General features: G+C 50.6%; 2 protein-coding genes across 2 annotated transcripts; one reads left to right on the top strand and one right to left on the bottom strand.

Annotated features, from left to right (window-relative positions):
* The first annotated feature begins 37,510 nt into the window (after window positions 1-37,510).
* On the top strand, window positions 37,511-108,492 carry CEMIP (cell migration inducing hyaluronidase 1). The gene is made up of 28 exons (XM_065872131.1): window positions 37,511-37,604; window positions 41,846-41,992; window positions 42,491-42,629; window positions 43,349-43,585; window positions 46,754-46,933; window positions 49,329-49,399; window positions 50,382-50,477; window positions 51,305-51,426; window positions 56,360-56,492; window positions 57,288-57,479; window positions 69,060-69,235; window positions 71,310-71,519; window positions 80,546-80,751; window positions 81,501-81,570; window positions 82,537-82,665; window positions 84,649-84,734; window positions 85,872-86,003; window positions 88,993-89,028; window positions 89,108-89,263; window positions 92,041-92,221; window positions 93,561-93,776; window positions 96,961-97,172; window positions 98,144-98,329; window positions 102,098-102,302; window positions 102,499-102,585; window positions 103,266-103,423; window positions 106,582-106,682; window positions 108,365-108,492. Exons 1-28 carry the CDS (start codon window positions 37,511-37,513, stop codon window positions 108,490-108,492), a joined length of 4,086 nt encoding a protein of 1,361 aa, XP_065728203.1.
* Window positions 108,493-128,863: 20,371 nt separating this feature from the next.
* On the bottom strand, window positions 128,864-138,096 carry MESD (mesoderm development LRP chaperone). Its single transcript, XM_065872913.1, has 3 exons — window positions 137,890-138,096; window positions 130,707-130,939; window positions 128,864-129,122 (listed from the first exon to the last, which is right to left on the bottom strand). The coding sequence occupies exons 1-3, from the start codon at window positions 138,094-138,096 to the stop codon at window positions 128,864-128,866; spliced, it is 699 nt and encodes a 232-aa protein (XP_065728985.1).
* Window positions 138,097-142,192: the final 4,096 nt, after the last annotated feature.

The raw sequence follows: 142,192 nt of genomic DNA, 5'->3' as shown, positions 1-142,192 counted from the left end.
CCCAGCCGCTCCACGGCATGTGGGATCCTCCCGGACCGGGGCACAAACCGGTGTCCCCTGCATCGGCAGGCGGACTCCCAACCACTGCGCCACCAGGGAAGTCCTACATGTTTATTTTTAAGTGTCCTTTTAAAATGTGAAGTCCCTTTGTTGGTTGGGAAACATCAAAACAGATCAATGTGTAACTTGGTCTGCTCATAAAAAGAGGCTCATACTTAATATATTTAGAGAGGAGAGAGAAAAGTGATTTTTCACGTTGAACTTTTCTCTTATTTTCTTTTTAAACCAAAGAGAGCTTGGAAAATTTCTCCACCTTCTCCACTGCTTGTGTATTTTCCTGGCTTCACAATGCTGGTGTGGTCTTTCGTTTCCTGAGCTGGAGAGTGAAAGATGCAGAGCTTTGTTTGACCTTGAGTTCTGCTACTCTCTTTTAAATGGAAAAAGCATCTTTTCGGGGCAGGTGTTAGTCATGAGCTGAAGGCAGGGTGCGGAAGAGCAGAAGAAGGACTTTCTCTGTGGGAAATGAAGGCAGTGGTGAAATAAAATGTTATTCTGACATCTACCTGTCTCTGCAAATTACCTGTTTTTTAAAAAATTTTTATTTTATATCGGAATATAGTTGATTCACGATGTTGTGATAGTTTCGGGTGTACAGCAGAGTGATTCAGTTATACATACACGTGCGTCTCTTCTTTCTCAAATTCTTCTCCCATTTAGGTTATTAAAGAATACTGAGCAGAGTTCCCTGTGCTATACAGTAGGTCCTTGTGTGTTGTCCATTTTAAATATAGCAGTGTGCACATGTCAATCCCAAACTCCCTGACTGTCCCTCCCCCGGCCCCGCCCTTCCCCGCTGGTAACCATAAATTCATTCCCTAAGCCTGTGAGTCTGTTTCTGTTTTGTACAAAAGTTCATCTGTATCATTTTTTTTTAAGATTCCACATATAAGCGACATCATATAATATTTGTCTTTCTCTGTCTGACTTACTTCACTTAGTATGATAATCTCCAGGTCCATCCATGTTGCTACAAATGGCATTATTTCATTCTTTTTTATGGCTGAGTAATATTCCACTGTATATATGTACCACATCTTCTACATCTGTTCATCTGTCGGTGGACATTTAGGTTGCTTCCGAGTCTTGGGTATTGTAAACAGTGCTGCAGTGAACATTGGGGTGTGTGTATCCTTTCGAACCATGTATATATGCCCAGGAGTGGGATTGCAGGATTATATGGTAGCTCTATTTTTAGATTTTTAAGGAACCTCCACACTGTCCTCCATAGTGGCTGCACCAATTTACATTCCCACCAACAGTGCAGGAGGGTTCCCTCTTCTCCACATCCTCTCCAGCATTTGTTGTTTATAGATTTTCTTGATGACGGCCTTTCTGACCGGTGTGAGGTGATAACCTCATTGTAGTTTTGATTTGCATTTCTCTAATAGTTAACGATGTTGAACATCTTTTCATGTGCTTCTTGGCCATCTAAATTAACTTTTTCATTCACTTACAATAAAAGCGTTAGTGAGCGTGGTGGAAATTTTACTGAAGTTTTCGTGGGGAAGGAGGGTTTTATGACACATACTTCATAAAAAACAGCTTGAAAACCGTTCTCCAACGTGTCTGGGTTCCATAGTTCCTGCTTCCTCAGCGTCCCACCCTTTTAAGCCTTTTCTCTTTCCTCCTGGATATTCTGCCAGCCAATCCCCTTCCCACCTCCCCCATCAAATCCAAAGGCCCCTCTCCTGTATCATGCAGAAAAATTTGGTCTGGTGTCAAATTCCATGCCCAGATGTTCATTTCCCAACCAACAGCGTTTTTAGCAAAAGGCCGTTACAAGAACCGTAGCAGTAGGAAGTTTCAGATAATCTTTTTATAACAAGTCAGAACAATAAGGTAGTACTGGAAGGACTATGCAGAGAAGTCCTAGAAGGATTTCTGAGCCCCTGGCTGCCCTGAGCCCTATTCTAGAAAGGTTATTTCCAATTTCTCCCAACCCCCAGCTCCCATCCTGCAGAGCTGGCCTAGGAATCACCCTCCCCTTCTTTGGGGACAGACCCAGCCCAGCGGTCTCTTTCTATCTGCGATCCTCAGCTGAACGTGGTCTAGGGCAGTGGTCCCCAACCTTTATGGCACCAGGGACCGGTTTCATGGAAGACAGTTTTCCCACAGACGGGGCGTTGGGGGATGGTTTTGGGATGACTCAAGCGCATTACATTTATTGGCACTATTTCTATTATTATTACATTGTAATATATAATGAAGTAATTATACAACGCACCATAATGCTGACAGGAGGCGGAGCTCAGGCAGTAATGGGAGCGGCTGTAAATACAGATGAAGCTTCCCTCCCTCCCCCGCCACTCACCTCCTGCTGTGCGGCCCAGTTCCTAACAGGCCACAGACTGATACTGGTCTGTGGCCCGGGGCTTGGGGACCCCTGGTCTAAGGGATGTGTCTGGCCCTAGCTGGGTCCCGCAGCCTGAGGCACAGGTGTAGATGCTGAGACCTCAGAGCAGTGCCAGGCCCTCCTGACAGCCTGGGTCCTCAGGGAATCTGTGGCTGTTCATAGAAACAGCAGAACTTTCACCAGATACTTCAAGATGCTGCCGGTTGTGAGAGAATGTTGCCGTGCCAGATTCCATGCTTGACAGAATGATAGATAGATGTGCAAATGGAATGGACCGAGAGGCATGAGAGGGGTATAGATAACCAGTGGTATCGTCTAGAAACAGGGAAGCAGAGGGTTTCCCAGGTTCCTGGGGAAGAGGCATTCAGAACGGCAAGACTTGAAAAAAATCCTCTATACCAAGACTTGAAAGCACTTCTCTATACCAGCCCGGTACAGGGTGCATCCCAGGTACCGTCTCTGTCCATCCTCACAGCTTCCCGGAGAGGTCGCTGGAGCCTAGAAAACTAAGGGTTGCCCAAGGTCATGCAGTCAAAACTCAGATGGAATGGCAGAGTTCACAGTCCTACCCACCCACCCCACCCCCCGCCATATTGTCTCCAAGAGGTTGCCCCTGGTTGGCTGGAAATCTTGTGCCAGATACTACCTGATAACGTTCTCCTTCTTTCCCATCTGCCTTCCATCAGGAGGAAGTGCCTCGATATTCCAGAGCATCTAAACTGAGCACTCTTGCATTTATCTCGGGGACATCATTAGCGCTCATTTCATTTCATTTAAGATGCCAGCCGGCGGGAGCAAGGTTGCCCCAGCTGAGCTCATGGTATAGACACAGAGAGTTGCTCATGGGAACCCAACCCCACCTGGAGGTTTCACCCTGCACCTTGTGCAGACTGTGGTCTTCGTGGCCCTTCGCTGTGCCCTGCATCCGGGCATGCCAACTTCTCTGTGTCTAGGTGAGAAGACTCTTTCTCGCACCAAACTCTACAAGTGAGTTTTCCCTTCTGTCGCCTCCCACTGTTCCCAGGGCGTCCTCTGTGCTGCATCTACTCTGCTCTTCCCTGCTCTGCCCCGGACTCTCTGCTTGTCCACACCCTCCTCAGGTTCAAGACCAGGCCAGTGCCACCTCCCCTCATGCCCAGATGCATTTGGTTGGACTGACTTCCTGGGTACATGCCCTGGACCCTCTAAGTAGCCTTCTTTCTTTCTTCTGCATTTCTCCATGGTTCTCACCTACCTCACTAGTCAGGAGGTCCTTGAGGGCAGAATCCCCATGTAGCTTATCCTGGTATCCCTAGGATGCATACCAATGTCCTATTCGATGGGAACCTATTTTTCCACAGCTCTTTAAAATTCACAGAGGACTCCCGCCTCCTTTCTTTGGACATGGGGCAGGAATTCCCATTTTACAGAGGAATACACTGAGGTTCAGAAAGGTTGGGCAACTTGCTCTAAGTGACTCAGTAAGTAAAGGCCAGAGCGAAGGTTGGATTCTGGGCCTGCCTGGCTCCAACACGCGTGCTCCCTGCTTCTCCCTGCTCTCTCAGGGCATCAGAAGTGGTCTGTGCATCTTCGGTGCCCAGGTATTGGGGCTCCGGTTAAGAGTGTCTGGCACTCAGGAGCTGAGACATCTTGGTTTGCAGCTGAGCCCTCGGAGCGGGGAGGGAGTGGAGGCTGCAGTGGAGGCTGTCCAAGTGGGAGGAGGCGGAGGGAAGCAGCTGATGGGCGGTGGGGGCAGCCACACCCACTCACACCCACTCAGGTAAGAGGCGCCCTGCCCAGGGGCCCAGATGCCATTTCTCCTCAGTCAGCAGGAACCGCATTCCACAGCACAGGAATGCTCTGTTCAAAGGAGGCCCCGTCAGGAGCCAAGGCTCCTCTGTGTTTGTGCTCGCGTGCGTGTGTGTTCTCTGGAGGCCAGACTTAAGAATGAGTTAAAGGGACTTCCCCGGCGGTCCAGTGGTTAAGACTCTGCGCTTCCACTGCAGGGGGCGCGGGTTCCATCCCTGGTCGGGGAGCTAAGACCCCACGTGCTGCGCAGCATGGCCAAAAAATTAAAAAAAAAAAAAACTGATAAAGAAAGAGTGAGTTAAAGAGACAAAGAAGGAAAGAAGGGAAGCTTGTCCCTAACTGAGGGTGAGATAAGTATGGAGCTGGAGGATATGAGCGTCTGAAAAAGTCGAGTGCAAAATCACCAGCGGCTCTCTGCACTGCTTCCCGTCCCACATCTTTGCCCCAAGCTGGGCCTGCAGGGGGCCAGCACCTTCTTAGGCTGCAGAGCCGGCCAGACCAGCCGGCCTCCCTGGGCAGCAGAGGGCTGTTCCGCAAGGAGTCAGGCTGCTGCAGCCTGTGCGGGGCCGGGAGGGCGGCCAGGGGAGGAACGCTGGCCTTCATGGCTTCTGCAGCGTCTACGTGGGATGGAGAAATCAGAGCTTGCCCGTGGGGTGCTCAGGCTGCTCCAGATCACCAGCCTGGGGCTGAGCAAAGGGGGACGAGGATGTAAACTGTAAAAAGAGGGGCGGTGATGGGTCCTAGGTTACGTAGCCGGTAAGGGTGGGGTCTGGATTTGAAGCTGAGTCTTTTGGAATTTCCTCCTCCCAAGGGTTGCCCAGGCCAGCAGGGAAGAGAAAATCGTAAACACTCAGTTCTGGTAGAAGGTGGAAAGTAGGAAGGCGGGGTTCAGAGCTCGGAGAGACTTCAGAGGGGGTGAGAGGCTGGCCCCCAGAGGGCTGGTGTTTCCCAGGGCCCTTGAAGCAGAGGGGATGCCAGGCAGAGCCTCTGGGACCAGCCAGACCTATCCCGACCCTCCTCCGGGACCAGATCCCTCCAGGCACGTTGTCTGTGCGCCGTGCCTTTGTGCTGCCTCTGAGACTGTGGAAAGACAGCCATTTCCAAATATTTGTTTGGGTTTTCTGGAAGCTCCTTGAAGTGGAAATGGAATATCTACCTGGTGGCTCTGAAACAGGCTCCCCCATCAGCAGGCCTGGCTCTGACATCACTCCCTGAGGCAGCAAACAGGCCGGAGCCCTGGGGAGCTGCACGGGCCATACAGTTGGGATTGTTGGGGGCACCAGCCTGAGGCATGGGGGCCCTGGGCCCTGCAGCCCCTGAATATTTGCCCAGGTGCCCTGGACAGAGCAGCTGGGGACATGGGGGCCTGGCTGCCTGAGAGGGAGCTCCGGGGGGTGCAGGCCAGGAAGCCAGAGGTGTTTTAGGTTACATTAGAAATAGCAGCAGGCTTCCTGGAGTGGACTGAGTCCAGTGGTCAAGAAACAGGCAGGCTTGGAGGCAGCCTGGCTCCCCACCGCGTGGCCACCGTGTCTCAGCTCCATTAGCTGACAAAGCCACTCTCTGTCCTCACCAGCCACAAGTGGAGGAAGACGCAGATTTCGGAAACATTCAAGCTGCTAGCCCAGAGCACGGAGTCGTGGCCAAGGGTGGCTTGAGGGCCCCTCCCTTCTCTTACAAGAAGCGGGGGGAGACTGTGCCCGACGTGAAGGGGCGGCAGCAGCTCAGTGCCGGCTCATGGTTGCCATGTGGGAATTTGGACCCGAGTTGCCAGATCTTTCAGGAAAGCTGAAAATCTAGAAATTCGTGTGAAATTTCTCAAGTTTTGAAATTCTTAAAGATGCTACGCGGGCTGAGCTACACGTCTGCAGGCCAGACTTGGTCCCTCGGCTCTTGGCCTTTAGACTCCAAGGACGGCCTAAGCAAAGGGTCCCCATACAGGTGATGGGATGGAGGTGGGATGGCGAGAAGGTTTGAAGAGGAGACCCAAAGTCCACAGGCAAGCAAGGCATAATCCTGCCCCCACTCCCCAAAAAGGGCAAGGAACTGCTCCAGTTCTTCTTGGTTCTCATCTGCCGTCTTGGTGCAAATATAAGGGCCGGAGGAGAGGGGTATGATTTCCAGAACTTGGACCTTGTTTCTCTCTTAGGCATTTCCAGTTGCGCTTGGCCTGACCTCATTCTGCTGGCTTAGCTGATAAAGTTTGCCCACGAGGAGGGTCTTTCTCCCACTCTGCTCCCCTCTCTGTCCACAGCCTCCCCCCCCCCCATAAGTCCTTGTGGCCACCGGAGCCCTCCCACTAGGAGGTCTGGCCCGTGATGAAGCTGGGAGGCTGGTGGCCAGCCAATCAGAGCAGTTGGCAGTATTGGTGGGAATTAATGACAGTTTAGCATAGGGGAAGACAGCACAAAATTTAGGATCAGGCAGATCTGGATTCAACTCACAACTCTTTCTCCAACTAGTTCTGTGACTTTGAGACTGTTATCCAACCTTCCTGCAACTCTCTTCCATCATCTGTAAAATGGGGATAGTAATTTCTCCCTGGAGGAGATTAAATACAAAGGTTATGGAAAGTGCCTAGCACGGTACCTGGCACATATATTAAGAGCTAATCTATAGCTGTCATTGATCTCCGACTCTTCTTTTTTTTTTTTTTTTTGTGGTACGCGGGCCTCCCACCGCCGTGGCCTACCCCCGTCGCGGAGCACAGGCTCCGGACGCGCAGGCCCAGCGGCCATGGCTCACGGGCCCAGCCGCCCCGCGGCACGTGGGACCCCCCCGGGCCGGGGCACGAACCCGCATCCCCTGCATCGGCAGGCGGACCCCCAACCACTGCGCCGCCAGGGAAGCCCCGACTCTTCTTGATTTGAATTTCTAACAGAAGATACAGTGCCAGGTTCTAAGCACCCAACTTATAAACACACTCTTGGAACAGAAACAAGTTGGATACCATCTGCCCATGTTTTGTAGATGTATTTCCATTTCATCTTTTACCTTTATCTCCTCTAAACAAAACCATGGTGGACCGAAAGGTAATAAATTATGTATAAAGTAGCCTTCCACTTTTCTTCTCTTCCTGCTTGGCCTCTCTCCACCCACCGGTCTCCGGTGTTCGTGACTCGTCAGCCCACAAATATTTATTGAGTACACATCTAGCTCCCTGCTCTCCTGGGACCCACAGCCAGTGAGGGCGGCAGGTAGGCAGACGGATGATTGTAGCCAGCACGGGGTTAGAGGGAAGCTCGTGGTGCTGGAGGGGCCGGGGGCAGGGAGGACGTCTGGTGATATCTGTAGTGAGGCTTCAGAAAGGATCAGAGCTGTGGAGGCAGGAACGGAGAGGAGACGGAGGCCCGAGACCTGCAGAGGGAGCATGGGGAGAAGGTACTGGATACTGAGATGCCAGGGATGAGGCAATGCGAAGAGCCGGGAGGAACCCCCGTTTCTGTTTAGATGGCTGGGTAGATGCCACCAACAGAGTGAGAGCGGCAGAGAAAAAATGTTGCCCTGAGAAGTGTCAAGTTAGACTGTGCAAGGTGGCCTTTGAGGTGTTGGTGGGACTTTAGGTAGAGCAATCCTGTAAGTGATAATAGTGAACCTGCCATGAGCCAGAATACAAAGTGTCTTCAATGCTCTCTCTTATTTAATCTCCACGATGGCCCCGGGGGGCCAGATTCACTTTTCCGGTGAATATATATTGAGACTCAGAAATGTTAGGTAATCGGGATTGACATATATACACTACTATGTATAAAATAGATTAACTAATGAGAACCTACTGTATGGCACAGGGAACTCTACTCAGTGCTCTGTGGTGACGTAAATGGGAAGGAAATCCAAAAATGAGTGGATAAATGTACACATACAGCTGATTCACTTTGCCGTACAGCAGAAACTAACACAACATTGTAAAGCAACTATACTGCAATTAAAATTTATTTTAAAAAGTGTTCATGGCTAGTGTAAAGTCAGTGATGGCTTTCACTTCTTCCTTAAAAATCTGTATGTTTTTAAAAAATCTAAAATTCTATATAGTCCCCCATCAAGTACACTGTGGCTTTTGTTTTGGTCTCTCAAGATCTAAAAACACTTAGACTACCAACTTGTAAAACAATTCTTCCTCATAGAGATCTATTTTCTTAAGAACAGCTTATAATAAATATTTTTTAGATTAAAAAAACAAAAAAGAAATGTTAGGTAACCAACTGGTCCACGGTCACACAGTGAGCCAGTAGCGTGAGTCTGTCTCAGACAGCCAGTCTTCCCACCCATTTGTTCATGCATTTGTTCAACTGCCGTTTATTGAGCACCTACTATGAGGCTGGCACACTTTTGGTGCTTTGGATTTATCAGTCAAGAATATCTTCCCTTATGTGGGTCCTCTTCTACTGCACACGCTGACTCTGCTCAGAGGCGGCTGGGTGTGCAGGACGGTGTTCCGGGGCTGGAAGAGCAGGCGAGTGCTGTCAGCACACCAGGGACAGCCGATCCTGCAGAGACTCTTGCCCTGGGTGCTTTCACCTGGCTCCCAGCAGCCCTGCCAGGGCTCAGGAGAGAGGCCTGCCACTCACTAGGGAGAAAAGCTACGATGACGGTGGCCCGGCACGAGGGAAAGTAGGAGACCTCCCCTTATTTTACAGAGAGGGAAACTGAGGTAGGGAGGAACCAGGCATGGCCCAAGGCCTCCCAGGGAATCAGGGACAGAGCCGATGAGAACACAGCCCTGTGTTTGCCTGGCTTCCCCTCGTTCAGGTCATTGACTCTCCATGGGGCCTGCCCTGGGGGAGCCGGCCTCACACGCTCACCTCCCAGGAGGGCAGGGCCCCAAGGGTAGGCACTGGGGCAGGTCCGAACAGCCCGAGCTGGCCTCCGTGGGAGCCACGCCCAACGCAGGAGCAGCTGGTCAGTGGGCGTGGACTTCCTGCTCACGTGACCCCTGCCACTCGTGTGCCCCCCTTCCCTTCCTGGGGATGAGCTGCAGCTGCCGGAGCCCCCAGGCGGCCCGTGCCCCTTCCCTTATGGCTCAGGGTGTCCCGGGGAGAAGAGCCGGCAGTGAAACAAGCCGAATGCCAGGACGCAGGGGCAGGAGGGGGTGGAAACAGCTGCAGGCCCCTCTTCCACATTTAGCCAGGCGACTGCTTTGCCCTGCTCCTTCCTCTTTTTGGGTGGCCACTGCCTCCACGTGGGAGTGTGATCCTGACGGCCACTCCCAGGATGACTCACGGGCTGTGGCGGCCCAGAGAAGAACGCCTGCTCCTGTCAGTGGAGGCTTTTTTAAGCCAGTTGAACCTGAGCAGCTGCTCCATGGGGGGCTGGGGCTGAGGCCAAACGGGGCTGCCCCTCGTTTCCTGTATCCCCACCTCCCCTTCAGGGCCTCCCAGCTCCAGGGAGCCTACATGATGACAGCAGAGAGCAAGGGATGCCAGAGGCCGCTCTGGGAACGCAGCGAGGCTGGGGCGGAGAGCCGGGCCGGGCAGGCCCTGGGTGAGAGAGCAGGGGAGGTGCCAGACCCAGCGCCCAGAGCCCCAGAACCATCACATACCACAACCAATTTCTGTTCATTCTCTAAAAAGAATGTCCAAATCAGCTAGTCCACAGTGTCCCAAATATGAACGATTTGTGAAATGATTTCAAACATGGACAAATTTGAAAAATTTTTTTGACGTAATGAGTGATTTGACACTGATTTATTAGAGGATGGAGCTACTATTTGAAGAGGAATACGTTTAAGACATATATTAAGCAGGACGTCACTGGCGGTCCAGTGGTTAAGACTCCGTGCTTCCACTGCAAGGGCCACAGGTTCAAACCCTGGTTGGGGAACTAAGATTCCACATGCCGCATGGCCCCCCCCAAAAAAAGAAAAATAAAGGACATATATTAAGCAAGTGTTGTGCTACAGCTAGTATATAATCACGTCATAAAGAAAAAAACCTCAGGGATATATAAATGAGTAAAGGTTGGAAATGCTGACTGCCGCCTCCTTCTTCGTTTTGGTTTTCTGGTCTTTCCCTCCCCTCCTTCCCCTGGTCTCCATCCAGGGAAGACAGGTGTCTGAGTGTTTCTGTGAATTTGACTTTGGTTTAGTGGGACCAGGGTAGCACTTATTACAGCCTTCAAGAGTTCCATGGTGACTTGGGCTGTCACCTGGGATGGGGCAGCTGAGCCATCATCAGATAGAAAGTCCTGTTGGTGAGGTAGATAGAGTCACTGGGCGGGGCTGGATTAGAGCCAGGAAAGTGGGAGACGGTTGTGATCCTGGACGCTCGCGTAGACGCTGATTACTGGGGAAACCAGAAGACGTTCCAGGGCTGGCCCCTCCTGCCTGCACCGTCCGGATCTGGGTGAGCCCTTCTAAAACACTTCATCCCACCCACCCCGGCGACAGCTCAGTCTGACCCTGTCCCGGGTGGGCATGCCCTTGGCTACACACCCATCCCACCCCGAAACCACTGCTGGAGGGTAACGGACAGGTGTTTCCTCTCCCCACCCACCGAGTCTGCACCTCCATACAAACCTTGTGCTTTGGGCCAGACCAGGTGGAGCCAGAAGGATGGGCCTCGGAAAGGACAGCTGATGGAGCAGTTTTTGCCTGACGCTTTTGCTGGATCAGTGTGTGCCTCCCCCACCCAGCAAGTAACGCACACAGTGGGTGTGGGACCCGCATTCACTCAGTCTCTCAGCCTGCCAGGAGCACCCTTCCCCTGCTTCCTCAGGCAGGTCACATGCATCTTGCAGGTCTGAGTGTCCTGAGGCTCTCCCTGCCCACCCCCTTCCCAACCTACATTTACTTCTCCTCTTGTCCTCCTCCGTAGCATCCCGTGTTTTCACTGAGCGTAACTCATTACGTCGTTCGCCATTACGCATTTGGTTTTGTGACTCTTTGATAAATGTTGGTCACCCCAGTAGATTGTAAACTTCAAGAGGATGAGGAACAAGGTGGTTTTGTTGAGTATTGATTTCCCAATGCCTGGCTCAGAGCTGGACTGTTGAATGAATGAATGAATGAATGAATGATAGACTTTGGAGTGAGACAAGTCAAGATTTGAATCTCGATTCAGCTATTTCCTAGGTGAGGGGCCATGAGCCTCTTTCTGAGCGTCACCTCTCTCTGCACCTGTCAACAGAGGCAAAATTGTTCCCCGCGCTGTGCGGTTGAAAGGGTTATGATACTGCGTGTAAATCATGTAGACCGAGCCCAGCTTCACAGTATGGTCTTGTGATAATAATAATGATAGTTCTGGTGTTTAATGAGTGCTCATGTGTGTCCCATGATTTACAAGCACGCTCTAATTTAGAGCGTTCTCATCCCTATTTTTTTAAAAAATTTATTTATTTTTGGCCGCATTGGGTCTTCGTTGCTGCACGCGGGCTTTCTCTACCTGTGGCGAGCAGGGGCTGCTCTTCGTTGCGGTGTGCGGGCTTCTCATTGCTGTGGCTTCTCTTGTTGCGGAGCACGGGCTGTAGGCATGTGGGCTTCAGTGGTTGCCGCTCGAGGGCTCAGTAGTTGCGGCACACGGGCCCTAGAGAACTTGGGCTTCAGTAGTTGTGGCTCTCGGGCTCTAGAGCGCAGGCTCAGTAGTTGTGGCACACGGGCTTGGTTGCCCCACGGCATGTGGGATCTTCCCGGACCAGGGATCGAACCCGTGTCCCCTGTATTGGCAGACGGATTCTTAACCACTGCGCCACCAGGGAAGTCCCCTCATCACCATTTTATAGATTAGAATATTGAGGCTCAGAGAGGCTGACTTGTCCAAAGGCACGTGCAGAGCAAGTGACAGTGCCTAGGGGTTTTTCTTTTTCTAACAGCTTTTTTGAGACTTTAATTTACGTACCATAAAATTCATTCTTTTGAAATATACAGTTCAGTAATATTAACGATACTGACAGAGCTGTGTAACCATCATCACCACCACTATCTATTATTTTCAATTTTTTCATTTTTTGGCCATGTAGCATGGGGGATCTTAGTTCCCCGACCAGGGATCGAACGCGTGCCCCCTGCATTGGAAGCGTGGAGCCTTAACAACTGGACCACCAGGGAAGTCCCTCCACCACTATCTGTTTTTTAAACACCTGATCACCGCAGTTAGCAGAGACCCTACTTTCCATTCTGCTTCCCCAGCCCCTGGCACCCAGAGACAGCATCTACTCTGTCTCCGTGGACTTGCCTATTCCAGACATTTAATATGTATTTCACATATTGTATGACATCCCATAATAAGTGGCCTTCTGTGTCTGGCTTCTCTCACCGAGTGTAATGTTTTCCAGGTTTATCTGTGTTGTAGCATAGATCAGTATTCCATTCTTTTTATGGCTGAATAGTAGTCCGTTGTATGGATAGACCACATCTTGTTTATCCATTCATCAGTTGATGGATATTTGGGTTGTGTCACTCCTTGGCTGTTGTGAATAACATTGCTATGAACATTCCTGTGTAAGTCTTTGTGTGGAATATATTTTCATTTCCCTTAGGTATATACCTAGGAGTGGAATGGCTGGATCAGCGGGTAACTCTACGATAAACCATTTGAGGAACAAGTAGACTATTTCTCAAAGCTGCCTTACCATTTGACATTCCCAGCAGCTATGAGTGAGGGAGCACACAGACTTAAACCTGGCCTGTGCTTTGACTGCTGGGTGGATTACTCTGAGTGGTGCCTTATCCTGCACTAATCGTGGTTGTGGGTCAGGGGCCTTTGGAGCAGATATTCATGTGCCTGGCCAGCTGGACCAGCAAAACCGATGTTCAAATAGGATGTGTCCAAACTCGTCTTCTCCTTGGAGCCGTGGTGTTCATGGATTCTGAGACCAGCGTATTTGGCAAATGTGTAATGGCAACAACCAACACACAAGCTAACAATTATTGAGCATGTACTGTGTTCCACACAACGAGCTGACTATTTCATGCAACCACCCTGGCTGGCAAAGTCTCTGTTTGGCGACCATCGGCAGCTTGGAGATCAGCTCATCTTTTTTTTCAGACACTCAGATGGAAGTGAGGGAGGCTTGCCTACCGGAGGTTCTGATGCCATTGGCTGGGGAAGGATTTGTGGGGGCAAGCTTAAAATCTGAAAGATCACAGGCAGCTGAAATGAAAAGGAAGCTTCCTAAGCATGAGTGTGAAGCCCTGTTTGTTGGTTCAACAACTCAGCTACAAATATTAAACGTAACGATTATCCTTGTTCTGGTGAAATGATTGGGCAGGGGGATGGGGCTACAGGTAATTCCCATTTTCCGGCTGTGTATCCAAAGCCCTGAAGGCATTTTTTAAAAGATCGATTCCTGGGTCATATCCCAGTTGTATAGAATCAAGATCTCCAGGAAAGGGCTCGAGTATTTGTATATTTTAAAGTGCCCCAGGTGGTAATTATGTAGCTTTTGTGAGCCAGTGACTAGTGAACTTCAGACTCTGTGCAAATAAAAATACTACGAGTAAAGCTAACCTGAGCCAACAGAGGCTTCCTAGGGTGAGGTGGAGCCTGGGTGCTCCAGCATCCCCAGCAGCAACTCGGGACCACTTTATGAGGGGCCAGAGAGCTAAGAAGCCACGGCGGGTGGCAATCAGGTTTGTCGCACCGTGAGACCCGGGAGTAGGACCCTCAGCATCCGATAGTTTCTCCCCTTCCTCTCCGGCAAGATGCCTTTGATCATGTACTGCAGTTGGTGGCTGTGTGATGATCCTGGTTGCCAGGGGCAGCGGCCAGCAATGGTACTGAGAAGACAGGTCCTACCTACTCCATGTGCTCAGAAGACCCACTCAGAGGCCGTCTTCTCCCAGCGTGGCAAAACCGTGGGCTTGTTCAGAATGTTACAGAGTGACAGGATGCCGAGGCAGGAGGATCGCCGGCCAGGCGGCAGATGCTAACCTGTCTGCCCAGACAAGAGGGACCCGAAGCAGCAAGTGCGTATCCCGAGCTGCAGAGACGCACGAGTCTTCCTGGGATGCCCTCCGTGACTTTCCTGAGATGGTGATGCCACAACGCAGAGCTCTCCAGCCTGTGTCCCCACCTCCTGCTGGGACAAAGGGGACTTTATTCCCAAGAGGGGGCCGTAGAGCTCTCCAAATGTTGAACAGGACGATCTTCAGGCCTTTGAGAAGGAGGTGACCGCGATCAAAGAGAAAGTGGATTATTTGGCAGCAAGTTTGGAAAAAACCTCCGAGAGAGCCCTGCAGGATACTACAGGATCTGGGAGGGCTGATGGGAAGATCTCTGATTCTGGCCTCCACAAGCCACGTAGAATTCCTTCTGCTCTGGCCTCGACACCTGGCCTCTGCCAGCCGCTTTCCTCTAGAGAAACCACACATAACAGGGGCTGGATCCATGTATAGGCTGTGGTTCTGGGAAAGGCGCCCATGAGAGATTCGGTTCCCGGGCAGCCGCCCCTCAGCTCTTCCTGCCCTGTGTTCAACACCTTGGTTTGGCCTCACGCAACCTGCATGACACCTTGTAACACATTAACAGGCCTGTTGGCTCAGGAACAGCTGGTGGGGAGCCTCAGCCTGCCAAGACCTAAGCCCACGGGGCTGTTTCTCCCGGGCCCCAACTCACGCGGTGGCTGGCATTTCCAGGGAGAGAGATGAAGTTCACATCCCCCGAGCTGTGGAGAATCTCTCCTGGGGTTACTCTTTCAATGCGCGTCAGCAGGAAAGGAAGGAAACCACCTCCTGATGTTCCTAGGGAGGGTCCCAGACTCCTCAACAGCCTGGGGCCGCTGGGAGCCCCGAGCAGGTGGTGGGCCTGGCTGGCAGCCAGGTGCTGGCGGCTGGACCATCGGCCCCGCATGCACCAGGCGGGGACTTCAAATCCTCTGACGGCTTTGCTGGCCCAAAGGGCACAGCCTGCCCGTGGATGGGAAGGCGGGGCCTGGGCAGAAGGAAGGGCTGGAGGCAGCGGTTGAACAGAATCACGGCTCCCGGCCTCTGAAAGCAAGGCCAGCCCTGCAGTGTGGGCTGCAGCCACCTAACAGGGGCCCAAGCGAACTTTGCAGGGTCACCCCAGCTGAAGCGTGCTCTCAGGGCTCTCCCAGTCGATGTGTCTCCTGATGAGTTCACACCCTCAACCCTGTGGCTTCAGGGACTTTTTAGAACTGCCTCTGCAGCGCACACCGCTCTCCTGATCTCCGGACCCACCCACGCAGCTGCCTGGTGCACGTCGATGCTTGGACGTGAGGGCATCTCAAATCCAGCAGGCCCTTCCAGCCAGCGGAGAAATCTGCTCCCCATTCTTTTGGCGGGGGGCCCACCCTCCCTCCACCCTCCCTCCACCCCAGCTACAAACCCCTGAGTCATCTTGATATCCTCCCTCTAGCTCACCCTCTTCACGCCACAGGGTGAATTACCGGCTCTGCCGGTGCCCAGCGTCCGTGCACACAGGAGCGAGGTGAATGTGGAGGAGGAAGGTCATAAAGGATGTGTAAGATGTCTCTTAGTTTGCAAGTCATGTTTGGTTAAGGGGAGTGAGCAACAGGGAGAGAGAGAGAAATTTTATCAGGAAGCAAGGTGTCAGTTAGGCTCACCGGGAAGTCCTCGAAGTCAGGCAGAATGAAAATTGGCGGAAGTAAGCAAGATATATGAATAGGTGGGGGGACTTCCCTGGCGGTCCAGTGGTTAAAACCCCATGCTTCCACTGCAGGGGGCGCGGGTTCCAGCCCTGGTCGGGGAACTAAGATCCCACATGCGGTGCTGCACGGCCAAAAAAAAAAAAAGTAGAAAAAAAAGGTGGGAAGGGCTTCCAGGCAAGAGGGACTGAGCGAGCAAAGACACAGAGGGAGATGCGGTCAAGGACCACCTGTGGGACACTGTGGGACCCACGAGGCTGCAGATTCTTTGACACAAAGTGTGATGAGTTAGGTTAGGGCCGCGCTCCGCTAAGCCATCGGAAGTTTGTAGGTCGTGTTGGGGTGGCGGATGGGGCAGGACCGGCTGCTTCTGAGCAAGACGGACACATCATAAATATGTGTTCAGGGACGATTCTGGCGGCAAGACGGGCCGGGGAGAGAGGGGCCTGTTGTGGCTGGGCAGAGCGTGGACTGTGTCAGGGTCAGGGGATCGGCAGGGGTGGTAAGGGCGGGGGAGTTTTGGTGAGCATTGGGGGGGGGCAGTGATTCGAAAAGAGTGGGGCATCTTCTTCCTTTTTTTAATTTTATTCTTTCAAATTAATTATCATTGGAGTAGAGTTGCCTTACAACGTTGTGTTAGTTTCTGCTGTACAGCAAAGTGCATCAGCTCTACGTGTACATGTATCCCCTCTTTTTCAGATCTCCTTCCCATTTAGGTCACCACAGAGCACTGAATAGAGTTCCCCGTGCTATACAGTAGGTTCTGGGGCAGCTTCTTTATCGGTGTCTTCTTTGCAGTCCTCCAAGGAGATAGACAGGTGCTGAAGGGTAGGGTGAGGAGAAGCCATATTTTTAGGAACTTTGCTGATACTAAGGGGGGAGGGAGAGCAGGGGCGGGGAGGGAGGCCCACAGCACCTCAGTGGGGCCACAGTACGGTACCTCAGCCCAGCTTTCCTCCTGGTCTGTCCGTTCACCTCTTCACTCATCAGGGCTCTGGGGTTGCCAGTGACAGAAACCCAACTTGAAGTAACTTGCACCAAAAGATTCTAGGTAGCGTTGAAAGAGCAAATGGTAAAAAGAGTAGTAGGGGGGTCAGATCTCAGGGACGACTTGGAGCAGTGCTGAAATGCTTTCGAGACCTTGACCTGTCCCCCCTCGTTGCCTTTTGGGTCCCTCAGGGTGGACTGATAGGGAACCAGGTCACTGCCAGGGCTGTTGCCTTGTATTGAATGGCTTCCCCCATAGCAGCAAGACTGTCCTCCATCTCGATTTCTAGCCCCAAGTCCACAATTCCAGGGAAGCGACCTGTTGGGTGGCTTGAGTCAGGTGTTGACCTGGGGACCAGTCAGCTGGGGCCAGCACTGGAGAGGTGTCATAGGAGTCCCTGTAGTGACCACATGGAAGAGGGAGGGCCAGGCTTTGGAAGAGAGGAGGTGGGCAGACAACCGTGGGGTCTAGCACCCCTTCACAAAAAAACAGGGAGAAATAAGGGAGGATACAGAAGGCAATGAGATGGGCCAGTGATTGGCTGACCGACTTAATCCCTCTCTGGATGAGGTTCTTTTTCAAGTTAAGACATTTGTTCGTGGATCTGTTGGTTCATTGATTCTGTTATTCGTCCAACAAGCATTGACTGAATCCTTATTCTGTGCCAGACCCTGGACCAGGCATATAGAGGTGAAAAAAAATAAGATTCCCTTCCCTCCAGTAGCTCACATTTTAGCATGGGAGAGACATGTGATAAATTCTATAATAATAATAATAAGTAAGTACTAAACAGAGATGGGAAATAAGGAAGAAAGTAGTGATTCATTCCTCTTGGAAATCCAATAAAAGGCTCCAGGAAGAGGTGAACTTTAGTGGCCCTTGATGGGCAGGGTAGGGATTCTCCAGGCAGTGATGCAGAAGGAGTGCTATGAGGAAAGGCACAGACCGTGAGAGTGTGTAGGGCATCGGGAGCGGGGGGTCATCTGGTGGTTCAGGATCGCCAGAGTGTAGGTTAGAGGGTTGGAGATGGAAAGTGGCAAGAGGTAAGGTTGGCTAGGCGCCGAGGGACCACTTCTCGAGGGGCCTGAGACATCACAGGTTTTGGAAGGGTGTGAACTACAAGATGCTGTAAGACTATTCTGACAGCAGAGCGGGGGACGGATCAGAAGGAGGAAGAGACTGGAGACGGCAGGCTGGTGAGGAGGCCCCCGTGAGTGTCCAGGAAGGCAATACAGAGGTCTCATGCTCGTGATTGGAGAGGGGAGAAGCGGAAGGAGGTCACTGCAGAACTTCACCATGGGCGGGATGAATCCACGAGCAACGCAGGGAGGAGACAAAGTTTGCTGGGGAAGCAGCGCCAGTCTGAGAGTTCCCTGTTGTCCTCCTGAGGAACAATCGGCTCCTTATAATAACGGAGCAGCCGGAAAAAAGGCAATGGCTTGCAAGCCAGACAGTTTGTACCCTAGAAGAGACGTGTCACTTACTGATGATGTGAATTTGGACAAATGGCTTAACCTCTGGGATATGGGGGGGGGGGGGGCCAGATAGTGAGTAAATAGCCCAATGTCTGGCACATAGGAGGCGCTCAACAGGTGTCATTTGAATCAGAATCGGAACCTTTTGGGAATCGATGGCTGGTTTCAATATTGTGTTTTGGAAATTGGAGAGGTACAAATGACAGCTAATGGCAGTTAATGGAATGAGTTGAGTCTCGAGGACAGCGATTCGTTTTCGTGGCACGAGAAACGTTCTGACTGGCCATCTCCTCTGGTACCATCTTCCTTTGTACTGAAGCATATTTTTAAAAACTCTTTGGTCCCCATTCAAAGGAGGGTCTGACTCCTCTGCTTTCATGTCACGACACACTCTGAGGGATGCTCTCACCCCCTTCCTTTTTCCCTTTTATGCCAGGGGCCCCGGAGAAGAGACAAACAAGGTGGTGCTTAGTTCGTTTGAAATCCTCAGAGAGAAAGAAGACAAAGCACGTGCTGTGCTAAGTGTCTGGAAGCTGTTTATTTGATTTTCGGCTTGTTTTTGTTCCAACGTGAATTGAATTGTAGACACACGAGAGCAGCTCCTAATAGGTACCGATATAGCCAAGTGGTGAAATGCCCCCAACACCCCTCACTCACGTGTGCAGCCTTCATTAATCCTGCTCAGCTCGCTCCTATCCGGTCTTGGGATGTGGAGTGAGTCGGGGGCATCACATCCTCTATCCTAACAAAGTCGTAGCTACCGGAGAAGGGATTGTGTAGCCACATAAGAGAGTCAATAAGAATAGGGTAGAGGGCTTCCCTGGTGGCGCAGTGGTTGAGAGTCCGCCTGCCGATGCAGGGGACGTGGGTTCGTGCCCCGGTCCGGGAAGATCCGACATGCCGCGGAGCGGCTGGGCCCGTAAGCCATGGCCGCTGGGCCTGCGCGTCCGGATCCTGTGCTCCGCAACGGGAGAGGCCACAACAGTGAGAGGCCCGTGTACCACAAAAATAAATAAATTAAAAAAAAAAAAAAAGAATAGGGTAGAAATCCATGCAGAAAAATGTGTTGTCTCTGAAAGTACTAATGCCCATTTAAGACCTTAAGAGAGCAAGGCCAGATCACTCTTTTATGGGCTGAAGAACTAAGACCCTTTTATTGCAAGTAACAGAAACCAAGTTGAGTTAAATTTAGCAAAAATGAAAAAAAAGCAGAAGGTTGGATATATTCTAAGGACACAGAGGTTGTCTCCTAGAATAAAAAAAAAAGGCAGATATAAAGTCAAGCCTCTGGCAGGGACTGGAACCAAGAGAAAAGGAATCGGCCAAGCTTTGGTCAGTTGTCCCCCCCGGCCCCGGTCCAATCGGTCTGGCCTAGGATCCAGGACTTTTATTGAACACGCATGGCTCCAGGAGGGCCCACCCTGTGAAATGGGATCACGGAGGGTCTGGAGCACAGAGTAGAGACCTTGGCTCAAGACAGAGATTTGGAAGCCTCAGAACATGGGGGTCTTAAAATATGATGAAGTGATGTACTCCGCATATGGTGTTGAACGATTCTGCAGTATTCATTTAGGAGTTTACTTTTAACATAACACAGATATATGAACTAACAGCTGTTTATCATTTCAAAAGATATTGTACCCCAGTGCTTCGTATTCAAACATCCATATTATAAATTGTTGCTGATAAATATTTTATAGATGATGTAAGATAAAATTGTACATCAAAAAAGAAAAAAAAGAACATGGGGGTCTTTGAAACTCTGAGAAAGTAATTGACCCAATTTACATGGTGTGGATCTCATTGTAAGAGGTAGGACTACTTAGGAAAGAGATTGCAACGGAGAGTGTCGATTATAGACAGCAACATAAACTCTATGGGGAAGAACTGTTCCCTCATCTCTGGGCCCCTACTCTCACCTCCCCAACTCAAGGACAGCAGTGTACACGTAACAGGGGCTGGATACATGTAGAGGTTGAGTCATATGAAACTACTATTTCTAAGTTCAAAATGGTTGAACAGCAACGATTTCATATTGTTCAACTAAATACACGATGCACGTATGTTGAATCGCACGGGGACCCGGCTTTGAATCTTCATTATGGGACCTTGGGCAAATCATGGGCTCCATGGTTTTGAAGGTCCTTCCTTGCTCCAAGGTGCTGGAAATACAACTTCCAGATTTAATCCTAGGGGCAAACGGACAGTCAGAGGCAGGAAAAAGCTGGAGTCAGAGAGCTCTGAGTTCACATCCCAGCCAGGCACCACCCCAGCTTCTGCAGGCCCTCGGTGAGTCAGGCAGGCCTGCCCCGAGTTGATAATGCCACCTCCTATCTGAGCCAGCACTCTCCCATTTAATGGTGAGAAGCAAGGAATAACTTTTTCCAGCTGAAGCCTCTGGAAGATCTTAGGCAGCACAGCCAAGCTGGGCTGAACCCAGGCCAGAATCCTGGGCCACAGCTCAGCTCAGCTTAGCAGAGGAAGCCAGAGCTTGAGGTGGAGGCTTTGTGAGCTGCCTGGTAGCTATTCCTGGCTGTGAACCAGGTGTGGGCGGTAGCCCCCAGGAGATCAAGGGCCTGGGGAACGCTTCAGGCTCTGTGCAGTCCCTCCCCCTTGAATCCCATCTTCAATAGCGTCTGTCGGGCAGGAAGCCCGGGGCTGACAAGCACACATGCCCGGTGTCCTGACTTCTCAGGGCCAGACTTTCTCAAAAGCATTCCTTGAGCGTCCGCTGTTTTCAGCAAATATGAATCAGTTGCTGTTCTGCCCTTTCCAAGAGCGAGAGCACGGCCAGTAATGGAAGGTAACTTTTATAGCGTGCTAACTGCATAGCAGGGGCTCTCCTATGCTCTTTGTGTACATTATCTCTTTCAGTTTTCTCCAAATCTCCCTTAGATGGAAGATACTAACAGCTTTGTGTGCTGGAGAGGAATCTTAGCCTACAGTGTTGAAGGGAGGTCGTTTTAAAAAGTTGAATGGGGAAGGGAAAATCAGGAAGAGGAAAAATAAATCCACAGGATACTATCATAAAATATTGAGCCACTACTAGGTTAAAAAGAACCTACGGAAATTTCCCAGAATTGCAGAGCCTTTTAGCGGCAGGGTTAAGATTCAAACTCACGTCTGAAAATCAGAGCTCCTTCTCAGCAACATAGAGTAACATTTAGAACACTTACTATTTGTGCCACGGGCTCTGCCCATCCCTTTGCGTGTCTTGTCGCAGCCGTTTGAGGAGGTTTCCATTATTACCAGCATCTTACAGATGACGAAGCCTGGAGAACAGGGAGCTACCAAAACGTGCCAAATTTCACACAGTTGCTACGTGACGAAGTGGGGATTTGACCCAAGGTCACCCGCCTCTTGTGTATCTTACTGGGTTTGAGGACAGTGGCAAACAGCATCGTCTGGCTGTGTTATAGTAGCAAAGTTGTTCCTCCTTTTTTCTCCCAAGCTCCATTTCACTTGGGGTTCCCTAGAACAGAAATATTAAAGCAATTATGGGGACTTCCCTGGTGGCGCAGTGGTTAAGAATCTGCCTGCCAATGCAGGGGACACCGGTTCGATTCCTGGTCCGGGAAGATCCCACATGCTGCGGAGCAGCTAAGCCCGTGTGGCACAACTACTGAGCCTGCGCTCTAGAGCCTGTGAGCCACAACTACCGAGGCTGTGTGCCACAACTACTGAAGCCCTCGCGCCTAGAGCCTGCGCTCCACAACAAGAGAAGCCACCGCAGTGAGAAGCCTGCGCATCGCCACAAAGAGTAGCTCCCGCTCATCGCAACTAGAGAAAGCCCGCGCACAGCAACAAAGACCCAATGCAGCCAAAAGCAAATAAATAAATTTATAAAAAATAAATAAATAAGTAAATTCTTAAAGCAATTATGTAGTGTAGTCTATTCATGCGATCGATTACCCCTCAGCAGTCCTAAGAAGTGAACTATCGATACAAGTAACAGTATGGATGAATCCCGGAAGCGTGCAGAGGAAAAGAAGCTTGACATAAAAGACTACATATTAGATAATTCCATCTATATGATGTTCTAGAGCAGGCAAAACGAATCTATGGTATGATTCTGATATTACTCAGCTAGACTAGTGGTTGCCTCTTGCAAGAGGGAATTAACTGGGAAAGGGCGTGAGAGAACTTTCTAGGGTAATGGTAATGTTCTATACCTTGGTAGGTGCTTGGGTTACACAGGTACATGCATTTGTCAAAACTCAGCCAACGTACACTGGAGGCTTGTGTGTTTCATTACATGTAAACTTTACCTCAACAGATTTTAAAAAATGAAATGAATATTGAAAGTTAATAAAAAGCATGCTGAAGCAGTTAGATGGAAAGGTACTGGTGCTTACAATTTGCTTGGAAATGCAACCAAAAAATAAGGTTGATTTCTGGATGGATAGATAGTTATGTGATAAAGCAGATAAAGCAGAATGTCACTGGTAGCTTCTAGGTCATGGGTATGTTGGTGTTTGCTGTGAAATTCTTTCAACTTGGCTGTATGCTTGAAATTTTTCATAGTAAAGTGTTGGGGGAAGCAGTTATGTGGAGCCCTGGGGTCCCCTAGTGGTGAAGCAGGGGGTCCCCAGAGCTCAGAGCTGTTCCAGGAGCATCTCCCAGCAGGCACCGTCCATCCTTATTCACGTCTGTTACAGCCCTTGTGTGGGACCCAGTTCTGAATAAGCACGAAAATACACATTTCCCTGGCTCTTCCTTTACAGAAAATAAAAAACGGAGGCCCGGAGGAGCCTTGCTCAGAGTCTCCCAGGATAGCCAGGACTGCTGATTTCTAGTCACTTCAGGTTTATCAGAGCCCGTTTTTCCCCCCAAGATCACAGGCTTTTGTTTCATAGCCCAAGGCTGCGAATCACACCTGTGTGCAGGAGTACAGGTAACTGATCCCAGGCGCAAGGAGCCAGTGGCACACAGGGCAGTAAAACAAACCTCGGTTGGGACTCTGCCTGGTGTTGTTTCCTATAGGTGTATTTGAAGTAGTAGGAAACCAGAGTGGTTTCTACAAATAAATAACCCGGGAAAAGACAAGCCCCTCAGATCAAAGGCGGACTCTGGCCTAAACTTGAACCAGAATCGAGCACGCTCTTTCGACTCTGATCTGGCGAGCAGAGAGAGGAGTGGAGAAAGTCTATCTGCTGTGCAAACATTCTCTGTCTCTGCCCTTCCTGGGTTTGTGTGAGCCTGAGAACGGGAGTGGGGAGGAAGGCTGCGCTCTCTGAACTTCTGCCAGGCCCTGCCTCATGACATTCCAGCCCGGCTCCCAGACACAGCAGGTGCCAGCACATTGGCTCCTTGTTGTGTCCGAACCCAGGGGGCTCCCCCGTGGGCCACACGCTGGTCTCAGGGCTCTCACGTCAGCCTTCTGGCGCCCCCGGTGCTTTGAGGAACCTTTCACAGTCTACCTCCTTTGTCCTGAGTTTGGTAGCCCTACTGGTTAATACTAGTGCTCCTGGGGGAAAAGGGAGATGGAAAGAGGTGCACGGAAAACAGCAAGTCTGACTCCGTGTGGCTAACACGCTTTCCGGTGATGCTGACGACGCTAGTTCCTGGACCACACTCTGCGCGGCACTACCAGCGGTCCCAGTCCCCCCCTGCAGGAAGCTTATGGACAGTAAGCAAACTCACAAGCAAATATATGATTACAAACTGTGGCAAGTGAAGAGAGGACACTGTGAAAGGTACTGTCCGAGAGGACCTTCTTCAGATGGGAAGAAGCTGTCAGGAAACGCATCTCTAAGAACAGGGCTTTTCATCGATGGTTGTACTGCAAATAGTTGCGATTTCTGGGTGCTCGTGAGAGGAGGTGAACTCAGGGTCTTTGTAGTCTGCCATCTTGGCTGACTCCGTCTGGGCTTTAACTGAGACCCGAGGATGGCTGGAGTGGAGGAAAGCATTCCAGGGACAGCATGTGAAAAGGTCCTGGGGCAGGAAGGAGCTTGATATCTTCAGAGGAGATTACAAAGGGGCCAACGTGGCAGGAGTGGAGACTGGTGTGAGAGGATGCTGGAGAGGAGGCCAGGCTGGGTGAGGAGTTCTGACTTCATTCTACATGAGATCGGAGCCATTAGAGGGTTTGAAGCAAAAATGTGCCGCGATCTGGCAGACTGGCTGGTCTGTGGAAGATGGATTGGGGTGGGGATGGGGGGTAGGCCACTAGATGGTTCTTACGGAATCCTACAGGAAAGTCCTAGACCATGGTGGTGGCAGTGACTTTCTTTTTTCCTAATGTGGGTCACCTTTCCAAGGGACACACAGGTCTGGGGGACCTGCTACAATTGGAGAAAGGAAGTCTCTTTCCCCAACAAAGTAATTTGAGGCCTCATTGATTACAATGGGCATCTTATGAGAGCAAAAAACTTGTAAGAACTCACCTCCATCTTGCCCTTCCCTTTTTGTTCCTTATTAGTGAGGATTGTGTCTATAGCAAATGTCAAAGACACAACGCAAATTGGCTTAAACAAAAAGGAACGGTGTTGGCTCAGGTAGCTGAAAAGTCCAGGGACAGCACTAGCTTCAGGTAGAGTTGGGTCTGGGTACTCAAGTGTCATCTCTCTCCACCTCTAGGCTCTGCCTTCCAATGTACAAGCTTCATTGTCAGGCAGGCTCTCCCAGCACAGAGGCCAAGATGGCCCCAGCGATTCCAGGCTTGCCAGCCGTGGTAGGACGAGAACCAGCTGTCCCAATAGTTCCATGCCCTCTTTCTTTGTCTTGGGTCCCGTGACCATCCCTGAACCAATCACAGCAGCCAGGGAAAGGAACATATTCATTGGCCAGGCTGGGTCACACATCTACCTCGGGAGCCAGGGTGGGTGAGTCAGCCCCACTGGAACCAGGGGGACTGAGATTGAGGGAGGATATAGTTCTCTATGCTGTACAGTAGGTCCTTTTTAAGTCAATCCCCCCGATTGGATAATTGATGAAGCACTGAGCCATGTGGGCCCTGCTGTGATGAGAGGCGTGGTTTCTCTCATCACCCCCGCCCCAGCTGTGTGGTTCCCTGCCATCCTCTGTCCTCCCCGTTAAGCTCCAGCGCCTGGCTTCCTGCTCCCGCCTGGCATGCTTCCCCTGCTGGGTCCCTCTGCCCGGATGTCCTCACAGCACCCCTGCCCTGTCCCTTCAGGTCTCTGCTCGTGTGGCATCTTCTCAGTGAGAACTTCCCTGACTGTCCATATATAGCAGCTTCTCCCCACATTATCTGCAAGACTTTTCTCTATAGCTCTTAACATCATCGGACACATACAGGGTGTGTTTATTTGCTCTTCATTCCTTCTCTACTCCCACCCCACCGCCACCACTAGACTAAGCTCTAACCTAACCCGGGGCAGGGTCTTTGCCTGAGTTGTTTCCTCTGTGGCCCAGTGCCTAGAACCAGCATACAGTAGGCACTCAATAAATACGTGTGGAATTAATCCAACTCCAGCAGAGTCCTCCGGGCTGCACTCCCATTCTTGCCCGTCCCTCCCCTCCATCCCTTCCAGCAGCATCTTTATAAGATACATGTTTTCCCCTGGCTCCTCCGCTCTGCCAGGGCCCCCCCAGGCTTTTAGGATAAAGACCAAACTCCTTAACTTCACACCGAAGGTGCTTCAGGAACCGGATCCTGCGCTCTGCCCGTCTCTGCCGTTCCTCGGCACTGGCTGCACCCTCACTCTTATTTTGCAGGGGAAAATGCTCTTTGAAATAAAGCTATTTGTGGGAATGAGACGGCACCCCTTAGTGTGGAGGATGGGTCAGAGGGGGCCAGCAGAAGACCCCAGGAGGTGGTGAGGAAGGGGCTGGAGCATTTCACAGGAATCTTTCTGGAGCCTCAGACACAAGTGGGCACATAGAGGGCAACTTCAGGCCAGGAGAAGTGCCAAGCCAACTGCCGATGCTAGTATTTTCAGTTACAAGAACACAACGGATGCAGTGTTTATTGCTACAATCACCTACCCACTAGCAGACCACACAAAATGAGCAGGGAAGGTGTGTAGCCAATGGTTTGACTTGGGCAGCTCCAGGTTCTGACTCAGTCCCGGGAGAGGCTTCCCTCTGAGGGTCGCTGAACTCTGTGACCAGGCTGCTCTGAGCATCACTTAACGTTTTCAGCTGCCAGCCGCGGGGGGCACGGGGCTCTGATGGCTGGACTTCACGGCGTTTGCCCGGGACAGGGCGTAAGGGGTAAAAGCCCCGTAGCCGGGCAGCATCCCGGGCTCCCTAAGAAGCTTTCCCTTGGCAAGGAGAGGAGTGCCAGCCAGCGGGGCTGCTGTGCCCTCTGCGGATCACGCCCCGCAAAGCCAGAGTTGAGACCCAGGTCAACTTGTCCTTGAAGTCAGGTGACAGCTTCTGTCCCCAAAGACCTGCTTGCATCCACTGATGTGTAAGGAGGCTACAGAGGTTGAGGAAGCTGGAGTGGACAGGTGGAACGTACCCTGTCTCTCCAGATGAGGCTCGCTTATCTGTGGACCCATCTGGTGCACTGGGAAGACCCGAGAGATGCTCAAAGGCAGGGAAGGGCAGTGAGGCTCCTGGGGGAGCAGTCCTGTACTGGGAGAAAGCATCGTGCGCCCTGTAGACTCAGTGTTGGGACCAAAGGAACAGGGTAGAGGGGGACCCAGCTGCCCTAGCAGAGGGCTCTGCCCAGACCCGTGTACACTGAAAGAACCTAATACGTACCTTGGAAGCCTGGGCAGCTGGCTGTAGGAGCGTGACAGGGCGGACTCTTCCTCTCTGTGCGATGAGACGGGCAGCTCCCGTGGTGGGGACTCGCCCCAGCGCCATGCACCAAGTTGGCAGCAGTGGGCTCGCCTCCCCTGCGGCAGCGGGGTAGGGGAGCGGTGCAGGGCTCAGCCGGCGGGGGGCAGAGATGTTGCTTGTTGCTCGGCTCAGCCCCGAGCTGAGTGGCTGGGGCATCCCGGGGCAGACAGGACTGATCTGTGGATGCGTGTAGGTGGCCAGGAGGAGTCTCAGACACCCTGGGGGAAAGAGGAATCAAGCAAGGGGCCGGACTTCCCCTGTGAATAAGGCAGCTCAGGGGTGTCAGGTGTCTAACTCCTGGGACTAAGGGTAGGGGATGCCGGGACGCTTGGACTACCTTGGAGAGTAGGCAGTGCCCTCTCCAGAGAGCGCTGGGGTTGGTGGAAGGGGCCAGGACCCTTCGCTGCAGCCTCTGGTCACCTCAGACAGCGGCAGAGGCAGGCTGGCCTTGGACTTGGTGAGTCTGGGAAGATGCACCCACATCAGTCATCTGACTTCCCCTCTTCCTTCGTGATCTTGGGGGAGGAAACCAGTTTTAAGAGGGAAGTTACTCTTTTTTCCTCAGTTGAGGACTTGAAAGATTTTTTTAAAAAGAGTTATGATTTTAAAACTTATCAGCTTGTTAAATGCCTCCAGTTTCTGCTTCCATACTCCCACCTGTTTTTTTTCAGAGAGCATCGGACACAGAGCCGAAAAGTTGCAGAGCAGGCAAATAGCCAAGTGGGTTGTTCCTCCAGCGATCGTTGGGCAAACCCATTCGCTCATTGTCTACGTCCACTGGGCAGCCGCCGTGTGTTGGGCTGCAGGAAAAGACAAATGGGTTTACATAGAGGCTGCCCCCAAGGAGCCTTCCGCCCAGTGTGGAAAACGTTGAGGAGCTCCGAAGAGAGAAGGAGATAGTTCAAAGAAAGATTTGATCATTAAGCTGTGAATGCAGAGGAAGAAGCAATTGCTGTAGACTTTAGGGCCAGAGGGAATTCCTCAGGGGGATTAGAAATGGAATCTTAAAACAAACTGCCAATTTCCAAAGGTCACACGTGGCAGCTGGGAGGACCGTGGCAGAGAAAGAACGTTTATATCAAGGAAGCAACAGAGCATGCGTGAGTCCATTGGGGGGCCAGTAGGGGGTTCGTGTAACAGTCTGGGACCAAGAATGGATCTGCTTTCTGGGTACTGTTTCCTTCTCCCCATTCACCACCTTTTTAACATCCCCCCTCGCCCCACAGGTGTCGAGTCTTCATCCGTGGAATTCCCCAGAGAAGTGGTCATTTAATACTGGGGTGTGTCCACAAGTCATCTTTTATTTATTTATTTCTAGCTCCCTCCTCTTCCCTTTTGGGAGCTCTGGGGTTTTTTTGTTTTGTTTTTTTTTTTTTTGCGGTACGCGGGCCTCTCACCGTTGTGGCCTCTCCTGTTGCGGAGCACAGGCTCCGGACGCACAGGCCCAGCGGCCATGGCTCACGGGCCTGGGAGCTCTGTTTTGCTTCAGTGTTAGGCAAAGGCCAAGCCCTCGTGGAATAAAACAAGGAACCAAGTTGCCAACCGAAAGGACTTCCTCCCACCTTCCCACTCCACCCTGTCAGTACTCTTTCTAATAAGAAAGCTTCCTATTTCGGGACCCAAGACTCTGGCCTGCTGTGTCTGCCACCCTTCACATTATCCAGGCAGGACTTTTTGCCCAGAGCCCAGGGTGGGGCTTCCATTAAGTCATATTTGTGTTTCTTCCCCCACTACAAAAACACATTGCACCACTGGGCGCAAGTTCCCTATGTAAAGTCCTCTAGGTCAAGCTTTTGAGGAAGCATCTCTTGTTTTGCGGTACCTCTCAGGGGATGGCATAGTGCTACAAATCTGTCCGTGAAGGAGGTTAAAAATCCCATTTAGTGAGCGAGGCTGGCGATCGGCTGCATCAGGCAGTGAACAGAAACCAGACAGGGATGATGGTGATAAACTGACATTATGGCACCTTACGGCCCAGCGGACCATTCACTGTGTCACACACATGGCATGCATCTTTCCATCCCATCCAGGAGTCCTAGAAGGCAGCTGGAAGGATTCCCCCATTTTACAGCTGAGGAAACAGAGCCTCGGACTGTTAAATGAATGGACAAGTTCATACATGGCTCTTTTTAAAAAAATTTTTTTTTAATTATTTATTTACTCATTATGTCTGCACCAGGTCTTAGTTGTGGCACAAGGCATGCAGGATCTTTAGTTGCAGCATGCGGACTTCTTAGTTGCGGCATGTGAACTCTTAGGTGCGGCATGCATGCGGGATCTAGTTCCCCGACCAGGGATGGAACCAGGGCCCCCTGCATTGGGGGTGCAGAGTCTTACCCACTGGACCACCAGGGAAGTCCCCACACGTGGCTCGTAAGTGGGAGATCTGAGACTTAAACTTGGATCTTGTGACACAGCCTGCATGCTTAGCCAATGAGCCGTCAAGTATTCATGAGTGACACTTAACTGGTGGTTGACAAGTGTCTCTGGACTGAATTGACCCTCTGAACTAGTGGCTCTCAAACTTGAGCAACGTCAGAATCACTGGAGGGCTTGTTACAACACAGGTGCCTGAGCCCACCCCCAGCGGTTGAGTCAGTAAGTCAGTAGGTCTGGAGTGGGACTGAGAATCTGAGTTTCTAACAGGTGGAGTCAGGGACGCCACCATGAGAACCGTTGCTCCTAACCGTCTCCAAGCTCTAGTTTGATCTTAAACCACTCTGAGTATTGAGGCTCTAAATCGCAAGTTTCTACAGTGACGGAAATGTTCCAGATCTGCGTGCCCAACATGGTAGCCACGAGCTACCAATGGCGATCGAGCTCTTAAAATGTGCCTAGTGTGACCGAGGCACTGAGTTTTTAATTGTATCTGATTTGAATTAAATGTAAATGTCCATAGCCACGAGTGACTAGCAGCTACTGTATTGGACAGCATAGCTCTAAACAAAAGGGCAAGTTAGATATGTCATTGTTGCTAAACTGTTTACTCCAGTGTTTAACCTCCAGTGAGTCAATGAGAAACTCTTCCTTAGGAAACATCTGGTTTGCTGGGAGGGCCGGGCTCATCATTTAGACCGCGATGCCTGATGCATAGGGCGATGGGACCGGGGGATCTCTTTGGGGGCAGGGTTCTTACCTTCCTTTTCCACCAGGACCAGCACAGTGCCCACTCATGGGATGCTGAGACCACGTGTGTTGCCTGAACAGGAGGGAAGACTGGTTTCAGAGCTGCCTTCCTCCCAGCTGTAATGGGTGAAGGCTTTGACGCTCCCAGCCCCGGTAGCTGATTCAGTGATGAGATGAGAGATTTGGATTTGATGGCACAGCAGGACCTGACGGGATTTGTTCAGATATGCTTGGGGATGGGAGTGGTCCGTGATGGTGAATTTCTCATATCACAGGGAACTGCAGTGTCTCTCCTCCTTGGCTTTGCAGGTGGCTCCCCACTGGGGATTTCCCCTGTCAAAGGAGGTATTTTGTTTGGGGAAGATAATTTAAGACTCTATGGAAGTATAAAGTGTTCCTGAGGCTATCCAAACTGTGACTTAAACCCTCAGTTGAAATAGGGGCAGGAACAGATGGGCCCAGTCTTCCCCCCCTTTCCCTTTCCTCCCAGGCAAGCAGGGTGGCAGGGAAGGCGACATATGTCCCATATTTTGGAGCCAGAGGGCAATTTTCCTATCCATTTACTGCTCCTGATCATGAGCGACAGTCTTCTGCACTGTGGGCCTCAGTTTGCCCATCTGTAAAATGGGGAGGGTGGGATTGCGTGAGATCCTTGCTACTCAAAGCATGGCCCACCGCCCAGCAGCAGCAGCCTCACCTGAGAGCTGGTTGGAAATGCAGAATCAGACCCCACCCCAGACCTGTGGGATGGGAATCTGCATTTTAACAAGTCCCCCGACGTGGTTCAGGTGCACAGCCAAGGGCTGGCTGGAAAGGGTCTCCGATTCCCATCAACTCCTGCATTCTGTGAGCCTGACGCTAACTGGCAAGTGGCTTAGTCTTGAGGAATTAGAGGCCCGGTTTCTGGAGAAGAGACCAGGTTTTGGAATGTCCCTGGTCTTTGGGGAAGGTTTTTGATCTTTGCAGCAATGAGAGAGGTCGGGGCAGGTATGTTTCCAAAAGAAAGGAGTAGCTCATGCCAGCAGAGCACGTATCACGGGGTACCCTGGGAGACGCTCTGATTTGCAGAAGCCAAGGGTCTTCTAAATGCTTCTCTCTGAGGAGGGGGGTGGGGGTCCCTGTCCCTGGGGTCCCCAGCATAGCAGCCTCACACTGAGAAAGGGCTCGGGGCTGCCAGGGTTCTCCTGTGTTTCTCTGTGATCCAAAAGGATACTTGGGCTGCCCTGTCTCCTGCCTCCTCCTTCTCCCTGGGGATGCTGCGTCAGGACCAGGTGACCAGAGAGGCGCCTTTCTCTTCTGGGGGGAGCTGGGCCTGGGCTGGGATGTGTGGCCGGCAGACCAGGGAGTTGGCTAGAGGAGGGGGGGGGGCCCTGCTAGGGAATGTTATGGAGGGGTTCTGCAATTCATCAGGGGAGCTTTCTGTCGAGAGGGAACGAGCTCCCGGGACTCTGCCTTCCTGTTTCCATGGTTTCTGGTAGCCACTGAGGTGGACCTGTGGTTTCCTATCCAGAGAAGGATCTGAGTCGAGCCTGTGCAGGTGACCCAGCCTGCACCAGCCCCGTTGGGCCCCCCAGGAACCATGGCACAGATTTTAGGGCCCGTGAACAAGAAACCTAGGTCATAGTGAAAGGGAACACCAGTGCTTTCCTGACCACAAGAGAGCTGGAGGGAGATTCTTGCCACCTTCCCCAAACTTCGCCCCGCTTTGCTGTCAGGATCGTTAATCTGTCCACACGGCTCAAATCAAACATTGCCTCCTCCCACTGTGCCCAGCCGGGAGGTAGGTGGGGGTAGTGTTATTGTTCCTTTTTTATGAAGCGTGGACTCTGGAGCCGGACCTCCTGGGTTCAAATCCTGGATGGGCCCCCTGCTGGCTCTGTGACCCTCAGCAGAATCCCAGGCCCCACCACACACCTACCGAAGCAGAATCTGCGTTCTAGCCCGCTCTGCAGGGGATGTCTGCGTACAGTAAAGTTGGGGAAGTGCTAGCCGGGTTCTCTCTCACAATCCTACCAGCTCCTACATTCTCTTAGTTTGCGATGACATTGCAAATCATTTAATCTTTAGGAATTGGAAGCACAGTTTCCGAAGGAGAGAGCAGGCTTTGAACTTTGCCACCTGCTAGCTGTGTACCCTGGCTACCAAAAGAAAAGTGACACTCTTTGTGCCTCAGTTTCCCCATCCGTAAACTAGGGATTAATAACAACACCGAGCTACGAAAGACTAAATTAGCCAGTAGACGAAAAGTGCATAAAGCAGCGCCTGACACCTAGAAAAGGCTGTGTTAGTGTTTGCTATATGATCATTATTGGCATTGCTGGTGAGAAAGCCGTCAGCTTCAGACAGATTAGCGAATTTACTCAAGGATGCCGTGTTAGCTTCCTGGGGCTACCGTAACAGAGTACCGCAGGCTGGGTGGCTTCAACTACAGAAATGTATTTTCTCAGTGTTTTGGAGGCCAGAAGTCCAAGATCAAAGTTTCAGCGGGTTTGACTTCCGAGGCCTCTCTCTCCTTGGCTTGTAGGTGGCATCTTCCTCCAGCATCCTCACATGGCCTTTCCTCCGTGTGTCTGTGTCCTGCTCTCCTCTTCTTATAAGGACACCAGTCGTACTGCGTTAGGACTCACCCACATAACTTCATTTTACCTTCATTTCCTCTGTCAAGGCCCCTTCTCCAGATACAGTCCCAGGCTGAGGGACTGGGGGTTAAGACTTCAGCACATGACTCTTGAGGGAACACAGTTCAGCCCGTAACAGGTTCAACCATTAAGTGGCATAAAAGTCAATCAAACTATGTCCGAGAGAATTCACGAGGTGTGGTTGTTCCAAAGCCCCCTCTGTCTCAGCAGGAGACAGAGTGGCCTATATACACGTGTGTCATCATAAGGGAAGTGTCCAGATCCATTAGGCTGAAATCAAATCTTTCCCCCGACCTCCGCTCAGTGAGGCAAAGAGGGAATGTCCAGACTGTTCTGTCTGGACAGTGGTACCATCTCTTTTATCTCCCTTTGCCCAGGAAGTGAGCAGCTGGTCATTTTGGAATATGGTGCCTAGTGTTCTTGTCTCTCTCTCCTCTTGACAGTAGGATATTCCGGGCTTGGGGGTGGGGGGCAGGATTCATATCTGATCCTTTTCTGTACCACTCACAGGACATAATCTGGAGACCAAGATAGATGAGCTGATGTTTTTAGAGCCAGCCGATCTCAGCTGAGCCTCATAACAGTAACTCCTGGTTATGGGTAGTAGTATTGTTCCCATTTAAAAAATGAGAAGGCTAAGGCCCAGAGAGTTTGAGTGACTTGTCTAAGGTCACACAGCTGGTGAGGGCCGGAGTTGGAACTCTAACCAGGTTCTCAGCTCCGTCTCCCAGGCTCTTTCACCCATCGTGCGGTGCATCTTTCGGAACAGCAGCTCCCGCAGCTTGAGCACTGACCACCGGTCAGGCCCAGAGCTTTGCGATCTTTGCATAGAGCATCTCGTTTGATCCTCACAATGACCTTGGAATTTAAGATGCATTATTTCAGTTTTTTTAAAAAAATTAATTTATTTTTGGCTGTGTCGGGTGCTCGCTGCTGTGCGTGGGCTTTCCCTAGTTGTGGCGAGCGGGGGCTACTCTTTGTTGCGGTGCGTGGGCTTCAGTTGTTGTGGCACGTGGGCTCAGTAGTTGCGGCGCACGGGCTTAGCTGCTCGGCAGCATGTGGGATCTTCCCGGACCAGGGCTCGAACCCGTGTCCCCTGCATTAGCAGGTGGATTCTTAACCGCTGCGCCACCAGGGAAGTCCCAATTATTTCAGTTTTACAGATTAAAAAAGCGAGGCCCGAGTGGTCACACGGTTTTCCCCGATGTGAACTGCATGGCTGGGATAGAAGACTCTGGAGCCTGCGCTCCTGGTCACCACAGTGTCCTGCTGGTCTGAGCCGGGCCTCGTCTAGGTTTGCACGAAATGAGAATTGCCTTAGTGCGGGTGTGACGGGGGAGTGACGGCTGTCACTGTGCTGTCTCCTACCCCAGACTGGCTTCCGGATCACCCTGCAGTCCATCTCACCCGCGGCCTCAGACCTTATACTGACCCTCCCCACTACCCCCTACTCCTTTTCTTTCTTTCTTTTTTTTTTTTCACATCTTTATTGGAGTATAATTGCTTTACAATGCTGTGTTAGTTTCTGCTGTATAATAAAGTGAATCGGCTATATGTATACATATATCCCTGTATCCCCTCCCTCTTGCGTCTCCCTCCCACCCTCCCTATCCCACCCCTCTAGGTGGACCCCAGGCTTATCTCCCTGTGCTATGGGGCTTCTTCCCACTAGCTGTCTCTTTTACATTTGGTATTTAATGATAATCCCTGAAGAAAGTTCTGGCTTCTGCAGGCTCTGCAGGCATCAAGAACCCATATCCCCCTGGGGTCAGGGATGCCAGGGGGCGTGTACTTGCTAACGCTGCTGCCCCAGAGATGTAGGGGCCTCTCTGGAGGCTTGACTAACACGGGCGCTCCTTTCCCTCTGCAGGTGACAGGTCCTACCCCAGGGCAGCTGAAGGAAGAGCAAAGCCCCAGCCCCTGGTGTGTGATGGCAGCAGAGAGGAGACCTGGAGACAGAGGGTAGCAGGCGACGCCTCTCGTCCCTGCTTTTCCTCCTGCCCCTCCATGCCCCTGTGAGGCCTGGCAGACACGGCATGGAGCTGCAGCTGGACGGGAAGGTGCTGAGCTCCTGGAAAACGTTAGCTTGTTCTTGTGAAGCCTCGTGGAGTATCCCGCAGTGCCGGCCCTTCCTCTTCCAAATGGCTCTGCCAGAGGGGTTCACCGCACCCTGTAAGGAAGAGGCCAGCTCAGGACCATTGGGACCCAGCAAGGGCAGCCTTCAGCCAGCCTCCAGCCAGCAGCTTCCTGCGAAGCCTTCTAGCATTGTTAGCCAACCGTGCACTCTTCAGAGGCCTTCAGCAGCTGGGAACCCTTTCAGGACTGTATGTTGCCAGCTGGAGAAGCTGAATCCTAACTCGTGTTGCCAGAGAGCTTTTAGTGGCCAGCTGAGAAAGCTGTCCTCTCCTGGTGAAGAATTCCCAAGTGAAATTTGAGAAGCTTTGGGATTCACAGCAACAGAATGTTTCTCGAGGTTTCTGTACTCAGGCCCTGGAAGCCACTCACGGAGGACCACCCCCAGCAATGTGGGGTCGCGACCTCTTTGGAGCAGGGGGACCTCTCTGTATCCAGTGGCACTCAGATATAGCAGGTCTCTCTCTTGAATGCTGGGGAAAAGAGGTTTTGAGCATTATCCTGCCAGTGGGAATCGTTTTTACATCCATCCCGAAAGTGATAACTTTTTTGTCTCTGAAATGGTCAGAAGATGTCAGGGCCACAGATTCCCCGTACTCCAACCTTCCACTCTGCACACGGGAAGTCGAGGCCCAGAGAAGGGAATGTCTGGATGAGGGTCACCCGGCAGTTAAGGCGGGAGGGGTGCCCGCACCCAGATTGCCCCCCGCACCCGGGTACCTCCACCCTGGGTGCCGGCCGCGTTCCTCTGCCAGCTCACGGCCCAAAGTTTGGGTTCCCTTCACGGAGCCCCAGGATGACTTGGGGCTTCTCAGCAGCAAAGAGCAAACTACCTTTGGTTTTTCTAAACAGATGGAGACTCGAGAGCTGGGCTCTGACTTTCCCCGAGGGCCACAAAACACTCCTGTCCCGGTGTCCCCTTCTTTTTATTGCAAAGAGCATGAAAGCAGACACTCCTCTTCTGGGGGCCATGGGAAAGGCGCCATTCCCAGATGCGGTGACACCTGACATCAGCGGCCCTGCAGAGGCGACTAGAATGGGTTCTGTTGTTCTCGGCATATCAGGCCAGGGCCAGGCAGGGTGCCCGCCAGGAGGACACTGCGGGCATTGACGCTGCGAGTATGGTTTCCTCCCTCCCCCGGCCTCCCCGGCGCACCTGTGCGGGAAGGACCAGGCACAGGGCCAGGGTGCTCCGTTTCAGACCCTCTTGCCGAGCTCACACAAAGTGCTTCACCAGGAGCTGAAAGGTCAGGGACGATCAGATTTGTCCCTGAGCTCGTTCAAAGGGAGAAGCCTGTGTGGGATGAGAGAGATTTCTTTCTCAGTGTGGGAGAATATCTGTTTGTTTCCAGGCATGACTACAGTCATGCTCTGGGGAGGACCTGGGGACGTGGGCGTGGAAGCTGGAGCTGGTCGCTCCCCAAGCCCCTCCTAAGCGCTCTTGTGCGGCACACAGGACTTGAAGACAGAGATGTTTCTCCAAGGGCATTATATTATGAAAGGGGAATTGGCATTATATTATGAAAGGGGAACTTCTTTTTAAAGTTCCTGTCTTGAGGTTTATCTAGACAGGTTCCCGTATTCACCTTCTATCTGAGTACAAGGGGGAGAAAAGTGGCTTTCATAAAATAGGAATGTAATAAAATTCATTTAATTCTGTCACACATAAAAATAAATCCACAGTCTAGGGCTGTTTCAGTTCTCCACAGGGTCAGAGCCTAGGTTCTTACTCTCTGCGTTGCCATCTTCAGCACATGGCTCCCATTACATGGCCAAAGATAGCTGCTGAAGATCCAGGCATCATATCCATATTCCAGCCAGCAGGAAAGAGGGAAGAAAGCCTTCCTGCTTTCCCTAAGGACATATCCTGGAATTCACACACTGTACTTTTACTATATTGGCCAGAACTTAATTCCGAGATCACAACTAACGTAAGAGAGACTGGAGAAGGTAGCCTTTATTCTAGGTGGCTGTGTGCCCAGATAAAAACCCAGGGGTTCTTTTCCAGGGAAAAATGGATATTAGGAGACAATTAGCTATCTCTGCCCTGCCTTCCTCCTGGATGGGTAATATTAGAAGGGTTTATAACACACAGGCATCGTATTTAGGATCTCAGTATTATCATCAAGACTTGTTTTAGAAGCACAGACTGATATTAGAAATCAGCTATAGTCCACATCCTCATTTTTCAGATTAGGAAACTGAATCCCAGAGAGGTTAATCAGATCAGCTGAGATCACACAGCAAGTTGGTGGCATCTATTTTCCAGCTCATGTTCAGTGGGAATATTTTTTGTTTTTCTCTGTTTTTAACTTAAGGGGGAAAAAAAAGCCCTTCATTCTGGAGGGTAGTGAGCTCGAGCGCCAAGGATGAAATTCCATCCATCACCGGGTCTCTGAGCTGCAGGACACAGGCGGGACAGTGACAGGGCTTTCATGCCCTGATCTGCCCAGCCCTGAGTCATGGCAGCTGAGGACTTTGCATTGGCCGGCTGGAGTCTGACCATACTGGCGCGGCCTCTGCGTGTCCGTGTGGCCCTGTCTCTGTGTGTGTGTCTGCCCCACAAACCGACTCCAGCCTGGGGAGGCTGCAGGTCTGACTCAGTGTGCTTTTTTATTTCAGGGAGCGCTCTGCCAGAATGAGAGCGGCTCACGGTCCGGACGTCTCCTTTAAGGTGCTGCTGACAATCGGCTGGTTCGCCCTGGCCCGCTTTCCTGGTGCCGCATCCACAGGTGAGCCACTGCAGAGCAGTTGGACCTCTGCATCTCCACGAGGAAGGCCAGGAGAAGGAGCCGCAGGGTGGGGTCAGGGTGGCTGGGCTCTGGCCTGCCCCTGCTAACTCGCTGATCCTGGGCAAGTCTTATCCTGGTCTTCAGTTTCGTCATCCACAAAATGAGGGGGTTAGACTAGGCTCAGGGGTTACAAACTCAGTGTCTACAGGAACCAGGCACATGACACAAAGCAGTGAAGCTGGCCAGGTAGAGATGTGGTCACCTGGGGAGTTCACGCCCCTCTTCAGGGACACCCACTTCTCAGTCCCGGCCAATTGCTACCACATGGGGAGGCGGGGCCCCTGTTGCAAGACCTATTGAATTTTTAAGAGGAGTCAGAAATCTAGACTTTCATGTAAAAGCTCTCTACTTGTTAAAGGATGGCAACCAATTGAAATTTTACCAAACACTCAGGGTGGTGGTGGAGCAGAGCAAAAAACACATATCTGCCAGCCGGCCTGCCGCCTCCGAGCCACCTGATCTCAGTGTTCCCTTCCTGCTTTGCCGTCATAAGATCTGGGTGCATTAAAGCACCTTGTTAGCCGTGATGCTCTAGGTGAGGTTTAGATCTCTTTTTCTGATCTCGATATCGTCAGCTTTTTCTTTGAGTGATTTTGAATTAAAATCCAGAAGCACTAGGCAAGTTTGCGTGGGCTACAAAAAAAGCAAAATCAAATAAACCAAGCTTGGGGTAGAAGTTGAGAGCTGGGGACCATTTAAAAATTTTGAATAGAGGTTGAGTAATAATACCATCGCCATGGATTGCTTTAAAAAAAAGGCTGTTATTATCACTTGAGCTGAATGCTTTTCTACAATAAGAATAAAGGACCTTACATTGTATTATATCTTGTTTTTCTCAGCCCACTGGTGCAAGGAAGTAATCTCTAATCATAACTAGTGAAATCCCTTCAATGTGATTCATTGTAGAATCTTTTTGGTCCTTAGGGGACATAGTAAGCAAGCAGTATTTGTCAATATTGCCTGAACTCATTCATTTCGTCCTTCCATCATTTATTCAGTTAATAACCACCAAGGGGGCACTGACCCTGTGCCAGGAACTGGGTTTAGGGTTCTCTTCTAAGGTGAATCACCTCGCGGCCTTGGGGAGGTCTCTGGGTATTTCCTCTTACATCCTGGATCTCTCTCTTCTGTTTGACTATAAACCATTTGGAAAGGAGGCTGTGCCTTTGATTCCCTCTTGCTTTTCTCTGACGTCAGAGGGATGCAGAAGCCAACCCCCTGCCATTCATGCTCCGAGTAGGGCTTGCATCCTCTCTGAATCCCACTTCCTGCAGCCCCTCCCGGGAAGGGTGGCTGCTGTGGTGATATCTCCGCAAAGGCCTTGACGGTTGCCAGCTACTCACTGATTCCTACAAATGAAGAGCCACTGAAACCAACTTTTACCAAGAGCAAGATCTCCAGCTCCAGCGAAGGGGCGTTCATCCGCGGCCAGTCTTGTAACTGTTGTGCTTATGCTGTGGGGTCAGAGCTGCTGGAGCTCTGGGAATTGTGCTTCTGATGACAGGAGAGCCTACAAGTGTCAGGCTGACCGCTTCCAAACCTGGATGCAAAGACTGATACAAACGCCTGCAGTTGGAGGATAAAGGGGCAGTTGGGATTCTCCTAGGAGATGTGGGTGGTGAGACCCTGGGCTTGGTCCCGTGGAGTTGGAACGATTCCTTCTCGGCACGCTTACGGCTCCATGCCTGGATCTCTGGGCTCACCAGTCGCCACATGCATTCCCCGCATGGCTGAGGAGTCACCACCTTGGAAGCAGACACTCCAGGTCCAGGACTAGGTGGAGGGCAGCCCAGAGCCTCTGATTGACCTCTGCTGAAGGCCAGCCAAGCACTTGACCCATCTGAAGGCAAACCCAGGGATGGGCATTGGCCCTCAGAAGCCCCTCAGCTGGACGGAGGCTCCAGAGCCCTCGTGATCATCCTTGGCTACTGAGGGCCCAGGCAGAGGCCCCCAGCCCCCACCACTACCTCGGCCCATCCTGGCAGCTTGCTGGCAACCCTGCTCTTACATTAAAATGAAAAATCCACGGATGAGTAAATGCCACATTTTTTCATTGTTTTGCCACTATTTGAGTCCCATGGGGTTTACAGAATCTTGGAAGAGCTGCTTTAGCAAAACTCCAAAAAAAAAGTGAAATTCTCTTCCTAATGAAAATGATCCAAAACCTGAGTTAGGGCTGACAGTGAGGCAGATGGGGCATAAAGGAGGATGTTATGGAGCATGGGAGGGGACGGTGGGGAGTGAGACTCAGGAAACACGCACCAGGTGCCTGCCCTGCGCCCTGCAGAGAAGAGAAGGGCCAGCCGCTGCTTTCAGATGGGCCGGGCCGATGATGTGATGGGGGCTTCCGGAGTCCACATCTGGCAATGCTGAGTAGATAAAGGAGCAGCGCCCTTCCAGTTCTCTTGAAATATATAAACATGGAATCTTACCCTGGAGACAGCCACATCGAAATCGAGTCACGTTGAGAACTGACATGCTAGTAATTGTACTGAAGCCAGAATTCCTTCTGGGGTCCCACCCAATGTCGTGGATATTGTCCACTGCACCCACCTGGCTCAAGAGACATGGCTTCCCTTAGTGGCCCTTGCTCGGTGCCCAAGGGTGGAATTTGCATCCATTCCTTCCAGTACCTTCCCCAGGGTCTTCACCATCTGAAACCTTGCCCCCGCCATGGGTTTACTACACCTCACCTTCCTTCTCCATCCCACTCCAGTTATTTAAAATCTACTATTTGGGCTTCCCTGGTGGCGCAGTGGTTGAGAGTCCGCCTGCCGATGCAGGGGACACAGGTTCGTGCCCCGGTCCGGGAGGATCCCACATGCCGCGGAGCGGCTGGGCCCGTGAGCCATGGCCGCCGAGCCTGCGTGTCCGGAGCCTGTGCTCCGCAACGGGAGAGGCCACAACAGTCAGAGGCCCGCATACTGCAAAAAAACAAAAAAAACTACTATTTCATGCTTGCTCACAACTTTCTAGTGAGAGAAAAAAAGGAGGGCATTGGGGCTCCATCTCTGAGGCAAGCCATTCTCATTTTGTTTTGCCTGTTCCTTTCCCTCTGGGCTTTTCCCTGCTGTCAAGGGAGATTTTCCCAGTTTCTGAGACAGTCCTCTGTTCACCATACATGGTACCCCACTGGGGTACAGAGCCTTCTTAGCTGTAGGAGGAGAGACTCCTCCCACTGCTTCTACTTGCGTCGGGGAGAGGTCTGCAACACCCACCGTGGGGGCTTTGAGTTCAACTAAACATTCAGACTCATGAGGCTACCACAGGCCATGCCTGGCATCAGGATAACTTCAAAGGGCCTAGGACAGAAACACTGCCCACCATCAGTGCAGCGTCAGGCGTTTCTCTTCCGTGAGAGTGGTCTTGGAAGCATTCTACAAGCCTCCAGAAGCTATCTTCTTTTGTTCCCCAGATGACAGCTCCTTAGGTGAGAGGGAACAAGACTGTCATTGGACAGGTGTGGGTATTGCCCCGTCAGAGCTAGTATCTCTTATAGCAACTCCATAGATGTAACTTTCAGACTTGCTGTGTGGGATTTGCCCAATTACGAGAGTCCCTGCACTCAGGGAAGCCTCCAAGCAAGACATCTCCACCAGGATCATTATAAGTTTTGCATAGTTCCTCCCAGTTTAGGTGCCGTTTACTAATCAGGGGTCACTTTTGTTATAAGATGTTGCTTGGGAACATGCTTTCTAGAATACCATCTTTCTCAGGCTTCCGGAAACAGAGAAAATTAACTAAAAGTCAAATTCTCAGGCAGAAGGGGAAAAGGCTTTGCCAACTTTTTAAACAATGCTTTCCAGGGGAAAGGATGCCTTGGAATGCAAGTGATCTGGGTAGATCATCGCCTAACTTTCGATCTCGGAATGTCTTGAGGAGTCATCCGGTCTACCCTTCATTCTATAAAGGGAAAAACTGAGTCCAGAAGAGGGAAGTGACTCGTTCACAGATAAAGGATGAACTAATGAAGGACATTTGACTAAATCCCAGGCCTCCTGGCTCCTATATCAGGGGTTCTCTTTGCTTTCTAGGGCCCTGCTTTGAGCTCTAGTAGGGAGAAGGCAAGGGCCATGAAAATGCACGATAGACTCCCCACCCCACCCTGCTTGTGGTCTGTGGCAGTCCTTGCTTGGGGACGTTGGTGGGTGGTAGCAGTGACATCTCTCTGTCCTTTGCAGTGGCAGCTGAGTGCCCTGATCAGTGGCCTGAGCTGCAGCCCTGGAACCCTGGCCATGACCCAGACTACTACGTGCACATAGGCCAGGGCAGAACACTGCTGCTTATCGCGTCTGCCACGGTCCATTCCATCCGCATCTCAGAGGGAGGTAAGCCAGTCTCCCTCCCCTGCCCCATCTCTCTCTGGTCCGCTGCCTCAGAGCCTAGCAGATGGGATGCAGGTCGCCATAACTGTAGATGGACAGAACAAATGTCACGTGCTTTGGGTTCATGTCAGAGCATCTGGTGGTTTGAGCCCTGAGGAGTGGCTTGTCAGAGGTCCAGTCTTAGTGAAAGAAGCATTTATGGAGGAAACTTCTTATTGGTGCTCTGAGCATTCCTGCTTATCTGACCTTCAGACGCTCGCTCATTGAATGCAGCACATGGAGCGATAGCAGTAAACCAAGCAGGCGTTATTTACACATCGCAAGGCATAGAGAAAAGCAACCACCCTAAGCACAGCAAGCATAGAAGTATTGGAAAGACACGCCTCTTTGCCTGCCTGAGGGATGACACATGAGGGGCTTAGGAGGTCTGCCCTTGACTCTGCTATAATCTCACCACTAAGACTTGTCTTCCTAAACCTCACTCCATTCCTGCCTCTTCAGGAAAGCTAGTCATTAAAGACCAAGATGAGGCAATTGTTTTGCGTACCCGGCACATCCTGATTGACAACGGAGGAGAGCTGCATGCTGGGAGTGCCCTCTGCCCTTTCCAGGGCAATTTCAGCATCATTTTGTATGGAAGGTGGGTAGACAGCTTCCATGGGTCACATGATACTCTTGGATCTGACGGGAAGGAGGTTTTTCGTGGAAGAGAGGGAGGTAAGACAGCAAGGCTTTAGCGCAAGAAAGGAATTATCATTAGGTCCTGCCAGACGGTAATCATGAACGAGACAGACAGTGGCGATTCAGGTGAGTTGGAGGAGTGCGTGAGGCATTTTACTTATTGTGGCTCAGGTCCGGACTTAAGTTACAGAAACCCCTGCCGGCCTTTCTGCTGCCTTCTAATCATGTCATGGCTGAGGGGGTCTCTGTGAATGTTTATTAATAGCTTATGATGGACGAGATAAAGAAAAATCCCATGCAGTATTTGCCTCTGGTGTGCTCCCTCTTCAAGCAATTGGGAGTTCTCAGAATCAGTAACCAAGAGTACACGAGGGTATGCAGTCCAGGTGATCCCACATCTGATACGGACCAAAATATAACATACTCAGAACTGGAAAGAAGTGCCAACATATTAACTATTGATAAGTATTTCTGCTTGGCCTGTTGGACACATTTTGGTCTGGTGGGGGACAACAACCTTGGTTGCCAATGCTATGTCTACGGACCTCGAGCAATCACCAGGTGTAACTGGGTCCAAGGTGGCCACAGTGGGAGTCAAGAGCAGTGCAGTCCCCCCTGAGCTTAGCATCCAGTAAAGAGAGGTGTCGGCCGACCATGGAGAGCTGTTCTCTCTTGCAGGGCTGATGAAGACGTTCAGCCAGACCCTTACTTTGGCCTCAAGTACATCGGCGTCGACAGAGGAGGTACCCTTGAGTTGCATGGACAGAAGAAGCTCTCTTGGACATTTCTGAACAAGACTCTTCACCCCGGTGGCATGCAAGAGGGAGGTTATTTTTTCGAAAGGAGCTGGGGTCACCGTGGAGTCATTGTTCATGTCATTGACCCCAAATCGGGGACAGTCATCCATTCTGACCGGTAAGGTTTGCCCTCACGTAAACACATTCATTCATTCAGCCTACACTTACTGAGCATGTGTCCTAGCCAGACGCTGCTCAGAGGCTGGGAGCACAGCAGTGAGTGAGACAGACAGAAATCCAAGCTGAACTGAACAGGGACAGGCATGTTTGCACACACATACACACATGTAAGCACAGCATAGTTTTAGGCTGTGATCGTCGGTAATTAGGGGGAAGAGACATAGTGAGAGGGTAGAGGGTAACTAGAGGAGGCCACTTTGCATCACGCGGTCTGGAAAGGCCAGTGTAAACAAGCAGCATTGGAGCTGAGGACCGCTGGGTGAGGCTGAGTCAGGGAAAGAGTTTTCAAGACAGAGCGGCAAGTGCAAAGGGCCAGAGGTGAGAAAGGGCGTGACGTTCTCACAGGGAGGAAGGGCCAGCAGAGATATGGGAGGGCAGAGGGATGGAAACGAGATGCCATAATGTCAGAGTTTTAGGCAGGGGTGGGTGTGGAGGCCTTGGAGGCCCAGAGAGGAGGTGGGTTTTATTCTTAGTGGGATGCAAAGCCACCGAAGGGCTTTAAGAAGGGTACGATCTGATTTAAAGGAACTGGCTGCTGTGTAGAGAGTGGATTGTTTGTGGAGGGCAAAAGTAAAGCCAGCAGAGGTGGTTAGGTGGCTTCTGCATGGTCAAGGCAAGCAAGGTCGCCGGCGAGGACTCAGGTGGAAGCAGTGGCAACAGAAGTGGATGAACTTGAGAGATACTTCGGAGGCAGATAGGGCAAGTCTCCCGATCCCTGTCCCTTGCCCTGGCTCAGGTATCCTGGCAGATTCTGCAGAGGGGGCTCTCCCGGGGGCTCTTGCCCTGGCCTTGCAGAGGCTGTCTCAGGCCACTCAGAGAGAAAGATCCACTAGGAAGGGCACAGCTGGAATAGGCAAGCAGAGACAGCTTTCCTGGTCCTGCTGGAGGACGGGCATATGGGACTCCTCAGAAACAGGGCATGAGCTGTAAGCGGCCACAGGAAGGCAGCAGGGAATCAGCTGTGATATGGGACAGGGTGGGCAGAAGCATGCAGGACAGCCAACCTTGCCCTCTGGTGGATATTAGTAACAATAATACGATCACTGGACTTTGTGCAAAACCCTGTGTTAACCACTTTATCTGCCGCATATAACTGAATCTTCAGAAACCCCCTGTCAGGTGGGTTCTGTTGTTATACAGATGAGAACGCTAAGGTTGGGTGAAGCCAAATTTGCTCAGAGTCACAAGGCTGGGGAGTGTTGGAGCTGCGATTCAAACCCAGATCTGCTCAGGCCCTAAACCACTATATTGTCCCCACGGGGGCTGACAGCCACCTGCTTGGTCTGGGACGGAGCAATCCTCAGACCACGGTTAACGAAGCCAGGCTGAGCTGATGGACACAAAACCTATCAGAGAGCCTCTACCTTCACAGGAGAGAGAACAGTCTCCTCAGTTGTGTTCTGACTCCTTGCTGCTGCTGCTTTTTGTTTTGAATTTTATGATATTATATTATATTGATTTTTAAATTATTTTTATTGGAGCGTAGTTGCTTTACAGTGTTGTGTTACTTTCTGCTGTACAGCAAAGTGTATCAGTCATATATATACACATATCCACACTTTTTTAGATTTCCTTCCCATTTAGGTCACCACAGAGCACTGAGTAGAGTTCCCTGTGCTATACGGTAGGTTCTCATTAGTTATGTATTTTATACATAGTAGTGTATACATGTCCCAATCTCACAGTTCATCCCACCACCCCCCTTCCCCACCTTGATAACCATAAGTTTGTCCTCTACATCTGTGACTCTATTTCTGCTTTGCAAATAAGTTCATCTCTACCATTTTTCTAGATTCCACATGTAAGTGATATTATACGATATTTGTTTTTCTCTTTCTGACTTACTTCACCCTCTGTGACAGTCTCTAGGTCCATCCACGTCTCTGCAAATGGCACTATTTTGCTCCTTTTTGTGGCTGAGTAATACTCCGTTGTATGTAGGTACCACATCTTCTTTATCCATTCCTCTGTCGATGGACACTTAGGTTGCTTCCACGTCCTGGCTATTGTGAATAGTGCTGCAGTGAACATCGGGGTGCATGCATCCTTTTGAATTCTGGTTTTCTCCGGATGTGGCGCTGCTTCTTAAGTAGTACAGCATGGTTACTTGCAGCAGCCAACCTGAAGTTGAATTCATTACTGAAGTGCTTAATGAGATGTTATCCCAATAGCTGATGTGGAGGTTCCAAAGACAGGATACCTGCTCCTTCCTAATCTCCTTCGGGTAAAGTATGAGTCAGTGGGCTCAGGAATCTGAGAGCTGAATGTGTGTGAGTAAGGGTATTAATAAACCCTGAACACACACAGAAACGCAGGCTGTGGTCACCTGAGACCTGGCTACCTGGAGGTTACCTGCAGAAACAAGAACTTAGGTCGGCTCTTGAACGGTAGGAAGTATTTGCTCGGCTGGATGGAAGGAAGTATTTGATTGGCTGGAGGTAAGGATGAATGAGTGAAGGCAGGAGTGGGCATATGGGGTATGACCATGGGACCCTGAGCTGTACTACGCTCATAGCAGACGATTCCTGGGGCGGGGCACTGGAGAAGGAGGGGGCCTAGGTGGGGTCAGACCAGGTTATGGGAACAATTAAAAACCAGTTTGAGGACTCAGGAGCGCCCATACATTCCCCACCCCCCCGCCACTCCCCATACCACCACTGTTTTCCTTTTCCCAAATCTTAGCTATTCATGCTGGTTTATTTTTCTAGACTCGTTTTAGAATTATTTTGCTCGTGAAGTTCTAAGACAGATTCTTTCGGAATTTCCGTTGTCATCGTACAAAACGTTTATACTTAACAAGTACACTTTATACTTAGAGTTGAGATCATTACACAACTGGGTCTTTCCTTTGTAAATTCTTGTCACCTGGGATGCAGGTTTTTTGAGATCTATATTTCATAGCTATGGTACGTGGATGAGGGTGGGTTATCTTTGTCAAGTCTGAGATGATCGATTCTTGCTGTAATGAAAGCTTTTTTCTTTAAAAATCATAGCCCTTGAGATCTTTGGGTGGCGTGTTAGTTGTCATACCACAGGTAAGTGCGTAGACTTCTCTTTTTGGGCCGCTGTTAGGACTATTAAAATCCCCTCTCTCTGCCCTTTTTAGGTTTGACACCTACAGATCCAAGAAAGAGAGTGAACGTCTGGCCCAGTATTTAAACACAGTGCCCAACGGCAGGATCCTTTCTGTTGCCGTGAATGATGAAGGCTCTCGAAACTTGGACGACGTGGCCAGGAAGGCGATGACCAGATTGGGCAGCAAACACTTTCTACACCTTGGATTTAGGTATCGCCCATCACTTCCACCTCCCCAGGGCTCCAGAACACTGAAGCATCGCTCCCCGAGGCTGACTTTACCTAACTTCCTTGCTCGTTTCCCCAGGCGACATCACCCTCAGTGGTGACCCTGGGGGGTGCAGACGTGTGATCCATCCGCATTGGGCACGTTAGGGCTTGTTCTTAAAGAGAGCCTTGTAAGCATGTTCCACTCTTCAGGCTCCACAGGTCTCTGTGTATATGAACTCATTCATTCAATCGGCCACTTACAAAATATTAATTGAGCATCTACTGTGTGTAAAAGCTGTGCCTCAGATGTACAGCTAATGGTCATTTTCCCTTTCTTTAGCAACGGGGTCAGAACACGCCTGGGGGGATTGGCAGACATCTGTTTAGAGACCCCATAAAGTGCGTCTGCCCAGCCAAGCCCCCAGGCAGAAGGGGCCCTTTGATGTGCTCCAGGGCGTGTTTTGTTTGCCTTGGATTGCGGCGTCATGCCTGACTTTGGCACGCGCACCTGTTGGCACCAAGAGGAAGCCATTTACCCCACAGTAGCCACACCTTTTAATCGTGTTGAATCAGATCTCGGTTCAGTGGAAAGTTGAGATCATCTGTCCCGTAGCTATTGGAGATAGGGATGCACCTCCCTCCAGCTCTGTAGACCGTGGGCAAAATGGGGGTGGGCCAGAGCCTTTTCTGGGCTCTGAGCAAAGCAATTTTACTTCCTGGGCAGAGGTCCCCTGGGCAGGGACAGGACTCCGGGTTCAAGGGTGCTTTTTCTGACTGCCCGTGGGCTGCTCCTTCTGGAAGGGTTTGGGCAGGAAACGCAAGCAGCCGAAGAATGACAGTGACACTTTAGAACTGTTAAAACTCCTTTGTTAACCAAAACCAAGGGTGCTGCTATTTCACTGTGTTATAAGCCAAAAGGCCAGTTAGTTAATTTCCAATGACAGGCAGAACCACAAAGGGACTGGCTACGTCGGGCCTCGGCAGAAGAAGTCCAAGATCTAGATCCAACTTGGCCTGAATTTGAGTCTGGACTGCGCCTCCTGCTAGGTGGCGGCACAAGTGACTCACGGTCTCTTTGCAGGCTTCCTGTGTCCGTACAATGGGATATTTGAGGCGCCAGCTCAAAGGGCTCTGGGGAGGGTAACTGTGATAATACGAGCAAAATATCTGCCACTGTGTGTAGCACAGAATAAGAACTCAATAAACGTTAGCTACTATTCTCTCCTTATAAACAAGAGCCACGGAAGGATGGGTGCTATGTTCTATAAGTGAAGGAGATAGGTAGGCAGGGATTACATTTTTACCCTTCATTTGTATAGACCCACTTTGAACGACAAACTCAAAGCACCTAAAATCAGTAGAAGATCTGAGGCTTGGACCCATCATTTGTTCATTCACCCAGGAAGGGACTGTAGAGCAAATATTGCCATAAGGCACTAGGGCTGGACTAGCTGTACTGAGCTCTCATGGTAAGTTCTGACCTGTCTCTGGAAGTACTGAGCTCTCGCCGGGAGGCAGACATTAAATGGGAATTGATGATGGGGCGCGAAAGAACAAGAACAGGAGGGGTGAGAGGTGAAGCTGCCAAGGTGGGCACAGGAGGGCCTCTTGCTTTGGGCCAAGGAGCTTGCTTTTTATGCAAATGGGCAGGCACTGAAAGATTTTAAGCAAGGGTGGCACAGTCAAATCCCCAACCTCGATGAAGACTTACTTTCCAAGACAAGAGATCAAAACAAAAATAATCAAAGTTATTGAGGACCAAGACCTACTGACATCTCACAGTAAGCGAGAGGCTGGGTTAGGTATTGGGGGAAGACAAAAACGGATAAGAAAACCTTCCCACCCTAGAGCAGGGCACGCTTCAATGGAGAAAAGAGGAGTGTATAACTTTCCAAAATGGTACCCCTTCTTTTTCTCCTTTGCTTCTCATTAGGAAGAAGAGGTATTTCTTTCCTTCCCAAGGCCCAGTGCCGATTCCTGGTACTCAGTCACATCTGCCTGTGGCATTTTCCTCGAGATTAACTCATGAGAGGAATAAGCTTTCTCCCTTGGAGCATGTTTCCTTGTTTTCCTAAAGGAATCAGAGCACTTGCTTCACAACCTAGTTGAGCCTGGCAGGTGGTACGTAGGTCTGTGGGCTTGTTTGTTATTTGTGATTCATACCCTGTCGACTGCCAGAATGGAGTTGCAGAGGTTCACAGTCCCCAAACATCAGGCCAGCCAAGTGGTTCGGAAGGCCAGGGCTTGCAGAGAAAGACTCTTTTTCTTCTGGAGAAAGGGAAGCCCAGCCTGGAAACTAATTTCCCCAAACAGCCTCTGTGTGACACTCTGCGTCAACTCTACCTCCAGTACAGGCTCAGATGTGTGAAGAACTTTTTTGTTTTTTTGTTTTTCAGACACCCTTGGAGTTTCCTAACTGTGAAAGGAAATCCCTCTTCTTCTGTTGAAGACCACATTGAATATCACGGTAATAAATGGCGAGAGACCAAATTCCCTCCAGTGTCTCTCTGACCAAGAGACTCGGGGCTTTTTGAACCACGCTGCACCCTCAGAACATGGCTGATCCACCACCCAACACCCTGTTGAGTGACTAGCTGCTTAATGGCCAGGTTACATGAGTGGCAAAAGTCCATACTGATTTAAGGCCAATCACTAAGATAATATTTACATTTGCAAAGAAATTGTCATTGGTTTAATCCAAAACAAGTGACACAGGAAAGATGAGAACTGGGACAGAACCAGCAAGGGTAATATTTTGAGCTAAAAAGACGCTTTGGGGGGCTTCCCTGGTGGTGCAGTGGTTGAGAGTCCGCCTGCCGATGCAGGGGACGCGGTTCGTGCCCCGGTCCGGGAAGATCCCACATGCCGCAGAGCGGCTGGGCCCGTGAGCCATGGCCGCTGGGCCTGCACGTCCGGAGCCTGTGCTCCGCAACGGGAGAGGCCACAACAGTGAGAGACCCACGTACCGCAAAAAAAAAAGACGCTTTGGGAAATTCCCTGGCGGTCCAGTTGTTAGGACTCCACGCTTTTACTGCCGAGGGCCTGGGTTCGATCCCTGGTCGGGGAACTAAGATCCCACAAGCCTTGCCGTGTGGCCAAAAAAAACAAAAGATGCTTTGGATGGGCTGTTACCACATAGCACCAGCCTCCTCTGCCCAGGGACGGTTTCCGAAGGTACTGCCGGTTCTAATCCTGGAGAGGAATTCACATGAGAAACCATGGGGTTCCAAAGTATAGCACTGTTGGAACACTGCAGTTAAACTTGCAAAACTGAAGCAAAAGAAGGGACAATAAATAATCTGCTCTGGAAAGATTGGCCTGAAATTTTTGTTTTTTAACAAAATGACTCAAGATCCATGTGTGTAGGGGCTTTCTCTGCATTCACATCACATCCTTCTGAATTTGGGGGTCGGTCTGGTTGCTGACGCCTCTGATCTCCTCTTTGACAGGACACCACGGCTCTGCTGCTGCCCGGGTATTCAAACTCTTCCGGACGGAGCATGGCGAGCTTTTCAATGTCTCTTCATCCAGCGAGTGGGTTCAAGGTGAGGAGTTTGGGACACCTTGGTAAAATTTCACAGGGGGCTAAAAGGCCAGGGCTTTGAAGAACGACGACTTTTCTTTTGCACCAATAGGACCACTTGACTGTGGCAGTGTCGACCTAGTTTGCAACTGAGAGCTGTCTTTAATTAATCACGTCTCCGTGGTGAATAGCCCAGGGGGATGTTTCCTCTCAGGGAATACCTCTTCTGTGCCAGGTGCTGGCACTGAACAGAGAACATGGACAGGAGGAGTAGGAACCAGCCTTCAAGGAGCCCACACACACGGGGACGGGGGCACGGAAAGAAGCAATCCTCACTGCCATCCTTGGATAATGGGCTCATGGATGGATTTCGTCTTTCTCCTTTTGGCAGTAGTGAAGAATATCTATTGCTTTTATAAAATAAGATAGTCAATAAGAGGCACTTTTAGGGCTTCCCTGGTGGCGCAGTGGTTGAAAGTCCGCCTGCCGATGCAGGGGACACGGGTTCGTGCCCCGGTCCGGGAAGATCCCACATGCCGCGGAGCGGCCGGGCCCGCGAGGCATGGCCGCTGAGCCTGCGCGTCCAGAGCCTGTGCTCCGCAACGGGAGAGGCCACAACAGTGAGAGGCCCGAGTACCAAAAAAAAAAAAGAGGCACTTTTAATAAAAAGGTGGGAGAGGTGGGGGAAGTTGACAGATGGTTTAGAAGCCTCTGGTACCCAGCCTGGTGAGAACCTGGACAGATGGTATTCAATTCCCATTGTGCCAAGGCTGCTTGGGGGCTACACGGAGTGTGGCTGGCTCTCCTGCGCCCTTGCTCGTCTGACCCTGCTCTTTGCTTTCTTCCCAGATGTGGAATGGACAGAGTGGTTTGAACATGACCAAGTGTCTTACACTAAAGGTGGGGAGAAAATTTCAGACCTCCGGGCCACTCACCCAGGGAAAATCTGCAATCGCCCCATCGATATACAGGTAACCAAATAGTTATAAAGGCTTTGTCTCGAAGAAGACTCTGTAGATCACAGACTTTCGTGCCATTTGAGTGGTGTGAGTCTCACGGCCCTCCTGTGACATTGGTAAAGCCAGTTCTCATTTTAGAGACTGACGTGGAAGCTGTGTATCTGCTCCAGGCTTCCCCACCAGTGAGTTTCAAAGCGAGGCCTCAGATTCTCTCCTGGGTTCTACCGCTGAGTTCCTTTTCCTTCTCCCCAGCTGCTTCCTCAGCCACAGCTGAGGGTGCCCAGCGTGGGGTTGGGTTTGCCCTACTCAGCTTCACTCCTCCGTTGGTCTCCTTTGGGACCTCGAGTGCACAGGATCTGGCCGGGACTTGGGTGCTGGCGGGGCCTGGCCCAGGTGGAGAACACGTACAGCCTTGTTCTCCACTCAGTTAATGGAAGCCGGCATTTGCAGAATGGATGGTGTTTGCTCGGGATCTTCACTTGGAGTTAACTCTGTCCAAGGGGGACCTAGACTTTCTCAGCTGGCTCCATCATGAAAGTGTGGGGTGAATAGGCAGCCCTCACAATTCAGTGGCTCAGCTGGTAAGCTTCCGAGCTCAAAGGACCAGAAGAAAGACAGAGACATGAGCAAGGAAATGGAGTTTCTTTCCTTATGCCTGGTCTTCTTCCAAAACAAGGTTTGGGGCCACTTAACTGTTTGATAGGGAATTAGGGGTCATTTGAGAAAGACCATCCCTGCCCATTTCATCCTCTTTCAGCCAATACAAATAGCAACATTTGTACACCACCTTCTTTCAGATTATCTAACCGCAGGTTCCAGGTCATCTGACTGCCTCCACCCCTCCACCCCCTGACCCCACCCTGAGGCAGTACTTCTGCCATCTGCCTTGCATCGTAGAGGGACTCTGGGACAAGGGACCAGTTTTCCAAGAGAGGACACTCTGTTCTGCGGTTAGCAAAGGCCAGGGAAACCTTTCTCATTGTTTGGCTAAGGCTCTCCGTTCACATGGCTCCGGCGTTACTGAGAAGGATTTACCCAGATTCAGTTACACGTTGGAGATTCTTCTTGGGTCCAACAGAATCAAAAAGTGCTGACTCCCCCAAAGCACATACTTCCCAGATTTAATTTTAATTTTCTCTTGCAACCCTGAATGTTCCAGCTCTCATTCTGAAAGAGCCATCATTTTATTCCTCCAGTTCACTTGGCTACAGGAAGTCCAGTCTTGTACCAGCACTCCCTCCCCAAGTATTTCTGGAAATCCTCGAGGAATGCTTCCATGCTCTACAAATCCCTCTTGGTGTTTGCTCTGCCAGCTGCCTGGCTCCAGATCACTGTTGTTTAGAAGACCACTTCTCCATGCTAGGAAAATAGCTTTTCTTAGGCATTTCTAGCTCTCAGTAACTTTGCTCCCAGCGCAGATACGGGCTCTTCCCTGAGAGTGTCAAAGCACAGTTAATCCCAGGCTAACACAGTGAATGAAACTTTACTAAAGGCTTGGAGATAGCAGAAGAGACTGGAGAAAGTATACATATTTTTTCATATGTTACATGTATAATCATATGTGACTGCTCACCAGCTCCATAATCCAAGACCTTCCACGGGGACCCAACCCCAGACTCTGTAACCACCAGTCTGCCGCCATATTGCAGGGCCCAGTTGCCTTCCAACAGAAGGAGTATCCTTGACAATGAATTCCCCGAGTTCAAGGTCTCGACTATTCGAGGTCCAGAGAAGAATAAAAGGCCCAACAACAGTTTTCCCCATTACCCAGAAGCTTGGGCCGGCCTTCCCGCAAAAGTGCATTCTTTGACGATATTTTGCCGAGTGTTATAACCCCTTATTAGGTCAAAACTCTCAATTCCAGAATAAAATCTTGGCTTGTTCTTGGCAAAACAAAGGTTCCTTGAGGCAGTCATCTAAAAACCTGTCATGTGCCTCCAAAAGTGAATCAAAGCTCCACCCCTAAAGGAAAGGAGGAAGTGCTGCATTCTGGAAATGCCAGGTTCATCCCTTTTCTCCTCACCGTCAACCTTTAATCAGTAGTGACCCCAGACTTAGCCAGAACATCTCTTTCTAGTCATAAAAGACAACGAGGTAGGATATATTCCGGGCTTTTCTGAAGTCAGAAAAGCAAAGCCAGGCTTGTCCTATGTTTACCACAGGTGAGAAAAGCAAGATTACATCCTCTTTATAAATAGAGTGTCAGACATGTCAGCCAGGAGCTAAATGCCCTAGTTAATTAACCCACCAGAGAGACTGAAACAAAACTGAAATGCCCATGTGCCCATTTTTGCCACTATGGGAAATAACAGGTTACTGTGGTCACTGGCCACCTCTGACCACCGTGCAGGCCCCGGTGCACCTGAAGACTCTCCAGGGCTGTGGCCGCCCCACACAAGGGGTCCCCCAGATACTTGCTCTACCCTGACGTGGTCAAATCCTCTGGAGGGGGAGGGGGTGTTAAGGACATTTGTCACCTAGGCAGGATGGCGAGTTGGAAAGAAAGAGGAAATGGGACTCACACAGTTGACCTCAACTCAAGGAAATTTTTTCCAGATCTGATAGCTTGTGATTCTGCAGAATCAAAACCAAAACCACAGTCCCCTGTTCCCATGTCATCACCCTTCTTGAGGTTCTCCTGTGTTGAAATCTCCTCTCCTCCCACCTTCTCCCTTAAAACCCACCCGCCCTTCAAGGCCAGTGGAACCTACTGGACTCACACATCCTTGGGGCTGAGACCATACTGGGCAGTCCCCTCTTCTCCCTCATCCCCGGCACAGTGGCTGGAGGCCAGTCTGGTGGTTGGAAGATGTATTTTGAAACCAGATGGCTCCTAGTTTGCATCCAGCTCTGTCACTTGTGAGCTATGGCTTATCAGAAGTGACAGGACTATGGTTAGACGTGTGAGGTGCCCGAGGCACAAAATTTAAGGTGGCACTCACTCCCAGGTGCCGACTCTGCACTCGCATGACCCTGACAGTGAGTGCTGCCTTAAATCTTGCACCCTGGGTCATCCTCACTAGCAATCCTGGCCATAGATATCAGTCAAGTTATTTAATTTAGTGTCTCAATTTGCTCATAAGCAAAAATGGAGATAGGAATTGTGTCCCTCATGGGATTATTTTGTGGATTTAATGCAACAATGCATAGTGAGTGAGTGCCCATAATTTTTTTATTATTTTAAAATTATTTTCCTATGTTATTGTTTATTATGATATTGCCAGTTATTTTATAATTATTATCACGAGTAACAATCACATCGTGTCTACTTAAAGTGAAGATCGAGGTTCACTGGACAGTGGTAAAGCTCTTTTTACTCTTCTTATCCAAAGCTAAGGTCGTTCTTACGGTTAGAAAAAGGAAAACAAGAAAAGCAGCAAGACTGAGTAGAGGTTTCCTGGAATGTTTACCGGATGTTGCACCTTAAAAAACGTCCAGCTCCATTGGATGACGTTTTCAGGCTCAGTTCTCAATATTAAGGGGTGTCTTAACTGAAAAACATGCTGGCCTCAGGGGAAGAGATCTGGGGGTCAGAGGCATGGGCTTGACATTCAGGTGACCTTGAACTTGCTTCTAAACCCCTCTGAGCCTTAGTGTTTTCCTCTAAGAGCAAGTCCGCAATGCCTGCCTCTCTGCTGTGGAGATCACCCCAGATAATGGCTGTGGGTGTGTTGCTTGCATGAAAGGGCTGAATTTTCATTCTGGCTGGACTCACGTCTCCATAGCTCTCCTTCCAAGCCAAGGGCAGCGGCTATCTGCTGGGTTCAAAGCAGGGTTTCCTAAAAGTTCCCCCCCACCCCGCCTTTTTCGATTGACTAAATTTTACCTTCCTATTTGCCCAGCCCTGGTCCCTTTGGTTTCTGTGCCAAAGAGGATAACAGCTGCAGCCCTTGCTCTAAACTGCAAGTCTGTGATGACAGCCACAGTCATGATGCAGACATACCCGGCCCTGGGATGAGCCCCAGCTGGCAGGGACCATGCCCTTCTCTGAACCCACTCCCTAAATTCTCTACCTGGCCTTGAAGCTTCCCGCCCATCAGCTCTCATCAGCTGAGACTGTGCTCTGTGCCAGGCCCTGGACTGGATGCTGGGATCAGGGAGGGAGGCAAAACCTGGCCTTTCCAGAACCCACCAGCCCCTGGAAGGAGACAGACACTGAACCGAGGGCAGTAGGCAGCAGTGCCTGAGGGCAGCAGTGGGAGGGGCTGCGAAGCACCAGCCATATAGTCGGATGTGTCCAGATTCAAAGGGGCAAGTTACCCAACCTCTCTGAGCGACAGTTTCCTAATCTGTAAAACCAGCAACAGTCTCATAGACCTCATAGCCAAGAAGAGGGAATGAAATAATGTATGTAGCCCCATAACTCCAAGAGGGGTTCTCAAACATGACTTCCCATTGGAGTCACCTGGGCAGCCGTTAAAAGTCCTGATGCCCAGGCTGCCCCCTGGACACAATCAAATCTGAGACTCCACAGATGGGGCCTGGGCATGAGTGTTTTTAAAGACTCCCCACAGGACGTGGAGCCACATTTAGGCACCAGTGGATTGATCATAGTGAGTCTTCAATAAATGTTGGCCACTCTGGATGGTGCTCGTGGTGGTGAGTGGGACAAGTTGTAAGAAAGCAGCCAGCACAGCTCCTAAAAGAGTGTGTGCTGGCTGTAAATGCTCCAGAAAATGTTCACCAGGGCAGTCAGTCACTGGTTTGGATACCAAATACGGCAGGAGCCCAGGCAAGATGTTTATCCATCCTGTGACTTCATGCTGTCTTTCTTATACAAAATCGAGAAGGGGAAACGTCAGAATAATAACTTAAGGCCATTGTAAATAAGTTTTGCAGCAGGAACAATTTTAGACTCGTGCGTATATGTTTATAACATTAATCATCACTTTCCTTCTCTACAAAAAGAAATGACTTTGCTCTGTAATTTCCATGCTGTTCCCAGGCCACTACAGTGGATGGAGTTAACCTCACCACCGAGGTTGTCTACAAGAGAGGCCAGGATTATAGGTTTGTGTGCTATGACCAGGGCCAAGACTGCCAGAGCTACCGTGTGCGGTTCCTCTGTGGGAAGCCTGGTAAGCAGCTCCTTGCTGGGGACAGAAATGCAACCGTGGCTCGGTTCCTTGAGCTGCCAGCTATGCATTGGGAGTTTTGATGGCTGGCTCAGCTGCCTCTGGGCATCTCAGTGACCCCGTGCTCCTACCAAGCTCGCGATGGAGAGCACTTCTGTGACACAGGAGCTGTGGGAGGGTCCTCGGAGTTGGCAGGAGCCATCAGAGCCCCACCCTGCCCACATGCCTTTCAGGAAGGGGAAGGGCCTGGTCCAAGAAAACCAGGGTGCAGTGGACAGAGCTGACCTTCCTGCAGCCCTCCCCTGCACAGACACGCAGCTCATGGCCTCTTTGGGTGATATTATTTTAAACCTGGTTCTCGAGGTGCTCGTTAGAAGGGATTGGAAATGGTCGGTTTGTTCTCAGGGGCACTTGGCCATCTCCCGAAGGCAGTCATTAGGGATGGAAGTTCTTTGGAGGGGAGGCTTACAGCTACTGAAAATAATAGTTGAGAGGGACTATATTTGTTTCACATCTTTTGCAAAACGGGTGTGGTGAGGCAGCCACATTTAACTCCAGCTAAGGAGTTAGTGGAAAATTCCCGTGCCCAGAGCTAATGAATGGCTCTTTTCTGGTAGGGTTTTTGTTGACTTCAAAAAACCTGTACCAAGACTTGGATGGGGTGAGCCTGGTGATTTGGGTTTTGGATAGGCAAACCTGGCATTTATTGATTTAGGGAGGGGAAGGGAAGAGGTGGGGAGTCAGAAGTTTGCCAGGAGCAAAGCTTTGTCTCTCAGTCTCTCCTGTTTTGGGTTACAGTCAGGCCGAAACTCACTGTCACCATCGACACCAACGTGAACAGCACCATCCTGAATCTGGAAGACAACGTACAGTCATGGAAGCCCGGAGATATCCTGGTCATTGCCAGTACTGATTACTCCATGTACCAGGCAGAAGAGTTCCAGGTGCTCCCCTGCAAAGCCTGTGCCTCCAAGCAGGTCAAAGTAGCAGGTAGGACATTCCCTCACCCCTCCCTAGGCCTGATGAAGCTGAAAATTGTTAGGCTTAAAGTTGACTGAAATCAAAACAAATTTGTGTCAGTCAGCTATTGCCATAATAATGCTGCATGACAAAAAAAAATCCTTAAAATTTCATGGCAAGCATTTATTTCTTACTCGTGCATCTACAGGCAGTCTAGGGTTCAGCTTCTCCACACTAAACTTGGCTCCAGGCTGAGAGTTGGGTTCAGGTCAGCTCCATGTGAGTCTCATTCTTCCCAGGACGTACTCTTCTCACAGGGGAGAAGTGGACCGAAACATGGGAGGACTCTTAAGGCCTTGCGGTCAGAACTAGCACCCTTTGACACCCACTTGCCATTGACCAAAACAGATCACATGGTCCAACTCAACATGAATGGGGAACTCTGTTTTTCCCATTATGATAGAAGGGAGGGAATGAACATTTGCTAGGCAATAATTAACCTACCACAAAATTTTAAATCTCTTCTTTCTGTAGCTTTCACATTCTCCTTTTTCTTCTCCTAAATCTTGACTTCGACGCCCTGTCATTTATGTTGTGTGAGGTTACTGGAATTACAGATCGTTAGAGGTAAAAGAGACCTCAAGTATAGTCCAGGTCAATTATTCTTAGTTGGGGGAGTTATGTATCAGTTAGAGTTCTTTGTTGTAAGTAACAGAATCCAACTTGACTATCTTAAACAAAAAGACGAATTCATTGGGACTCTTCAATTTAGAGAACTAAGTGAAAGCTGCCTGGCCAAGGTGCGATAAAGGACCAGGAATAGGGCAGCTTCGGGCGTCTGGGTAGCAGGAACGAATGGGCAGCATCCTTAAGACATCACTGTTTGCACATCCTGGGACATGGTGCTCAAAAGTTACCTTCCGGGGAGATGGCACTGATTGGGCTGGTGTCTCATGTGCTCACCCTCTGGCTAGGGCACCTTCAATGACTGTCCTTCTAAGACTGCATTGTATGGACAGAGTCGCTCCCCAAAGGAAAATTGGGATGTATTACCAGAGAAAGGAGAATCAATACTGGGCGTTAAAAAAGTCAGCTGCTATGTGTGGAATCTAAAAAAAAAGGTACAAATGAACTTATCTACCAAACAAAGAGAGTTACAGATATAGAAAACAAACTTACGGTTACCAGGGGGTAAAGGGGGGTAGGGATAAATTGGAAGATTGGAATTAACATATACACACCACTATATATAAAATGGATAACTAATAAAGATCTACTGTACAGCACAGGGAGCTCTATTAATACTCTGTAATGCCCTATATGGGAAAAGAATCTAAAAAAGAATAGATATATGTATATGCATAACTGAATCACTTTGCTGTACACCTGAAACTAACACAACACTGTAAATCAACTATACCCCAATAAAAATTAAAGAAAAAAAATATCGGCTGCCACAGAACCATTGCACCTGGCGAAGTATTAGAATTTGGGGGTAGAAGGAAGACTATGAATTGAGAAAGCGTTACCAATATATTCAGAGTATCTATTATTTTGGAAATAAAACTACAAAAGGTAAAATTCAACAGAATCTTTTTGGCTAGTGGAAGTGTGCTTGAGAAAGAATTTGGGGGCACAAACGTTTAAAAAAGTGAGAACGTGTGATGGAGTCCAATGCCATTATTTTATTCATGGGGATGGGGACCCTGGAGGGCATGTAGCTGAGGCAGTCCACAAATGCTGCAGCTGTGATCCTGGGGCACCAACTCTAGACTCAGAACTGCAAAAGGAAGGCTGTAACCGTTTCCAGAGATTGTGATGTGGTGGGTGTGGCGAGAGACAGGGAAGGGGGTAGCAGTTTGTGGGCAGAGTCTGAGAGGACCAAACATTTGTTCCTTGACAAGGTAACAGAATGATATCTTAAATGATAATCTGTTTGAAACCCCTGCCTTCTTCAAAAAAGGTTTCGGGGTCTCTTAGAATGAACACAAGTCCGGGTAGATCTTCCTCCAGGGGGGAAAAAAAAAAACCAGAGTGAAAGATACATGTCTAAGTAATGAAAGACTGATGGATGGAGAATAAAGTCAGCAGAAAGGGGGGTGGGAAATGAAGTTAGCAGAAGCTACTGAAATAGACCATAAAATGTATCTCTGAGCTTCCTGGCAGCCAGAGCAGAGAAAGGAACTTCACAACTTACTTAACTAATATTGTCTAATACAAGGAAGGGGACCAGAAGCCAAGAGAGGCAACTTTCCCTTGGCTCTGGGCTACTGGGGAATCTGTCATAGGGGCTTTCATGTGATGGCTACCGCACAGCAACGTCACCCTGGAAACTGTTTGATGCAAAGATGCTCTCTGTGTGTGGCTATTTACGGTTTGATTTATCACGTTAGATGGAGGGTCATGCTGTTTGTCACATTTTCTGAAGACATTTTGAGGAAGACTTTTTTTTTTTTTTTTTTGGTAAAATAGTTTAAAGAGGATTCACATTCTAGGAATGGCAGTGATTAGCCAAAGGCCGTTAGACAATTATGTAACTTCCCTTTGCCCCTGTTTTCTCATGTATAAAATGGAGATAACGATCACAACTACTTCAAAGGGCTGTTGTGAAGATTAAAGGAGTTAAAGAGATACTTAAACAGATACTTAAAATAGTGCCTGGAGCGTGATAAGTGCTCCATTAGTGTTAGCTGTTACTAACAGTAGTATTAATGCAATAGTTTAGCAACTAAACTTAAGGATGGAAAGGAGGGAAGGGGCGTGAGCCACAGGCCAGTGGTCGAAACCTGTGTATTTTATAGCTTATCGATTCTGCTCTTTGGGGACATGCAGTTTAAAGGAAGTTATAGAGGGAGAGAAGCAAGCCATTTCTGTCATTATTAGTAACAGACACAGGAGGTCTGCCAGGCCTGCAGTTGTCTACGTGTCCTGATGCTTCTGGGTGCGGAGGCTCTTCCTGTGAATGTGTATGCCCCACCCTCCCTCCACCCTCAGGCTGGACAGGCATCCTCACTCCTCCATCACAAGGACACCCGCAGAGAGGTGGCAAGGAGCAGGTCATCATGTATTCAACAAACGAAGAGCACATAGTCTATGCCAGGCAATGCTCCAGGCTTTGGGAAGCCATGGTGAACCACATAGACAAGTTCTCTGCCCTTAGGTAGCTGTGAAAATGGATATCCAGCAAAGAATCATCCCCAAAAAAACGAAATCCCAAATGTGAGAAAGGCCGTGGAAGAGGAAGATGGGGGATCGATGGGAGCATCGGAAATGGGGGTTTGACAAAGGCGCGGAAGACTCCCCAGAGGAATTAATGATTGAGCAGAGAGGTAACCAGGAAAGAGGGGAGGGGCAGCAAAGACCCTGTGCTGGGAAGAGCAGGCAATGCTCCAATTCCAGAAGAGGACCCAGGTAGCTTGACAGGGAAACGGGGGGCTGGAGGAAGCGGAGACCCCAAATGGCACCCTGGGGCTTTCTTCTGAGTACCATGGCTTATTAGACTTCCTAGACCCCCACTTACAGGACAACACCAAGCGAAGCAATTCCTAGTGATAGTTGGACCCTTGGGTCTTCACTGGGTGTCTTCTGTGTCTCCTGAGGACAATACATGTGGACAGGCCTTCTGGGATGCCAGGTGTCCTCTGGGACTCTTGTCAGGAGTGGCATTCAGACCGTCTGAGGGGATGTCACTGCTCACTGTTTTTTGTTTTTGTTTCTTTTTGCGGTACGCAGGCCTCTCTCTGTTGTGGCCTCTCCCGTTGCGGAGCACAGGCTCCGGACGCGCAGGCTCAGCGGCCATGACTCACGGGCCCAGCCTAAGTGACCCATGGAGCTGAGGCTGCCCTTGTGGCTTCTGGGAGGGTGAAAGCTTGCCTTTAAGGCCTTGCCTGCAGGGAGGTAGGAGGAGGGGCACCCCTGGGAGGGGCACTTTGTTCACACCGGCCCTCATCTGCACCTCATTGTTGAGCGCCCTAGGCCTGGAGGGGGAATTTCGTCTTGGGCAGGTCCTAATAGGGCAGTAGTGTGTACCAAGAGCGACCCCGAGAATGAGGAAGCCGTGCGATCCTGGGGCACGCCCGCCCCGCCCAACGGCGTGGTTTGGGTGTGAATGATGGCACGTTGCTGCAGGTGGCAATGTTTGGCCAGCAGTTCCAGGGGCTTCATGAGGGCTGTGCAGGCTGGACAGAGGGTGAGATAGGGCTGCTCTGGGCCCTGAGTACCGAGGGAGGGAAGGGTAAGTGGAGGAGATGATGCATCCCCCTCAGGACCCCCCAAACGCCCTTGGTCTAGGACTGCCTGTGTCTGTATCTCCAGCAGCTCCCCAACCCTGCCGAGCCCCTCCCTCCGTAAAGTTACTAGGCTCAGAGCGGACCATCTTGCTCAGAAGCTTTAGGACTTACATGAAAACAGCGCCTCCTGGTGGACAGCATCGGAAAAGCCCCAGGGAGGGGTATCTGTGAGGGGTGTGTGTGTGTGTGTGTGTGTGTTTCTGTTTGTCTGGCTGTCCTAGGGAGGCTCACATTTCTCCTCTTCAGCTCCAAGCCCATTCTCTGGCCCTCCATCCCCCACTGACATGGAGCAAGGACTCCACCTGCTTTGTTCTTTTCCAAAACTGTGCCCCCATCCAATTACCAATTCGTGTTCTCCTCCCCAGGCTGGCTGCAGAGAGGGACACAGCCCTCCCGGATCCTCCTTCCTCACTGCCCCCAAATTCCAGTAAACAGGCCTTTTTGCATAACGATTTTCTGACGAGAAACAGATGGGGGTAACAAAGTCATGAAAATGTGTGAATCATCTAAAAAAATATTTCAAGGTTTTGCCAACCACAGTGTGATTTTCAACACCTCCCGACGTGGCAATTAGAAATCTCTTTATGATTCTTAAGCTGAATCTTACGTAATGGTTTAAAATAAATACATCCTTCGTCAGTAAAAAAAAAAAGAAGAAGAAGAAGAAGAAAGAAATCCCCTCAATTTTCTACCCTATTTTCATTCTCAACTTCCCACTTTGTTTATAAGCCCCCCATCACACACTTTGAAGTACTACTACTCGTTAGTGCTAACATTGTTTGAGTTTCCCGTGTTATGCTAAAGCACTTTACGTAAACCAACTTACTTACTCTTCATGACAACCTGACAAGGCGGGTGCTACTGTTTTCTCCGTGACATAGATGAGGAAACTGATGTCCACGGAAATTAAACGTCTAGACTCATGCTCTCCAATATGGTAGTCAGCAGCCACATGGGGCTGTATAAATTTAATTGAAACTAATAAAAATTCCATTCCTCAGTCCTGCAGGGCAGATTTCAAGAGTCCACTGGCCACACGTGGCTAGTGGCTACCCTATCGGACAACACGGAATAGAGCATTTCCATCATCTCAGAACTTTCTAGTGAGGGCTGCTGGTATAGACCAAGCAAGTCTACTTGGTCGATCTGAGCCAGGATTCAAGCTCAGAGCTCTCTGGCTCGAAGGTGATATGTTCTGCTTCATCCTTCCTCCAGGAGGGACCCTGTTCCCAGCATCTTCTCTCAAAGGTGACTGGACTGGAGGAGGGATCTGGGAGCTCTGTAGTTTAAATTTGCCTTTCTGGGACCCTCCAGCCTAAGTCCCTCTGGGCTTGTCCTCGTGGTCTGAGAAGGGCAGACCCCACTGCCCCCTCCTGCAAAAACCCTGGGCCCTGTTGGGTCTGAGCCACATGTACAGGGGTCTGTTTCTCCCACTGGAAGATCCTTGATGTTTTAACCCTTCTCGACCCCAGAGTGTTTAGTGCCGTGCTTGCCCTGTAGAGAGGGCTCGGAAGAGGGCGGACTGTGGAACTGGGCCTGTCGTAGGATGAGTACTTGGAAGGGTCGATGTTTTATTCCTGTGCGGGGCAACCGTGCAGAGTCCTTCTGCATCCCATGCCTTCCCCACCCCTCATCTGTGCTCATGGCCCTTGTGGATTATTCGGGACAAATCTGGCTTGGTCTGCTTTCTCCTGGTTGGCCTTCCTGTATCAGAGCCTGGAGACAGAAGGGAGGGGTGAAGGCCGCGTGGGAGAATTCCACAGACAGGGTGGGATGCTGGGAAAGCGGGGTGCACATCTTCCCTGGGATAGTGGCCTGGGAGTGGGCTGTAAATGCAGCAGCGGGACAGATAAACTGGCTGTAAGGTTTGTAAAATCCTGATAGGGAGCTCCACATAGGGGAAGGGGGTGGTGGGACCGGAGTATTCTTTCCGCTCTCAGTCTGTCTTGCTGAGTCTGGTCCCAGGGGTCTAGTCAGCACAGCTGTCCATCTACCTGGAAGTCACCCCTACCCCCTGGCTGCTTTTCCCCGTGGAACAAAGAAAGCTGTCGAACCTGTTATCTTCCATCCCCATCATTATAGGCGTGAAGCTAGCGGTGGGAGCCCCGGGTTCCACCCTTCTCTTGGGGACAGCTGCATGTGTCACTTCTGTCACACTAGCCCCCTACTATGCCCCCGGGGCTGTTCCAGGCACATCCCATGGATTAACTCATTTCACAACCATAGCTACCTTTCGAGATATGTGCTATTGTTATCTCCATTTTATAGATAAAGGGTCTGAGGTTCAGGAGCTTAAATAATGTGTTCAGGGACTCACGGCTATGATCTGAGTCAGAATCCCACCCGGACAGCCTGGCTGCAGAGCCACAGTCCTCCGCATTTGTCCCACCTCTCCAGTTGTGTTGAGACTGGATCCCCGAGGAAGGCCCTCTGGCCACCCACAGGAACAGAAGCCTCTGGTCAGCACCCTGCCTGGACACCACTTTTTTTTTGCCGCGTCGCATGGCATGTGGGATTTTAGTCCCCGACCAGGGATCGAACCCGCGCGCCCTGCATTGGAAGCTCAGTGTCTTAAACACTGGAGCCTCCAGGGCAGTCCCTGGACACCGTATTTTACAGGGGGGACGCTGACAAATTGCGAGGAGCCTCCTGAACTCTGAGATGTGTACGCTTTGAGGGATGGTTGGAAATCTGGAGATGCACAGCCTAGAGATGGGGAGGCTTGGCCTGGTTTCCTGGCTCCCCCAAGCCCCGGGGAGACCCCAAGATGCAAAGGCTGGTGCTGAGAGTAGTCAGGGGAGACTTCACTGAGAAGGAGCCATCAGAGCTGGATCTTGAGGGACAAGGTGATTTGCTCCATGGACAAATGGAGGAGGCTGTCCCAACTAGAGAGCAGCTTCGATAAAAGCTCTGAGATGTAAACGAGCAGAAGCTCGCTCAGGGAATGATGGGGTGGTCGGGTCTGGCTGGAGCAGAAGGGGGACGTGTGGGAGTGATGACGGGTATGCCCACAAGAGTGTGGGTTTTACTCTGTCCATCCTGCGGGCGGCTAGGCAGCTGCTGCGCCCCCCGGAGCTGCATGGGAAGCTCCTTTCCCGCGCCTCTGGCTGGTAGGACGGAGCTTGCTGCCCCCTGTAGCCTCTTCTGTAACGTGCTGAGCCCTGGGTGGCGGGGCTCGGGGGGACATCCTTTTGGGAAGCAGGCTCTATGCTGTGCCTCTCGGGACCAGACCCTCAGGCCCCCATCACTTGCTTTGGCAAGTTCACCTCTGAACTGCCTCTAGGGCACTGGCAGGCAGTGCTTGCTTCTGCACCCCAAGAACGGTCCCGGGTGGCTTTGCTCGGCTGAGGAAGCCTTTGGAAGCTTTTCTGGGTGTTGCCAGGAGAGCTGTTCATTGGGGGGTCCACTAGTGAAGAGGCCTGGGTCCACCGTGCCCAGAGGCATGAGGCCCGGAAGACCAGGAGCCTGCGTACTTGGGGAAAGATGCCCAGCTCTGGGAAAAAAGAAGGGTCCATTTCTACTGACCCACTTACCTGCAGGGAGTGTTCTGAGCTGGGTGGTTCGGGAGACTAGGGAAAGGGGGGGGGTGTGCCTCCGAGCACAGCCTGCCTGTCAGGGGATCCTGCGTGGGGAAGCGGCGGCCGGGCTCCAGGACCTCGGCCGTGCTTTAGTCACTGGGAGGGACCCAAGCAGACCATGACCTTGGAGCAGACACAGGAGGCTCCTGAGCTGGAGGCCGCCTGCTGACTACCCCCTGGCAGCAGGTCCTCCCCGAGAGAGAGGGAAGGCACTGCACCCCCAGTGGCTGTCATGAGAGATCACTGCTGCCTGGACGCAGGTGACATGCTCAGCCCTCGAAGTCAGAGTCAAGGGTCCACGGAGAGTAAAGAGGTGCTGGAAAGACAGGTGTCACATTTCATGTGCTTATGGCGAAGGTCCAGATTCATGGCACTCACTGGGTCCCAGAGCCAGAGCCTGGTGGTGAAGAGAAAGTGCCCCCAGCACCAGTCATAAGGGCTTGAAAGGGCATCCTTTCCTGGGGGCCGTGTCCCCCCATTCTCGCCCTGTCTCCACCAGGCCGGCCCTGAGCACCGTCTGCCTTCCGTTTCCTCAAATGTGAAGTTAGGGAGCTGGTGGCCTAAGTGACGACAGAAAGTCATTCTGGGTCCTTCCGGGTCTGACTGTCTATCCTTAGATGCAATTATGATCAATGCTCGGTGTATCAGTCGCTGGACCTTGGGTGTTCAGAGCTGGCACGCGTGGGAGTCTCTTTCCTTATCAGCATCAGACGCTGCTCTGGGTGCAGCCTTCTGTCCAGATGGGGTCACTCAGAACCCAGGGCAAAGCTCTTTTTGCAGAAGACCCTGACCTCCCCCCAACCCGAGGGCCTCGTAACTGGCTGCTTGTAAAGGCCCCAGAGCCAATGGGCAGAGGACGAGCCAGGGGTGGGAGAGAGGCTCCTGCATGCGTGCTAGAGGGGACTCTGCTTCTGGACCTTAAAACTGGACAGACTCGTGGCCCTGTGACCCAAACCAGAAGCCACAGTGGGATGTGCTGGAGGATGAGGCACCGGTATTCTGTAGCACTAACTTGTTTTAAACTCTTTCCACTGGTTGATGTCAGGACCCTGAATGAGACTGAAGGCCTGACAGCCTCCTATCCGTGGCATCCCTTTGACAGGGGACACAGACCTTCGGCTCGGGGGATAACAGTAAATTCCAGTAAATAGACTCTTTGAAAAGTTAATTTTTTTTTATTACCTGAGACTTTTTAAAAGAGGGACTCTGTTATAGACTGACTAACAGCCCTCAAAGGTGTCCACGTGCTAATCTTTGGCAACTGGGAATGTGTTACCTTATGTGGCAAAAGGGACTTTGCAGATGTGATTAAGGCTCACGAGATGGGGGGTGAACCCGGATTATCTGGGTGGGTTCAGTGGAATCAAAACGGTCCTTAGGCTTCCCTGGTGGCGCAGTGGTTGAGAGTCCGCCTGCCGATGCAGGGGACACGGGTTCGTGGCCCGGTCCGGGAAGATCCCACATGCCGCGGAGCGGCTGGGCCCGTGAGCCATGGCCGCTGAGCCTGCGCGTCCGGAGCCCGTGCTCCGCAACGGGAGAGGCCACAACAGTGAGCGGCCCGCGTACCGCAAAAAAAAAAAAACAAGAAAGGTGCAGGGTGACAGGAGTTTGGAACTTTGGAACTGTCTTTGATAGTCGCCTCCACAACAATCCCCAACTCTTCTCTGGAATAAAGAGACCTCAGGCTGCCTCTAGATTCAGCTGGTCCCTGAGACTGCTGACCTGCCTCGTAGGTGCTTTCTCTTCTTTTTGAGGATGTAATTGTAGAGAGAGCAACAACCTCTCATGTCGATTCGCAGCCTGAACCACTTGGCTTTCACTTGACTTGAGCAACAGGGCACGGCTCAGCCCCGTGACACCACTGGTTCCCACGTGCAATGGCTGTGGTTATAAAAGCCCTGATGGTGACCTCACCCTGCTCTCTCATCCCCGGGGAAGGCTGGCTTCCCTGCCCACCCCTTCACCCAGGTTACATCCCGTGGGTGGCTCTGCAGCATTTTAAAGAATGTTTGTTGTTCTGGAATTCTGCAGACTCAGGGAGATGGTGGTTTCTTTGAAGCATCTCAGTTTAAGATGTGAGATGGGTGCACGGCGAAGCTGAGAAAATATTCCCTTTGGAATCGGTATTTGCCTCCTCTGGCTGCTGTAACAACTTACCACAAACTTAGTGGCTTAAAACAACAGAAATTTCTATTCTGATAGTCCTGGAGGTCAGAAGTCCAAAATCCATTTCACCGGGTCAGCAGTCAGGGAGTTGCCAGGGCTGGTCCTGTCAGGGGCTCCAGGGGAGAACCAGTTCCTGGCCTTTTGCAGACCCTTGCAGCTGCCAGCACTCCTCGGTTGGTGGCCCCTTCCTCCAATCTGCTATGTCATCACATCTGACTCTGACCCTCCTGTACCCCTCCTTTTAAGGACCCTTTTTTTTTTTTTTTTTTTTTGCGGTACACGGGCCTCTCACTGTTGTGGCCTCTCCCGTTGCGGAGCACAGGCTCCGGATGCGCAGGCTCAGCGGCCATGGCTCACGGACCCAGCCGCTCCGCGGCATGTGGGATCTTCCCGGACCGGGGCACGAACCCGTGTCCCCTGCATCGGCAGTTGGACTCTAAACCACTGAGCCACCAGGGAAGCCCATGATTGTTAGTTTTTAAAGATAGGAAGGCCTAATTGTAAAGCAGCTATACTCCAAAAACAAAAACAAAAAACAAACAAAAAACTTCAAAAATAATTATAACATCAAGAAAAAAAATAAAGATAGGAAGGCCTAGATGAGTCTCAAAACAGAACATGAACCCAAATGAGGGATGAAATGAAGCTACTAGAAGGGGAGGGCTATTGGATTCAAGGCTCTTGAGCTTATGGGAAGGGCTGGGGCTGAGGTCAGTGGTACGAGAGAGAGAGCATCCTCTCCTCCAAGGCCAGCGAGAGGGAGGGAGGTCGTGGTGAGGTCAACACAGAGTGGGGTGCAAGCTCTCTTTCATTGTTCTATATGCTACCATAGTGGCATCCAGAGCCCAGCAGTGCTGGACACAGAAGCTCCAATCTAGTTCTTTCTGGAAAATTCAGTTGTAGACACACACTCTACAGGAGGTTGAGGAAAGTAGAACATAGATTTGCCGACTTCAGCAGAATATGGATTTGCACTGCTTTAAAGCATTGGCTCTAAAGAGAGGGCTTGCTTTGTCTGTAAGACTCCCAACGGGTAGGCGGTCCAGGGCGTGAGCTCTGTGGGATCATCCAGAGACTGGGTTTCTTCTCTCACGTTGCTCTGCCACCTCCAGGGTGTGTTCACACCCACATGGGCGAGGCTGGCTCACCTACAGCGTCCATATCCCAGCCCTATGTCAGAGCAGGGGCCACCTGAAGGGTGCACACACTCCTTTGGCTATCCTGTGACCACACTGACCTGCAGGGAGGCTGGGAAATGTGGCTGTCCCGGGGAGCCTTGTGTCTAGCTAAAATAGAAGATTCTAGTACGGACAAGCAAGAAGAGGGGACAGAAATGGAGGGACAAATAGTCATTTTTGCATGAGCTTCAGACATAAGCATGCATGGCTGTGAATCCTGCCTCTTCGTTCAGGCAAGTCATTTCACCTCCCTGGGCTTCATTCTTCTATAAAATGGGACTCGGGGCCGCGGGGACCACCATGCACCATGTAAGCAGCGGAAGCACCTGGCAGGGCCCTGGAAGTCAGTGGGCACACGCAGTACCTCTGATTTCCCACTTTCCCTCCTTTCTGCCCTAGGGAAACCGATGTACCTGCACATCGGGGAGGAGGTAGATGGTGTGGACATGCGGGCCGAGGTTGGGCTCCTGAGCCGGAATATCGTGGTGATGGGGGAGATGGAGGATGAATGCTACCCCTACAGCAACCACATCTGCAACTTCTTTGACTTCGACACCTTTGGGGGCCACATCAAGGTATGAGTCTGCCTGGCTGAGGCCATCAACCCAACCAGGAGGATTCCAGCGACGCCAGCCTATAGGCAGGGATTCTTGGTAGGGAAGGGGATGGAGGGGCAAAAGGTAGGACCGAGGGAAGGGTACCTTTCTGGAAATTGGAGGGGTCTTATGTATTATCCCTCTGTGTGCAATTCCATATGTCCATACTTGGGAACAAGAGAGATGACAGAGGAACGTCTCTTACCCTGCAGTCACATGGCACGTGTCACACTGCCTTCCTGATTTTCAACTTTCAATCATAGCTTTCGTTCCCTCTCTTCATTGTTTAACCCTGGCCACTTCCTAAAAGAACGGGCATTTAACTCACAAAAACTTGCATTTGCAATAGATCCATTAAAATACAGATAAGATGGGGACTTCCCTGGCCGTCCAGTGGTTAAGACTCTGTGCTCCCACCACAAGGGACGTGGGTTTGATCCCTGGTTGGGGAGCTAGGATCCCGCATGTTTCACAGCGCGGCCAAAGAAAAAAACAAAAACAAAAAACCAGAGAAGATGATAAGCAGGGGAGAAGAACCAGAAGTTCTAGCGTTACATTTACCTGTGAGTTTCCTGGTGGAGACTCAAGACCAAGACAGGTATGATGAGCTGCAGAGTTCTCATTGCGCAGTGAAGGAAAGTGGTATCAATTCGTTGGAGCTCATGTTTTCCTAGCATTCAACTCGAAGAGGAATTCCTTTTGCACCTCTCTGTGAGGTGCCTTTATCTGGCATATTAAATATCGGACGACACCCCAATGTTCTTCACGAGGCCATTCCTTCCAATGATTTGAGATTAAAGCTGGTAGAATAACAATATTACCTTGGTGTTTTGTAAAGACAGTTCTTTAGAAGTTAAAATCATATGCTTTAAGGATGAGACTTTCTGGTAATCTAACTGAAAGGAATAATTGAGTGAAACTTACAGAGTTCATAATGGGGGCCCTACTGGCACAGGCAAGACCATTTTTTCTGTCATACGGGCCTAATATAAGATTTCTAGCATCCCTGGCCCCTGCTCATTAAATGCTAGCAGTGCTTCCCAGTCACTGCAACCTCCAAAAACTCTTCTCCGTATTTCCAGTCAGTTTCAAGGGATGAGATGGGGACAGAGGTGGTGCTATGATCTTCAGCTGAGAAACTCATTAGGGAGACTAAAGCAGAAATAGCAGGTTTATGTTACGCAAGCTGCTGCAACCCCATTTCCCATGTTGAGAGTAATCCCTAGGTGATCAGAGCACTCCTTCCCACTTTGCCCAAACTAGGCCTCAGAATCATGCTTAACACAGCTCTCCCGGGCAGCCACTACTGGAGTTGGCATTCCAGCTGACACCTATTTTTGGAAGGCATGGTTAGCATGTCCTTAAGTCATCCTTCTCTAGTAGAAGTTAGCTGAAGTCAGCTTGGGACAGGAATCATTTTTGAACTGTGCTTTTCTGGTGAGCTCCTGGAGTGTAGACACTGAGTGTGATCAGGTGGTTCCTTTGGAACGTGTAGGAATGGCTCTGGGTATACTATGATGTGAGCATGTGAAGCATCCCACAACTCACACTGACAAAGACCCCGAGCTCAGCATCCCCTTCTTACAGCCAGGAGAGGGCCTCAGATGGTGGACCAGGCACGGGCTCTTAATGCCCCAAGGTCCAGCCTGTCCTGGATTCCTCAGCCGTCCTAGGGCATGCTGTTTTCCAGTCTCCCCCAGATTACCTCAGGGTTATCCCTTCCTCATAACACTCAGTGGCTTAGGAGGCAGGAAAAGAGGGTTGAGGTAAGCCCCAGCCGCCGCACGGTCCCGCTGCACCTCTCGATTCCAACCAGTTCATTGCCTTGCAACATTCCTGTGTTATTAGCAGCAGCCTGTCTCCCTTGAGATGGGAAGAGTCGGGCATCTTAACCCATTTGCAGAGAATGTCTTTGATTCACTGAGTACCCGAGGTGGGGATCAGCAAAGCACACCGAAGACAACACGTGTGCATTTCTGGAGTGTGGGCAGCAGCGAGGGGTATCAGGGAGCATCTCATGGACTCCTTCTGACTCTGGGCTCTCCTCTCCCAGTTTGCACTGGGGTTCAAGGCCGCACACCTGGAGGGCGTGGAGCTGAAGAACATGGGCCAGCAGCTGGTGGGTCAGTACCCAATTCACTTCCACCTGGCGGGCGATGTGGATGAAAAGGGAGGCTACGACCCACCCACGTATGTCAAGGACCTCTCCATCCACCACACGTTCTCTCGCTGCGTCACTGTCCACGGCTCCAATGGCTTGTTGGTGAGCACATCCTTCCCGGGGAAGCCAGGGATCCGGAGCCCCTTCACCCTCTCATCCCTTCCCTGCATGCCGGTCTGCTCACTGCTGGGCCCAGGGACCGTTAGCAGTGGCAGTATGCTTAGATCTAGACACTTGGTCCAGGGCCATTGGGGGTTGAACCATCCTTAGCTCAGATTTTAGAACAGTATCAATTGAGAACAGGTCACTGACCAAAGAAGAAGGAGAAAATAGGGGTGTATCTTTGCCAAAGGCACCAAGCTACAGAGATGGGTGAGCAATTAGTGGTCACTGGGAGTCTAGCTCTTTACTACACCTTGGTTTCCCCAAGGATCATTCCAAGACTGTGTGCCACGGCAAATCTGTTAACTGCAGACAAGGCAGGGGTCACGCCAGGACTCTGTACTGTGGCATCTGCCTGACAGCACGGCAAATCTGTTAACTGCAGACAAGGCAGGGGTCACGCCAGGACTCTGTACTGTGGCATCTGCCTGACAGCACGGCAAATCTGTTAACTGCAGACAAGGCAGGGGTCACGCCAGGACTCTGTACTGTGGCACCTGCCTGACAGGCTTGAGGTAGTGGCAGCAGTGGCCCTTTCCCTTTTCTTCTGTTGAACCAAGTGTCATCAGAGCAAGCACTCCTGGGAGAAACGCCTTCATTAGTAAATTGGGGTGTGTGTGTGTGTGTGTGTGTGTGTGGCTTGTCTTGATTTGCACAGATAATTTTTACACCAAATTGATCCTTCTTTAAATGAATTCAACTTATATCCTCCATAAATTTTTCAAGCTGGACATTACCAAATGGCACCCTGCACGCCGAATCCAGTTTGTGTTTGCTTCGGTTTATATCACGTTTAGAGAAGCATTTGATAATTTTACACGAGACGGAACTTTCTTTCAATGCACTAAGCTCATATCCTCTATGAACTTTTAAGCTGGATGTCACGAAACGGCACCCAGCAAACTGAACCTGGTGGCCAGACGCGCGTTGCTTGCCTTAAGTGTTTCAAGAACCATTTGAATTCGTTTTCATCATTTAGAAATGTAGAGATTTCACATAAAACTCTGGATTCTTGGCTCCTCTTGAAAAGTAGTTGGAACTGGCAACACGAGACCCACATTCCCGCCTGGCAACAATGGATTCAGGCAAAGTCGTAGCACCCCACCAGGCTGGGCTTATGCTCTCTGGTTTACGCCATGCCCACCACTTCCTAGTACCCTACAGTGAATGCCCCAGGCAGGGCCACTCATCTCGTTGCCTGTTGGCCTCCGTGGGCATTTGAGTCTGTGACCCCTGCTTTAATCCAAACATAAGGAGCCTCCCACCACGCATGCGGGGATAGGAAGGTGAGGAAGCCTGTCAGTGTGTGGCGGGTGAAGCCACTCTCAGTTCTTTTCAGTGTGCTCTTACAAAGGAATGCCTGCTGTTGCTGTATTTTCAATGCTCTGACTTAAAACCCACCGAGTATAAAGAAGAGAGCACTGGTTTGGGGGCACAGTCTAGAAGGGCCCGCTCCACAGGTCATGGGCTGTGGACCTCGGGCAAGTCGCTTACCCTCTCTCAACCTCAGCTCCCTCCTCCATCAGGCTGGGGACATAACACCCAACACATCGGGCTCTGAGGGGCCAGCGCCACGAGGGAGACCCAAGACCCGGGACCCTGCCCGCTGGGCTCACATGCAAATGTTGGCTAGGAACCAGGGCCGGTTCCCCCAGCAGCGGGGTAGAGGGTTGCAGCTGGAGTAGTTGCTGGGAGACATGGGATTATTTTTCGGGTCCAAGAAAGAGGCAGAGGAAGATGTTTTCTGGCAAAAGCAGAAAGATAAGAGGATTTCGAATAAATTCGGAAGGTTAGGGATGCAGTAGAGGACACAGGATGAACTTGGGCTCTGGAGCTAGACACTGTGGGTTCCCATCTGGCTGCCACTTCCTAGCTGTGTGACCTGGGTCAGGTCGTCTCCATGCCTCTGTTTCCTCGCTTCTGTAAGATGGGGAGCAAAGGACATGGACATGCCACGCCGAGGGGCCTGGCCCAGGTTGGGCCCCGGAAGCAGGCGTCTGCTGGCCCCGTTCACTCGTGCCGTGTGCTGAGGGAATGCACCGAAGGCAGTTGGAGGCTGAGCTGAGAACACGTGCCGAAAAGAACAACGTAGAGTTGGTGAGGAGACCTCACGGGGCTGAGCCTTAGGAGCTTGACCTGCTCTAAGCATTTGTTCTAAAGTTTTGTCCTTAAGTTTAACTTGAGTTCGACTACGTCTAATGTTCCTCGAGAGAAAAACAGGAAGATTACAAGAAGTCTGTAACTCCAGATCCGGGTTGATTTGAGTGGAAACTGTTCTGAATCTCCGGGCAATCACATACGTGCGCGCACACACACGCACACACACGCACACACACATACTTGCCCTGTGGACATATGGCTGTGCTTTCCCACCCACTTGCTGTGTGACGGTCTCGGGCAAGCTACTTAGTCACTTAGGTCTTCAGTTTCCTCATATGTGCTGTGCAGAACAGGATGGCAATCCCCCACGGCTGTTCGGTTAGAAACTATATATGCGATACTTTGGGCCATCTTAGTAATACAGACCTTCCTCTGAGCAGTGATCCCAGGTCTCAGCCACAGGAACGGGCTCATGTAGGGGGAGGCAGGGCAAGAAAAGTGCTGTGGGTAGAGCCAGAGGGCCCTCATCGGGGCAGCGCTGAAAGGGAGCATCTCTGTGCACATGCAGGCTGGGGAGAGGTGGGGAAAGTTAGCACAGGCCAGGCGTCCAAGTTCATGGATATGGGCAACGGACGGAGAGCGGTGTGGGGGGCATGGAAGGCAGGGGGCGAGGAGTGGCCGCGGAACTGGTGCCTCCGGAGCATCCAGGTGGGTGAGTTGCACCCACGGCAGAGATACATTTTTGGAGCCAGAGCTTTGGACAACTCAGGACCCGAAGACCCCTCCTACCAAAGCCTTCCTCCTGTCTGGCTGCCAGGGATGCCAGTCACCAGACTGGGAGGGCGCATCCATCAGCTCCCTGGGTGTCATCCAGACGCCAGGTGGCCCAGGTGCTTCGCACAGGCCTTGCCGAGGTGCCAGCACAGCCTTACCTCGGTGGCCACACGGGGCTCCAACCACGCTCCGCTCAGGCCCGCGCTTGGCAGCCAAGCTTGTGCTTAGGATTTGGAGCGCACAGATCTCTGTGGCCTGCATCAAGGGGAAACCAAACAGCCATGGCTTAGAATCTCGACGACGTACGGGCCTCTACATCTCTGAGCCAAAGAGGCAGCAGGATAATGGAGGGCGTTCTGTGCCTTTCTCTGAGAGCTGCACCCCTGGACGGGAGTTGGGGTTTTATGGATTAGCACCTCACCCTATAAAGGCTCCATCACTGGGGCAGACAGTTCCAGGTTCAGAAAGGCTGCCTTGGGAGCTGCACTCCCTCCACCAGGATTTCACATTTGCTTCCTTCGTTTTGGCTCTAAGGAGTTACCCACAGCTATGTTTAGAAAGATGTTTTTAGCTGATGGGATGAAAGGAGGCCAACAGCAGACAAAGACTGTATTCTCATTTAGAGAGCAGAGGCCACTCAGTAACATCGTGAATGCCTTTTCCCTCACGCCATCCCCAATCCGGAGGTGCCCTAGACCCCAGACAGGCAGTCACTGGCTTGTTGGAAAAAGGGGTTCCTATGTGTGCCCAGCTGGGAGGTGCTGCCCCCCTCGCCACTGCTAGACACGCACTGGTACCCCCGTCCTCAGAGAACAGCTTCCCTCATCCCCACCTCCTCCTGGGGCGGCCCACCTTTGGTCTTTCCCTTTCTTCACCACCAACTTTTGGAAGGAGTGGTCTGAACTTAAGATTTCCGCCAGCATCTGTTGCCCAACAAAAATGTGGGCTTCGCAACTTCTGTTCCCCTGAGCCCTGGTGACGGCTCTCAGTAATGTAACTCCACACACTAGCACTCAGCTCCTGCCCTGCAAGCCCACTGCCCCCTGCTCCCTCCTCATCCGACTCTTACCCTTTCCCATGGTGACAGTGATCACCGCTGTCAACTAGCGAGGTTAAAAGGATAGAGTCGTAGCAACCTGTGTTCTAATCCTTTCAGTGTGAACTTGACTGACGGATACTTTCTGAGCCTCAGTGTCCTCCTGTGTAAAGTGAGGGTGATGATAGAACCCGTCTCAAAGGCTTTGGGGGAACCTTAAAGCAGACAATGCATGTGACATACTTAGCACTGATATTAAATAGTACTGTCACCGCGCCTCTTTCCCTGTGTTCTGTGTAAACCTCACTGGTTCCGTGAGATAGTGGTAGGTATCTCTCCCAGCACACAGAGTAAACCCAATAATTAAATGACCTTGGCAAACACTGAGTATGTGTCTTCCCTCCCCATTTTAGGGATTCACCGTGCATGCTAGCATTGTCAGGGTTGCAGTGAAAATGCATTTAAGGCTGGTGATCCTAGCAATGTCAAACTCATTTCACCGCGGAGCCCTTTATTCACACAACCTTTGCCTTTCACAGAGTTAGTGTCCTACAGAGCAGAGCCTGGGAAATGCCTTTCCTGATACTGACACTGTTGATGGTGTCCTTCTTGAAACTGGGGGGGGGGGGGGGGGTTGCACCAGCATCCGGGATGCTGGCAAAGCCTGCCTTCAAAGGAAGGGGCTACTGCACATTATCTGCGGGGTGGACAGCTGTGGGTGTAAGACGGGCTCACGCTATATCTTACTGTGTGTTTCTGAGCTCTGAGGCAGGACACGGGGGTCACCTAAGTGTTCCTTCCTGGAAGACAATGAATCCCTTGAGAAAGGTAGAAAAGACTCCGGTGTGGATTCTGCCTGTTTTCTCCTCTTTTCCTTTTTTACAGCAGAGCGGATGGGAGAAGTAAACATGTCCTGTCTTTCTTTCTCACCTCATTCACTGCTCCAGATGTGTTACCTTTGCTATAAAGGCCTCCAGTAGTAACCAGGATGTCCTCAACAGGCCGCCACATTGACTATGCAGGGGGTGCCCTACATGGATTGCAGCCAGTCCTCAAGCCCTCCAGCCTTAGGGAGACACCTTCCCTTTAGCTTTCCACTAAAGAGGAGTGGAGCTCCTTTACCTCTTTGGTGGGAAACTCAGTGCCCTCTGTCCCAGTCTCAGAGCTCTGGGGATTGTGGGCGAGGCTTCTGTTTTCCCTGGTTTCCCCTTTTTCCAGTTTCTTGAATTCGGTCTCAATCATTTCTTGCTTCATGAGCTGCTCTCATCTCTCCTTCCCTCCTGAGCCCAAATGAGGAACCCAGACTCCTGGGCTTGTTTCCCCACAAAGTTTCACTGGCCAGGGCTTCCGCTGGCAGAGTGGGAAAGAGATGGGAAGGAGGTAGGGGTGCATCATAGGTCAGCACAGAAATCAACTGGAAATGGAGAAACAGGTCCCTCTTCTTAAACCCTCCCCTCCCCTCCCCTCCACCTGGCTGCGGGGGTCCTTCCTTCTCCTCCCCCACTGCTCCTGGGCCGCCTTAAAAGCTCATTCTCGGGACTTCCCTGGCAGTCCAGTGGTTAGGACTCTGCACACGAGTTAGATCCCTGGTTGGGGAACTAAGATCCCACATGCCACGCTGCAGGGCAAAACAACAACAAAAAACACATTCTTCTCCTTATTAGGCAGAGTGATTGGGTTCTCCGTTTCCTTTCCCGGCTTCTATTTGCATATTCAGAAACTCATTAACACACCCTGCAAAGCAAATTACCACCTACTCCAAGGCTCTTTTCTTTACCAGCTCAAAGAAAAAAAAAAAAAGAAAAGAAAAATAGAAGAGAAAAGTAAACAGCAGAAGCTCAGAAATTACAGTCTTTCTTTTAATAGGATCCTATTTGTAGCCAGGTTTCTCACTAAGATGAATTATATCATACCCACCCTAGAAGGCAGAATCAGACATATAGTTCATTTCTGTGTGTGTTTGTTTTAAACAGTAATTTCTTGTTCGTACTGTGTACAGGTTTCAGGGGGAAGTCATCACTCGGGGTGACTCTATGCCCTGATTTGCAAAGAACAGTTCCATTTTACGCCTGCTATCCCAGATGAATGACTAACGGTACCCCCTTTCACTCTCGATAATGTCCTGGTTCAGACAATAAACTAAATGGTCACCCTAATTGAAGCAGTTCCTGAGAGCTGGGGAGTTTCATCCTTCACAATATCATGCCTAGACTCCACCTAACAACAGCTGAAGACTTAAAACAGCTCTCAGGAATCGTTTTCATGATTTTCAGTCATAAGGGAATATGTCCAGAAGAACAAAGGGAAAATACAGTTTGTGCAAGAGAGTGGCAGGGAGCTTACACACTGCTTCTGGATAGCATGCAGTGGGCACCCGTAAGTCCATACGTATGTGTCTGTTTATCCAGCTACTTACTATCTACCTGTCTATCTGTCATCTCTCTCTGTCTGTCCATCTCAAGCTATGTCACAGTGTAAGTATCTAATTCTGGGAAATGTTCTAAGGAAGAACAATCGTACCATGTCAGAGAGCTGGAAGGGATTTCAGAAGTCCCCCTAAGGACACTCAGGCAAATGACACTGCAAGTTCGTGATGAAACCGAACTTGAACTTCTACTCCCAGCCCAGGGCTTTCTTCGACCTTCTCATGCTTCTCTCTGGACTCTATATGCCACCTCACCCCACTACTGACGAGAAGCAAGGAATGCAACACAAGATGGGAGGTTTCTTTTCTGGTGCTGTTGAGAATTGATTAGGACCCAGGTTTTGGATCAGACAGACGGAGAAGCAAGTCTCAATCCGTCCTCGCGAGAGAAGTGACTCGGGCGACTTTCTAAGTCTCGGTGCCATCAGTAGAAAGGGAATAGTAGTTTCGATAAGGATTAAATGAGATAATGTATGTAAAACATTTCACAGTAAACAGTAGTTATTTTTATTCCTTTCCAAAAGGGTTTTTCTCTCCAGAGCACACCTCAAGGGGCCTGGAGGGAATTTCTTACTCAGGCATTTGTTAGAATAAGAATGTCCCCAATTCATTACTCACTTGCATTCAAAGAGGACACCCAAAGAGTGATCCAGATGGTGGGCACCTGGGTGCCTAGGATTTAAGAGGAGCTATGGGCCCGGGTCTGAACACTGTTCCATGTCCCTCCTCTGGGCCTGAGTGTCCTCCTCTGTAACGTGAAGGCATTGAACTTGCTCTCGATGCCCGCGTTTTCTTGCCTGTTCCTCCCACGCTTGTCTTTCCAGGCGATTTGCGACAAACTTTCCTAGCTCACTAGGAGGAACGGAAACAGTCCCATTGCGTGACCTTGGTATTGACTTAAATGCTTATCGGTGCACCGAGTGGCATTCAAGATCACGCCCTTGCCTATGACCAAAGATTAAGGACGCGATCCTCGTTTGAGAAAACGAAGAGCTTGCCTGGAATAGGGCAGTTGTGCCTGTGCTCCGTCCTCATGGGTGAATGGACACAGTCAGAAAACTGGGGTTCCAGCCCTGGCTTTGCACACGTGGGTTGTGTGACCTTGGGCAAATCACTCAACCTTTCTGAGTCTCATTTTCCTCATCTCTGAAAAAAATTAGTACAGGGTTGTGTAAGATTTCAGCAAGATTAAAAGATATAAGAGCCCAGGCCAGTGCTGGGACGTAAAGGGTCCTAGTTCTGGATGCTTCTAGAGCGTGTCTGCCTGGGACTTGGGGAGTAGGTAAGATTTGCCATAGAAAAGGCTCTGGAGGGAATTGGGGTGTTTACCCTCGATTAGTGCTTCTCAGGGACAATGTTGTCACCTCCCTTCCCCAATGGAATACTTGGCAATGAATGCCTGGAGGCGTTTTTGGTTGTCACAGCTGAGAAGGTCCTGCTGGCATCTAGTGGGTAGGGGCCAGGGATGTTGCTGAACTTCCTACAATGTACAGGACGCCCCTCGAAATGGTCACAGTGCCAACGGGGGAGTTGTTGGGGGATGATGCGTGAATTTTCCAGGGCCTGGTGCAGCAGTGGGTACCTACTAGGTGTGGGTAGAATGGTGTCATAGGGGAGCAGCAGCTTCCCTGGTTGGGTGACATCACTGGGCAGTCAGGTCCCCGGGGGTGGGCATGAGGATGGAAGATCTCAGACCGCTAGTGAGGTGTTTCTCACCATCTCATGCCCCGCTGTGGACAGGGCACCTTGGGAGGCAGCGAGCAGCTCACCTGTGGGGTGTTCAAGTGGAACACGATGCCCGTTTGTCAGGGATGCTTGTGAGCAGAGTCCTGCTTGAGAAAGGGAGCTAAGGCCCAGGCCAGAGGCCCTCTACCCACCTTCTCGTTCTCAGATTGATGAGTTCATAGACATTCAGACCCGGAAGGGGCCTCGGAGATCCTGGACTTGGACTCCTCCATTGTGTGGTAGGGAAAGTGTGTTGGCGAGAGGTCGGCAGACTTGTCTGAGAGCCTGTGATGCTTGTGGGCACAGCTAAGACCGTACTCCGCGTCTCTCCATGTCTTAAAGTGGTTTCTCCACTTGGCCCACTGACTCTGTGATTCCAAGAAGAATATTGAAGAGCTGGAGTTTGCAGCATTTTCTGGTTTTCTGCAAGTGTGGCTCGTTGCGGTTGCAGGCTTCGAAGCTGGCTTGCATCCACGGGAGACGGCACAGTGAGGAACCAGTCTTACTAAGAAGCCCCCCTGGCCTGGCTCAGACGGAGCTCTCCCTCCCCCCCTTTCTGGTGGGACCTCTTGGTGAAAGCCTCCACGTAAAGTCCTCGTGAGCAGTGTACTCGCCGTGTCCTCACCAGATTAGGCTCACAAGGCCTCGTCCCCGGTCTCCAGTCGGGCCCACCTCTAGCATTTTGTTCTTCTCCCCACCCCATGAAGGCTCAGTTGCAACACCTCCCGCTGGAAAGGACTTCAAAGTCACGGCTCTGTCGTACCCACGTCAGGTCCGTCTCCAAACCCCCAGATCCCCTCTCAGAGCCTGGTGCCTGGCTTAGGCCGTTTAATGTTTGTTGAATGGATGAAAGAGCACATGAGTAACGACACTGGGCGAACTGTCGCCCTGTCTTGACCCCTGCAGGTCAAGGACATTGTGGGCTATAATTCTTTGGGCCACTGCTTCTTCACGGAAGATGGGCCAGAGGAACGCAACACCTTTGAGCACTGTCTCGGCCTCCTTGTCAAGTCTGGAACCCTCCTCCCCTCCGACCGCGACAGCAAGATGTGCAAGATGATCACGGAAGACTCCTACCCGGGGTACATCCCCAAGCCCAGGCAGGACTGCAAGTAAGCACCTCCCCCTCCCTGCCCCGCGCCGCGCCGGGCCTGTGTGCATGTGTCCACACGACTTCCCGGCCCAGCATCTGACTTCCCGCTCTCGGGTTCCCGAGCGGCTTAGACCTCACAGCCCTCACAGCCCAAGGCTCTCAGCTGCTCAGACAGAGGCAGGAGTGTGTTTTCGACTTCTCCCTTCTCAGTGTGCCTCACGGGCATCGTTTCTGGCCAAAGATAACCACTGTTCTCATCCTCGGGCTTTTCCTGAGGCCACACAGCGCTCCTTTGAGGAGAGCAAGCGGGCTGCCACCTCGGAGCCCACAGCGTGTACACGTGGGCACCAGCTGCGCTGGTCTGTTTCTTGACATGAGAGAGTCAGAGACAGAGAGAGAGAGAGAGCTTCCCATACAGTCAACCTTCTGAGTCCAGGGCCTCGCCCTCAGAGACAGCCATTTTTCTGGGTTCTCCTGACTTATATTTCTTCTAGGGTCCATCTCAGATTTAACCCACAAACATGCTTATACCTTCAAGAGCCATGCCCCATCCAAATTCCGAACGTGTTAAAGGCATAAATGCACCCCAGTTCAATGAGAAAACTGGGTTTCAGATCAACAAATCAAGGGCATCTCAAATCACTGATAAGAGGCTCATCAAAGCAATGTTAGAGTCCCTGACATGGGCCACCCCTCCGCCCCGGGCAGCAAGATGGGAGCCAGTAGCCCTCTGTCTGACGCCATTCAATCTCTGCCCCCCGCCCACAGTGCTGTGTCCACCTTCTGGATGGCCAATCCCAACAACAACCTCATAAACTGTGCTGCTGCGGGGTCCGAGGTGAGCAGAAACATCCCTTTTTTGGGCGGGGCTGGGGGAGAGGAGACGGCCGGGGCCAACCCTGAAAGCTGTGTGCCCTGAGCCCCCAGTCTAGGTATCCACGCAGTCAGGCTTAGCGTGAAGAGGGAAGGGCCAGCTTGGGAGGCAGATGGACTTGCTTTTGAGTGATGCCTCTGGCCCTTCGTCACACTGGTGATCGTAGCTAACGAGTACTCAGTAGCATTATTAGATGCCTGGTACATCAGTGTTCTAAGCTCAAATTTTTTAATTGTATTTTTCACGCCTTATTTTTTACTTTTTGTGTGTGCACAGCTCATTTACTTTTATTTATTTATTTTTGGCCATGCCGCAGCAGGCGGGATCTTAGTTCCCCATCCAGGGATTGAACCTGTGCCCCCTGCTTTGGGAGCATGGAGTCTTAACCCCTGGACTTCCAGGGATGTCCCGTAAGCTCCAATAATTTAATTCTTGTGTCAACCCTATGAGGTTTGTACTATGGTGGGGAGGAAAGTTAGGCAGGGACATGCACAGGGTACAAACACGGTATTCTGTCTACACAGCCCTGCCCTTACCCACCCCTCGTGCTGCTTACCTTCCTGGGGAGCAGGTCAGGTGCCGTCTCTGGGCCTCAGCTTCCATATCTGCAGAATGAAAGGGTAAAGCCAAGGACACTCAGGAAATCCTCCCGTTATGTGTCAGGAAGGGGAGATTAACCCCGGCAGTGACTCTGAAATCCAGCCATTTGGTGTCCATCGCTGATACAGTAGGACCAGAGATACAGTAGGACCACAGAAGGGTTTTAACAGTCAGGATGGACGCCCACCCCCCAAAATATATTCGCCTCAAACTTCTCGCTGTTTCCCGCGGGTGTGTCTGGGAATGGGCCTTGGGGCCATCCAGTCACCCCAACAAGAAGCTCCCTGGTGCTGAATTCTGTGGCTTTCCCCCCATGTGCTCCTCCACCAGGAAACTGGATTTTGGTTCATTTTTCACCACGTACCGACGGGCCCCTCGGCCGGAATGTACTCCCCAGGTTATTCAGAGCACATCCCGCTGGGAAAGTTCCTTAACAACCGAGCACACTCCAACTACCGGGTAAGTCCTTCCAGGCCTCCCCGCCCGCCCACTGGTCCTTCTTCCCAGGCCTGCACATGATCAGAGCCGGAAGAGCCACAGCTCCTCCTGGCAGCCCCGGAGCTGGGCCCCTGAGTTCGATTTCGCAGTTCACTTGGTGGGGATGGGAGCGGTGGTGACTCCGAAAAGCCAGGCCTGATCTGTGAGCTAGGGAAGGTCAGGACCTGCTTCTGCAGGAAGATGAAGGTAGCATTAGCATCCTCTCCTCTGGTCACTTTTTCTTTCTGGGAAGCGGGTCCTCCATCCACGCAGTGCTAGGGAGGCAGGTGGAATACAGACATTTATGTCATCTTCGTTTGCTCATCAGTAGTTCTGTGTGTCCAGCACCAAGCGAGGTGCTGGGGAAAGGGACTGGGCTCTCGGGTGTGTCAAGGGCCCCCAGTTGAGGACAGCATCCAGACCAGAGTCATGGGCACGTGGGAATGGAGCTGGGAAGCAAGGCTGAGACCAGAGATGCCGTGCTGGGGACAGAGGTGGTCTTGGGGACACAGGGGCAGTGTGCAGGTAGAGGCCCGGATGTCAAGGCTGTTCTTCTGGGCCGCTCCCTAGTGGTACAGATGAAGAAACGGAGGGTCCTAGAGGAGAATGGATGCATTCAGGGTCGAAACCAAAGAGACTCAACTAGGGAGAAGCCCATGAAGATGAGAAATAATCTCAGAATAGACCTGTATATACAGCTAGGAGGTGGGGTGGGCCTGGGAGAGCCGTCTCCATACAGAGCAGGTGCAGAGGCTCTGGGGGCTGTGGGAAGCAGGGGGCAGTACTGCTTGTCGAGAACCCTTCGTCGAGAAGCCTTCCTATGAGCCGCAGGTGGGCCACGCAGTACCCGGATGTTTGGAGAGGTTGGAAAGGGGAGGAATACGTGAGGGAGGATGTTTTCCAACGGGGAACTAGGCAAGGACTCCCGGCCACAGATGGAGGGAGGGGCCCTTGGGGGCGGCAGGGTGGGAAAGGAGCAAAGAGGATCCTTGAGCCGGATGGATTCCGCTGCCTGGATTCCGGATGGGTTCCGAGCCAAGGAGGAGCCCCGCGCGTGGTGTTCACACCTGGTGAGCCCTGACTCCGTGCCACCGTGTAAGGGTCCTGCTCCCAGACTCTTCACATGGCTCCTCTTATTTGGTCCTCACAGCAGGAATTCAGTGTTATCATCCCATCTTACACAGACTGCACGCAACTGAGGCCCGAGATTTACCCAAGGTCCTAGCTCATGAGAGAACAACCGGGAATCAAGTCCCACTTCTCTTGACTCACATCACCACTGCTTAATTAGAAGTCAGTTGAAGATCACAATAGCCAGTGTCCTCCAGTTCTGCAAAGAAGAGATAAGGAGTCCAAGCCTCCCTAGGAGGCCAAGGGAATCCAGCCCTGAAGGCAGACTGAACGGGGCCTCACTGGGCAGCCTCACTCCCACTCACCCATGGCTGACAAAGCGGACACCTTTGGAGCCAGATAAGAGAGCGAGGTTCTTTCCTTGGGTCAGGCGAAAACCAAGACAAGACTGGGGAAGGCTCCCAGACCCCTGCCCCAAGGTAAAGACGGGACTTAAGTTCGGCATTTTCTTTGCATCAATGCAGACACATTTCCCAAGAAATCATATCTGTCATCCTTAATTTGGGGCCTGGGCTTATAACTGCCCAATGCAGTGTGAGTTTGGGGCATGGACTTCGCTGTGTGGCCTTGGACAAGATACTTAACCCCTCTAAACCTCAGGGTCCTCATCTGCACCTCCAAGAGGACACCTTATTCCAGATTTGACTTGAGCAATGCAGAGCAATGCAGGTTCTTCACCTCCCTCGTTGCAGACCCCCTACTTCTATTAATGCGTCCTGAGAGCGAAGCTGGTTTCACTGGAGCATTCAAGAGTACGCAGTGAGGCTGGGTGTGAGAAGATGCCTGCAATCTGCTGTCCGAGCTCATGTGTCCCTGAATGTCCCCTCTCCCCAGGCTGGCATGATCATAGACAACGGAGTCAAAACTACCCAGGCCTCTGCCAAGGACAAGCGGCCCTTCCTCTCCATTATCTCCGCCAGGTAATTCTATGGGCACGTTCTATGTGCTGCTCGTGGAGCTCGTTGCTGGACGTACCATGGTGAACATCTGAGCAGGGCCAAATCTGAGTCAGGGCTGAGGCTTCAGCAGCTGAAGGGAAAAGAAATTCTGAGAGGTTTCTAAAAAAATCAGCAAAATCCAATACCTGCTTTTTGATAAGTTGACAGGACTGGCCAGGGCCCCAGCAGGTTGGACCAGGATAAAAAGGTGAAGAGAAAAGAAGGGAGGAATTTCGCTATCAATTTAATAGGAAGGAACGTTCAGATTGTACCTATAAGTACATCTGGAGCTCAGCCCAAGGCCAGGAGCTACTTTTAAGAGATGCTGTCAAAACCTCAAGGTAGTTAGGAAAATCAGTACCCTTTAAGGAGACCAAGTGCTTGGTCTGTGTCAAAAGTGGGTAACACCGGGGGCTTCCCTGGTGGCACAGGGGTTGAGAGTCCGCCTGCCGATGCAGGGGACGCGGGTTCGTGCCCCGGTCCGGGAAGATCCCACATGCTGCAGAGCGGCTGGGCCCGTGAGCCACGGCCGCTGAGCCTGCGCGTCCGGAGCCTGTGCTCCGCAACGGGAGAGGCCGCGGCAGCGAGAGGCCCGTGTACCGCAAAAAAAAAAAAAAGTGGGTAACACCAATGACATGATCATGTCCACGGAAGACAGACATCAGGAGCATCCAGGCTCAGTGCTCCATTTGGTGGCTAAGATGTAGAAGCCCAGGAAAGGCACCAGGTCAAGATTACCCCCAGGGGAGTAGAGAGCTGGGCACCTCAGACTCCCCTTCCCGGCCACAGGGCTGCGTTACATGCCGGGCTTGGGACTGGCTGTCTGAACTTCCCTCTGTGATTTGACCCCTCCTTGGGGCGGCGGGGTTCCCCAGTGGTGATGATAACAAGAGAAGTGATATGTCTGTAGGATGCATGGGGCTCGACCCTGGGGAAAAGACCTCTGACTTCCTCAGCAAGCTCAGGACGTTCCCTGCAGAGCCCAGGGGTGCGAGTCGGTTGTTGTTTAGCCCGAGTCTTCCGGGCATGATAAGCAGAGAGAAACTCACTGCCCAGAAGGCAGTCAGTTCAGGGGTCCCCCCGACACGGCCACCTGTGCCTCCCCGTGCTGTGTTCCAGATACAGCCCCCACCAGGACGCCGACCCGCTGAAGCCCCGGGAGCCGGCCATCATCAGGCACTTCACTGCCTACAAGAACCAGGACCATGGGGCCTGGCTGCGTGGCGGGGACGTGTGGCTGGACAGCTGCCGGTGAGTGTGGCGTTGGCACAGCGTGGGACGATGCTCCTCCCCCGGGCGGGGGACAGACACGAGCAAGACAGAGAGAGGAATCCAGACATACCGATGTCTGACCTTCTGGTCGCCCACCCAGGCAGAAGCATGCAATGGCAGTGGGCAGTGACCCAGAGAACCCCCTAGAAGCAGCCTGCGGCTTCAGCCCACCATGCCAGGGGCTGTGGGGCACGACTTGCCCCCAAATAGTCACTGGGCTTGGCTGTGAGTCACATAACTTGTCATATAACCAGTCAGCGAAAGGAAGGAAGGAAGGAGGAAGGAAACCGACACTTTCTAGGCACCTACTGTGTGCTGGATCCTTGGTTGCATTTGTTTCTTACCGTGTTTCTTGGAGATATAAATTCTCATCTCCATCTTAGTCTATGAGGCTCAGTTGAATGCATTTTCTGAAAGGTGAATAGTTGAACCGGGACTTCAAATATCATCACATCAGACTCCAAGGCGCAAAGGAAAACGACAGGGAACCCCGAGTTCTGATATAAGGTCCCCATGGAGAGCCACGGCCCACGCTGGACAAGAGCCAGAGGGACTGGCAACTGAGTTGGGACTTCCTCTAAAGGAGTAGCATGAAATGTTCTCCTCAACTCCCTTTACTGTTAAAAAACGGGAATCAGAAACTCTACATGGGAAATAAGTGTATTTCTCCATTTTATCATGACCAATTAAAGGAGAAGTGAAGGAAGACTTGCTTGTGAAAGGAGCAAGAGGAAGTGAGAGTGTGTGAGGAGAGAAATAGATTTCACACACACACAGACACACGCTCACACACGCTCACACGTGTAAAGGCTTCTCAGAAAAGCAGAGGCCTGGGCAAGACAGACACTGACCCATGGATGGACCCCAGAGAGAGCCAGACACACACAGGGATGGAAAGGAAATGTCGCTGGCAGAGAAACCGGGGCGGGTTTTTTTGTGGGGTCAGAGAAGAGAGGAAGGGAAAGAAGAGGATTTTGAGAGTTTTGAGGAGAGGGGAAAGGGAAGAAGAGAGCCTCTTCTGGGCTTCTGAAGGGCATTTAGGGTATCAGACGGGAGGCAGGCTTGCTCTCATTGGCTCTAGAGAGCAGAAGTTGCAGATCTGGGCAGATTTCCACTCAGTAGCAGGAAGAACTTTCCCGCAACACAAGACGCTAGTCAATGAGAAAAGCTGCTCATCCCTAGAATAGAGGCCCAAGGACACTTGAGAGAGAAATTATGCAAGAGGTGAGTGAAAGAGGAAACAGATGGGGGTCAAAGCTAAAATTCTCTGCGGTGTTCTGCCTCCAATGAATGTCTAGATTCTGGCTTGCTGGAAGTTCAGGTCCCCGTAGAGGGAGTGGATGCCAGACTTGGGGCCGAAAGACAAATTGTGAAGCACGCCCCTGCCAGCGAGGGTGGATCTTCTAACCCTTCCCCAGCCTCCTTCCAAGGTAGCCCAGAATCTGGCTGGTGCAGAGGTTGTCGTCCCATGAGTGGGCACAGCCAGGGGCTGACAGAAGATGGGGATCCCTTGAGAAGCTTTGAGCCTTTGGCCATGGTGTCCATTTCTTAGGAAGGTCGCTCCAGCAAACCACTCCATGGGTGGAGGCACTCCTAGAAGTGGGAGGGACAACTAATAATACGGCAGTAGTCCAGAGGAGAAGGAATTACCGTGAGAACGTAGGTGAAAATGCGCTTCGGGAGAGTGAACAGGCTTGGGTGGACGGTAACTGTTTTGCTTTATGTGTGTTAAGTTTGAGATGCTTTTGAGATACCCCCGTGGAAATACATCAAAGTCTGGAAGTGCCGGGGGGAAGGGTGGCTGATTTTAGAGTCACCAGCAGACTGGTAGGGGTGGAGGCTGTGAGTCTTCATGCCGTCCCCAGGGGCACAGTGCAGAATAAGAGGACCTTGGGCAGAGCACTGGGGGACAGCGGTGGTAAGGAAAAACCATGAAGAGCTTGGGAAACAAAAATCAGGGAGTCCTGGGAGAGAACTAGAGAGCACAGGGCCCTGGAAGATGGGCCTTGAACGGTGAATTTGAACTGGATGGGCTTCAGACAGGGAGAAGTGCACGCGTCCCGGAGGACGGGGAACAGGGTACGCAGAGGCAAACCGGGAACTAGGGAGACTTCAGGCGGCCGGGACCCTCCCTGGAGCAGAGGGAAAGTGCATTCACTTGGGCCTGAAGCATGAGGGCAAGGATTTGGCTTAGGTTTATGGATGCTATGAAGCCACCAGAGTTTAGGAAGCAGAGAGTGGCACTTCGAGGGGATGTTCACCCCTGGGACAAAGGAAGTGAAAGCAGCCGCCATATTTGGACCCACGGTCCACGGCAGCGCAGACCCAAGGCTCGGCTCAGATTCTGTGGGACCCCTTATCACTCACAACCAGACTTCCTCCAGAAGTGTGCTCCTCCTGGCCCGCAAAATGGACAACGGCAAAAGGGAGCTGATGAGATCGCTGCAGGATAATTGCAAACTTAGTTCTCAGGGCCGACGTCCGCCTGACTTCTGGGAGACTTAGAAATCAGCTATTAGGGTCCTTCCTGCTGTGGCTGAAACAGTGATGAGGATGGCTACGGGCAATGGAACTGCATCCGTGTACCCCCACCGTTACCCAGGGCGGGCTGGTCCTGAGGGTAGCAAGACCTTCCACGTCCCTTTTGTCCAGTATCCCACTGAGCCCTGGAATCACAGGTGGGGGTGGGCTGGAGGGGGAGGCCCATGGAGTCCAGTCTGAACGCTGCTAATGCAACATGGCACCAAACGCTGAGAGCCCCTGCATTCACTCTTGTCTCTTTGGAGTCAGACACTGTGTGGGTGGGGATCTAGGCGATCCCATTACGCAGAATGTGTAAGCCTGCTCCCTCAGCAAACCCGGTGCTTATGCAAAGACCCCTCCCCTACACAGGATCCACGGTATGACACCAGGGCAGGGAGGAGTCCTTCCCTCCACGACTTCACTGACTGTCTGCTCTTGTCCCCAGGTTTGCTGACAATGGCATTGGCCTGACCCTGGCCAGGTAAGAGCCAGTCATTGCCCTTGGCACCCTGTGGGTTGCTGTCTCTGGACATCTCATTCCAGACATCTTCTCTCTACAGTGGTGGGACCTTCCCATATGATGATGGCTCCAAGCAGGAGATCAAGAACAGCTTGTTTGTTGGCGAGAGTGGCAATGTGGGGACAGAGATGACGGACAACAGGATCTGGGGCCCAGGTGGCTTGGACCACAGCGGAAGGACCCTCCCCATAGGCCAGTAGGTTTGCAAGCATGGCAGCTTCTTTGTTCTGCGTGGCTTAACCTAAACGACAGCAGTGGAAGGCAAGATGCTAGGATGTGATTTCTACCTGTTGACTATGAATTCCTCTGTCCTCTACTGGTCAGAGAAATCACTGAAACAATTGAGATTAACCAGCAGGGGGGTGAAATCTAGAATCAGAGAGAGAAGTCAAAAAACTGTGTTGGATATGAGTCAACAGGGAGACACAGCCGTCAAAACATAAAACGTTGTTCTGAGCTACGTTAACGGGAATTTAGCGTCCAGGATGGGCGACCGTGGCTTCCTCTCTCCTCGGACAGCACCCACACTCGGAGCACCTCATCCACCTCTGATGGTGGCAGAGTGATAGTCACACACAGATCGGGATCTTCAACCAGAGGCTGGGACCAGACTTGGGGGAACAGCCCGGGAGATGCTGTCACACGTTCTCAGGGCTGCTGTGCGCATACAGGATGAAACTCACTCTGTGTTAGGGTTAGAAGTGGTTTTGTGCAGGAAGGGGTTTTCTAGCAGTCAGGTTTGTTAAACGGAATGGCACGCCCGTCCTGGAGGGTCACCGGCTCTCTGTCGCTGGATGATAAACAGATGGCTGGAGAGGGAGGGGGTGACTTGGAGAGCTGAGGCACCAACGGAGCAAAGGGACTTGGTTAATTCCTCGGAAAGCTGCAGCTTGGGTCAGTGGTGAGGGAGTCTCTCCTTCTGATGGTGTTTCTGTTCAGACAGGAATTCGAGCCAGAGAGCCACAAGCAGCAGCGGGCTAAGAGTAGCCCTTTCTGCCCCTCTGAGCTTTTTCCTCTTTCTCTAGGAATATGTCCTTCCTGCCTCTACAGGTAGGACATAGGCCTAAACTCCCAGCCCTAGTGGGATGGGTATCTTTGAAAAGAGTTTGCAGAGAGAACCACAGTCTCCTTTGGCATGAGTGATCCAGAAGCCCTTTCTCCTGTCTAGCCTAAGTGGTGTAGCAGTCCCTTCAGATCATTTTTATGAGCAATGCTGGGTTTGCATATTTGGGTTTCTTTTCTGAGGGTTACCGGCCTCCCCAGGGCCAGAATGTTCTGACGACTTCCAGAGGTGAGTTTGTTTATGGAGGCCTGACAGCTTTGTCAGACTCAGGCAGGTCCCTCAAACTGCATTTGTAAGCAGGAGCCCAGGACCCCACGGTCCTGATCGTGAGGGATTCATCCTGTATGGGCCTGGGTCGGGGTCCAAGGGTAAAGTAAGCACACGGTTTAAATATAGAGCTAGTGAGAACGGGCTGTCCCTAAAATACCTTAAATGGAGAAATGCATGGAGCCACTCCATGAGAGCCAGGATTCAAGGCGATGACATTAATCAATTACAAATATAAAAATACAGAAATACGAGAAGCCCTTGGCACACCGTGTGCTGTAGGCACATTGCCGAGACTGGCGCTACCAGGCCCTTCCTCAGGGAACCGTATCTGGTGAGGGGAGCTCAGCGCTGAAGTAGGGACCAGCTGGAATGTGACTTCTCCCCATAGATTGCCCTCTTCTGCTTTCTTGTCCCTCTTTCTGCCCTTTCTTCTTTACGTTCACCGTGGAAGGAGAAGGCCCTGACCCAGAAGTAGAGATACCAGTAAAAGCATAAACACTGGGCTTGAAGAATGAGTAAGCCTAGCTTTGGGACCAGGCCCAAAAAGGATCGGCCCAGCCAGCCCCTCCTAGGCCCTTGTTTCCCACGCCCTGCTCAGGAGTCCGTGGCAAAGGAGAGAGGCATCTCGAGCACCCTGTCCCCTTGCTGGGCCGAAGGCAGAATTTCCAAGTTCCCAATTCTCCTCCAGCCCCTCCTATAGCTCCAGCTCCAAGCCTTTTGCCTCTTCCTCCATCTTTCCCTGCCTCTGGGGTATCAGGCCCTTCTAGGGGTCCCCTGGCAGTTCACAGTCTTGCCCTCCCAAGGGGGCCTGCCCTCCCTTCTAGGGATGCTTGAAACATGACCAGGCAGGTATTTTTCCATTTCATCATCACCTTCCATTCTGTGTCCTTCCTCTCCCTAGTTTCCCAAACCCAGCATACCGCCAATCGAAAGGCTTACTCACAGAGAGGAAGCTCATCTGGGTCTTAATCTAATTAAATTGTTATAGCAACTGAGACCAAGGCGATAATGAGTAATGGCTCTACTCTCCCAAGGGACATGATACTGGCTCTCTCCGGTAATATTTATTTATCCAATGCCTCTTCATAGGATGGGAATATGTGGGGAAATGTTTGTTTTTTGTTTTCTGTTTTTTTTGTGGTACGGGGGCCTCTCACCGTTGTGGCCTCTCCCGTTGCGGAGCACAGGCTCCGGACACGCAGGCTCAGCGGCCATGGCTCACGGGCCCAGCCCCTCTGCGGCATGTGGGATCTTCCCGGACCGGGGCACGAACCCGTGTCCCCTGCATCGGCAGGCGGACTCTCAACCGCTGCACCACCAGGGAAGCCCTGGGGAAATGTTTGTATAGAGGACCGTCTCTCAAACCCCAAGCCAGCAGCTAGACATCCATCTCTCCATCCATCCATCCATCCATCTAATAATTCATCCAGTAATCATTTATTGACACTTACTGTGTCCATAAATGCTCTCTCAGTGAATTAATTAATGCATCAATAATGTTCCGTTAGAGGGGGAGTTTTGGGGGTGGGAATCAGGAAGGGTTTACCCAGAAGGTCTCTTACCATCCACCTCGGAGGGTGTAAACAATGTTGCGGCACAACATGCAATCAGCCTGACATCTGGCTTGTTTAACTCCATAGGAATTTCCCGATCCGAGGAATTCAGTTCTACGACGGCCCCATCAACATCCAGAACTGCACTTTCCGCAAGTTCGCAGCCCTGGAGGGCCGGCACACCAGCGCCCTGGCCTTCCGCCTGAACAACGCCTGGCAGAGCTGCCCCCATAACAACGTAACCGGCATTGCCTTTGAGGACGTCCCGGTGAGTCCTCGAGGCACCAGGGCGAGCTCCCGGCAAACCCAGACCTTGGGCGGTGATTCACAAGTCCCTGCGGGGCCTGGAGTTTGAGCCGTTGCCACCACCGCAGGGGTTGAACATTCTTCTCCAAGCAGGCTGGGCCACGTCCCAGGTCTGTCTGCATCCAAACTGGAAAAGTACAAGTGTAGTTTGCCCCACAGGTCAAGTCTGGGTAAATGCCCCCTTGCCCTCACCCTGCTCAGAACGCACCCAAGCCTCAGAAGGAACTTTCCACTGCCCTCAAGGTTCTGAGGCTCTGGTCCTCCAAGGCTCTTGGGTTCGACCTACCGAGTCTGGTGACCGGGCCACTTCAGTTAGCACAATTCATCAAAAAAAAAAAAAAAAAAAAACCCGAGCAATTCCCACAGGAATCGTTGCTGAAGATGCTCTGTTTAATTTCTCCCGGAGAGTGGAACATAAACAGGGCCGTCCTCGCCCTAGGCAGCCAACAAGTTAGGAGCGGGGGTGAGGAGGTCAGGACACAGGGCTGCGCTTTGAGACGAGGCAGGTCCGGGGCTCCTGTTGCCTTTGCTCTGGGTTACAGCTTGCCCAGACCTCCCTTCCTCCTCCAGCCCTCTGCTCCTGCCCTCTGCCTGCCTGCCCAGTTCCTGGCAGCCTGAGGGAAAAGATGTGAGACTCAAGTTACTGAACTTCCTTACTCAGGCCACCGAGGGCCTGAAAGAGGTCAGTCACGGAAATCTCCAAGGGCTCATGTTGAAAGACTGACTTCCTGAAACACACCGCACACTCTCACACACGTTCTCTCTCCCGCATATCCACGCGACGTGTGTGTGTGCGTTTATTATACATGTATATGTACTTTCTCATACATTCACTGCCACTCAGCCTCATTCCCTCTCCACATACACACACTCACACACATTCACTCACACCCACTCACGCACACACGTGTGCACACACACCCACAGACACACCATCCACGCACACACGCATGTGCGCACACACTCACACGCGCACACACTCCTGTACCTGCCTCCCCATCCCTGCAGTGTTTTGAGCCACGTATTAGAGCTCTCTCCAGGGTCACGCACAGCAGCCAACCCTCCAGTGCGCAGAGGCCAGAATAATGTGCTGGGTCTGAGAGCTGAGGCACAGTGAACGTTTGGCTGTTTCTCTGGCTCCATCCGAGAGCTCAGCCGTGCACTCTCCTGTGCTGCCCCAGAGCATCTTTGGTTTGGCTGGTTTGTAATGTCTGGAAATCGGAAACTTCGCCCTGGCCCGACGACAGCTGCTGCTTCCCTTCACCTTCTGGTCCAGCCTCACATTCCCGGGCTGTGTTTAGATTACTTCCAGAGTGTTCTTCGGAGAGCCTGGGCCTTGGTTCAACCAGCTGGATATGGACGGGGACAAGACGTCAGTGTTCCATGACGTGGATGGCTCCGTGTCCGAGTACCCTGGGTCCTACCTCACCAAGGACGACAACTGGCTGGTCCGGCACCCAGACTGCATCAACGTTCCGGACTGGAGAGGTGCCATCTGCAGCGGGCGCTACGCACAGGTGGGGATGCAGGGCATACCCCCTCAGTGTCACCAGTCACTCACTCATGGGACAAGCATTGAGTGAGAGCCTACTGCATGCCTGCCTCTGTGCCAGGCCACAAAGGGACATAGGTCTCTTCTTCATTCTTCTTTCTTTATTTTTTTCTGGTAACCCAGTAGGATTTTCAAAAAGTCCAAGTGAGAACATTTTGTAAGCAGAATGCTTAGAAAAAGAAGTCAGACTTTGGCACCTAGTAACTGTGTGACCTTGGGCAAGTTACCTAAACTCTTGGAGTGTCAATTTCCTCATCTGTAAAATCAGGATAATAGTTGAACCCTTTTAATGAGCACATAGAGTACTTTACCAGCCCTCTCCACCAGAAATACAGTGCAAGCCGTCCGGGTGATCTTAAATGTTCTAGTAGCCACGTTGAAACGGCAAAAGAAATGGCTGAAATCTATTTTAATAATATACTTTGTTAAACTCAATATATTCAAAATACTATCATCTCAACATGTAATCAGTATAAAAAAATTGTTAATGAGGCACTTTACATTCATATGTTTTTCCTGTTCTAAGTCTTCGAAACTCCCTGCGTATTTTATACTTATAGCCCACTCAATTTGGATTCGAATTTTCTACAATTAAAGTAAAAGCTAGTCCTACCAAAACAATAAAGCTATGTTTAATTATTTAGCTGGAAAACTATTTTATCCCACTTTTGGTTGGAAATTTAAATTAATTAAAATGAGATTTAAAGTTTGGGTCCTCAGCCACACCGGCCACATTTGCAGTGCCCAGTGGCCACATGGGACAGCAGGCTGAGTCAGTGCCTGGAATGTGAAGATATGAGTTACTGTAGTATTGTTACTGGTGTTATGTGGAAGGAGAGCTGAGGACTAGATGAGCAAGGGGAGAGAGCCCCCGAGGAAACGAAGAGCTGTCAGATCAGGAGGGAAACGCATGAGCCCAGTGACCCCCGAAGGGGCAGGGAAACGTAGGAATGAGGAATCCTCACAACCATCCCGCAGGCAGGCATTCCTCTCACCGCTGTGGGCAGCAGCATCCCGAGCATTAGGAAAGAGAGAAAGGTGGACTTCCCTGGTGGTCCAGTGGCTGAGACTCCATGCTTTCACTGCAGGGGACCTGGGTTCGATCCCTCAGGGAACTGAAATCCCACAAGCCCCGAGGCACGGCCCCCCCCCCAAAAAAAAGAGAAAAGAGCTAAAAGTGATTTCGGGTCTGGGGAGGGACGGGGCAGGGAGCTAGTGCCAGTGAAGGGGAAGGGCCATGGGGGGCAAGGTGGGCCCCTGGAGGCGGGGCCGTGCTGGGAGCGGGTGCCAGCAGAGGCGGGAGGGATCGTTAGCAGGAGGGGGGCACAGAGGAAGGCAGGGGCCCGGTGCAGGGAGGTCCAGGGTATTTCTTTCCGCAGTAGAAGGGGAGGTCATGCAGTGAGAGGGCAGAGAGCGGGCCTGAGCTGGGTGGCCCGCAGAGAGTGATCAGGTTGGGAAGAGGTGCCGTGGAGACTGGAAGATGCTGACAGAGGCGTGCGGAAGGAGTGCCAGGTGGTGCTGCAAACCCAGTGGAGACTGTAGACGGAGCGTGGAAGGGGCACCGTTCTTCCTGGCTGCAGGACTTTCTCAGCCCTGCTCCAGAGCCCTGCAGGGGAGGCGGACCCGTGGAATGATCCAGGCCGAGGCATCTGCTGCATGGGTGGGCAGGGCAAGGGATTTGATGCTACGGGAGTGAGTGGTTGACCTGATGGTCTAGGGCAGATAAGAAGGGAAGGAGAGTCAGAAGGAGCTGACAGATTGGGGTCATGACCTGAATAACTAAAGGCTGACCAAACCCTCAAGGCTTGCAGGCACACTGCGGGCCTTATAGCATCCCTGATTCAAGGGCGAGACATCCCATGTGGAGCCTTGATCCTGAGCTTCCCTCCCACCCTTTCTTTCTGATACATCGCTTATTTTCTGCCGAAAGGGGCTGATTGTTAGTTAGAGCTTGCAGGTTACCATACCTGGCTACTGGTGAATTATTATTAATAATCTCGCCCCTCCGCTTTGCAGCTTACAAAAGGCTTTACTATACCTTTAAATTCTTATACCCGTGACACCGCCATACTAGGGCAGGGTTGAAGTTTCTCTTCCCATTTTATATGTGATACAACTAGAGGGGAAGATAACCCCTTTCCAAAGGCACATTATCGCATCTTGATGCGATGGTCTCTCTTGGCCACAGCTACGGGGATGTCACCTAATGAAATGGGACAGGTCCTAAAACAGGACACAGTGTTTTATTTATTTTAATGACTGTTTTATTGAAGTAGAGTTGATTTGCAATGCTGTGCCAATCTCTGCTGTACAGCAAAGTGACTCAGTTATACACATACAGACATTCTTTTTTTTTTACATTCTTTTCCATTATGGTTTATCCCAGGATATTGACTATAGTTCCCCGTGCTATACAGTAGGACCTTGTTGTTTATCTATTCTAAATATAACAGTTTGCGTCTGCCAACCCCAAACTCCCAGTCCATCCCTCTCCCTCCCTCCCTTCCCCTCGGCAACCACAGGTCTGTTCTCTATCAGGACACAGTCTTTTAAACCAAGGTGTGGCCCAAATCATCCAGGCTCTTTTGTTTTGTCCCTTGGACTCAGTGGCTGACAGTCTTGCTTTCATATTTGTCTCTGAAATGAGATGCCATTCATCCCCCGGTGTGCACTGACAGCCACGTGGACTGGCCACACAGGCCAGACACTGAGAATCAGAGGGAGAAGTAGGCAACACATCAGGCTCTTTCTCAAATGCAGACGGGACAGCAGCCGGTTCAAGGGGAGTCGCGTTTGCAGCAGAAGTGCCATAAAACTCTCCCCCTTCCTCCCCCTTCCTCGTACCCCTCCTTTTCCAAAACTCGCCGACTTAAGCAGACTCCCCTCAAGTTGCCGCTGGTCTCTCCTCTACACTTTGTTTGAAGATGTACAGAAAGCGTTAGCTGGACTGTGCAGTACGGCTCAGGCTGCATTCACCAGCAGAAAGATGCCCCCTTATTTGGCCTTCTTTCATTCAAGCTTTCTAAAAAGGGCTCTGTGAAGAGAAAGCCCTTTTGCAAGTGTAGTCTGTAGTCAGATGCTAACCAGACGCTCTTGGAATAATCCCTTGTCATTGCCTCATTGTGTGTTTCCTCTCTGGGCTTTAAAAGATGTACATTCAGGCCTACAAGACCAGTAATCTGCGAATGAAGATCATCAAGAATGACTTCCCCAGCCACCCTCTCTACCTGGAGGGGGCTCTGACCAGGAGCACCCACTACCAGCAGTACCAGCCCGTCATCACCCTGCGGAAGGGCTACACCATCCACTGGGACCAGACAGCCCCTGCCGAGCTCACCATCTGGCTCATCAACTTCAACAAGTGAGTGGGTGCCTGGCCAGGAGCAGTGTGACGTGGGGACAGCTGCTCTGGCTGAGCTCAAAGCATCCGTGATAACGAGGCCTCGTTGCAAAGCCCCGGGCTTCCCGCTCACAGACCCTCAGGCTCGCCCACGTCATCCCTGCACGAGGATGGATCTAGACGTGACATCACTCGGTGGTTAAGAATCAAAGACCTGGGTTGAGCCCCCGTTCTGGGCGTGGGTGACCCCGGGCAGGGCATCTCACCCCTGGGAACCTTAGTTCCTTCATCTAGGAGATGGGGATAGTCTTACTCCGCAGAGCTGCAATGGGGATCGAGTGGGACAGTGTTTGGCAGGCGTTTCACCCAGGACCTGGCTTTACGAAGGGCTCAGTACATGGTCAAAAATCCCTGGTGGCTCTTGTTACCATTTTATGGGGGGGGGGGGAAGGGGGCGGGAACAAGGCTCTGCGAGGTAGAGGGATTAAGCTGTGGGCATCTGGAGAGAGCTTCATGTATTTACATTCACGTATTTTCTATGCACGTCATTAACTTGCCACAGTAGTCCCGTGAGACAGACATTTATCAGTTGCAGAAAATGATACCCAAAGAGCTGAAATGGGCCCCACAGTCAGGCTGGACCAGGAAGGGGCTGAATCCAGGTCTTACAGATCCTGGCTCTTTCACTCCAGCCCTATTGAAAGAACGTTCATTTTTCTTTCCCCCAGCCAACGATCCACATAGAGCACCCAATGCAGGCCCTGGGGACGCCCCACTGACCCCTCTCATTCACTGCAGTCACCGTTTCTCCCTCTCTCCTTGAACACTTTGTGACGCAGTCATTACCAACAGCAAGCATTCTTTCAAAAATTCCCACTGAAAAGTGGAAGTGCCATTTGGTGGAGAACGCTTTGGTCTCTGGCCAAGGCACACGAGGAGGCCCTGTGGCCTGGACATCCTCGCTTGTAACCTGACTGCACTTCCGATTCTAGGGGCGACTGGATTCGAGTGGGGCTCTGCTACCCCCGGGGCACCACCTTTTCTATCCTCTCGGATGTTCACAATCGCCTGCTGAAGCAAACGTCCAAGACGGGCATCTTCGTGAGGACGTTGCAGATGGACAAAGTGGAGCAGAGCTACCCTGGCAAGAGCCACTATTACTGGGACGAGGACTCTGGGTGAGGAGCCCCCTCTTGGCTGCAGGAAAGTGGTCATTCTCATGCTGTCCCCCGGCCTTTCCAATAATCCTCAGACCTGCCATGCAGTTGGTGCTGGTTAACGTAGGATCCTTTCCTAGGCACTTCTATTCTCAGACAGTTTGTGCCATCCACCAATGACATTTTTAAAGCTGTGACGCTTTGGGAGTAAAGTAAGCACTCTGTTAATATACACATGGATTGTAGTGAATATACCTGTTTCAGGGGGGAAAAAAAAGTGAAAGGAGTGAATCTTAGAACTGAGAAAATGTGGTACAGGACCTCAATTCCGTACAACTCAGTCGGAGCAGATGATAGTATCCCTGATTTAGGGATGGGCAGGGACTTCCCCGGCGGCCCAGTGGTTGAGACTCCCCGCTTCCACTGCAGGGGACACAGGTTTGAGCCCTGGTTGGGGAACTAAGATCCCGCGTGCCGCGCAGTGTGGCCAAAAAAAAAAAAAAAAAAAATTAGATGGTCAAAGAAGGTACAGGATAGATAGGAATGCCTTGCTCCAGGGACACCGCACAAACTTGGCGCGGCTAGTTTTGAGCTCACGCCCATCTGTAACCAAAATCCTCCCCCTTTTGCTGAACTGCACTAGGTTCTATTCAGCAGCGATCTAATGGGGACAGACAGTGAGCTATTTGGTCGCCTCCCCTGAAAAGAGAGTATTCTGACATCTGCAGAACGCCAGCACGTCTCCAAAGCGGTAAAGCTGTTGCTAGCCAGCCCTCCGGGGACTAAGGGTAAAGGACTGTTTTATGGCCATTTTTTCCATTCTTGTAGTGAAATCAAGGGTAATGAGATAGATAGAAGATGCTTCGACATATCTATAAAGGTAGGGCTTTATCAGTTTGAGTAAAGGAAAATTCAAATTTGAAAGTCAGAAGCGTACGTAAAAATGTTGGGGGGCATCCCTGGTGGCGCAGTGGCTGAGTCCGCCTCCCGATGCAGGAGACGCAGGTTCGTGCCCCGATCCGGAAGGATCCCACATGCCGCGCAGCGGCTAGGCCCGTGAGCCATGGCCACTGGGCCTGCGCTCGCTCCGCAACGGGAGAGGCCACAGCAGTGAGAGGCCCGCGTACCGCAAAAAAAAATAAAATAAAAAAATAATAATGTTGGGGTTGGGGAAGCAGCAAGTAGCAGCCCTTTTCCCACATTAGTTCTAAGCCAGTGGTGGAGCAGGCACGACAGCAGGTGAGGAAGGAACTGTCTGTCCTACTGATGATGGAGCTGCCGGGGAACAGATCTTCCCAATGCTGTCCCCGAGTGCACCTACCCAGTCCCAGGCAGCCCTGAGCAACCGGGGCCCCCCGCTCAGAGCCCAACTCCCAAAACTTAGGGTGCAGGGGGAGCAGACCAGAGTCCGCCTCTCTACGGGCTGACCTATGTACCCCCATCCGGCAACCACACGAGTCACTCCACTTCCCCCGGGAAGACATCAGTGAGGGGACGGGCCGGGGCCAGGAGTGTTTAGAAAAACCCTTCCATGTGAAAACCAGAGGGGGAATGAAATATCCTTCATACAACAGCAGAAACGATCAATATTATGATTTTAAAAATGGTAATAAGGTGAAAGTCTTCATAGCACCCCCTGCGCGTGATTTCTTCTTTTACCGATAGGATCGTGAGAATTGGGATGTTGCAAAGGTGTGAATTTTTCAAACGGAAACGGCCACTGAACAAGTTGAACCTTTTTGATCAACGCATTTAAAAATTTGCGATTTTTCCCCTTTGCGCAGATCTTGCTGCTTAATTCAACCGTTTCGTTGGTAGCTTAGTCAGTCATACCTATTATTATGCTGTGCTTTAATTCAATGGTAGCCTTAGGGACTGTGGGCTGGGTTACAGGATGTCTGCTGCCTGTGCAAGAGCCCAGAGTCTTGGGCTTTGTGAATTCTTGGGCTGTTTTCATGACTTTTCTGCCTTACAAATGTGTTGCTCTTTCTTACATTCAGAGCACCTGCTTTCAGTGGCTACCTTCTATTCTGCTATGGCCTAGGACACTTGATAAACAGCTGGTTATAATTGGGGGTAAAATAAAAAGTAAGTGGGCTACAAGTGAAGGGGTCCCGAAGTGTGACATATACTTCACGCCCTGAGTCACCTCTGTAAATCCTTCAAGGTTAAAAAAAAACCACTCGGGTGATTTCATCTGTGTCCTGGAGTTTGCCAGATGCCACCTAAGCGAGGTATTGCTAAACTGTACGTAAGTGTAGTATTCAGGTGCACGGCCATCAGTAGGGCTGCTCTGTAATACTACCTGGTCACAGCCAGGATTGAGCCCAGGCTTACTGACGCCAGGGCTTCCCAGTCCAGCTGACTAGGACACATCCATGTCGAAGGTGAGGATTAGAGAGGGCAGCTGCTGTCTGGAAAATAAGGAGTGGGAGCTAGATGGTCTTCTAGTGCCCTCCAGTTTGGATAATTTGATATACCCTGACAGCGGGGAAACCTGAATACTGATAGTCTTGTGCAGAAGCCCTAGGAACAGTCTCTGGGTCTCTTTCCGGGATTTTGCTCATGACCTTGTCCCCTGGGGTGGCTTCTGACCTTGTGTGGGAGCCTCTGGTGGAGACATGATGACAGGCAGCGCTGAACGGGCTTCCTCCTAAGCAGCTCAAAGCTTCCCCCGCCCCATGCAGAGCATGGAATGCAGAGGAAGAAGCTCTGTTCTCAGCCGGGGCGAGACATCCCCCAGCAGTTCTTCCACATGAACACTATATTCCATTCAGGGGTTGCTTGACGTCAAGAAACGTAAAGCCACTCAAGTGAACTCAAACAAAGTGGAGGTGTTCCTGAGAGGGAAGCAGGGCATCTTCAGGAAGTCATCCCAGCTGGGCTTCCTGGGCTCCTGTGCTGAAAACAGCCAAGCCCTAGGGACCAGATGGCCCGCCCAGTTCTGCTTCCCACTTTCTCCTCACATTCACACACGTTCCCTTGGTGAGCATTTTCCTCACCAGGCACAGGGTTGGGATGGAAAATCCCAGCTCTGTCCCCTTTGTGCTGTGTGGTCCTGGCAAGTCACTTCACTTCTCTGAGCCATTGGGATCTGAGAAATTGGGATGATAACAGTGCCTGCTGGACTGGATTGTCTGAGGATTAAATGAGATAATATGTCAGTTTACGGCATGTGCATAGCATGGCATAGAGTACGTGCTCAGAAAATGAAAAGTGTCAGTGTTAGCTTTTTCTTCAATGCATTTGTTTTTAATTTCTCCAACCACATAAAACCTTGTGGTAGGACTTCCCAGGTAGCGTAGTGGTTAAGAATCCACCTGCCAATGCAGGGGACACGGGTTCGAGCCCTGGTCCGGGAAGATCCCACATGCCGCAGAGTAACTAAGCCCGTGAGCCACAACTACTGAGCCTGGGCCCTAAAGCCCACGAACCACAACTACCGAGCCCGCGTGCTGCAACTACTGAAACCCGCGTGCCTAGAGCCCTTGCTCCGCAAGACAAGCCACCGCAATGAGAAGCCCATGCACCGCAATAAAGAGTAGCCCCCGCTCTCCGCAACTAGAGAAAGCCCCCGCGCAGCAACGAAGACCCAACGCAGCCAAAAATAAATAAAATTAAAAACAAACCCCAAAAAACCTTGCGGTAGACACATCCATTTTGTAGGGCCCACCGGCTGTAATCACTGTGGCCAGCACGTAGTTCTGGGCAAATGCCTTTGGGGGAGGAGGGGTGGGGGAGGCGGGTGTGGACACCAAAGGGAACCACCCTCTCTGCTCCCGTGCACAGGCTGCTTTTCCTGAAGCTGAAAGCTCAGAACGAGAGAGAGAAGTTCGCCTTCTGCTCTGTGAAAGGCTGTGAGAGAATAAAGATTAAAGCTCTGATCCCAAAGAACGCCGGCGTCAGCAACTGCGCGGCCACAGCCTACCCCAAGTTCGCGGAGAGGGCCGTCGTGGACGTGCCGATGCCCAAGAAGCTCTTTGCTTCTCAGCTGGTGAGTGGCCGACAGCGAGCCCGGGCCCTCCGAGGGGGCCCAGACCCCATCAGCGTCCTCTCCAGACATCTGCTCCGCTCCTTAGACCGTCTCCCGTGACCGGGGGTCGGGGGCAGTGAGGGGGAAGACCACCCATCGGGCCGTACACTTGACTCCACAAACCTGACAGCCACACTGGGTTTTGTTTATTTTCCAGACGACCAAGGACCACTTCCTGGAGGTGAAGATGGAAAGTGCCAAGCAGCGCTTCTTCCACCTAATGAACGACTTTGCCTACATCGAAGTAAGCAACCCTCACCCCTGCCCAGAGGGGCTTTGCTCACTGAGACGTGGTGTTAGTTTCCTAGGGCTCTTGTCACAAATGACCGCAAACCCGGTGGCTTAAAACAACAGAAACTTATCCTCTCGCAGTTCACAAGCCAGAAGTCCCAAGTCAAGGTGCTGGTAGGGTTGGTTCCCCCTGGAGGCTCTGAGGGAGGGTCCGTTCCAGGCCTCTTCTAAGCCTCTGGTGTTGCCGGCAGCCCTGGATGTTCCTTGGCTGTAGCGGCGTTCCTCCAGCCTCTGCCTCTGTCTCACATGGTCTCTCCCCCATGTGTCCGAGCCTTACACCTCCCTCTGCCTGTAGTCCTTATAAGGACATCTGCCACTGGATTTAGGGCCCATCTGAAATCCAGGATGACCTCATCTCAAGATCCTTAACTTAATTACCTCTGCAAAGGCCCTAGTTCCAAATAAGGTCACTTTCACAGGTTGCAGTAGATGTATCTTTGGGGGAGGCCGTCATTCAGCCCACTACAGAGGTTTGCAAGGAACTGACTGAAGTGAGTTTTGTGCTTTGAAGAGCCGCACCGGTGACCTCTGTCTTCGGAGTCTGCGTGGGAACCCCCCGGGGCAGGAGAACCTCGGGGCTCTGCTGCCTTTGGGACCCCCTGCATCACACCGTGTGCTGCTTGTTGTCTGCAGGTGGATGGGAAGAAGTACCCGAGCTCGGAGGATGGCATCCAGGTGGTGGTAATTGACGGGAGACAAGGGCATGTGTTGAACCAAGCCACCTTCAGGACCGCCGTCCTGCAGGGCATCCCGCGGCAGCTCTTCAATTACGTGCTGGCCATCCCCGACAAGTGAGTGTGTGCCTCTGCGTCGGGGACTGGCCGATGGCGCCGCAGACCCCTGCCCGAGTCCCCCTCCCCGTCCCTGAGACCTTCAGCACAGTCCGGTCTGAGAAGGCTTGGGGAGTGTCCGCGGTCTGCCCACACATCCTGGGTGCTGGCTGGGAAGCTTCCCTGCCTGGTGCCTCTCCCTTTGGAGCCAGGGCCATGGTGAATGTAGGTCAGGCTGAGGCGGACGGTCTACCCAGCTACAAACGGGAAGCCTGCCCTGGCCCTGTGCCCCCATCATGACCCACTCTCGCGGCATGAGCTCATCCCCTCCCATACTTTCAATATGACCCAAATGCTGGTGGCTTTTGGGAATCTCCAGCCCAGATCTCCCTCTGAAACACCAGATACTTTTAATCCAACTGCAACTTGGACCATGCCACCTGGATGTCTCCTGGGGAACTGAATTCTCGTTTCTTTTTTTTTTTTTTTTTTTAACCCCCAAAACCAGTCACTCCCCTTTTCCACGTTTCGGTGAAACCATCATCTTCCATCCGGGCAGCTAGATGAGAGTCTGGGCATTGTGCTGGGGCCCTTGTCTTTCTTCTGTTTCGCCACCACCACGCCCTGTAACCACATCCTGTCAACCCTACCTGCATCGTTGCTCTCCTGCTAGGTATCCTCTGGCATCCTCTGCATCGCTGCTCTGTCTGGGGCCTCCCTGTCTGCCACCCACACCGTCGGCAGTCACCCGGCAGGCTCCCTTGTCCAGCCTCCCCCTCGCAAATCCACCCACCGTACTGGGGGGTCGAGCTTCTTAAATACATGTACCTCCTGTCCCCTTCCTAGAAATCTTTGGTAATTCCCCTTCCACCTTCCAAGTCTAACTCACGTATCACCTCTTTGGTGAGGTCTCTTCCAATCCAACCAAAAAGTTCTACCTACCCCCCGCACCCTTAGGACCAGTGGACATATCTACTCCCGCATCTAGGATATGGACTTCTTGATGTGGGGACCATATCTAACGCATACTTACATTCCTAGTATAATGGGTGGAGAATTCACTCCAAAGCCACGACCTGGCATAGCAGACAGTCTAAGCGCTTAACGTGGTACCTGTCATATAGGAGGTGCTTGGTAAATATTTACTGACGCAAACAAATGTACTACTTCCCAGACGCCGCGTGATGGGCGTGACTTGAACTGGGCTCGCACGTGAGATTCCAGAGAATGGGGTTTTGCTTAACCACCCTTGGTCTCCACTCTCTGCCCCCATCACAGGCTTCTTTAGCCTGACGTTTTCCCGTGCAGGTTCATACAGAAGGACCAGATGTGCCAGTTTGGGGAAATACATGATCACTTAGCGATTTTTAGTTTTCATGCCTTTTGGGGCCAAAGGACTTTTTCTGGAAATGAAACAGGATGCAGAAGCCTGGAATAAGAAACTGAAATGCGGAGCTGCTCTGTTTAGAAGCAGGGGTGAGAGGCGTGGGACTACCCCATGCAGGGCTGCTTTCAGCCCGTGCTGCGGCCCTGGTGCACCTTGCCAAGTACCTGGTGTGAGCCGTGCCCTGGGTTGGCACTGGGTACCCAGATAGGAATTGGGCGCCACCAGACCCCGCTCTGACCTCCGGGAAAGCGGCAGTGGATGGGGCAAGGCAGGTCCTGCCCCACTGTCACCGCAGGCCCAAGCCAGGCCGCTCCCCCTTCCACCCCCTCCACAGGGCCAGCCTTGCCCCAGGGTCCCAGGGCAAGAAGGAGGCCACTGCTCGCACCCAAACCTTCAGGGATGTTTCCCAGGGGCTGTCTCTGCCCAGCCACCCTGTGGGGACCTCCGTGCTGACAGGTCAGGGGCTTGGAGGGCATGAGATGCCCATACGAGACAGAGAGGGACACCTGAAGTGTGCAGGCAGCTCCTGGGTGCTGTCAGGAGGCTGGGCGCACGAGAAGCTCTGTCTCCCTGTCCCGCCCCTGGGAGCCCCGTCTGGAGGGCATGACCTTTGTTTGAGTCCAGCCCAGCAAGAAGGCTTAACTGAGCCAGAGGGACGTTAGCTTTTCTTCTGAACGGGAAAAGAGCCCGAATCCAAAGTTGAGGATGTGTTTGCGATGCTCCCTGTCTTCTTAACAGGCACAAATCCCTCTGCTTTCCTGAAGAGCCAGACGCAGTCCCCAGCTCGCTTCCCCTCTGTTCCTACTGCACCCAAGCTCTTTGCCTTTTAAGAGCTTGCCTTCTGCTCCCAATGGGACCCAAATGGGGGTAACAACAGCTTCCAGAATCCTATACAGTTCTTCCATGTCTGGACTGTGGTCTGTGGTTATAGGATTCCTCTGAGCTGCAAACTAGAAGCCCCAGTCGGGCCTCTGCCCCTGTTTCTATTCCTGGGGGAAGTGTGCACTTCCTGCCGTCTGGTCCAGCAGGCTGAGTCTGCCACCACGACGGCGGCTGTTTTCCCAGCACTTTGGCCTGAATGCAACCAGGGCAGGGGAATAGAGACTCTTTGCTCCCAAGCTGGGCTTTTGCAAGTCAGGACCTTCAGGCTGGGCATGCCCACTGCTCCAGGCCTCTGCCTCCACCCAGGCACCAGGCACGGCTTCCCCTTTGGCAGGTCCTCTCAGATACTCGGTAACTATTTGCCTCCATCACCCGCTTTGTAAAATGGAACGGTAACACCGTCCTGCCTGAGTGGAGAGGGAGGATGTGAACCTAAGGGGTTAACCCTCCTCCGAGCACAGGGTGACTCCCCACTCTGGCTTCTCCCAGCACCATGTCTCCATCTTGTCCTGCTCAAACAGGGTTTGCGTATTTAAGTGAAGAGATGCGTGCTGCGGTCGTTTGTGTGCCCGGCCCCGTCGTAGGTGCTGGCCCCCAGATGGGGTGCTCTGCGTACCTGCTCTGTCCTCTGTGGGGACAGACAGGGAGCAGCAGGGAGCCGAGAGCAGGCGCAGAGAAGGCCACGGGCACCAACCGCAGCCAGATGTGTGGGAGGGCGTTCAGGATGTGGGTCATCACATGGAAAGAGCTGGTCAGCTCGGCACGCGGGAGGGGCTGCCCTTCCCCAGTCCCTGGCGGGCCTCTGGGCACTGCTAGCTCGAGTCCCACCAGGCACAGTCCAGCATCCCTCCCAGGGAACCCCCGCATCCAGCTTGTCGTCGAGTCCTCTCATCCATCCCTTCTTGTTCAGCTCCATAGTTCTCATGGCATCGAAGGGAAGATACGTCTCCAGAGGACCGTGGACTCGAGTGCTGGAAAAGCTCGGGGCAGACAAGGGCCTCAAACTGAAAGGTAAGGGGTGTAGACGGGGCCTTACCCTGACCGTGAATCCAGATGCCCAGTGTGCAGGCTGCTGCTACCCGCTGCTGAGACCAGACCACTTTCCCCCCAAACCTGGGTGGGGTCTCAGAATCCTCAACACAACTAGCGGTCTGCAGGTGTGTGTGGGCAAGAGGCCACCTTGTCCCCATCCCTGCCCCGCAGCAACAGCATTCCAACTTGTGACCAGACACCGGAAGGAAACTGCTCGAGCTGCTCCCCTGTCGACTCAGCCGGTGGCCCTTTTTTTTTTTCCCACAAAAGTATCAGCAGAAAAGTGGCTCAGTTTGACCCTCCTACCCAGTTCCTGCTACTCCAATCGGCCAGGGGCCCTACGTCTTCTGCAGCTTCCCAGCTCACGGCCAGCATTTGCACAGCCCTTTGCAGTTGGCAAAGCTCTCATTTGAGGATCTCACTTGAGAATCAAGGTCACACGGCTCTTCTGCCATAAAGCCTGGCACGGACCCCTCAGGGAAGACGCCAGCCAGGACAGAAATGTCAGCATTTTATTATCGTCACCGCAGACTGTGATGGGAGAGTCCTGGGGGAGGTCGAGAGGCGAGGCTGAGCAACCCTCCAGATAGATAATAATGATAATGTCCGTTGTAGTCACCATGTAATGCTCAGCCTTGCACCTTGCTGAACATCCAATAACGACCTCAGTTATTCATTAATAACCTGTGTGACAGGTACTGCTATTTCCACTTAAGGTGAAGAAACAGAACTAGTTAAGTAATTTAAGGTTAGAATTTGGATCCTTATTTTTTCGAATCCAAAGCCAGCCATCCTTAGTGGCCATGCCATCCTGACTGCAAAACACATCAAGGCTAGCAGCCTATCTATCATATGGGACGCTTATCCCAGGCAGCTCTCAGAGAAAAATCAGGAACAGTGAAAGTCCTTCAAACGAGCCAAAAGAGAACACAAGGAAAATAGAAGCATCTTCTCCAGCCTGGTCCTGAAAGCATTTGGGGGCCTCTGTCCTTTAAATTCAGACCCTGCTGCCAAAAGTTGAACATAAAGGTGACATACGTCAAGGGACACTTTCCCAGTGGTGATGGGTGTGTGCTGCCTGCCAGGCTGGGCCGTTCCTGAGTGTAGACATGGATCCCCAAGTCCCTCGGACGGGGTCGAGCTCTGGGCCGTGAGCCAGAGGGCCCTGCGTGGGGCTCGGGAGTCTAGAGTTCTGGTCTGGGCTCCACCATCTACTAGGTGCCCTTGGGCAAATTCCTCCACTTCTCAGAAATCCCTTCTAAAGCCACAGAATGTTGGAGCTGGGGCAGAAGTCTCGTAGATGCATGCCATTATTTGACAGGGAACACGGGGCTTCAGAGATGGGCAGAGACTCGCTGCTAATTGTAGGGTCAGCTCAAAGGTGGCTGGGGTTCCTGGGAGGTCTCCTGTGGGAACCAGAGAGCACTCTGCACAGGTGGCTGGGAGGCTCAGGTGAGACCCTGGTTGCCCCGTACAAACCAATGCCAGGTACCACCAGTAACCAGCCACAAAGCTCTTCCCGGGGGGCGGACAGTCCAGTGTGGCTAGAGGAGGGGGTGCCTGGTACAGGCAGGGGAATGGCGATGGGGAAGCCTGGAAGGTGGTGGCATATAGCCATGCTCTCGTGAAGTTTCTGCTCATGTGACGTCACTGCTTTTCAGAGAAAATGGCATTCGTTGGCTTCAAGGGCAGCTTCCGGCCCACCTGGGTGACCCTGGACACCGAGGACCACCATGCCAAAATCTTCCAAGTTGTGCCCGTCCCCGTGGTGAGGAAGAAGAAGCTGTGAGGACCGCTGCCACCTCAGCGCTGCCCTACAGTGGACTCTGACGGTGGACTCCCGGCAGCCGCCTGGGGCAGCCTGGCTGGTCCCCCAGCCCCTGTCCAGCAGCTGCCGGGGAAGGCCACGTGTCAGCCCTGATGGGCCAAGGGGAGGGTATCAGAGACCCCTGGTGCTGTCACCTGCCCTCACTCAAGTGTCTACCTGCAGCCCCAGGGGCAGTGTTGCTGATGCTGGAAACCTTCTCTTTCCTGCAGCCTCTTGGGTGCTTCTCTCCTATCTGTGCCTCTGCGGTGGGGTGGGGTGTGTGTGTGTGTGTGTGTGAGGACCGTACGAGGAGACCTGCGCTGCGCTGGCAGCAAAAGTCCACTTTGGCGGGAGCTCTGCCCCAGCTGGGAGGCAGCCTGGAGGGGGTGCTGGGTCGTCCACAGATCGCCATGCTCTCCAGCACGCACGTTAGGGTGGTCGGTGTAGGAGGAAGAGTCCTGGTCCTAAGGAAATCTTCATTCCTGTAAGCAAGAACCAACCTGCGCGGGATTCGGAGCTGGCGTGTAGACCGGGATTCCGTCTTCCGTTCACCAGGATGGAACCGGCTACCCTCGGAGAAAGGCGAGCCTGCCTCTGGAGGGGTCCAACCTCTCAGGAGGCTTTGGCACCCAGGTTGGGAGTTGGACTAGGTGACTTTTAAAGGTCCTTTCAGTTCTGAGATGCCAGTACTGCGATGCTGTGGCTTTTCACATTGTGCCCGGAGCCCAGCAATAGGGGAGAACGTTCCTTCCAGCCAACATCCATGATGCTGGGTGCTCCGGGCGTACAGGAGGGAGCGGTGAGAAGCATTGCCTAAGGCAAGGGGCTCGCAGTCTGGTGGAACAGGTGGTTGGGCGTGTGTACCTCTGATGCCAAGCGGAGAAAGCCAAGAGAGGTAAAGAGGAGGCCAGAGGCAGTTCCCGGAGGGAAAGAGCTTATGCGCTCGGGTGGTCAGGAAGCTTCCTGCAGTAACGAAGGGCAGGGGCATTTGGGTGGGCGGAGATGAGGCAGCCTCTGGAGTGGTTCCTGCCCACATCTGCCGAAGATGGGTGACTTCAAGGTCGCCCTTTGCCCTCGACTTGCTGGCCACCCGTAATAGAGAAGCGGGCATCAGAGGGGGTGATGGGCTGAGCTCATTATGGCCAGAGCACTGGGTCAGCTGGTCCACCAACCACTCCAAGAGGGGGTGGAGTCAAGTCGAGAAAGGGGAGCTCCTGCATCGGGGGCCCTGAGAGCCCTCGCGGAGCCCCACACGGACACACTCACACCTCAGTGAGCCTGGGGTTTCAGAGCTGGAAAGGACCTTAGGAAACACCTAGTCCAAAGCCTTCGTTGTATGGATGGGACACATGAGACCCCAAGCTGGGGAAGAACCACACGGCCAGGGCAGGGCCAGGACGGGAGCCCCACTCTCCGCACTTACTGCCACACCACACTGCCTCAACAGCCGGCCTGACTGGCCTCGCGAGACGGGGGCAAGTCCCCTTGAAGGGAAAAAAGATCAGAATAGAAAAGAGAGTTGGCCGATGACTGTTTCTCTCCTGGTCCTCTGCTCGCACAAGGGCGCCCTCCTCTGGGCTGTGGAGGTCCTGCAGCCTCCGCTTAGCTCAAACTACCTGCCCTGCCGAGCCGGCGCCCAGCAGCTGCGGTCACTGCACTGGTGCTACCTGCTTCTGTAGGTCTGCAGGCGCGCCCAGCAGACACGTTTTCGGTGAGCCAGCTAGGTGGCTCCGGGATCTGAAGAGCTTTGGGTCCACCCCAGGCCCTCTCAGTCACTGCCTAATAACCTGCTCTCTCCCTTGCCCACCTTGGAGAGAGCCAGCAGAGCTTCCAGAGAAAGAAAACTCTATCTGTGGCTTATACTCCCTCATGAGACACCAGGGTCGCTCTGGGTCTCGTCCCCTTTCCTGCCCCGACCACAAATTCTTTCCTTCCTTGGCACCATCTGCCCAGCTGCAGCCAATGAGACTCGGCCCAAGAGTTCACTGCCCAGGTTGAGCCAGTTGCCAAAGAGGTCTCCCCCACTAGACAGGTCTTTCGCTGCTAGGACGTGACAGTGGGGCTCTGCCGCTTAAGACTTGGCAGCTTCAAAGGCCCGGGTCCCAGGAAGGACCTCTTCCAGGCAGGTCAGAGGCCATGGGGAGGAGAGTTCAATGACCTCGTGTTCTTCTTGTCTATAGTTCTGTTGAGTTTTCCTAAACTCTTAATGCAAGGGTCTCATACTGTGAACCACTTAGGATGTGATCACTTCAGATGGCCAGGAATGTTGACTGTCTTTGGTTCAGTTCATGGAAAAAAAAATATCTATTTGAAAATCCTCAGAGTTGTACATATGTCTAACAGTGCAGATCTGTGCATAAAACTTTCCTTCCTAAACCATTCACCAAGAGCCCGTGTCTGGGCATGTTCTTGGTAGCACAAATTTTCTTACTGCTTAGAAAATTGTTCTTGTTGTTCTGTTTGTAAGCCTCAAAATGAGTTAGGCCTTTAAAAAACAAAAAAAAAAACACTCCTCTGAAATGCTTGTCTTTTTCCTGTTGCCGAAATAGCTGGTCCTTTTTCGGGAATTAGATGTATAGAGTGTTTTGTCTGTAAACATTTCTTGTAGGCGTCACCACGAACAAAGATATATTTTCTATTTATTTATTCTGTGTGCACTTCGAGAAGTCATTGTCAGAGAAATGAAGAATTGTCTTAAATGTCATGTTTGGGGATGTCCTTTGGACCACTTGAAAGGGGTGTGCCCAGGGCCTTCTGCTTGCAGCAGGGGATATCGGCTCTGGTTTAGAAGATCTTGCTGTACCATAGTAAACATACAAAGGATATCATCCACCTGTCTGCTTGTTTTGTTTTCCATTAAAGTGGGCCTCATTTTAAGCCAGAGAGCTACAGAAAATAAGACTGAGGAAATCTCCCTTTGCATCTGCCTCTCACTTCCAAGAACTATTCATGTGTCAGAGTCCTATCTTGTCCTGCCCTAAGGGGGCGCCCACGAGAGCAGGTGGAGATGGTCCTAGGAGAGCGAATATGTCGTTCATGTGGCCGGCCGCATCCAGGATGGACTACGTCCTTCTTACTCCTAAGCCATCAGTAAGCTGTCAGGGCAGCACCCTCTCCGAGGGGAAGCCAGGGGTCAGCAGTCTGGACTCGAAGCCAGACTGTTTCTTCCTCATGGGCACAGTTTGGTCAGAGGCCAAACACGGTATCTGAGAAGAATGTGGAGACTGAGGTGGAGAAATAGGTCCAAATCAAACTGCCAGACAACAGGGGCAGAAGCACCTGGGCAGAGGTGAGAGGGGCTCGGGGGGCCTGGAGAGGAGAAAGTGAGAAGCTTAGAACGGGGTGAACTGGGAGGGTCTTAGAGCTGTGCTCTCCAGTAAGGCAGCCACTGGCCACATGAGGTCACCTACATTGAAATTAAGTAAAATGAAATACAAATACAAATTCAGTTCCTTGGCTGTACTAGCTACATTTGAAGCGCTCAATAGTGCACATGTCTAGTGGCTACCATACGGGACAGGGAAGATGTAAAATATTTCCATCAACAAAGCAAGTTCTTCTCTTAATGATTTCCAGGAAGCTTCTGGGGCTCATACACTGGACTTTTAAAAAAATCTATGCTCCTAATATATGTGTGTGTGTGTGTGTGTGTGTGTGTGTGTGTGTGTGTGTGTGTGTTCAGTCCACTTAAAGCGGCTGGCACCAGATTGGTGCTATCAAATTGTCAATAAACAAATGCAGTCGTCTCTCGGTAACCACAGGGGATTGGCTCCAAGACCTCCATGGATACCAAAATCCGAGGATACTCAAATCCCTTACAGTCTGCCCTCTGTTTCTGTGGGGTCTGCATCCGGGAATTCAACCAGCCTCTGACTGTGTAGTACTTTCCACCCGCGGCTGGTTGAATCTGCGAACACAGAACCTGCGGATATGGAGGGCCAGCTTGTCCACCTGACAGAGCAGCCTGAGCACCCTAGGTCAGTGTGCAGTGGAAGGCGCACGGCCCCTGCCCTCAAGAACCTTCACCTGGAGGGAACATTCGTTCAACAGCTACTGTCGGGCACTTGCTCTGTGCCGGCGCATCACAGAGGAGCATAAAGGAGCGCCGTGGGGACCCCGTAATCCGCACGCCCAGCGAGTGGTGTGGCAGAGCTCCGGGTGCAGGGAGGAATTGTCAGCTGGAGTGGTCAGGGGTCAGGGAGCAGAGGTGGGCTGGAGTCAGCTTGGGAGACAGGGTCAGACGAGGGATGGGGCCTTTTCGTAAGAGGCACAGCCTGTGGGCAGGGAAAGTAACCAGAGGTGTGGACTTGAGGACAGCCGGGCTTAAACCAGAGAGCAATCCTGAGAGGGAAGATGGGTTGGCCAGACATTGGGCAGGTTTTAGGGAGCCCTGGATTTGACTGTGGGAGGGGGTCCCTCGTGACGCCTCCACCAGCAGTTTCGCTGCTTGAGTGAGTGCACAGCCCGCTGGTTCAGTCGGCGAAGTCAAAAAGGCATTTGGGAGGATTGGGAGACCAGGCTCAAAGGAAGTGTTGGTTGAGCAACAGGAGACTGTAGCCAGCTCAGCACACGGAGCAAGAGATAGCCCAGAGTGGAGAGAGGATGGACTTGGGGCCCCTCCCACACTTGTCTCTTCAACAGTCACCAGACGCCCAGGGGAGTCACTGCCAGGCTGTTACGTGACAAGGGGAGCACACCTAGCCCCTGTCTGCATGGAGACAGCCATAAAAATATGGAAGCAACCTAAGTGTCCATTGACAGAGGAATGGATAAAGAAGATGTGGTACATATATACAATGGAATATTACTCAGCCATAAAAAAGAACGAAGTGATGCCACTTGCAGCAACATGGATGGACCTAGAGATTGTCATACTAAGTGAAGTAAGTCAGAAAGAGAAAGACAAATAGCATATGCTATCACTTACATGTGGAATCTAAAAAAATAGCACAAACGAACTTATTTACAAAACAGAATCAGACTCACAGACATAGAAAACAAATTTATGGTTACCAAAGGGGAAGCGGCAGAGGGATAAATTGGGAGTGTGGGATTAACAGAGGCACAGTACTATATATAAAATAAACAACAAGGGCTTACTGTATAGCACAGGGAACTGTATTCAATATCTTGTAACAAACTATACTGGGAAAGAACTGAAAAAGAATATAGATATATATGTGTATAAACAAATCACTTAGCTGTACACCTGAAACAAGCACAGTATTGTAAATCAACCATACTTTAAAAAAAGAAAAGAGAGGAAGGTAGGAAGTTCAGAAGAGTGGAGTATGCTCTGGGGGTTCCCCTCTCTTACGGGCTCATCCCTAAGCAAGTGAGGGGGGCCGACAGAACCCCTCATGGGGAGACCGGGAGTATCTGCAGTAGGAAGAGACTGACAGTTTACTTCTCAGTGCTCGCTGAGCCCCTAGACTCACAGGCCACCCGACCACTGCCAGAGCTGGGGATGAGAATTCTCTGGTGTCTTACTTCCCTGTCATTTGGGAGAGTAGAGGCTGAAGGTGCCTCTGCCCCCGTCCTGGGGTGACAGAAGGTGGATGCAGGCTGGAGCTGCCCAAGGTTCCCAGGAGAACAGTCTCTGGGTAAATGCCCCTCCACCCGCTGGCTGGGTAAGGATGCGTGAGGTTTCCATGCATCAAGAGCACATCATGCAGGGACTTCCCTGGCGGTCCAGTGGTTAAGACTCCGAGCTTCCACGGCAGGGGGTGTGGGTTCAATCCCTGGTTGGGGAACTAAGATCCCACAAGCCATGCAGCCAAAAAATGAATTAAAAAAAATTTTTTTTTTTTTTAAAGAGCACATGTGGAGCTCAGCACAAGTAAGCTAGCTTGAAGGGACCCTGCCCCAAACAGCTGTCTGCTCAGGTGAAGGGATACCTGGCAGAAAGAGGCTATGGGGCATCTCCAAAGGCAAGAGCTGAAAAAGGAAGAGGCGCCACCCGTATTCAGCTGGGAAACGTATTGCTCAGATCCAAGTGGGTAAGGGAGTATTTGGGAAGAAACCAGAAGACATCCCGTGCCAAAGAGCCATAACACCTGCCATAACAGAGAGCACTTAAGGACAGTTTGCAATAGCACAAATTACTGAAGACTTTTTACCCCTTTTCCTCTAATCCCCCCCTCTCTGTGCCCCAAGCCGGTAGGAGCCAGCAGGAATGGGGAATGATGGGAGAAGTGGAGTGGGAAGCAAGGCGGAAGCAGAGAAAAAGAACAGGCCCATTTCTCCACCCCCAACTCCCCTGCAGGGGCTCAGACAGGGCCCAAGCAGGTGGAGAGCAGGTAAACTCGCTTTAGGGGCAGGAAGAGAGAGCCCTGGTTTTTAGCCTTTGCTGATGTCCATGGTGTAAATACTCTCATCGGCCAATTTCCAGCTACAGTGGTTTCATAGCCAGATCCCAAGATTCCTATTTAACCACTGGTTCTGCAAGCTGGTACCTGCTGGCTTCAGCAAAGGAGTTGAAGGAGGCGCTGAGAAAAAAGACAGCTCTGCTAGTTTGTATCCTTCAAAATCATCTCCTTCAACAAAACAATTACAAGGAGTGGAAGGGAAGAGTATGAGGTTTATACTCCCCTGGAAAGTATCATGTCGACTCCCTTAGAAGAAGGAAGCTGCTCAAACAGAGTTTTGCTTGTTTATAGCTCTTAAACAGATCTTTTTTTCCCCTTCCGACTCTAGAGGGAAAACACTACACCAGGTTGAATACTACTACAATGTTGGGTATGGAGAACCTCTCCTAAGCAAAACCCCAAAGGCGAAATCACCAAGATTCGTTCATAGGATGACATAAAATTATGAAAATTTAAAATTGTAAATAAGTAAATTGAGGAAATGAGTTTAAAAAGACCAAAAAACCCAACTGCCACTTTTGAAGAGCCTGGAGCAAAAGCAGGGGGCTGTGCATGCGCCCTGAACACACCACCACCTAAGGGGTGGGCAAAACACCTAAGCCACCCCCCTGGCCCGACCCCTGGACACACCCCTACCCTCACCTCATATAAGGAAAAAGCTTGCCCCCCCTCGGGGAGCGAGGAAACAAGGGAACCTGCCGTTTGTTCTCACTCCCCAGCTGCAGCAGGGCCCCAATAAAGCCTTGCCTGAGTTTTTTGTCTGGCCTCTGATCAATTTCTACTGTTTGGGGAAGGCCAAGAACCCTGGTTGGTAACACACGTTTGCAAGGCCAGGATTATGGCTGGATTATGCTTCTTGTTGGGGGTCCCTGAACTTTATTCACATAATTTGCAAATGGTCCCTTCATTAAAGGATTGGTACGATGCCATCTGCTTTCTACTGGGATTCTGCCGATATTTTATATATGAGACATTCTTACAAAGCAGTAAAGGGAGGGTGGGGAACACCAAAAGAAAACAGGAAGGTGTCAATTCACAGAAAAAGTATACAAATGGGAAATAAATATATGTATTTAAAAATTCAGCCTCACAGCAGTGTAAAGCAACTACTCCAATTGAAACAAAGAAAGAAAGAAAGAAAGAAAGAAAGAAAGAAAGAAAGAAAGAAAGAGAAAGGAAGGAAGAAACTTTAGTCCGAGGTGGGGGGGAAATAAAAAAATAAAATAAAAGAGTCTCTAGTTAGAAAAAAAAAAATTCAGCCTCATTGGTAATTATAAGATGCAAACTGAAACAACAGGGAGATAATATTAATCACCTATCAAACTGAAAATACTGCAAAGAATGCTACAAGGCAAGAAGAAACAGACATTCTTAGATGAGGACAGAAAAATAATTTGGTGCATCTTTTCCATAAAGCAATTCTGTACCATGTAAAAGTGAATGGAAAATATGTGCAGACTTTGGCTCCAAAATTCTGCCCAAGAATTTATCTCAAGAAAGAGCTGGGACTTCCTTGGTGGCACAGTCGTTAAGAATCCACCTGCCAACGCAGGGGACATGGGTTCAATCCCTGGTTCGGGAAGATCCCACATACCACGGAGCAACTAAGCCCACGCACCACAACTACTGAGCCCACAAGCCACAACTATTGAACCCGCGCGCCTAGAACCCATGCTCTGCAACAAGAGAAGCCACAGCAATGAGAAGCCCACGCACCGCAGCAAACAATAGCCCCCTCTTGCTGCAACTAGAGAAAGCCCGCGCACAGCAATGAAGACCCAACGCAGCCAAAAATCAGCCAATAAAATTAATTAATTGATTGATTTTTTTAAAAAAGAAAGAGCTTACAGCAGTGCACAGCATTTGTGACAAGGATATTCACTGCAGCATTTTATATGATAATGCAAACTTTGAAACAATCTAAATAGTCAGCAATCAGACTGGCTGCATCGAGATACAGTCCCTTTCCCAAAATGAAGATTAAAAATGTTGAAATGTTGATAATTATGAATGCTGGGTGATAAGGAACAGAATTCATTACACCACTCACTCTAGTTGCATGTTTGTGTGTACATTTAAAATACTTCCTCAATAAAAAACTTCTGAAAGTTGGAAATAACTATTTAGAAAGTACTTAGCATTACGGATCAAGAGCCTTAAAAATAGTCCTTTTCATTGACCTAGTAATTATTTATCTGGGAATGTAGCCCAAGGAAACAAAGCTTAGGTATAAAGATATTCTTTGTGGCATTATTTAATCATTTGACACGTTCAAAGAACCTAAACATTTGACTCCATGGGAGTGACTAAATAAATTACGGTCTCATTTGATGAACTATTACACCTCACTGAAATAATATTGACAAAGAGCTTGTAATAACAAACTATGCATTGGCAAAATCAGTTGCAAAATCATTGTGGGTTCTGTAAGTCACAGAATATTACAGGCTCAAAGACCTTGGAGCTCAATTGGCCTGGCATTCTGCACGTGAGAGATGTTCTCAGACACACACACACACACACACCCCCTCCAAGCCCTGCTACCTCCACCAAGCCCACACTCGCGTTCCTTCTGATGGTGCCAGTGCCACAGCCTCCAGGCTGGTCCCCCAGCCTTCGTACCTCCTCCTCCCTCCCCATCTCCCTCCTTCCTGAGCTTGCCTCTCAAAAGCCCAAGGAACTAGTTTGCGATAGCAAAGGCCTCCTCGGTGGCCGCTTCCCTTGGTTAAATTCCCTTGGTGAGAGTTGTCTGGTGCATCTGAGGTACAGTAGAGGTGATCCATTCTAGCCCGGGGCATACGTTGATTTAAAATTAGAAGTAGGGGCTTCCCTGGTGGCGCAGTGGTTGAGAGTCCACCTGCCGATGCAGGGGACACGGGTTTGTGCCCCGGTCCGGGAAGATCCCACATGCCGCGGAGTGGCTGGGCCCGTGAGCCATGGCCGCTGAGCCTGCGCGTCCGGAGCCTGTGCTCCGCAACGGGAGAGGCCGCAGCAGTGAGAGGCCCGCGTACCGAAAAATAAACAAACAAACAAGTAAATAAATAAATAAAATTAGAAGTAGGAGCCCAAAGGCAGAAAACACCATCTTTGCCCAAGAGAATTTAAAGGAGGAGCAAAGATCTTAGGGCATTTGGAAAGAAGCTTCTCTACTAGGGATTCAGGGACCTCCTTGGTGCTGGAATGAATTCCTCTAGTTGAGTTTCTTCCAGACCTTGGTATGTGGATTCCAGGCCTGGCAGAACTTGTCACCCCTGTTTATAGAAGTGGTGAGGCCCAGGGACATCAAATTGGCACTCAAGGTCATCCAACGTGGGCTGCAGCAGGAGGCTGGGATCAAAGGGGCCTCCGTGTTTCCAGGCCCATCACTGAAGCCTCACTCCCCACAAGGAAGAATGCCGGTTGGCAGGCCCAGCAGATGCAAAGCAGGCCAGATGTCCCTGGAATTCCTGACATTCCAGGAGGGCAGCCCTCCTTGCGGCCCCAACTCCAGGCCTCAGATTTGTGGGCTCAGAAACTTCACCCTGGCAACTTCGGCAGACTTCTCTGGAGGAAAAAAAAAAAAAAATTGCTCTGAGTGTGCTAGGGCACTGTGTACCAAGATCGAAAAATCCTGCAAGGGGGGCTGCTCAGGTCCAGGGTTTGACAGAACTTGAGTGATGGGCTCATTGATAGGCTTCAATCAATTCAACAAAATCTAGGGAGAGTGTACCACGTGGCCCCAGCTGCCAGCTCAGATCTCCCCAGATGCTGGGCCGAGTGGAGAGGGCCCCGGAGTTTCTGGCTTATGACACTTGGATGAGACCTGAAATCTGCCCTCCGGAAATTTCCTTGTCCTACCAAACAGCACAGTCAGCCTGCAGTCTATCCTGGACTAGGGCAGCTCTGCCCCTAGTCATTTTCAGGGTGACGCCACGTGACCTATGCGTGAAGGTCCTCAACAATGCAAGCATCTGGGAGTGCGGTGCCGAGGAGGTGGGAGCAGTGGATGCAGACTCACTCTGCTCTTGCATACGCTGCACTGGGCAGATGGCCATTCTTCCGGAACAATCTCTGCAGCCCATGCAGACTTCTATCCCATCCCCCTCCTTGGGCTGTGGTGCTCCAGTGAACAGAGCACTGCCTCCAGAGGGGAAGGATGCCATTCCTTCCTTGCTAGCAGTGACCTTGGGCCAGAGGCTTAACCCTACGAGTCTCTGTTTAATCATCTAAAAAAACAAACAAGGGCTTCCCTGGTGGCACAGCGGTTAAGAATCCGCCTGCCAATGCAGGGGACACGGGTTCGAGCCCTGGTCCAGGAAGACCCCACATGCCACGGAGCAACTAAGCCCGTGCGCCACAACTACTGAGCCCGTGCTCCGCAACAAAAGAGGCCACCACGATGAGAAGTCCATGCACCCTGCTCGCCACAGCTAGAGAAAGCCCAGATGCAGCAACAAAGACCCAACACAGCCAAAAATATAAGGAAATAAAATGAATAAATTTATAAAAAAGAAAAATACACTAACATTTAACACATATAGAATGCTGCATTAAGCACTTCACGTGGATTCACGCATTTAATCCTCACAACACGTCTATGAGGCAGGAACTTTTATTAGTGCGCATAGCCTTAAGCAAGGAGCTTAGACGATGTGCCCAAGATGATACAGCTCCTACAATGCAGGACCTGGCAGTGCAACTCCAAAGCTGTGCTCTAACGGGCCTCACACTAACAGCTAACAAATTGCAACCTTGCAGGGCTATGGAGAGTAAATGAAATAAAGTATGTAAAGAGCCTGCACACAGTGGATGCTCAATAAACGGAAAGGGACATTGAGTATCTTTTAATGCCATTTGTAAACACCAGGAGGGCAGGGGCTTTACTGCCTTGTTCGCCTTCACCGGCTCAATTCCTGGATCTTGTAGGTGCTCAGTAGGTACATACGTGGCGAGCGGGTGTGCAATGAGGCCAGGTGGACAGGAGCAGCCGTCTTCCCAGGCAGAGCCCCACGACCTGAGTTCAAATGCTGGCTTTGACACTTCCTAGTGGCGCGACCGCGGAAGAAATACTTCACTTCTCTGTGCTTCAGCTTCCCTGTGTGTAAAATGGGGATGATGCTATAGTATCGACTGCACAGGGTTGCTAGGAGGATGACGTAAATTAATTTCCGTAGAACAGGACACACGGAGCAGATAATCTTTTAGGTTTCAAACAGAAATCCAGAGAGAGAGGCATATGCAGATGTTCACAAATATTTGGCAAGCACAGATTGAGTGATCTGTTCATTAAAATAACAGCTGAAGAATTCTGCCCGAAGGGTGGGTGGCAAAGTCAGAGCTTCAAGCAATGTGGATGCCTGGATGCCGCGAAGCATGCCGGTCTCTGCTGCCCCCTAGTGGGCATGTCCCTTAACTTTTTTAAAATTAATGAATAAATGAAAATTTATGTATTTATTTTGGTTTCTTTGTCTTCCTTTTCATTTTATATTGGTGTATAGCTGATTAATAATTTTGTGATAGTTTCAGGTGCACAGCCATACATATACATGTATCCATTCTCCCCCAGACTCCCCTTCCATCCAGGCCGCCACGTAACACTGAGCTGAGCTCCCTGTGCTATACAGTAGGTCCTCGTTGGTTATCCGTTTTAAATATAGCAGTGTGTACATGTCAATCCCAAACTCCCTAACTATCCCTTCCTTCCCCCCGGTAACCATTAGTTCATTCTCTAAATCTGTAAATAAGTTCATTTGTATCGTTTTAGATTCCGCATATAGGGGATATCATGATATTTCTCTTTCTCTGACTTACTTCACTCAATATGACAGTCTCTAGGTCCATCCACGTTGCTGCAAATGGCATTATTTCATTCTTTTTTATGGCTGAGTAATATTCCATTGTATATATGTACCACATCTTCTTTATGCATTCCTTTGTCAATGGACATGTCGATGGTGTCCCTTAATTTTTGACTTGATTTTCTTTCACAGGAAGATGCTAATGGTCTCTTCAGGGGGACCCCTGCTCTAGAGGGTTCTGGCCAAATCACTTTCCCCAGCTGTGCCTTGGTTCTCTGGACGGTGAGGTGGAAAGAATGAACATTTCTAATTTCTACTTCGCCTGATAGGGGTTTTATGAAACAGGCAGAGCACTGGCTGTTTCTGTGATCAGAGGCAAATCCCCTCCCCCTCCCGTTTCACCTGTGAACAGGAACCGCCCACACCTCCAAGGCAGAGCAGGTGCGAGGTTCACACAAGGTGGATAATGATGGGAGGCTGGTGGAAGCTCTCAAGTCCAAAACGTGTTTGTTGTAGTCACTACCATCCACATCTTCCTCCTCTGCTCCCCAGATGAGTTCAGCCAGGCCTGTTCTTCGGGACTTTCCTCCCAGACGTGCACCCTCAAGGACCCCCAAGTGAAGACCCCAAGCTTTGGCTACTGTAAAGGCCCCTCCCTTCAAGCCCTGGCCTCACCCAGCCTGGTCAACAAGGTACCTCGCAGCAGCATCACAGGAAAACATTTTTTTCATCAGCTTTCAGTCAAAGGGTTAATTTTTATGTTCAATAAGGAGCACACACATTACAAAAATTGGAGATGAAAAAAAAAATTGGAGTGGGCAAAGATGCCCTCCTCGAGCAAACTTGAGTCAGGTTCCTCTGAAGCCTCATCTCAACTAGGCCTCAACCTTGGCCTGCTGAGCCCTGTATAGCAAAGAATCCTCCCAGGTCAGGTTAATCCTCCCCCGCCTTGAAAACTCAGCCTTGGGCCAGTCTTTGGTAAGAATCCAGTGAGGCCAGGTTAGCAAGCATCCCTCTACTCTTGACAGCTAACCTAATTTTCCATCCACTGACCCTCTCACTCTGCTCTTTGATTAACTGCATTCAGAGTTGAATTCAATCTCTTTCCCCTTTTGCAACAGTGGTAAATAAAATCTTCCTTGCCAATTTTAACAAGTGTCTAGTACAAAATTTTTCTTTAACACTGTCCACCAAGAGACTGAGAAGCACGCAAATTAAAATAAATTAACATTTTATACCTCGAACTATGCCTGGCATGTAGGTGATCAGTAAATATTTCTGAATGAATAAATACATTAATGAATTAAAAATAATGCCCAATTCTAGTGAGTTTTTGGCAGAATGGATGGGTCTGCTCATATACTGCTGGTGACCGTGCAAACTGATATAATCCTTTTGGAAGTAAAATGACAACGTATAATAAAAACGTGTCTTTTGTTCCAGTAATCTTGAAAACAATACTAAAGGAGTCATCTTAAGGCAGAAGAGAAACTAATTTCAATGAAATTGACAATTGTGGGTCACTAAAAAGAACCCAAATATTCAACAATACAGGAAGAGGTCAAGAGAGTGGCGATACAGCACAGAACGAGGGTCCTGACATCTTTGCTTTGTTTCATACCCTGTTTAGACAGATAAAAACAGAGAATAAAAAAAGTTAGAGTGGGGAGATCAGACCAGTTGCAGAAACTTCTTCAAAGCAGCTCTAGTGAAAAGGTCATAAGGATCTAGAGCTCCCAGAATCCAGGAACAAGCAGAATAATCAAGACCCAGGAGGTCAGAAACTCAGGGCAAGTCCAGAAATTTCACCAACAGAAGCTCTGAAACCTTCACTCTAGTTGTCCCACTGTTGATGACTCAGCTACCAAATCATTCAATCTCTGGCCGAGAGGATCTGATTTGCCAACCAGGTGTGCGCCCAGGGTGAGGTCTGCACCTCTGGTCCAATTGACTGTGACCATCCAAGGTGGGTGGGATAGGGGAGTAGGGTCACTCCTGCGAACAGGGAAGCCTTGGGATGAAGCAGACACTCCTGGAAGGGGATGCGGATGAGACACAGATTAGACTCATGCCCTTGTAAGTAGCAGAGCCACGTCTGACACTGCAGTCTGGCCCAACTTTCTCTGCAGGAAAAGGATGGGACTGTTACACAGCCAGTGAAATGTTAAATGTGAAGACCATATAGCAACAGGGAAACGTCATTATGATACAAGGCTAAGTGGAAAAAGCCAAAAATAAAATTCTGTTTCTGCTATGATGACAACTATGGGATTACAAAGTTCAGAGATAATAACCTGAAAGGAAGCTTGGTCAAATGAACAAGGCTTGAATAGCTGGGAGGCTGTGTAGGTGGGTGAATTTCTTTCTTTCATGGAGATCTTGTAACATCTGTACAATAAGGCTTTCAAGTCTTATTCTGAAAGCACAAACCTGGTAAGTCAGGGAATATTAACTCTTAAAACATGAAGAGGGCTTCCCTGGTGGCGCAGTGGTTGAGAGTCCGCCTGCCAATGCAGGGGACACGGGTTCGTGCTCCGGTCCGGGAAGATCCCACATGCCGCGGAGCGGCTGGGCCCGTGAGCCATGGCCGCTGAGCCTGCGCGTCCAGAGCCTGTGCTCCGCAACGGGAGAGGCCACAACAGTGAGAGGCCCGCGTACCGCAAAAAAAAAAACAAAAAGAAACCATGAAGAAATACTACTTAAAGACCACTGGTTTAAGACCTTAGATTCGACCCCATACCTGCATAGCCTCACTGTCTCACCCTCATCTTTGCTCTGACTGCTCCTGTCTTTAACATTTTCATGTTTTCATGATCAGTTTCTTTTTTTAACATTAACTTGATTTTTTAAATACACAACTAAATATTATTTCTCTTTACTGAGTTTTGTGATGCCCCTTACATCACGTGCCTGTAGTGAGTGAGTGCTTCACTGCCCATGCCTAGCCCTGCCCTGGCCAAAAGCAGCATTTGGCATGGCCTTTCCTCCTTCTACAGAGGCGGGAGAAACATGGTTATTAGGTAGAGAGGAACACTCCAGGCTGCCCCTCCCAGAGGGAAGCCAGGGCTCCGAGGTCCATTGCTAATCAGAGGGACTCTCCGAAGGCTGGACAGGAAACCTTCTAGGAAGAGTGTTACCCACTCCCACCCCCGGCCCCACCAAGGTCTAGGACATTTGGTAAAAATCACAGGACGGCACAGCCTACTCATCAAGCAAGGCCACACAGCCTGAGCCCCCTCCCTTTCCTGTTAGGTTACAGAAAAGCTGAGAAAAAGCAATACTCAGGCCTTGAATTGCAGCTCCAGGAAAACAAACAATGCTCAGATAAGGAGGGAAGGGAGTCAGGAGAATTCACCAAAGATAGATGGTCTAGGCCAAGGTCTGGGAAAGGCTGTGTCTACAAAGCGTGAACAAGAGGGGAAAAAACAAAGACGTGGTATCTATCCAAACATGCTGCAATTAGAAAACAACCACCACAAAAGAATATATGTACAAATACAGAAAAATATCCTATTCTGGGAAAAAATATAACACAAGGTGTAAATCAACTATACTTCAATAAAAGTTAAGAAAATGAATAAAAAGAAAACGTGAAAAAAAATGAGATACAAAAACAAAGTTGGCAGTTTCTTTGAAGAAAAGCAAACAAACAAAATCCACAAGGTACAGCGTCTCCATTTGGACTTCCTGAATTCACAGAATTTAACAAAAACTTGGTTTCTAATAAAAACAGCTCAATAAAAACAGATTAAAAACAGAACGAGATTTTTTTAAAAACTCATTTCAGGGGCTTCGCTGGTGGCACAGTGGTTGAGAGTCCGCCTGCCGAGGCAGGGGACACGGGTTCGTGCCCCGGTCCAGGAAGATCCCACATGCTGTGGAGCGGCTGGGCCCGTGAGCCATGGCCACTGAGCCTGCGCGTCCGGAGCCTGTGCTCTGCAACGGGAGAGGCCACAGCAGTGAGAGGTCCGCGTACCACAAAAAAAAACCAAAACTCATTTCAGAGCTAAGAAAAAAATTGGTGCCCAAAACACCAACAAAAAACTGAAAATAAGTTAACAATAGAAGATAATTTTTCTTTCACATGATGGGGAAAAAACCACCTAAATTGCAGTTGGAAATGCCACACCATATTCTACAAGAATAACAAAAGATTTTGAAAAATCTTTTTAGCAAAATTACTGAATGATAGGAATGAGGCAGGATCCCCAGGATCTGATCGAAAAAGCAGTCGCTTCTAAGAGGAAAGATAAGACTGGCCTCAGACCGCTCCAATGGAGCAATGGATGTGTTACACAACTTGTCAGTGTACAAATAACACTCTTAAAGAAGAATCAGGAGACGGAAGGAGACGGAAGGAAGTTTGAGAATTCCTCCACCTTGATGAGGGATTAATACATACTAAGTTGGTTTAATTTAAAAAGAGGGGGCTTCCCTTGTGGCACAGTGGTTGAGAGTCCGCCTGCAGCTACAGGGGACACGGGTTCGTGCCCCGGTCCGGGAAGATCCCACATGCCGCGGAGCAGCTGGGCCCGTGAGCCATGGCCGCTGAGCCTGTGCTCCGCAATGGGAGAAGCCACAACGGTGAGAGGCCCGTGTACCGCAAAAAGAAAAAAAAATAAAAAGAAAAAAAAATAAAAAGAAAAAGAGGTTTAACATTATAAAGGAAACAAGTACTAAAAACCACAACCTAAAGTATCAAAAACTAGGGGGGTGGAAGGATGTCTAATTATTAAGTTCTCATGTTTCATAGTTTACAGTCAAAGATGTCATGTGGATGTATTAAATCAATAGGCATGAAAACAAACATGAAAAAGTAAAAACCCTGGTGGTCCAGTGGTTAAGACTCCACGCTCCCAGTGCAGGGGGCATGGGTTCGATCCCTGGTCGGGGAACTAAGATCCCACATGCCACGCAGCGCAGACAAAAAAATAAAAAAATTTAAAAAGTAAGAAATTTATATATGTGCATGTGTACATGTATTATACACCCCCCGCCCCTCCCTTAAACATGCCATTTCTCTTGTTCATGAATCTGCAGATTGGGCGTGGCTTTTCTGCTTCCTGCATGGCTGGGACGTCTTGAAGGCTGGAAGCATTTGAAGGCTCACTTGCTCACCTGTCTGCGCCTGGGCTGGGATGACTCCTAGCTGGGGCTGGTACAGGTGGGGCTCTCTGAGCATCTCTCTCTCTGGGTGGCTCCTATATGTGGCCTCCCCACTAGGGTGGCTTCAGGGTAGCCAATGAAGATGTGGTTTTCACGTCTATTAAATTGGCAAGTGTAATGCCCAGTGCTGGCCAGGATTTGAGGTCTACTGTTAGCAAAGCTAAGTTAACAAAACCACATTGGAGGGTCATTTAGCAGTCTACATGGGAAGGTTAAAATTTGCTTCTTCTAGCAATTCCACTGCTAGGAATTTGCCCCTCAGATATAAACACAAGTTTACCAAAATAGTTGGTAATATCTGTTAAAATGCCCAGCACAGCACTGTACCTACGAGTGAGACCCTGAAAACTCAACGTGCATCACAGGGACTGTGCAGGGGAGCCGTGGGTCAGGCCTCACCACCACCCAGCTCATCCTGCGCCACCTTCAAGCAAGGCCTGAACTACTGAAAGACCCTCCCAACTTGCCCCTCACACCAACCACTGCCCGCTTCCAGTCAATTCCTGGTGTAGCCAGTGCAAATCAGATTACCACTTGAATCCACCCCACAGCTAAAATCCTTCAGTCCTCCAGAATCTCTACCAGACCCTGTGCACCCCACACAGATGCTACAGTTCCAGCTTTCATCCTCATTACTGGAACGTACAAGGTCTAGGGCTTCCCGGGGGAATGGGGGGAGGATAGCCAGGGAGACAGGAGTCAGGACAGCAGGCATTAGCTTTATCGCCTGGTAAGGTAGTTCTGTACCTTAACAGCTGGCTTGCAGAGGTGGATTTTCTAAGTGAATGGGCCCCTCTTACATAGGAATCTTCCAAATAAATCTTCACTTTCATAATTCTTATTCATAAAGGTGTACTGTTTCTTTAAGAGATCCCAGAGACTTGTATAAGCTCTCGACCCCCATAAAACCTCCATAATTCACCTGTCCAGCCTGGTCCTGTGCTGTGCCCCAGCCCCTTCATTGGCCTTCCCGCTGTCCCTCCTCTGTTGCGTCTAACCACAGGGCCTTTGCACGGACTGTTTCCTCTGCCTAGGTTACTCCCTCCTCCTGCCTCAGAGAGGTCCCCTCTGACTACCCCAAGATTCCTCCACTTCTTGGCACTGTACTTCTTACATTTCAACGGTTGCCATTTCACTTTGTATAGGATTAGTATTTGTCTTTCCCCACCAAATCACTGTTTCACGATGGCAGGGGCTGTATCCACACTGTTGCTGGCATCTAGTGGTGCCCAGCATGTAACAGAAGCTTAGTCAATACAGGCTGATGTGGCCGCATATCCCATAGGAAGCAATGAGACAGACGTGTACGCTGTGACACGGAAAGCCAGCTAAGTGGAAACACAAGGTCCTGGGCAGGGTGGAGGGTGTGCGCCCTTCTGTTTAATGAAGACAAGCATCCAGTCAGGACGGCTGCCCTGTATACGAGGCCAGCGCGACGACAGATGACAGAAACCCAACAAATCGCTCAAGTAAAAACTGAAAAAACCCAGGGACAGGGCTGGTTTCAGATGAGGCTGGATGCAGGGGCTTAGGCGATACCATCAGGACTCGGCTCTCTCCCTGCTTCTCCCCACTTCATCCTCAGACAGCCCTCCCCTGGAGGGGGCAAGAGGGTGGCAGCAGCTCCAGCCTCACTTCCCTGGGTTCAGATTGTATGAGAAACACAGAACGCCTCTTCCTGAGGTGGCTCAAGCAAACTCACCCTGGGATTAATTCCTCCCTGGAGTGGGGGGCCTGCAGGGCAAACATCCCCCTACAGCACAGAACACAAAACAAAGAGGGTGTGGATCACTGTGGGGAGATCTGAATAGCTACCAAAAGAAGGGGAAATAGAGGATGTAAGGCCAAAACAAATACATATCACTGTAAACCAGTAAATGTACCTTTCTTTTTTTTTTTTGAAAACAAATTAACAGTAGCTTCCACTGGGACAAGGCAGTGGTAGCAGGGGAGGCCAAGGCTTTTTGCTTTGTACCATTCTTTAACGATGACGTTTTCTAACCGTGTGCATGCTGTTTTTAATTTGTTAAAATCACAATGGAAGCCTTTTTGAACAAATGATTTTAGTTCTTAAAAATGACACCTGTGTATAAATTCTGTAACTCTTAGAGTAGGCCCTGACGTATGACAGCAACCTCAGACAGTAACAGGTAGCACATCATATTAGTACCATACAAAAACACCACAATTTTAGGCACTTTATCAAAGAAAAACGTTTAGAAGTGAATGAGGTTATTGAGTCTTCTGCTACGCTCTGCAAAGAACTCTGCTCATGCCCGATTTACACCCTCGAAAATCATCACATTAAATGGAACACACCAGCATTACTCTTATCTAAATAAAGTTCTATTCTGACAGAACCCCTGGACTTACAGACTACATAAAACCTGACAGATACCAAGAGTTCTCTATAACTGACAAGAGGGATTCAAGTCCAAGAAACTCGAAGTGAGTACTTAGGATTCCCAAGTTGCGTTATTTTCTGTTCTCTGCATTTTCTGCACAGATTTGGGATTTACGCATCCTGGTGTCCCGATTGTATATTTAGATACGTGCAGTGCTCCTGTGGAGCGTTTCTAATCTCACAGTAATGAAGTGATGTCTGTGGCATGGAGAGCCTGATTCAATCTAGTCAGGAGTCTTAAGTTTGTCTGATGAGAACCTGGTATCCTTTCAGTTAACAGAAATAAAAAGCATGGATACAGCAGGCTGCCGGATAAGAGCAGGTGCAGTGAAGGGAGCGGTGCCACAGTCCGGCCAGAGGCTCCCCACATTTATGGGAAAAAGCGACACCGCCACGTTTCCATTTAAAGTGATTTTATAGTAATCGTGAATTTGTCAGTGTCCCATGTTAATTACAAAACCTCTGTCTTCTGACTTGAAGCCTTTTAAACAGTAATTCTTACACTGACCAGAAACTGGTCACGTGGCAGACCTTTGCCAGCAGAGAACTCATGGCTGTGTGGTTTCCCACGCCCACCCCCGGCCCACGCGCCCTGGCTGAGCTCCCCGCGCTCCTCTGCAGAGCCCGCAGCTGCCCCGCTACAGCTCTTCCCTTTTACTCCCAGCTCGATTGCCTTCCTTCGAAGCCCGAGGTTTCGGCTCTCCCCCCTCCTTCTTTTTGCCTTTCTCTTGCTTGGTTTTATTTTTCTCTTTGCTTCCTCTTCCTTTGCCAGGGTACACCTGTCCCTCCAGAGTTACATCGGCACACCTGTCTTGACTGACCAAGAAGTCCTTGATCTCCCAGGCGTAGCTGCCGTCACGCAGCATGAAGATGGCACGGTCTGACCCCACGATGAACCTTGACAGAGAGACGGGACCACAGTCAGCTCACTGCTAGTACAGGGCTAATGGGTCAGAGAGGCCCTGTGGCACTTAACCGAGAAATCTTTTTTCAAATTATACATGAATCCAGAACCAAACATTCTATTTTCGAAGGTCTGACAGTCACTGTTTGAAAATACTAGCTGGCTGAACTATTTAACACCTCGGCTCAGATCAAAACAAAGGAGAACCTGTGGGGAGGGGGTGTGATGTAGAAGTGGCTGCTCGCGTGAAGGGCGGGATTAGGAAGAAGGCCTTGGGAGGCTGCAGACGGGGCTCAGGGCCTCTGCCGGGGCAGCAACAGGGAGGCTGCCATTTGGGTCCATTTTACATTCTGAAGGGCCCAGCTAAGTTTCCATCTGACAGAAGGCCTCTGCTGATAAAGGCTGAAAAACACCAGTTTAGATCAGGTCATAAGAGGCCCATGAAGGGCTCAGGAGGATGCTCGGCTACTGGACAGAAATCCTAACCCTGCAAGTTAAAGCAAGCATCCAGGTACGTCCACACTCACCAGGCCCCAAGGAGCAGGGAGGAACAGAATGGAGCCTGGGTGGATGGATGGATCACTAGTGTGGCCAGTGGGCACAATCCGAGGGGCTACACCTACGACACCACCCTTCTGTTTGTAACGCCCCACCACTTCAGAGATCGGTGAGAGCTCTGGACCAGTAACCACTACAGCACTGATTTGTTCCCCTAAGTGTCTACTTAAGCTAACAAAAGCATCCTGCCGGGCTTCCCTGGTGGCCCAGTGGTTGAGAGTCCGCCTGCCGATGCAGGGGACATGGGTTCGTGCCCCGGTCCGGGAAGATCCCACATGCCGCGGAGCGGCTGGGCCCGTGAGCCATGGCCACTGGGCCTGCGTGTCCGGAGCCTGTGCTCCGCAACAGGAGAGGTCACAGCAGTGAGAGGCCCGCGTACCGCAAAAAACACACAAAAAACAAACAAACAAAAAAAGCATTCTGCCATCCTAGACACTCTCTGGGTACTCCTTCATTTGTTTTACATTTCCCGAACTAAGATATTTGAAGACCCTAAATTTCAGAACTGTTTTGGGGGAAGAAAAAGGAAATTCCTTAAAATTGCATCTTAGGAGTATATTGACCTCTGACAACTGGGCTCCTTCACTTTAAAGTAACAGTCTGCTCCAAGCTTCTGTGTAAACACAGCTACACAGAAAAGCATTCTCTGAGGCGCAGAGACTTCTAAAGGAAGAGGCACACTACTGTCAAACGGTAACTAATTTGCCCCCCGCGGAGGCTAAGCTACACAGCTTCTTACTCAGACAAAAGAAAAGTTAAAGACCCAAAGATAAATAGCTTTAGGATCAAATGAGATATGAAAACAAACAAATAAATAAATTTACTGGCTTTGACCAAAAATGAATGCTCTTCTTCAAAGACAAAAGAAAAGGTAAATAAATAAATGTAAAAGAAGACAGACTAGATAGGAAAGGTCCAGAGCCCTTCTAAGTACTGCCAGGAAGGATATGCCATTACACAGACACAGAAAAAGCTCCAGCACAGCCCCCATCTTCTCGGCAAGGCTGTTGCTGCTTTACCTCTGGACGTCGTAGTTGGCGTTGAAAAGACTGCCCTGCCAGAGGCTCGTGATTTCCTCCGTCTCCTTCTCCGTGGGGCTTCCTGATACAGTGACAAACATCATGAGAGTCTTGCCCTTCTTTGTCATCTTCAATATGCTCTCAGGCTTGCCCGGGTCTATCTGTGAGAAGTCTATAGGTGCAGAGGGTCTTTTGTGCTCTGGGAGATCTCCTTCTTCTATGTCGTCATCTTTCTATAAGGATGGAGGAAAAAAAGCATCAGACAAAGTATGCATTTCAACTGGCAAAGGCAAGAACATCTGCGTATGATGTCAGGTGCACGTTTATGATCTAAATTATAACAGAAAGAAGTAAACCCAGGGGATTCCCTCCTCCACTTGACTTTCAAGCAAAGTCTAAATTTCAGGCAGCACTCATCACTCCAGGTCACCAGTCACAGAGAACCCCACGTGATGGGTTTCTAAAGTTTTTTCACCCTCAAAGAATCTACCCAATACGGTAGACTATAAGAACGGCCACATTCGGGTTTGGTCATACAATTAAATACTACACAGCGATGAAGAAAAACAAATACTGATACATGCAACCAATCTCAAAAATACTATATTGAGTGACAGAGCCGGGCACAAAAATCAGACACGTTATACATTTATTTGAAATTCAAGAACAGGTAAAATTAATCCAGGACGACAGAAGTGAGAACAGTGGCTGCCTCTCGGGGAGAGGGTTACAAGGTGGGACTGACTGAGAAGGGACACAAGGGTACTTTCTGGGGTGTGGGAATGCTCTGTATTTTCACAGGGGTGTGGATAACTTAACAGATGTATCCATTTGTCAAAACTCATGAATTTTCACTGAATACTGAGAATCTGCACTTCATGTACATCAATTCCACCTAAAAAATAAGAACCATAAACAAATATTCAGTTCTAGGTAGTAGGTTTGGTTGTTGCAGTGGTGTAAGCTAGCAATTCTGAACCACAATCCGAATTCTAGGCTTGAGCAAAGGAGTAACTGTATTGAGGCTAATGAGAACCAGGTTCTTCCCTTTGGGGAAGGGAGCTACAAATACCGAAGGGGGAAGAATGCACCTGAGGTACTGGGCTGGCACTGGAGGCAGCAGAAGGAACTTATGATTTTTGACAGACAGATAGATAATAATATTTAAAAGAACCAGGATTCCACAGAGAAAAGGCTAATTCCAGCAAAGAAAACAGAAGGTGAGTCTGGAATATCTTCTTGTATCAGAAAGTGAGAAAGTGCTCGGAGAATTATTCTGTGTCAGAATGACACAGGAGCCAACATGAAACAGAGCTCATGGGCCTAATCTGGAATATTTGAAAATCAAAATAATGACAGAAGGATTTATAACTCCCAAATAAAGTAAGAACCACTGAATCTAGACCCATATAAACAAGTGAGTTAACTGCTAATGGTAGAATGCCAACCAATAAATAGAAGATAATGAATAATAAATAGAAGCTAAATGAATTAAAACCACGTAAAAGAACCTGTGTTCATTGGAGAAAAGGCTACTCCCAGCAGCAAAAAGAAATGCAGGGACTTCCCTGGTGGTGCAGTGGTTAAGAACCCGCCTGCCAATGCAGGGGACACGGGTTCGAGCCCTGGTCCAGGAAGATCCCTCATGCCGCGGAGCAACTAAGCCCGTGCGCCACAACTACTGAGCCTGCACTCTAGAGCCCGCAGGCCACAACTACTGAAGCCCTTGCGCCTAGAGCCCGTGCTCTGCAACAAGAGAAGCCACCGCAATGAGAAGTCCGCACACCGCAACGAAGAGTAGCCCCCGCTCGCCACAACTAGAGAAAGCCCGCGCGCAGCAACAAACACCTAACGCAGCCAAAAAAAAAAAAGGAAGTGCAGTACTGCTCGATGTTATCACATGGATGATCCTTGACAACATTATGTAAGTGAAAGGAGCCAGACACAAAAGACTACATACACATTGTATGATTCTACTTATATGAAATGTCCAGAGCAGACAAATCTATGGAGACAGAAAGTAGATTAGAGGTTGCCTAGGGCTGGCTGGAGGGCTGGGAGGAACTCAGGGAGGGGTGACCGAGACTACAGAGTTTCTTTTTGGGGTGATGCAAACGTTCTAAAATTGTGGTGATGGCTGCACAACTCTTTGAATATTCTAAAAACCACTGAAATGTTCACTTTAAATGTGAACTATATGGCATGTGAGTTATATCTCAATAAAGCTGTTATCAAAAAAAAGAAAAAAATCACACGAAAAAACCCAACCTAAAATGAAACAAAAAGCCCCTATATACTACTTGGGCCTCTTGACAAATCATTGAAGGGCCAAGGCTTAAGACACCAACAATACTGTACTGTAGTAAACATATTTTTAATAAAAGATGAGAATGAAAGAATTCTGAAGCAGTGTTTGAAGATGATCCATATTTGTATCAGACCTAGGATCTGACTTCAGCTCCACCTAACTAACCTGTGTGGCCTTGGACAAGACTCCATAATCCTCGAGGCCCATTTCCTCATCAGTAAGAGGAAAAGCAGAACTAGGTGATCTCCAAGGCCCTAGCAGCATGGGGCCAGCCTTTTCCTCAGCTCTGCCACCCTCTCAGCTGACCCACTTCTTCCTCATTTTGCTCTGAAAGAGCTGCTGGTGACCTGTAGGCAGGAGCGCGGGCTGCAATGTCACAGGGACCTGGGCTCGGCTCCAGGTCCCAGCCCTATGGCTGTGCGGCCTTGGAGAAGTGGAAAATCACTTTCCTCACCTATAATGGGGGCGGAGGATAATGACGGCATCTCCCTCCTAAGCTTGTTTGGGGGATTTAATGACACAAAGGCAAGTGGTAAATACTTAATACATGTTGCCTAGTACCACCTGGCCCTCTGTAACCTGGCCTCCAGCCGACTGTGGAAATCACCCTCTCAAAGTACACAGGAGCTCCCGGTGGCCAAATTCACAGGTTGTTTCTGACTGTATTCTCTTCTATTTCTCCATAACATCTGTTACAGTTGCCTTAAAATACTTCGAGACGTCTAGTTGGTTCAATTACCTAGAATATTTTTATTTTTCAAGCTGGTCCTACTAATGGTCATGACATTACCTCGGTAGGTCACAAGCACCATTTCTTTTCCATGAAAATATAATTAAATAATCATTAGTCTAATGCATACAGCAAAGGTAAGGATTGTTTCAAGAACCTTTAATTTCCATTTTATATGTTTGAGGGTGAGTTTCGGTTAAAAAAGGAAAAGAAAACCAGTACACTAGATGCAAGCAATTGTCCAGGTCTATTCTTAGTTCCACCGCTTCCCTGAGTAAGCTTACCTGTTCTATCACTTTCTCTAAACTGAAAGCAATCAAACGCTTACCCCCAAGCAGGGCTGGGGTCGGGGGACGACCAAGTGGCCCTCCCCACACCCTACCCAGGCTTGCCGCCAGGCCAGTCTTGCATTTCTGACCGGCTTCACCACTTCTCCACTGCTGTTTGTCAAATTTAATAGCTACAGAGCTGAACTCCCTTTTCCTGTAAATCCTTTTCTTCCTCCCAGGGTCCTTGATAATAATACCAGCTACCATCTACTGTGTAGCTACTGTGTCTCGGGCATTTGTTATTTCCCACCACAGGACAATTCTGCAAGATCCCCATTGAATAGAGAAGTGGATGAGGCTCAGAGAAGGTAAGTAACTTACTCGAGGTCACAGGCTTGAAGGGGTTGATGCTGAAGTACAAACTCACAGTCTGGCTCTGGATCCCTCCCCACCTGCCCCTCTGCGGCACCTGGTTACAGTAATATAAGAAGGAATCACCTTCGGTTTTCCTATACCAACCAGGACTCAGCAGTAGTTGCAACGCGGCGGAAGTGGAAGGAGTTCTCCCCTTCCTGCCCCACTCCACACCTGAGGCAGGCCTCTCACTGCGGGGATGATGTTCACACTAGCAGAGGAGTGGGGGAAGAATTCAGGGATTGCCACCAGGGGAGGAAGCACTGCTTCCTTCAAGAAAGCAACCAGAGATGGATCTGCTCTCCCACAGAAAAAAATAACTGCTACTGGGGAAGGGCGCTCACGCTTGTAGAGTGTCTGCAAACATTAGCTCATTTCATCTGCAAGGAACCCTGCGAAGTGGGATGTTATCTGGCTTTATGGATAAGGAAAATGAGGATCACACAGTTACCAAGGGTTAAGGCTGAGTTCAAAACCTCTGTCCTTTCACTACATTATCCTTGTCACCTTCCTGGTTATGCAGTCAATCAACTGCCAAGTCGAGTTAAGAGCATAAAATCTCTCACATTTCTTTCTCCCTTCTAATCCATTACTGCAGCTTCTAGCTTAACCCAGGTCCTCCTCGTCCCCCTTCGTTTGCACTCTGTTCACCAATCTGTATGGCAGTGTAGTAAAATGGTTAAAAGAACAAGATTTAAAGTCAAGTGACCGAATGTGAAATTAAGCTAATTTGCTCTGTGACTTTGGGCAAGTTACTTAACCTCTCTGTGCCTCAATATCATCTAGAAAACAGAGGTAAGTACCACCCTCCACAAACAGGTAAGAGGATTAAATGAGATAAGAGGGTTTAGCCTTGTTAGCTAATGAACACTCAATAAACATTAGGCTGTCTCTGCCTTCAGAGTCTCTCCCTGCCCATCCATCTTAAACTTTGCTGACCAATTAATTTTCCTGAATTTTAGCCCTAATCATGATATTCCACTATTCAAAAACATTCGGACAGCTGAAACAACCACTCTAGGGCATACTCTGAAGCCTTTTAAAAATATTACAAGGACTATGCAGTAACCTGCGGAAATGCTTAATATATAGCAAAAGAAAAAAGAACAGCAGAAAATTCTATTGATGCTATGCTTTCAGCTGTAAAAACTATGTCTGAATACAGAAGGGGAACCAAAAGACTACACACACGTTTTGGGATGAAGTTATGGATGATTAAACATGCCAGTATTATAACATTTGGGTAACACAACTTTTCAAACTCATCAGGGACTACATTTTTCCTTCTAAATAAAGTCCAAACCCCACAGGATCCAAGGCCTAGCAGGGCCTGGTTCTCACTAACCTTTCCATCCTTACCTCTCACTATGTGGCTTCAGAAAGTCTGTTCCAGCCAACCTAACCAATTTATTATATCAGCGTAGCTAATAGTTAGAGCTGCACTATTCTAGGTTCTTTCCAAGTTTTCTCAGTTAATCCTCACAACAACTCTGAGGTGGGTACTAACACCTCTATTTTGCAGGTGAGGAAACTAAAGTCCAGAGAGGCTCTTTACCAGTCCAAATTTCCAAGCTGAAGTGGTTTGAACCCAGGGAGTCTAACTCCACAGCCTGGGCTATTAATATTTACAGCATTGGGCTTCCCTGGTGGCGCAGTGGTTGAGAGTCCGCCTGCCGATGCAGGGGACACGGGTTCGTGCCCCAGTCTGGGAAGATCCCACATGCCGCGGAGCGGCTGGGCCCGTGAGCCATGGCCGCTGAGCCTGCGCGTCCGGAGCCTGTGTTCCGCAGCCGGTGAGGCCACAACAGAGAGAGGCCCGCGTACCACCAAAAAAAAAAAAAAAAAAAAAAAAAAAAAAAAATATATATATATATATATATATACAAATATATAAAAAATATAAATATAAAAATATACATATATATTTACAGCCTTCTGCCCAGTCCCCTCACGTCCCATCCACCTCAGCTCAGCTCATGCTGCTCGGTTAGTAATGCCATTCTCCCACATTCCCTGGTCTACCTAAAACACCATTTCCTTCCTGAAACCCTTTGAGATTCCCACAGCACTTTCTTTTTATAGCACTCAGCCATTTCTACTGTGTACTGCAGTTATTTTTACTGTTAACTGCTATTCCTGATGGTTGGATCCCTTGTACACCTCTGCAGCACCCTTTTTTGTCTTGCTCAGGGTCTGAGTGTTTCCAGGCTAGGATTTCTGCACGAGATGAGATTCTCACTTTGGTGGATCAAAAACTGCACTTGCTAGAGTCCAAAAAAGAGACTGGGAGATTGCAAGCGAGATGGAAAGTGGGGAAGGAACTGCTACACCAAGTTCCTTTTTCCTTAGTGGTTGGCAAACACCCAGATCGACCCTGAGCTTTCCTTCAGCTGCAGGTCAACATGAAAACTGCTTTCTTCCAGTCAAATGCATCAGATGGTACTTTAAACTCATGTCTGAAAGCCTCTATCCAATACAAACACACACAGATAACCACAAAATAACACAACATCAGTGTTGAAAGAAATCATCCAGTAAAATTTCATTCTGCACATAAGGAACCAGAGGTCTAGAGTGGAGACCCACTTGCCCAAGGTTACACAGTGAACAGAACCCAAGCTTCTGACTCTAGATCGCCAGCTGTGCAAATGAACCAGGACAAGACACCCACCTCTGGATGCGAAAGAGGCAGCAACGTGGTTTTGGTTAGTCAACCTTACCTAAAAAGGTTATTATCCACTCCCTGTAATTACACACTCCAGTGCATTCAAGTAACAAATCAGAAAACTGACTCTCACAGAAGCAAATCATTGCTCCCTTAAGCGAATAATGTGAGCTCCATGAGAGAGCGCCACTAGCCTCTGCTACCGCCTCCCACCCCTCCTTCCCCCTCCCCCCTCATATTAAAGCCACTCACAAAATTACAAAAACTCGCAGCAGGGACATATAACCAAAATGGGCACTCTGAATTCCTACTAATTTAGAACACGGGAGAACTATGAAAGCTGAAACGGCCCTCTTGAAAGATAATCCTCACCATGCCCCTCTCCCATCCACTCGCCCCATTCTTCAGGAGTGTAATGGAAAAAGTCTCCCTCCCCATTAGCAGGGCGCACTGACCACGGGGAGCAACGCGGCGGCGACCGGGGCACTGAAGGTAAAGTAGGGCTGAATAGGGAAAGGCTGACCCGTGACTGGAGTGGCCCGGGGAATGGTGGAAGAGGACACTGGGATGAATGTCCTGGGACGGGGGTCAGCAGGGTAATCGGGGGTCAGAGGAGGCACTGAAGATTAGCGGTGGCTGGAGTGGGTAAGGGCTCGTGGCATGCGTAGAGAGGAGGTTAGTGGGTAGGAAAATTCCGAGACTGAGGTCTAAAGGGTCCCAAGACGGAGGAGGTGAGAGGTCACTGGGAAGGGGGCCGGCACAGAGAAGAGCCTGGAGGGTGTGCGCGCGCCGCGGACCTCCCACTGTTCCAAAAGACGAGCCATGTCCGCGTCATTGTAGTCGCGAATATCCTTCTTCTTCTTCCGGAGAGGTGGGGTGGCCTCGCCGGGCGTCTCGGCTGGGCCCTCAGCGGCGAAGGCCCTCAGCGGCAGCAGCAGGAGTAGCAGCAGTTCAGAGGCACAGAGAAGGACCACGGCGGCACGGGCCCAGCCGGAAGCCGCCATCTTCGTCGCGCCGCGCCGCCCCGCCGCGCGGACCGGACCTGCGCGAGCCGCCGGCCCCGCCCCAGGCCACCACTTTCCCGGGCCCGCCCTCTGCCGTCGCCCGCGTGGGACACGCCTCCAGCCCCGCCTCCACAGGCTGGAGGCCCCAGTGGTTCCGCCTCCCTGCCCTCGGTAGCCTACCAGGCCCCGCCCCGGCCCATTTCCTCCAGCCCTCACCTCCTGAAGCCCCGCCTCCTCCGCCATCTTGGCCCCGCCCCGCCCCACGGGTTTCTCCGGCTGGTCCGGCTGAGGCTTTCACCCGGGGCTGGTTCGGACCCGAGTGCTCGCCTTCGTTTTCCGCCAGAGGCCGACGTTTTTCTCTCTAACGCACAGGCCAGGTCCAAAAGTTCCCTCAGGGCCTCTAGGAATCCTCCAACAGCGCCTCACGAGGCCTCAGGTTTTCGCCTGTGAAATGAATTAGAGCTGGAACTTCTAGGAGCTGCCTTTGCTCTAAGAAAGCAGGTTTCACGAGGTCACACGTTTCCTCCCAGTCTCCTGCAATTTCCTTTGAAAACAGCCTGTTGAGAAAGAGTGAGTGGCAGGTAGAGCAGCTTTCTCAGGAGATCGTGCATAGATCGGGCCCAGGGCTTTGCTCCTCAGCAGAGTTCGATTCGTCTCTCGATATTACTGTCATCTCTTGAACTTGACAAAGCTTTTTAAAAAAATCATTACTTCTCATCTGTAAAACAGCTTCAGTATCTCTTCTGATTTTAACCTAATACTGTCGGCTCTGTTTAATCCTTTCCAAGGTTGAATCATTCTGTTTTTTGATTCTTACTTAAAAAGATTCAGCCCAGAGAGGCTTTAAAACTCCACGGATTTTAAATGGCTGATCTGCTGAGTTCTTCTAAATTTTTAATTGGATAAATAAGACACGAATCACTTACTGAAGCTGTAGAATATTCGACCATTGTACAAAAACATTCTGCTCTATTCCACACCAGCCACAATTCTGCTTCACACCAGTTATCAGTCTGTCGAATACTGTATACATTTTTCTATACATTTACAAACATCAAAGTGTCTCTAGAAATGGTTTTGTTGCATTCATAGGTGTGTTTATGGCAGCACACTACAAATCGGTATGCGTATTAGCTCTTTAAGGGTTTTCCACTTACCACTATGACGTGATGAACTTTCATTCTTTATACTGCAGTGTAGTATGTTTGGGTATTAATATGCCAATAGTTTATTTCCTTATTACCCTACTGATGGGCATTTACGACCAATTCTTCTGCTATTACCAAAAGAAAAGAAAAAAAGAGCCATAATAAACCTCTTTATTCATGCCTTGTGTTATGGGCTGAATTGTACCCCCCCCCCCGAATTTCATATGTTGAAGTCCTAACTCCTCAGGACCTCAGAATGTGACTGTATTTGTAGACAGGATCTTTAAAGAGGTAATTAAGTTAAAATGTTGTTAGGGTGGACCCTGATCCAATATGACTGGTGTCCTTGTAAAAGAAGAGGAAATTTGGACAGTCATGTATAGAGAGGAGACCACGTGAAGACACAGGGAGAAGATGGCCATTTACAAGCCGAGGAGAGAGGTCTCAGAAGAAACCAACCCTGCTGACACCTTGATCTGGGACTTCTACCCTCCAGAACAGTGAGAAAATAAATTTCTGTTGTTTAAGCCACCTGGTCTGTACTTTGTTTTGGCAACCCTTAGCAAGCTAATATATCTTGCTTGGATAGGATTATAGGCTACATATAAGAGAAAACTGAATTTGTAAAAAAGTGGCTTAAACAAGACAAGAGAGTGTTGTTGTTACTGTTTGATTTTTCTTTCACAGAAACAGTTGGATACTAAGCATCTAGGGCTGGTATTTTGGCTCTTTGGTCATCTGGCACCTAGTCTCTCATCCTGTTCCATCATACTGGCCTGTGGCTTCCATCCTCAAGGTCACAAGTTCCTAAATAGCTACTGGAGCCCTAGCCATCAAGGTGACATTCATCCAGAGGAAGGAGGAAGGAAGGAAAGCCAGTAGGAGCACACCTTTTAATGGAGTCAGCTTCTTTTGTTTTTGTTTTTTTGTTTTCTGCGGTACGCGGGCCTCTCACCGTTGTGGCCTCTCCCGTTACGGAGCACAGGCTCCAGACGCGCAGGCTCAGTGGCCATGGCTCACGGGCCCAGCCGCTCCGCGGCATGCGGGATCCTCCCGGACCGGGGCACGAATCCGTGTCCCCTGCATCGGCAGGCGGACTCAACCACTGCGCCACCAGGGAAGCCCGAGTCAGCTTCTTTTAAGCAGCCTACTTGGATGTTCCACACAGCGCTTCTGTTTACATCTCGTGGGCTGGAACCTAGCCTTCTCAGGGAGGCTGTCTTCTGGCTGTCTACATTGTCACTCCAAATAAAACTGGGATTCTGTTATTAAGGGAAAAGAGGAAGTGGACGTTGAACAGGTAACTATTAACAATGTCTGCCTCACCTTCAAGCTTAGGACCATTGAAGTTTAAAGCTCTCCCACTGTAGGGTGGCTGATATCGTGCATACATCTGTATGTATACATGCTGTGCCATTTCCTATTGACATGGAGCAGAAACAACTCATAAGAAAAAAATAGTTTTTTTCTTTTCTTTTCTGAAATCATAGGGGAAATGTCATAAGTTTTCTCCCCAGAGCGCATTGCTCCACCCAGTGGCTCAGTGCCCTGTCCTGGTGCAGTCATGCTAAAAAACATGCACAGCTGTGGCCGATCATGCGCTCTGCTGGGAGGGGTCACCCTGGTCATTTTGCCAGCTGCCAAGTTAAGGTGCAAAAGTGCTGGGATTCCTGGTCCGTAGTATCTAGTGATACAGAGGGGGAAAAAAAGGCGTTTAGTGTTTTACAGAAATTGTTGGAGCTGTGTAAGACAAAATTCCAGGGCTCCTTTCATCTAAGGAGGAAATCAATTCAGTTTATTATCCAGTGATGTGCAAACATCTGGATTGATTGCATTTTCACCAATTTGAGGTTTGGAACTTGATTCAGTTCAACCCTGTGAGAGTGTAGTTTTACTAAGGGTCTACTGTCAGTCAAGAACCACGTGGGGGCACTGATGGAAAGATTACTATAAGAAAGTCCCTGCACTAAAGAGCCTGCAAACTAGCAGGGGACATAAACAATACACAGTAAGTGTAATGCAGATTGCAGGAGGTCAGAACCTGACGGGATAATATGATGATAATAATATCCTTATTCTAAACAAGACGAAACCCTGGTTTTGGAACAGCATCATTTGTATGAAGCTTGTGAAGTGGCAGGCAAGAATCCCAGCCCAGGTCTATTGGATGACGAGGTGTATCTCTCTCCCAGCATAGCACCATCTCCATCTGGGTTCATCGTCAAGGCACTCAGGAGAGTTTAACTGGAGGCCAGATGGAAGACCAGTTGAAAAGGAGTCTGGAGGCGGGAATGCTCAGATGGGATGAGATAAGAGTGTGAACCTGATCTGAGACCGTGTAGTAGGGCAGGAGAGGAGGGGACAGAAGTGAAAGAGATTGTGTGGTCATGGCTTAAATGCGGCCACCATTGCCCCGGGGTTTAATACTAACCGTACCTCTAAGTGGTTCAGTGACTGCAGATGGTAAAAGCAAGCCCCCATCTACTCTCCATCTTAGGTGGCCTCAGCTGGGCTCCTCCTGGCTTGTGTCACGCCACAGCACACAAGGATGTCTAGCAATATCTGTAATCAAGCAGGGATGATATTCAAACTATTGAAAAACTGGAATGGCACAGTTTCCAGCTATTCAGGACCAAGAAGGTACCCTGTACCCTGAAGGGTACAGCTCGGTTCTGGAGGCTCTGGGGTGCCAAATATTAACCCTTTAAAGACTGAATAATGGGGAATCATGGGAAGAGGGTCCTGAGGTTGGGGCTGAGACAGGGGAGGCCATGACCATTTATCATTCTTTACTTTAGTACTTTTTACCTCGGTGCAAGAAGAGTCCCCAAGTACCTCCTGAGCTTTATATTTACTCACATGTAGCAACTAACTGATTATCTTTTGACTACAATTACAGATTTCCAGGAGAGGATGTGATTGGCCCAGGCTGGGGTGGGTGTCTGTTC

Source organism: Phocoena phocoena, chromosome 2 (genome assembly GCF_963924675.1).
Source record: "Phocoena phocoena chromosome 2, mPhoPho1.1, whole genome shotgun sequence".
Lineage (NCBI taxonomy): Eukaryota > Metazoa > Chordata > Mammalia > Artiodactyla > Phocoenidae > Phocoena > Phocoena phocoena.
This window is presented reverse-complemented; position numbering and strand designations above follow the sequence as displayed.

Excerpts from the sequence above, each read along its gene's own strand:
- CEMIP (XM_065872131.1), top strand. The coding sequence starts at position 37,511 with ATGAGAGCGGCTCACGGTCCGGACGTCTCCTTTAAGGTGCTGCTGACA. Across the intron at positions 43,586-46,753 it reads ACAGTCATCCATTCTGACCG|GTTTGACACCTACAGATCCA; the intron begins GTAAGGTTTGCC and ends TGCCCTTTTTAG. Across the intron at positions 46,934-49,328 it reads TTTCTACACCTTGGATTTAG|ACACCCTTGGAGTTTCCTAA; the intron begins GTATCGCCCATC and ends TTTGTTTTTCAG.
- MESD (XM_065872913.1), bottom strand. The coding sequence starts at position 138,096 with ATGGCGGCTTCCGGCTGGGCCCGTGCCGCCGTGGTCCTTCTCTGTGCC. Across the intron at positions 130,940-137,889 it reads GTCTTTTGGAACAGTGGGAG|AAAGATGACGACATAGAAGA; the intron begins GTCCGCGGCGCG and ends CCATCCTTATAG. Across the intron at positions 129,123-130,706 it reads GCCAACTACGACGTCCAGAG|GTTCATCGTGGGGTCAGACC; the intron begins GTAAAGCAGCAA and ends CTCTCTGTCAAG.